Source organism: Tamandua tetradactyla, chromosome 19 (genome assembly GCF_023851605.1).
Source record: "Tamandua tetradactyla isolate mTamTet1 chromosome 19, mTamTet1.pri, whole genome shotgun sequence".
Taxonomy (NCBI): Eukaryota; Metazoa; Chordata; class Mammalia; order Pilosa; family Myrmecophagidae; genus Tamandua; species Tamandua tetradactyla.
In genome coordinates, this window is record NC_135345.1 from 10,512,300 (window position 1) to 10,656,478 (window position 144,179).

The 144,179-nt window shown below is 40.1% G+C and overlaps 1 protein-coding gene and 1 long non-coding RNA gene across 6 annotated transcripts; one reads left to right on the plus strand and one right to left on the minus strand.

Moving 5' to 3' along the window:
- Window positions 1–42,298: 42,298 nt before the first annotated feature.
- HS3ST1 (heparan sulfate-glucosamine 3-sulfotransferase 1) lies at window positions 42,299–81,036 on the minus strand. 5 transcript variants are annotated; one of them, XM_077136404.1, is made up of 6 exons: window positions 80,541–81,036; window positions 72,669–72,750; window positions 72,398–72,566; window positions 71,923–72,107; window positions 71,196–71,706; window positions 42,299–44,169 (listed from the first exon to the last, which is right to left on the minus strand). In XM_077136404.1, the coding sequence occupies exon 6, from the start codon at window positions 44,058–44,060 to the stop codon at window positions 43,113–43,115; it is 948 nt and encodes a 315-aa protein (XP_076992519.1). In that variant the 5' UTR covers window positions 44,061–44,169; window positions 71,196–71,706; window positions 71,923–72,107; window positions 72,398–72,566; window positions 72,669–72,750; window positions 80,541–81,036; the 3' UTR covers window positions 42,299–43,112. The 5 variants fall into 5 exon arrangements, with proteins under 5 accessions (XP_076992519.1, XP_076992517.1, XP_076992518.1 ...); XM_077136402.1 differs by lacking the exon at window positions 72,669–72,750; XM_077136403.1 differs by lacking the exon at window positions 72,669–72,750 and having other exon boundaries at window positions 71,923–72,238.
- On the plus strand, window positions 79,307–102,370 carry LOC143663032 (uncharacterized). Its single transcript, XR_013165715.1, has 4 exons — window positions 79,307–79,578; window positions 98,752–98,802; window positions 100,973–101,111; window positions 102,212–102,370. It is a non-coding gene; the product is annotated as an uncharacterized LOC143663032 (long non-coding RNA).
- The last annotated feature ends 41,809 nt before the right edge of the window (window positions 102,371–144,179 follow it).

A 144,179-nucleotide genomic window follows, 5' to 3' on the forward strand; every position in this document is an offset into this window, starting at 1 on the left:
GCAAATATGGCAGAGGTTATTAACAATAATGAACAGAATGCTCAAACAAATCAATAAGAGAGGCACTTGAATGTCTATGAATAAATGAGAAAAGAGTATCTCCCTCCTCACAGTGGAAATGTATTTGTTCAAAAAGCAATGGCAAGATATTCAAACTCCCCAGTAATCACAGTCATGCAAAATGAAAATCACCACAATGAAATCCCATTGCTTAAATATCAAATTTGCAAAGATTTGCGTGTGTGTGTGTGTTTTTAAATGTCAGTATGGTGTGCTTTCAAGGATACTAAAAGATGAAAAATCTCATGAATTTCTAATTTTTGTGTAAATTGGTGCAACCCTTTGGGAGAGCAATCTGGTAATATGCATTGCAAGCAATATAAATATCCATAATATTTAATGGAATAGTTCCATTTCTGAATGGACCCTTAAAAAAAGATAATAAATAAGCATATTCATCACGGCATTATTTGTAATTGCAAAATTTTTGAAAGAGCTTAAATGTCAACAAAGAAGGTTGATTATGCATATCCTTTTATTTTTAGCGATAAAACATATTTGAATGTGAATGTTGTATCAGGAAAATTTATTATCATAAAATGAAACTTGAAGTAGGGCATGCAGTTACCTATAGATATTGATATTAATATATATAAATTTATCTATCTGTATATTATGAAATATACATATATATTTCATGTGTATAATATAAAGTATATTATAATAAAAAATAGCTGAGAGCCATACATGCTTTGTCCCTCTACTGGACTAAGGCATCTCATGCAGCACATGATTTAGTCCTCAGAATGACTCTATAAATGCTATTTCTTCTCTCACCTACAGAAGAGGAAACTGCCTTTGAGTGTTCAGAGCCCACATCCAATGTAAGACAACTGTCAGGCAGGGGCTTGGATTTGAACCCTGTCTCTTTTATACCCAAGTTCATGCTCTTAATAACATTTGATATATGCCTTTAGAAGAAATAAAAGGAAATAACACATTAAACTAATAATAATGACTATCTTTGTGCATTATTACTATTATGATTATCACCATCATCATCATTTTATTAGAAAGTGCTTGAATTTTCTAAGTTTGATGTAATGAACGTGTATTTACTATTAATTATTAAGTATCATGAGAAAATAATAAAAATTAAAAACAGCAACTATTTTTGAAATTGATTCTTTTGTTATGCATATAAAGAGATGTAACAAAAATGTATCAGTTTCTCTAAGGAGCTGATGAAAAAGTGAGGTTTGTAGGTGATTGGGGTCCAAGGCAGTGTGACACTCCCTCTCTACGTAGTCTCTTCCCATGGCCTCGCCTTCATGGTATGTTTCCACAATATAAAATGAGGGGATTGAATCAGATGATTTCTTGGATGTTTTCTAAAATGTGTCATCCTAGGTTTTAAATAATGTTGTTTAATCTCTACTATTATATTTCCCCTAAGAGGAATTTGTTGGGTGACCCAATAATCACTTATCTATTTTTTTACCAAGAAAGTATGTGATTTTAGAAAGTGTGTTGATTTTCCTATGAAAAAATGTTTTCCTTTGGATTTACTGTAAGTTAAAATTTCAGTTACAGAAAGGGACACACTCCAAAGCTTAAGTCATGTCTCCTTCTACCTTGAATGCCATTCTGACAGTTACCTGTGGGACCTTCTCCTCACATCCTAAATGGGGTGAGTGGGCTTCCATGATGGATACCAGAGACTTTGAGGATGCAGTAGCTCCTCATTTGGCCCATACCCCACATTGCACTTGGAGCAGAGGCTAGGCAACTGTAGTGAACTATGGCTTAGACATTTCTATAAATTTCCTCCCCAGTGCTTGTTCAACATGTGCCCTTTGGAGTTGAATAGATGACATTTTGTATCCCAGTTCTGCCACTTTAATAGCTGTGTGATTTATGTCCCTGAGCACCTCTGAAAAGCACAGCCCAATCTTTATTTATGTAAGACTCTTCATGAAAACTTGTGGCAATATATAAATGACTAGGCCTCCTGTCTCCTAGATTTCCTTATGCCATCCACCAATATCTTCACTTTGGAGAAACAAACTTGCATTTAAGACCTTAAATGAATATGTCTTTAGCATGTGATGGGATTTTTTGCCTTGAGCTATTACTTGGATCACATAATTTTCTTTCAACTTTCTGAAATGCCTACCAATGGGCCCCCCAATAAAACAGAAATCCTAATGCAGCCAGCCATGTTTTGCTGTACCTATTTCTAAGGGGAGTATGTACAAATCACCAAGTGATAGAATACTGGGAAAGAATGGGTTTGAAAACTCAGCCCTGAGTTCTGCTTCAGCCATGTTTATTGTGAGAAATTCAAGTAGAGAAGAGAGGTTGAGTGGACAGCCTGGAACTCCACATATAAAGGTAGAGTCATCTGCAAATAGATGGTTTTGAAGCTCTGGAAGTAGAAAGATCGCCTAGAAGAAAATAGACAAAGAGGAAAATGCCCAGGAAAAAAGAAATTATGCTGAACTGCAATATTCAACTGTGAGATGGAGGATGAGGATACACATAATGCAAGCAAAGAAAGGGCAATGAAAGAAAATACTGTCTCCAAAGAAAGACCATATTTCAAGGGGATTTGGTTAATTGAGTCATCCATTGTTGAGAAGTCAGGTAAAATGAAGGCTTAGAAATGTTTCTAGGTTCAGCTTTAAAATATATTATCATAGTCTGTGGTAGTAAACTATAGTTCTTTTCTTCGCACAGTTCACCTCTTTACTGGGACTCATCCTTTTCCCTACTTACCCCTATTTAGAAACTCTCCTTTCCTTCCTACCCAATCTCCAATCTATAATAATAACCTGAGAGATAATAGTCAGTACGCCTTGTTAAAAAAGAAAAAAAAAACATTTTTTTTACCATTTAGGATCTCACAGCTTGATTGAGTGATTCATGAACTGGTCAGTATCCCATTCAGAAAATAGAAGGGAACTCTGCTGAGAGGGTGGGAAGGGAGTGTTTACATAGAGCAAAATGGGAAACAAGTGAGGAGAAGTTTTGATGGGCTGATGTCGTTTTCTATTTTACACAGTGGGCCTCACACAGAGGGGAGCAGACATGTATTGATTGATAGGGTATACTTGTCCATTTTGATCTGGTACCTCTACTGAACCAAAACTGGCTTATCATTTCCAATTCCATATCATTCCTGATTTTCTCAGGAAGCCCCTGCAAGGCAACTGCTTTCATCTTCTGGAAAACCCTTTCTGAGAAAGGGGTTCTTTCCAGCAGTGTCAAATGCAGGTAACCATTTTATTTCACTTAATCTCCATCCTATTTCTGGGCCACAGCCGCTTGGGTCAAGGATGCACCTGGCCCAAAACATTTCAATAAGAATATTGAGCTAACAATTGGGAATTTAAGTAATAATTAAGCTAAGCTGGCCACTACCTTGAACTGAGGAGAAGAAAAGCAAGACAATATTGACTGTGGCCATTTTACTGCCACTTAGACAAGGGAAAAGAGAAAGTTTGTGTGCAGTGAGTAGAATGAATGATGGTGAATGGGTTCCTGTTTCCAAATTTTCCCATGACCTAGCTTCATTCTGGTCTTATCTTCTATAAATCCATGTCCTTATTATAATTCTTTATAAGTCAGCCAGTTCAAGTTGGATTTTTGTTATTTACAAAATTAATATATTAAGCAAATACACAAATTGTTGCCATGATATTTAAAACTTATTATGAAAAGATACTATTTTATTTCCTTTCACTCTCATGATAACTTTATTAGTATCCCCATAGTATTAATGGGGAAACTGAGACACACAGAGTTCTCATCACTTGTCTACACAGCCAGTGGGTGGCACAGCTAGGAATCAATCATGAACTCCATGCTCTTAACCCCTCTACCCAGCTGTACAGGTTGGATGGCCACCATAGTAACAGTTGGGTCAGTAACAGATGTTCAAAACTGGCAGAATCATGAGTAATGAGGAACAATGCAAAGCATTTGTCTGGGCTATGACACAGTTCTTCTTGTGTGGTAGAGAATTAATTGGATAAGCTATTATCTGTCAACTTTTGGTCTTGGATGTGTACACTGAGACTAAAGCTTAAATGCATTTTATCTGGTCATCATATTATGTATATTGTGTTTGATGGCACCCTATAAGATACCATATGAAAAAATATCCTTCAATTCAAGCTATTCTTCAATTAAGCTATTCAAGTGAGCATCAGGACAGGAGCATATTTTTGTTAAGGAAAGGATTTTCTGCTCCTAAGCAAAGATCTGATATACCAGATAACCATGTGTGATGTTGGAATCACAGATTAGGGAGTTTGGGAAGTGTCACATGATTTCAGAAAATCAGAGCTGGTATGTGTCTTCCAGGCACTCCTACTGGTGCCCCTTCATCTTGTGAGGCTAAAGTGGTGATTCTTTTTTCATAAGGACACTCCCATATAATGTGTTTCAGAGCAGAGGAAACATTTCAGGACAGATAATAGATTGTCATCATCAGACCCTGAAGGTCTACAAACAAATGAAATCCTACCAGTGGGCCAAACCCAGTGCAGTCACTGGCTGACCCAGGATTCTCACTCCCTGATCAATGATGTGATTCAGCAAATTCATATTGGTGAGCTCCATTCTCCCTAATCTTGTCCTCATTGCATTTGTTTAGCAGAATTTGATTTATGCTCTGGATCAATGACCAATTTATACTGCTCCAATTTTTTTCCTAATTTTACTGGTGAAGGTTACTGCCATTACTTGGTATATCTTCCACCATTGTAGATGAGGATGTTTGGATGATCCCTATAGCAGAATGACTTAAGGTATCTGACTCCAGTGTGAAAATGTTGGTATTGACATGCAGGCTTTACCACTTATCAGCATATGAATGCGGGTGCTTCATCTAACATTTTGATGCCTCAGTTTCCTCACGTCACAACAAGGATAATATTGTTGTGGATTCAGGACACAGTGACCCATGACATTATTTCCAGATGTCATATGGCAAAATAACTTGGTGTTCATTCAGTCATTCTACAAACATTTATTGAATGTTTACTGTGGTCTAGGGTAAGCACTGGATAAACCATGGTGAGAAAAACAAACCATGTCCTGGTTTTCATACAGGTATAAGCCAGTGGGGGAAACAGACATTGATCACATAATTGCATAAATAAAATTAAAGTTACAACTCTACATGCTGTTATTAAGACCCATGATGGGAAGTGTGCTGTTTTGAGGCTGTTGTGTACCCTAAAACAGCCATGTTCTTTTTTCTAGTCAAATCTCGTGGAGGTAGACTTATGGTTTGGGCAGGATCTTTTTTATTAAGTTGTTTCCATGGAGATGTGACCCACCCAATTGTGAGTAAGACCTTTTGATTAGGTGGTTTCCTTTGAGATGTGTCTCTGCACATTCAAGGTGGGTCTTAATTTGCTTACTGGAGTCCTTTAAGAGGGAATTATTTTGGAAAAAACTCAGAGCCTACAGAGACAGAGACATTTGGGGATGCAGAAAGAAAATGTCCCCAGGGAAGCTGTGTGAAACCAGCAGTCAAAGGACCAGCAGACACCAGCCAAGTGCCTTCTCAGCTGACAGAGGTAATTTGAAAGCCATCAGTCTTTCTTGACTCAAGGCGTCTTTCTCTGGATGCCTTAGTCTATACATTTTTATGGCCCTAGAACTATAAATTGTAATTTAATAAATTCCCTCTATAAAAGCCAACCCATTTCTGGTGTATTGTGTTCTGGCAGTATTAGTAAACTAAAACAGGAAGGTTTGGTGATTTAGGGCAGGAAAATTTGGGGAATTGTGTGTATGGAAATGAATATCATTGAGAATCAAGAGGTGAATTATATTGGACCCCAAATGCTCTGTCTGCTTAAAACCTGAAATCTTTCTGTAATCTTCTCCTTTTCTGAAATCTTCCCCTCCCTTTCCCCAATTCTATTTACATGGTAACCAAGAGAGAATATTTGTGATTACAGAGTAATTTGCCTTATATCCTAATTTTAATAAACTTCCCTTTTAGTTTGTGAGTTTACACAGTTAGGATTTCTTTAGTTTGTCACCAACTGGATTCCTAATAAATAACTCTGTAAGAACAGTTGGATAGGGAAGTGAAGAGAGGGGAGGGCAGAACCCAAGTGAAATGAGTAAAGAGTGACTAGGAGATAAAGAAGTAAAATGATATGTGTAGACGACTTAAAAAAAAATTGGCTATAAAAGTGAAACCAGATATGAGGTAATAAGTAGAGAGTATGATGGAGACAGCTAATAATCTCCAAACCTCTTACTCCTCTTCCATGATGTAGATAAATTGCTGCAAAGTAGCTGCCTAGCAAGGGTGAGCTGTAGGTTTGTTTCCTTTTGTTTGTATCATTTTGTTTGTTAATTTTAATAGTGACTAGACTAGAATATGCTTGAATGCTGATAGGAAGTGCATCATTTATGCTTTGCTAAATAACAGACCAATCCAAAACTTAGTGATTTAAAATGATGTTTTTTTAGTACCTGATTCTACAGATCATTAATTTGGTCTGGGTTCAGCCAGATGGTTGTTCTAAGCTTAACCAGTCTCTTTCATGGGTCAGTGGTCAGCAGCTGGTCAGCTGATGGATGGCTGGGGACGGATGGTCTAAAATGGCTAAACTCCATGAATGACTGTTGGCCTATTTCCACTTCGTGATGAGGGCAACTGGACTACAGATTTTATCACCCAATGGGTTTGCCCAAGCTGCCTTAGATTCAAGACTCCAAGAGAAGCAAGAGGGTGGGCACTAATGTGTTAGTACTTTTCAAGTCTTGCCTCATGTTTGGTACTGTTTGTTTGGGAGAGGCAGTGTTAGAGGGCATTACCAAATGGTGTGAATACAGGAAGGCATGAACAAAGTGGGACCATTTTAAAAATCAATCCACCACAAGAGGCATAGAGAATTAATATAGAAGAATAAAATGGGATAACTGTTTGATATGACTATATGTAGCTTTTGGGTGCATTATAGTCTTAAATGAAAAGGTGTTTTTATAAGAAATTCAACAATTTAAGGAATATCAGTTTAGGAGCTTTTAAAATAAAATGTTGGCAGCTGATTCAGTATTTCAATTTTTTTGGACTCAATAACTTTTTTCTCATAGAAAGATTATGAAGTTGCAAAAGGAGGCTATCTCTTTCAGAACACAGGGATGCTCAGTGCAGCCTTCTAATTGCTATCATGCTGACAGAGGTTAAATATTCATGAAGAATGCCCTTTTTCATCACCCAATGCAATTTTTAAACTCATATTCTCTAAATATCATTGAGATGTTAATAATCCATGTTTTTTTTATCCCCTCTCCTTTTTGGCAGGAGTAAAAGATCTCTCTGCTCTCATTTATCTTGTAAAGAGTGACATGTTGGTGGGCATGACTATTGCTTAAAGAGAATTGCCAAGAATGAGAAGTGGAAGAAATGGACAAGAAACCACTTTTAATTTAGCCAAAAGAAATGCTGGCTAGTGCAAGGTAAGCAGTATTGGAGAGTGGATTTGCACAGTTTGCTTAGGATGCTAATTCTGCCATCTTTGAGCTTTGTGGCCTTTGACAAATTAATCTCCCTGAGGCTTAGTCTCATCATGACTGAAATGAGCACAATTTTTTATACCTCATCCCATGTATTCATTTCCTATTCCTGCTGTCTTGAATTGCCACAAACTTAGTGGCTTAAAACAGCATACATTTATTTTATGGTTTTCCAGATTAGAAGACTAAAATGGGTCAGCAGAACTGGCTCCTTCTGGAGTCTCTGGGGGAGAATGCATTTGCTTACCTTTTTCAGCTTCTTGAGGCTGTCCACATTCCCTGGCTCAGGCCCCTGTATCACTTTGACTTCTATTTCTATCAGCACATCCTTTTCTCTGATTCTGTCTCTCTGCTTCCCTTTTTCCCTTATACGGATGCTTGTGATTACCTGAAGCCCACCTGAAGAATCTAAGACATTTTCCCATCTCAAGATCCTTAGTTTAATCACACCTACAAAGCTCCTTTTCATGTTAGGTCATATATTCACAAGTTACAAGAATTAAGATATGGATGTCTTTGGGGTCTGTTACTCTGCCAGCCACAGCCCATACGGTCATTGTAAAGGCTAGATGGAATACTCTTTTAAACAGCTATACATAGTGCTTAGTATAGAGAAAAGCATGAATGAAAAAAAAAAAGTATGAATAAATGCTGATGCTTTGCCTCACTGTGTTTACTAAGCCCCTTGTAACTGCAGGAAAATGTCCCAAGTTCCTAACACAAGTCCCAGCTTCCCAGCATGACATATCTCAGCACGATATTTGATGTCTACGCTCTATTCTCCAGCCCCCAGAACTGAGTATGAAGTATCTCACATTATACGTCCGTCCTCCTTGTCTTTATTCACATCATCCTCCTTCCCCTTACCACTGCCCATGGAATATTTTTTTCTTTTTTATCAAATGGCATAATTCTTATTAATTTTACAAAACTCAGTTCTGGCATTACCTTCTTCAGAAAACCATCCCTGAGACTGCATCTAGACTGTTGTGTCCGTCTCAGCTTGCCCACATGCCTCTTCTGAGTTCCTCTGGCTCCCTATTCCATTTTTGGGGATACAACACACTGTCTTGCAATTATCTTTTGGGTGTGCCTTTCCTCAATGGACTGTATTTTCTTGAGGGCAGGGCCGTCTCTGCATCCTAAACATTTACTGCTTGGTGTACATAAGCACTCAACCCAAATGTATTTCCATAAAGAGCCCCAAGCAGTGGATGAACACTTTTGTTACCTGAACTGCTGTTCTAGGCAATCAAGCAGCAGCAATGCTTCTCGCTAGTGGCAGGGAATGAGTAGGGAACCTACTCTGCTTGACTGAGATTTTGGTATTGAGAAGAGCAAATTGAAAGATTAAAGACACAAAAAATGAGAGAGGAACACAAAGATATGATGCTTGTTTTACAGGCAAATTCACCTTTAGAATCATCAAAACAATAATGAGGGTGGAGAGCTTCAAGCAAAGTTAAATGAATGTCTGAGAATTGAAAATTTTGACTGAGTACCTAATAATAAGTCCTGCTTTCCTTAACTGAACTTCCAGGTGCCTCCAGTGTCATTAAAGTGAACGAATAAGCACACATTAAAATGGCAAGGACTAATTCAAGTGTATACAAACTTCACACTTTTATCACATGGAGTTGACAGTCAGTGGCTTGAGTTGTTAGGAAGAGGAAGTCACATGGATTGGTGAAAACATCAGGCTGCAGTATTTGCCAGGTCTGAGTTAGAATACTGGATCTGCCACGTGGTCTCTATGCAATCTTGAACAAGTTACACACTCTCTGAAGAATGGCTGGGCATAACAATAGAGCAATAAATTTGAGTAGTACACTTTCTATGTTGCAGGCACAATTTGAAATAGCTTGCACCTGTTAGTCTTCACCACCACTCTATCAGATTATGTATCTCTCCACTCATGGAAGGGGAAACTAGGCACAAAGTGGATCAGTAATGTTCCCATGGCATAAAGTGAGGAATGGAGGAGCTTGGCTATAGCTCTTTGTGTTCACCCCTGTACCATGCTCATCTGAACACCAGGGAGGGTAACCATCTCTCAGAGATGATGCAAAGACTTCATAGGACCATGGCTGTGGAAGAGCCATGTGAGTCTTAGGAAACCACTAACCCCTCTAATCCCTTCTTCTCAACCCCACTCTGTTGTCTTAGGCTGGTAAGTTCCAGGACTTTAAGGATACAATCTGAAATGGACATAATGATATTGTGCATGCCCTGCTGTCAATTAGAGTAGATGTGAGAAATCAAGAGAGATGACAAATGTCAAATGGTTTAGTTGTAGGCTTTGAGCACACTTTATTTATGTAGTTGACCTTTCATCTTTCTGCTAGCATTCTGGTTTCTCTTTTTTTATATAGCCTTCCAGATTTCTCCAGGACACTCCAAGATGTTGGAGAGCTATAGAGTTTTTTAATTAATTCATTCATTTAACAAGGTCTATTGCACACCTGCTACATGCCAGGCATGCCAGGTACTAAGGATTTGGAGTAAACCCGATGGATGAGATCCTGGCTCTGGTGGAGCCTACATTCTAGTAGGATGTCCACAGACAATATGCAAGTAAGTAAATGAACATGATGTCACATAGAGGCCATTTCTCAGAATAAAATAAAATAAGTGAAGGTGATAGTGGTGGCCTGTACATGTGTTTGTGTACTAGAGGGAAGGATGAAAAAAAAAGTATTTTAAAAGAACTGACCCTGAAGCTGAGTTCCAAAGGACACAAAGGATTCACCAGGTTGGAGTGTTAGAAGGAAAATCAGTGAAGAAGAGAGAAGAGAGATAGGTTGAGATCAGACAGCATGGCAGGATCCAGATTAGGGAGCACTTTGCAACCTAGGCCAAGAGTTTTATTTCATTATAATAGTAATGAAGTCCCTTTGGAGGGATTTAAGCAGAGAAGTGACATTATCTGATGGATAAAGCTCCCGCAGGTAGCTGTATAGGTGACAGGTAATGATAAGAGTAGTGATAAGGGAGAGGTTAAGGACAATGAGACCAATTAGGAAGCCATTTTTGCACGCCCATGAGAGCTGACTATAGCCTGGGCTAGGAGTGACAACGATGCCTCCAACAATAGCATCCAGCATTTCTAAGTGGTCTTTTGATATAGGTCATGTGCCCCCACATAGGCTATTGAATATTTAAGATCAGGAATCTCATCAGATCATCAGATTATTTCCTTTTGCCTTCTTAGAAGTGTTTGAGGAAGATAAAATCCATCAATCAAGAACAATAACTACAAATGTATTCCTATATGAATTGTGTACTCCCATCTACCCCCAACTCTCTACCTTCTTCTAAATCAAATGACCTATAAACATTAGACTTTGTTAGATGCGCAAAGTATGAGGAAAAGTAGAAGCAACAGTTAACAAATCTAGTGCAAGATGTATTGTCACCATTATATTTCTTTCCCACTACAGAGCAAATGGCAGGTCACACTTACTTTAGAGATGCTTAATTATTTTATTTTATTTTGTGCGTGTGTGTGTGTGATCTTGCCAAATTAAAATTGTCCCTATATTTATCTCTTTCAGGTCCATGGGATTGATTCTTACTGATGCATTTGGGGAACAGCTACACCCTCTATTCCTAAATTCCCTGCCAGGCCTCTCTGCATGCTGTTGACACACTAAATCAGTTGTCTTCTTGTTGGATAAAACTTTGTAACTTTGGTCACATCATTTCTTTCTCTGATCTTCACCTCTTCATCACAAAACGCATTGGTTACTCTTGCTTTTCTTTAAGAGACAAAGTTTGTAGTTGTCCTCTGGGTCATTATTTTCTGGCATATTTCCCAACCTATTTCCCTCGTCTTGGCCCCCAATAGCATGGGGCCCAGGATGTATAGAGTGATTGTAAGAGCTCTTGAACCCATATATATATATATATATAATATTTTGTCCCTAGACCATTTAGAATGCCTTTTTTAAGTTCTAATATTTTTCAATGCATATCAATGTCGTTTTGTAAAATAAAGATATATTTAAAAATTGTATTAATTTGTGACAGTCTTTTGTTGTTTTTAATCTCAATATGTGGATTCTAGATTTAAAAGCACTTTCCTGTGGTAAGATGGTGAGACCCTAAGAATGTAAAAATGATTCTTCATAACCCAAAAGGCTAATTCTATGAGATACAGGCTGGGGAGTCAGGCACATGGAATTCTGTATTTGTTGGATGTTGGACTCTAGAGATCTGATGCAGCCATGTCCCCCTCAGTGCTGAGCATCAGGCCCTGGGCCTCCCTGGGAAAGAAAGAAAAATCACATTCCTGAGTGTCTGCCAACTCTATGCATGCTCTTTTCTAGAGTTTGGGTGCTAACACAATCAATTCTCAGATTAATTCTATGGAAGAGATATTTCCATGATAACAATGAAGACTATCTCCATTTTACAGATGAAGGAACTAATATCCAGAAGAACCTGGAGCTCAGAGAGATTTAGTAAGCTGTCTAAGTTCATAACTATTCAGCGGCAGAGTCCAGGTTGGGCCATAGGTGAACACAAAGCCAAAGTATAGGCTCTCAGTAAAACCTCATATTGCTTCAAATAATAGTGGGCCAAGTGAGTGGATGAGTGAATGACCTTACAAAATCATGTCCCAGATGTCTCAGAGTCTCCTCCTTGTAGCTGGGATCTGGGTCCTTTTACTTGATGCAGGGCTAAGAAACGATAGAGATGCAGTGGGAAGTGGGAGGAGGGAGTGTGCAATATCATTCGTTTCCCTAATAGTCTTGTGACACCAATATTTAATTTTCGCACTGAGGGTATTTCCCATTGTGTCAGCAGAGGCAAAGAAATTGCTCATTGCAGAGAAAGGCCTTATTTATGTTTCTATTAGAGCAAGAGCAGAATGATGTTCCACACTGATGCAGTTAGTGCCCTTTGCCAAGACGAGACAGCACTTGAGGTTTATTATATTTCCCTCATTCATCCTATGCTCACCCCCTCCAGCTCACGTAGGATAGACAGCCTGTACTATCCTTCCCTGCTCTGAATGAAAACAGAGCCAGAGCCAATGAGTCAGATTCCCTGAGCTATGCCACATCCTACCGCATTTCTTGGGCAGTCACTTCCTTTCTCTGAGCTCACTTTCTTCATCTGTAAAATACAGGTAATGATTTTACATAACCTGCAGGTTTTGAGGATTGAATATGACAGTTGGTACAGTAGGACGCATTTTGTTCCCTGTTGTGGTTTGAAGCTGCATGTAGCCCAGAAAAGCATGTTCTTAAATCTAGTCCATTTCTGTGGGTGTGAGCCCATTGTAAGTTGGACTTTAGATGAGGCTACTTCAGTTAAAGTATGACTCACCTCATCCAGATGAGTTTTAATACTGTTATTGGAGTCCTTTTTACATGGAATGAAGAAAGAGAGAGCAGAGAGAGAAAGACAGACTAAAGCAAGAGGCTGAAATCAATGAAAATCAGAAGAAAAGGGAGGGGAAAAACTGGCACGGGCCTTGCTTGTGTGAGAGAGGAGCCAAGAATCACCAGCAGCCAGTCTTTGGGAAGGAAGCATCACCTTGACTCGATATTCTTGCAGCCTCAAAACTGTAAGCTAGTAAATTCTCATTGTTTAAGCCAATCCTTTTCATTGTATATCCTGGAGTAGCCATGGAAATTAAAACACCCTCCAAATAATATGTTTAAGTCCTAACCTCTGTATTTAGAAAGAGGGATTTGCAGATGTAATCATGTTAAGTTGCGCTCTTGTTGAAGTAGGGTGTGCTCTATGTCCAATGACTGTGTCTTTATAAGAGAAAGAAAAGGGAGAATTGAGCACATGAAGACACAGATACCCAGGGAACATGGCCAGGTGAAGATGGAGGTGTGTGATGCAGCTATAAGCCAAGGAATACCAAGTATTGGCAACCACCAGAAAGCGGAAGAGATAAGGAAGGATTCCATTTCAGAACATTCAAAAGGAAATAACTCTGCTGATCCCTTGATTTTGGACTTCTGGCCTCCAGAGGTGTGAGACGATATATTTTTGTTTCTTTAAGCAATCTAGTTTGTGGCAATGTGTTATGACAGCCCTAGGAAACTAATACAGTTAGTAAAATGCTGAGTGCAAAATTTGCTTTAAAAATGGTAGCACTGGATTTGTCTGATTTCATCATAGGAATTGATAACTAGTGATGTCATGGGAAAAGCATGAGCCTGGGTGTGGTTTCAGGTCAAGTCCTGGCTCTACCACTTCCTAGCTTTGTGACATTGTCACCAATCTGAGCCTTCTCTTATGCCCCAGGGGAGGTACACCAGAGCCAGTTCTTGCCTCTGCAGCCCTCCACTTCACATTGTGAGAAACACTTGCCCTTTCGGCTGCAGACCCAGCTGCTAGCTAGGTCAGTATTCAGGGTTGGGCACTGGGTCATTTGGATTCTGGACCTGCTCTAAGCTGTGGGCCAATGAGTAATCAGGATTTAGGTTTCATCCCTTGTGATTGACCTTTTGCTGCAGCCCACCACTCCAAGGCTTCAGCCCTGTCTCCCTTCTTCCATTCAAACAATATTTATTGATTGGTCAATAAGTATCAGTCACTTGGGGCATAAAGGTGAATAAAACACGGTGTCTGCCCTTAAGAAGATCAGATTTCAGGGGGGAAATTAGAAAGGAGAACAGAAACCATTTATTGACTGTCTACTAAAGACCAAAGCATCTACTAGGAGTTGACTTGCAACCAGTTCCCACAGAACACTTCATTGTATAATACAAAAGTACTCTGGCATGATTGATATATTACGGAATAATTTGAGCATAATGCAAACTTTGCATTTGCTTAGTGGGATTTTGTCCACGAGAAACACTGGATCAGTGCAGAAAAAGGCAGCCAGTGAACTAAGCCATGAAGGAAAACATAAAGCATAAATGTTCACCCCAAACAGCTGCTAGAGCCCTCAGTTCCCCAAGTGTGTTATGAGTCACACCCATACCTGGTGTTACAACTTTCTCTGCCATTTCAGATAAACCCACCATACCATGATCACTCTCAAGCTGTTCCCTTCCAATGCCCACTTCTACAAGCAAACTTGTTTTTTCAAGGTCAAGGGCAATGTTATTGTAGCATTTTATTTCTTAACCATTTAATATGTGTAAAACCATGCTGTCATTTTTATTATCATTTTTCTGAAATGAAGTTTTTGGATGTTAAGCCTCTAATCCCTTTTTTTTTCTGATAAACTCAGTGGTTATTATTGTGAATTGTACACAGTCTGATGATTTCCAGCAACTCAAATTTCTCATTACAGAACAATTTACTGTGCAAAATTTCATTTAATTTAGCTTAATTATGGGAGGTGGGCATTATTTTGGTATTTATTTTGTGGGTGTTATTTTTCTGAACATACTGACACGTGAACCTGGGAGGCTCAGGTATGCTATAGAATCAAAATTAAAGCCCAAATCTGTCTAATTCCCAAGTGGGAATGGTGCTTAGCATTAGAAACTTCCCCCCTCAAAAGAAAAATTTCAGAGCATGGATGTTATTGAGGTAATGCAAAGCTTGCTCTGTTCCACTGCTTCTGTTTAAAAGTTTGTAGCATCTTAGAGTATGTAATTCAGGTCTCCCACATGGAAGCATCCAGTTGTTCTTTAATTTTCCTTCTCCCGCAAGGCAGCACATTGATAAAGTCATTGCGGTGTGCTTGGGATTCAGCACTGGAAAAAGTGGACACCTGCCTTCCCTCACTCTGCCTAGAATCCAATGGGGAAGTTGAAGGAGCCCCTGGACAGAAGTGCAGGGGATACCAGTGAAGGGATGTGGTCAATAATATCAAAGGCCACTGGGACCTCCTGTAGGGTAAAGGCCAAAATGCAGGGGCCATTGGAGGACTTGGTGTAGAATTTAGATTGATTCAAAAGTGAGCAAGGTATGAAGAAACAGAGGTAAGCATTACCTGAAACTCTTTGGAAATGTTATACTACACAACAGAGAAGCACAATAGATGGGAACATGGGTGATGAGATCTTTTAAAAAAAATGGGAAAAAATATAAACCATGGAAAAGCTTAAGAGAATGATGAGATTGGAGTCAGTGGAGAAAGAAGGTTATGGCTAGTAGAAACAGTGCCCAAGGAGCTTCCTTCTAGGCCTCCTATGCCACCCCAGCGAGGTTGCTCAAATAGCTTTGTCCTTTTGATAGTGGCCATGTGCCTCCACTCCCAACAGCCAGCACCCTTTAGAATTAAAAGGCTCGTCAGTGTGTCAGATGTGATTCTAGCAGTTAGGCTATGCAACAACCCACGTAGAGCAGGTACACGGAAGGCCACCCGCCTCTGACTTCCCTTCCCATCTTCAATCTTTGTAACCTTTCATAGTACCAGCAGCAGTGCTGGGCTGTCAGCCTGGTGCCAGGGACTGTGCAGCTGCCCCATGTGCTAACTGTGAACATAGCACATGACTCCAGTTGAGGGCTGAGAGCCTAGTCGGGATGCATTCTTTTTCCTCTCTACTAGCATGTGCCACCTTCTCACTTAGGTAACCACAAAAATGTGTCTATGAACATTCTGCTGAAGTAAAAGCTGAGCAATCCCATGCCAATCCTGTCACAAGATAAGATAAAGTGGGGAAGAGCTCGGGAGCCAAAATGAACTGAGTTTGAATCCTATTTGTCCCCTTAGAGAGCTGGGAATCTTAAGTCTGTGTTTTCCAAAGTGTACATCTTGTGTCTCTATTGTACACATAATACTTTTATGTGGCACATGGATAATTATTTTAATTTTTAATAATTATATTATTTAGTTTTAATGTATATTTGAAATACATATATATGCATATCATAGGAAGGCCTTAATTTCATGGATATTGTTTCTCATGTCAACTTTGAGATGACATCAATTTAAAGGAAACATGGTTTACGAAAAGAGCACAAGTGGTACATGGATGTCGCTAGAATTTTGCAAAGCATATAGGTAAGCAAACAGTTTAGCAGAAGATAGTTTCTTCATCTTTAAAATGGAAATGGAAATAATAGCTCCCCCAGAGGTTTTCATAGGGTTGAAATTGAATAACAAACGTGAAATCTGAAAGTTCACCAGTCTCCTCAACCTGTGATACAGACGGAAGTCCATCCTTATTGTTTACTTGAATTTCCAGCATGATCACATGACCTCAGACCCGTGTAAAGTGTACTCTCAGCCCCGGTATTATTTCTAGGAGGAGCCCAGATGTTTATAAATGAGCTGGTGACATCCAGGGTCAAGGCAGTCCATCTCCACTCCCACTAGTGTATTTTCCGTGATGTTTATTCATGCTGCCCTCCAGGCCAACACTGTCCTCCCAGGGGGCCCATCTCCCAGGACATCCCAAACCTTCAAAACCCTTGGGTGTCCACAGAGGTGGGCACAGCCTTTGGGTCTCCCAACATCCTTCCAAAAAAGGGCTCCTTTACCTTCCACTTGAGACTTTTCCATCACTGAGGGTTCATAGGCAACCCTTAGGCTGTGCATTCCCCATGACTCTTTCATCCTCAGGCACTAATGTGCATTCCTCCTCTTCATATTTTGGTCAAGTAAAGGAGCATGTCCCATATGGACAAAAATAGATGCTTGGGGTAGTGTGATGGTGGCTCAGGGACAGAATTCTCATCTGCCATGCCGGAGATCTGGGTTCGATTCCCAGTGCCTGTCCATGCAAAAAATAATAAAGAGAGATACTTGCAGGCCAACCACCTTCAACCCTTTTTAGATAGAGGTGGGCAAACAGGACTCCCCACAGTGCCAGCTAGGGTCACAGTGGCATGCAGCTGGCGCTCATCACATGCTATTTCCCTTCGAGTTGAATTGTGGAAGTCCTGACAATTCCTCTGAGTTCTCTTCTGCAGCTGGTGCCATCTCCCTAGCCTAATAATGTGAATGTGATGGCTGAACACTTAATCCACTTATTTCCAGGTAAACGTCATTCTTTCAGTTTTAAACACTTTTGATGTATTCCTTTCCAAGCTACTTGAAGTAGCTGATAAAAGCCATCAGAGAGTGTTTCCGTTTTCTCTTCTATGAAATCAGGTCTGTGAACACATGATCCCGAGCTCTGAGTTTCTATGATTCACGATCACCTTGACTTTCCTTAAATGCGTTCATTGTTTCTCTTCAAGAAAGTGAACTTTGGAAGCAATTGCTTGTATTTAATATTAAGAAAAAACAGCCTCTGGATTTTCCTTAACTGAAACTGAGAGTGATTCCAATTAATCTCTCTGAGCCTCAGTTTCCCCATCTGTAAAATGGGTTACTATTTTCCAACCCTGACCAGGATTACTATGAAAATGAAAGGTGATACTTTCACTGACATTTAGTAAATGTTAAAACAAACAAACAACAAAACAAACAACAGTTGTTTCCTTTCTCTATTGCACAATATATATAAAAGTCTTCATTGGGGACTTAGCATAACACTAGGGCAGTTAAACAGGAAAAATTTTAAAATGCTAGCTATCATCTTCCTTTTCTCTGCATTCAGTGTTTCTATATTAATCATTTTCAATGAGAAAAGATCAGTATAATAAGCCATTCAGGTATGAATTCATTTTCAAAGCTGGGAAAACTGATTGATTTGTTAATTGGATGAGTATCCTCACTGGTTAATGAATTTTATAACTTGGTTAAATTCTGTGCCTGTTCAATGATGGTTTATGTAATGCACATTCACTTAGCACAGATACTTATTTAGTAAATTACTCTTTATGAATATTTATTTAGCAGAGGTTCACTTTTCCATATTTCAATTTGTGTATTTAGTGCCCTTATGTGAATTTAGAAGGTCTATGAAAAGCAGTAAATACAAAAGTAGTGATTCCGACTCTCTGTCTCCAAGAACTCTGCCTCTCAAATGGCCTATTTAAAAAAAAATTAATGAATGATTAGCAAGTTGACTGCTATAGGAATGAAAGAATTAACAAAAGCTTGTAGACACAAAAGTGGAATTTTTAAATGAGCAGAACCATATACCGTTTTTCTGCATTTACTAGGTTTTGCACACTTTTTGTTAAAGTTATTGAGTATCAATACTTCCCAGGGATTTGATTAAACACTTAGTATGAATTAGCTTTGGTAGTCTTTGCAATGCCTCTGATGGTGTGATAATCCTCCTATTACAGATGAGAACACTGAGTTGCAGATGAAATAAATTTTCAAAGACAGTGTGAAGCAGTGAGGCCAGGTATTCCCCATGAAGTCTGACCTAGTAAGTCAGTTATAATGCTTTGTACAACATGGAATTAGACCCAGACATAGTAGGGGGCTTCAGCTCCTCTACTTGGGTCACCAGTAGAGAGAGGGAAAAATATTTTTATAGGTTACATTTCCTGAGAAGTTATCATATGTCAGGCCCTTTGCATATACTATCACAGTTAGACTTCAAAATAAATCATTAAAACAGGTAATACTGCCCTCATTTTACAAATAAGGAAAGTGAGGGCCAGAGAAGCTTAGCAACATGCCCAAGGTCAAACAGCTAACTAGAGATGAAGCCAGAATGCACATCTGGAGTGCCCTGTTCCAGAGTGTAGTGTTACTACCACTTACCCAGACTCCTGCTAGAGCTGGGGGCTGAGGCTGCTGAAATATTCCTTGCTCTGGCAGAAACAGCTCAGACACAAGGACAAATATTATTCTGGAAATGTTATCCTAGAGTCCATTTAGGAGTGGAGACAAAGGCTAGAAGTGACATTCATGGTAATATTTTATTTACTTTTCAGTGTATTGTTCAGTGGAAGACTATGGGAAAAAGTACAAAATGACATACTGTAGTATGCAGAAAAAACATCAGCACAAACTTATGGTTCAGGAAAGCCACCAGCCTTCTCTCACTGTCATACAGTCACTCACTCCAGGACCACGAAATCCATGGAAGTTTAGGATTATTAAAGAATTAGGGTGCATCGCATGGGTATATTTGTCAGCATTGGAGTTTAGTATTCCAAGGAGCATATTAATATGTGAACTGGAGGAGAAAACGCAATAAAAAAATTTTTAGAGACAATGAAATGTTCAACAAAATCACTTTTAAGGAAACAAATCAATAAGGCTCATTGTTCTTAAAAGACTAGTATAATTCTTCTGGCATTTATAGCTACAAGAAATGGTTTCTGCTGCTACTATTTTGCAATGCAGGTAATAACCTAGGGACAATTCCAGGGGAATTTCTAGGTGTTCTGATATATTTCCATGGAGCCATTTAAAGATCAGATAAGTGTAGAAATAAACGGAGGCAAAGGAGTATTTTTTTGTGGCCCGAAATTTGATTTCTTAACAAAACCTACATTATATGGAGAGAACGTATATCTCTTTTTATTTAAACCAAAAGTGGGCAACAAAAGCCTGTAACAGTTTCTACAAATAAAATTAATAATGAGTGGGCCTGACAAGTTCTAACAGGTTCTCCAACATTTTCTTGGAAATAAAACAGTGGAAATTTTCTACTAGATGAGTTTGAGAACCATGAACAGGCTTAAAGGCTTACAATTTTGAACACAGGAGAGATGTTATGGACACCAAAGAAACAAAGACATGGAAAATGCAAGGCCTGCTTATACCCAATATTAACGGTAATTTATTTAAAGTGTATTTATGTCAGTCTCATCACTTGGCTTTTTACATTCATTATTTCATTTAATCTACAGCTTGAGAAAACTTGAGGAAGGGGAAACTTTATCCATTCTCTAGGTGTAGAAATCAAAGCAGGAAGTTAAGGAAATCATCTAGGGTGACACAGTGCAGTAGTAGGGCAGAGCCAAATTCTTACCTTGTCATTCTACAGCCCTTTCTAATCCCACTATAGCACCTGCTTCTCATACTGAATTTTAAAGGCGGCATTGAAAAATCATTTTTCCTAACTTTTCAAAATGGGTCCAAATAAAGAGTCATTAGAAACAGTTGAAACCACAACATTGAGTATGCATCACTGAAAATCAAATTATATTAAGAAAGAATGGTCTCTGATTCAAGCACCCCTTTGGAAAAGTGATCTTTGACCTAAGCCAAGGGCTTCACTTAGGCTAGTAGGGATTTGGTTAACAAGTACATAAGAAATTCCAGAAACAAAAGAACAGAGCTAGGAAATCAAAACGTTTTCTCTCAGTCACAAGAACAGATGGGGAAATGTTAAATTTCAGACAGTGCCTCTGAATGGAAAATCCTGAGCCTGTCCTTTGGACATCTCAAAGTGGACAAGGGAGGGGCAGAAAAGCCATCGTCACAAATTAGAATATCTTGTTCACTCTAGCAAGCAATAAAAAATGAGCAAGTCATAAAAATACATCAAAAAATGGAGTTAAGAGGGGTAGATATAGTATTTATAAAAAGCTTGAGGTGCCAGCCGATTTCTTAGGATGCTAAACATAAACTCAGCACTCCACTTGACCATGAATTAAGAATGAATATTCTCCTGTTTTTCAATAATTAAGCAAAGGCTCATGGTAGTCAAGTGATTTCTCTGATGTCTCACAGCTGGCAAACCAGTTTACATTCACAATTCTCTAACTTGCCCGTTCAGGAGTGTCAGAGTGAGTAGGCATCTGAGCCTTGTGCCACTCCAAAGAACAAAAGAAAGTCCTGGAAATATGCTAGAGTGGAGAAGTCTCAGAATGGATAAACAGCTTTGACTTCAAGTCCACAAAACAGATAAAACCAGTAATGCTTTAGTTAAATGAGGGTTGTAGGTGTTCCCAAAAAGGTTTGCCCAGGCATGTTAAGCTAGTCAGTAACTCAAGAGGCCACAAGGCTTGTGCGGAGACCCTTGAGTCCAACTGCCAGGGTTTGAACCACAGTTTTACCCCCCATAATTCTGTGAATTTAGGCAAACCCATTAAACTCTTGATGGTGCCAAAATGGAGTTAGATATACAAGATATTTACTAGGAGCAGAGCAGGTAAAATTGGAGAGAACTTTCAAGGCTTCATGTAGGTCTGATAAGCATGAAAGGAGAGTGGGAAGGAAGAAGTCTAAGGTAAGAGGAAGCATCTTCAACTGCAGCAGTTTAAAGAAAGGTTTGGCCAGACTAACAATGTGATGTTGAGGCGAATTCACCTTTTAGAGGAGTCCTGCATCTCACTGGAGTGGAAGTGGCTTGCCATGCCTGGTGATTGTCTGGGGTCAGCCTGAAAAAAGTATGGTTTCAGTGCAAATATAGTAGTGGATTCAGAAGAGCAGGGACAGTAGCTGGGACCATCCAACAATTATACTCACTGCACTGAGAGACCTGAAAAGCAGTGCTCTAGTTCATTTATAAGAAGGAGATGATAATAACAGCATGTAGTTCAGAGGAGGCTGTGCAGGATAAAAGGAATTAGTATAATGTATATGTCTCAGTAACTGACATGTGGTAAGCACTTACCATAGGTTAGTGCTTGTTAAAATGTACTTTTTATATGCACTGGTCTTTTGGTCATGAATGAAAATAATTCTAATTATATATTCATCTCAGGTTGTGCTTTTTGATGATCAACATCCGCACTTCAATTAAATATACCATTGGTTTTAGTGCTTTGTAAAATCTTCCAAAGATAATCAGTGTGGATGCTCAAAAAGGTTATTACTCTATAAAATGGATAAAGAGCTCAATTTTCCTAACTTAAAGGTGGTGACCATAATACTCAATTGTCATTGCGTTGGTTCTTTAATTGTCTCTAGTTCAATTGAGGCATCTTAGAATTACAAAGTCTCAGCATTAATTGGAAACATTTGAACCATCTGGGCCAAACACCTGCTTGGCTTTTCCAGCAAGGAAAAAAGTACTGTCTCATAAGGTAGACAAGTCTTTTTGGACTGTGTTCTGGATATCTTCTGTCTGACTCTCTAGATCCACTCTCCATTCTCCTCCACCCTGCGTTTCATGGCTCCTGCCCTAAGAGTTGCCTAGAGCTACCTGGATCCCTGATTGATGTCAAGGCAGTGAGTGTTGATAACAGCACCCCTCCCTCACCATTCCTTTTATTAGCCCAGATTTTGGTAAACTTCTTTGTGGTTCCCGACAGCCCATCTACCTCTGTTGTCTTCATTTCCATAACAAATGAACCCAGTAATGCCATAACAAATTTCCACAACTCGGTGGCTTAAAATGACAGCAATTTATTGTCTCACAGTTCTGGAGACTAAAAGTCTGAAATCAAAGTGTCAGTAGGACCGACCATGCTTTCCCTTAAACCCATAGGAGATCATTCTTTAACTCTTCAAGCTTCTGTACTTTGTCAGCAATCCATGGCATCCTCTACCTTAGTTGTCACATGATGTCCCCCCTTTTCTGTGTCTGGGTCCAAATTTCTTTTTCTTATAAGGCCAGCAATGCTATTGGGTTGAGGACCCACCCTACTCCAGTAAGACCTCATTTTAACTTGACTACTTCCATTTGCTATGGCCCTATTGGCACATAAAGTCACCTTCACAGAGAATGTGGGGGTTAGAACTTCAACATAACCTTTAAAATTCAACCTATTTACCTTTGTAGTTAATTTCTTTGACTATGCCTCCGCAAATTATCCAAATCTGTCTGTGCTATCTATTTCTTATTGGTGGCCTGACCTCCGCAGACTTCCTGACTAATAGGAGTGTCTTCCTTAGTGTGGTAATAGAATGGCTTGTTCTGTTCTTTGCAGTCATACAGAAGCAGTGTCACCCATCTTTCTCAATAACAGCTCTACAAGTCCACGTGGCAGAACTTCACAGAAACCTGAGAATGCAAATTGCCACTTTCAAGTCTGAGAATGTATGACAAAGCATTTGAAGGGCATTTTGTGAAAAATCAAATTCAAAAGCTTAGTGTTTTCTCTAAACATACTGTGAGCTCAACAGCCCTTTGCACACCTTCACTCAAAATTTTTTCCAAGTCTTTTAATTATCTACTGATATTTTCAGTTGTTATTCTCCTTTAGGAAAACACACTCCCTAAGTGAATTCTTTGCAATGGTAGAGGCTCTCTATGAGTTTGTAAAATCAGGAATTATAGCTTTTAATTTGCCCTCAATTGACTGTGCTCAGGCTTCCCCAAAGATGTGCCGTACATGTGTAATGTTATTATATTTTCATTTTAAATGGCTTAAAAAGGATTTAGGGGAAAATAGAAAAGGAGAAAGCAGGAAAAAAAAGAAAAAGAAAGGGAGAATTTCACAGGCTTACCATACAAACTCACCAAGTTAACAGTTTGTTGAATAATTTATAGTCTTACTAGTAACTGGAAGAATATTTGTTGCATGTTGCAATAATATATTCAATTTTTATCCTATTTTTTCCAATTAACATTATAACTATGTTCATATAGTTTATGGAGCTTTCTGAAAAATCCTACATAAAGATTAAGTAATTATTGTTGAGTTTTTATGTGATAAGTTACTTAACCATATTCTGTCTGATTTGTTCATGAGATTTGACTATCATAAATAATGCTACTGTGAATATCTTAGCAGGTAAGACTTTACTGTTTCTAAAGACTTTGTACTCTTTGTTTCCATTTCCCTTCATTAAGTTTTATTCTCAGAATTGGCCATCCATATCAAAACATATGAACAATTTTCTGTCTCTGGTATCATGAAATACATAAAAATTTCTGTGTAACCACATCTTAGCCAGGAAGATGTAGTTATCAGTGTAAACCCTGCTAATGTTTGAGTCTCAGCTCTCAGACCGTGTCTGTGGTCCTGTCCAATGCTGCATCAGTTACTCAAATGATTACTGACCCAGAGCCTGCAGATGTCAACAATTATAGTGTGTTCTCCACAGACCAGGATTTATCCCAGACATTATGCCAAGTGGGTCTGATGTTTAAGCAATATCCCTCATTGTATAGCTATATATTTTAATAGGAATTTCAGTTGCTTACCATTTTAAAAATATTACAGTATCCCTTTCATTATATTTTTAGAAAGCTTTTCTTCAGGTATTGTTATTTCCTTAATTACTTTGAGTAATTATTTGAGAATTATTCAAAAAAAGAGCATAATCATTGTCAAGGACCTTGACACATATTGCACAATTGCTTTAAGGGCATGCTTTTATCATTTGAACTTGTAATTATATAAGTATGCCTTTACCAACAGATTTTTATGATGATTAAATATCTTGTATCTATTTTTTCAATCTTTAATAATTTGATAGGTGAAAAAAACAATTGAATTTTATTGTAATTGTTTGCAAACCAGTTCTAGGGTGGTTGAGCAATTTTCTATGTTTTCACTTAGACAATAATTTCCCTTTTGGGGGTATGAATTTTTCCCTCTTGCTTCTGACACTATGGGCCTTGATTGAAAAAAAAAAGTCCTCCTTACCCTAATTTTACATTTCTTAAATTTGACCACACATCCCCTCAGTTTTCTCCATTCAAACTGAAGAGAACCAGTAGCATAGAGGGCACAGAGGGGAATTTTTCCCTTATAGCTCATTGGTGGTTATGAAAACATGTCCCTGCTAATGCCCCAGTCCAGCTTTCTGTGGTCTTGGGTGATACTGAATCAGTGACACAAACGATGGCTGGTCCTGCAGCCTGGGTGTCTACAGTTATAAAGTATAGCCCGCAGACCAGAATTTGTTCTGCATATTATGCCAGATGAGCCTGATGCTGGCAAAAATATTTCAAGCTCAATCAAACATACATCTAAAAGATTCCCAAAATGTGCCTATAAAAAATGGACCTGCGTATTTTGAAAGACATATGTATCTAGAGAGACTGTGAGAAGCAGAAAGAGAGAGATTTTCTCTTGGAAATCTCTGTTAAAAGCCACTTAATTAAGCTACCTCATCTCATTTTCTTTTCTTTAACATCTAGGATGGTTTAAAAGCAGACATAGTGTATATAAAGTGCTTTCCACACTGTCCAGCATATTCTCTGTGCTTAGGAAAGGGTACTGAATACCTGTGTGAGCTCAGCTAAATACCTCATCTTCTCTGAGCTTTGGTTGCTTTATTTATTTAATTAGGGTGCTGGATGAGACTTCACCAGAGAGCTTTGTGATTGACTGTCAACCAAAATACATTAACCACAACTCCAGAAATGCAATACAGATAAGAGAAGGAAGCAAGCTATGAAATCCACTTCATTTCTTTGTCTAGACCATGTGATAGAGACCAATGGCAGATGTTTGAAAAGGGAGATGCTAAAACCTCTGTCTTGGTTCACATAGACAGTTCTACCAGAAGAGTGAGCAAGAAAGAAAGGACACAGGTGTGTGTGTGTGTGTGTGTGCATGGAGTGGGAATGGGCATTTTATTTATTTGCCAGGCTTTGTCCTATGCCCAGATAAAAAATCAGAATACAAGAGCACAGCTGAGATGAAGTGAATAGCCTGAATATTGGATTTAAAAGACAGCAGAAAAATAACAGTGACACTTATGGGCACTTTGCCTGAGTTGTCCTGTAGCATCCTTTTCATACCCAGGGTTTCACACTTGCTATTCTCTCTGCTGAGAACCTTTTTCCCTATGCTGCTCATTCCTGGCTTCTTCTTCTCACTCGGATCTCAGCTCACATCATAGTCCACCCCCAGAAGCCATCCCTAACAACCCCATCTAAAGCCACTCATCTTCCATCATGATAGCATGGTCCTGGGTTGCTGTCCTCAAAGCAATTATCATCCAGAACTTGTGTGCGTTGCTGTGCAGGGACTCATTTTATTTTCTGTCTTCCCCAGCTAGAATTCAAGGTCCAAGAGATGAGTGACACTTCTCTCTTGTTCATCATCTTATCCACTATGCTTGGCACATAGTAGTAGCTATAAAATATTTCCAAATGAATGACCATACCCTAGGAAAATGCCCTTCAGCTACAGGAGTCAAAGCTGAAGCATCCTATAAAGAGGAGGAAGTCAAGAAAGATTCAGAAAGTGCTTTATCAAGGGTGGGGAGAGTCAACTTCCTCTATTGGGAAGAATATTTTACCAGTGCCGTTTTTTAGCATGGCCAGTGCATCGTAAGAATAAAATATCATATCTGCTTTATTTGACTTAATTAATGGTTTAAAACTTTGTAAACAAGGTGGCCCCTGTTGCCTGTGCCAGCATACTTGTACCTAGATCCATCTGCTCGCATGGTCCAGCCCTTAGAAGACCACTGGATTCAGAAGCAAGTGCTCTTCTAGTTGTTGAGACAGAAAATGAATTAAGGAGGGAGAGGAACATCAGTATTGCCAATTTTTTATCAATCATTTAAATATCATTTCAACAAACGTTTATTGAGCACCAACTATGAGCCCCGTACTGTGTGAATTACAAAGCTGACAAAGTGACTGAAGACTTTGCTTCTGGTTGGGGACCCAGTCCAAGAGGGAACATTACACTGAAAGGTCTGCCTCACAGACGAGTTCATAAAAGTGTTTGTGGGATATCACAGAGGTGTGTCCTTCTACGTGTGAGGACCAGGGAGGTGAAATCCATGAAATAGGTGTCATTTGGGCTCTGAAGTCATGTAGGCTACTGATGGAGAACAAAAGGAAGAAATGTTTTGGAAAGGCATAGAAGCACGAGAAGACATGGTATGGTTTAAATTCCAGACTAACGTTTGCTTGAGTTCTTGTGCCTTGAAATTGACCAAAGAACACAGGAGTAGAAAAAAGGAGCCTAGAGAGGTTGAAATGGGCCAAACTTGCAGAAGATTTGAATACCATACTGAACAACAAAAGTAAAGGAAGAAATTGAGTCACACTCCATAGATGGGCAGCCACCAAGGAATGTTGATGGACAACGGCACCACTGTCTCTGCTGGCTTTAAAGATTGCAGCCGACATAACTGACTTAAAACGCTAGCCAACGAAAGAAGTGAAGCTCCCTGCACCATCCTCTTGCTTTCTGTGTCAATATTTTCCATCACTTTATTTACTGACACTTTTCTGAACCTCAAAAATCCATTCATGTTTATTAATGCCTATTTTTAGTCCATTGCAAGTGTGACATTAAAAGGCTTGAAATCGTTTGAATTATGAGATTGCCAAGGAAACAAAAGTGTCTCTACATTTGAAAACATTTCAATCCTTTCAGCCCCCACAGGTGCAGAACAGGAGCTCAAAGGTGTTCAAACTCCAAAGCAATTTCATAGGAAGAAGAAAGAGCCAGGAAATATTTCAGACGTTATTTTTTTTTTTTTAAGGTTCAAACACATCAAGGTCTTCAGTAAAAAGACCCACCTGCTCTGGTATAGTGACAGTGAAATACATAACATGGTGTGGATTATACCTATATTGAAATGATGGATGTGCAAAGCAGACAGATCACAATGGATAACAAGCTTTGTGTGTCAGGGAGAATGCGGGCTTCAGCAAGTATAATCCTGGGTTCAAACCCCAGCCTCAGTTTCTCCTTCTCTAAGGAATCATTTTTAAGGTTTAAAGAGAAAGTTTACATGAAAGGCTTTGGCTCTTTGTCCCATCAAGGTCACGTTAACATTTAACCCCAAATAATAGTGTTATTGAACTCTACCATTTTGATTGAGGGATCTCAGTTCTCCTCATCAGTGTTTTCCAATTATTTCCTCAATCCAAGAAAGAAGGATCATAGCTAAGAAGCCAGCCTGCTCACACTTTTTGCCCTATGGGCTGTGTTGGTCTGGTTATGCTTAGATTACGTTACAGTAGCAACAGCTCCCACATCTCAAAGACTTTATACTCAAAAGTTTGTTTCTATCTCATCCAAAACCCACTGAAAGTCCAGGCACCTGCTTTTATTGCCACTTGCTTCTCCTTCCTGTCTGGCCAGGTGGAAATGGGCTCTGAGTGAATACCAGCCTTCCTTCCATTTGGAGCTGTCTTTTAAATGAGACCCCGAGGCAGTCTTGCTCCAGCCAGAATTCCAGAATATACCTCATGGAATTGGCTCTTTCAGCTGCCCTCTTCCTTGTCTTCTCTCCTGTATGCAAGTCTCAGGAAACAAAGTTTCAAAACCCCTCTACTTTTCTATGGTGATACAGTACAGTTCACAGAGCATTGTAAATTGATCTCTGTCCACCAGTCCCCAACCCTATACCAACAAAATCTGACTTAGCCACTCCCACATACCACCGTCAAAGTAAAATGGGCTTAAATGTCCAAGCTCATTTTGAACTCCTCCATTTAAAATTTCAAGATGTGTGGAGGGTAGGGTTGGGGGTGGGGGGTGACTTCTCAAGAAATGAGGTTTGTCAATATATGACTCTCAGCAAGAAGGAGTCATCTGTGCCAAAGGAGTGTTAGGTTTCCCTCTCTCAGGAGAGTGATAAAATGTTCACAGTTCTAAGTGATTGGTGGTGGTGGTGTTTTTGCCCAGGAACATATTTTTTAAAAAAAATTAAGATCCTAATTTCAGTGAGAACTTCCCTGTGCTACTTTCTTGCTTCCCTAGTAACATTAAAATGAGGAATAAAAAAGAAAAGAAAAGAAAAGGAAGGAATGAAGGAGAGAGGAAGGAACAGGTGAGAGGGAGGGGAGGAGGGAGGAAGAAATAGGTGTGGTCTTCCCCCTTTACCTTACATTTTGCTCGGGATCTATGCCAATGCCCAATCATTAGGTTTGATCACTAAATATCCTGGAAACTTTCCTCATTTTCTTACTTAAGTAAGAGAAGTTACAACATTTTAGAACTTGCCAGTCCTATCGTTTTTTCAGAGAAGGAAATCTGAAGTCCAGAGTGCTGATCTTTCTTCTAAAATCTCAAAGCCAGTGAAACTTTGTTCTTTCCACAGCTCAGGGTTGCCCAGATAAACAAGAGCCAAGAGGAGAGAAAGGCATTGCTGGATTATTTTCTCTTCCAAGTCAGAGCCAGAAAATCCAGTCTTTCCATTTGCCCAAAGGTGCATCATTCAGTGCTGAGAGAATGGGGCTGGTTTGAGCTCCTGACCAGGAACTTGGTTCTCTGACAAGGTTCCAGGGAGACACTTGTGAATGGAGGGGGTCTCCCAATTAGGAGGAGGCTCTTGGTTCTCTGCTGGGGAGTGTGTAGGATCTTTCTTAAGAAACCGTGGAGAAATCCTCCAGGACCTTACAAAATTCAAGTGTGCAAGTGGTGCTAAGGATGAAATACTATCATGAGTAAAAAACCAACTAAATATCCCATTTCACGACTCCTTTTATCCTTTCTCCCCCTCCCCCCTCCTCCTTCCTCTTCTTCCTCCTCCTCTTATAAGCACTCAAATGTTGAATTCTTTTGCAGGTTCTTAACCTCCAGATTTTTAGCAATCTCTTGCACCTATTTTAAATGGAGCTATTTGGTGGTGTCCAAAGTATAGAGACTCTTTAAGTATCTAAGATTTTGGCTATCCTTGACTCTTCTCTTGGCTAACCCATAAATTTGTGCTGTTCTGAGCAGAGGTGGTGGATAGGCACGTAGAGCTGGATAAGAATCCTGACTCTGTCCCAGTTTTGCTGTGTGGCCTGAGGAAGGATGTTAGATGTCTCTGTGTCTCACTTTGCATGGCGGAGGACACGGGTACAGCCCAACCATGGACTCATGAGGGTGAAGTATGAGACGCACCCAGTCACCTAACTGTCTGTCATGGAGGAAATCTTCAATATTTGCTCTCCCTTGCTCCACTGGCATCAATATCCATGTGACAGATGAAAAGGTCATTAATTCGTCCAGCCAGTCACTAAGAATAGACTGTTAATTACTGACCAACCACTCTTCTAAGCTCTGAGGTTTTAAGAGTGAACAAAATAACTCAAAATTCCTACCCCCACGGAATAGAGAAAACCAATAATAATCAAACATTGGAAGAAAAGCTTCATGATGGAAGAGAATGTCACCTTTTTAATCCACTACTGTATTTCCAGTTCCATGAACAGGGCCTGGCACGCAATAGGTCCTCAATAAATATTCCTAAAATGAATCAGTGAATTACTTTTGGCACAAAGAAAATGAAGTAAGGAGGCAAATTTTTAAAATATTATTATTAATATTAATAATATTATTAACACCTTGCAACACTGTGAATTAATGATAGCACACTTTTTATAATTGTGCTGGTAATTGTGGTCCATGGTTTAACTTAGGGTTCATTGCTTGTCTAGTGTAGTTCCATGGATTTTTTTTTAAATTTATTCTGATGCTATATATACAATCTAACATCTCCCCTTTTAATCACATTCAGACTTATATTTCAGCGCTGTTAATTGTATTCACAATGTTGTGCTACGATCACCCCCCAAAAAACATTTCCATCATTCTGTACATTTAAAGCCTTAACTTCCCATTCCCTATTCCCACCCTGTGCCCTGGTAACTTATATTCTAGATTCTGACTCCCATTCCATTATATTTAATGCCATGCATCTCACATTTTTGTGTCTTTTTTGGTGGCTTCGCCATTTTAAATGGCCCCCAGACTGAGTGTTGAAGTGCACTGCTCATGCTCCAAAGCACAAGAAGACCACAACACACCTTATGGAGAAAATAGGAGCATTAGAAAAGCTTCGTTCATGATGTGTTATGGTGCTGTTGGCCGTGAGTTCAGGGTTAATGAATTGACAGTCTATACTAGGTGTGTCTTTAAACGGAAACACACATAAGACAAGGTCATACATTGATGGGCAGAAGAAAGTGTTGTGACCGGGGCTCACATGTAATGCCCCTGGGGGCAATGACTCAGTATTCACTGATTCTGCCTTCTCAGCGACTTTGTAGAATTAACTTCCATGAATAATGAGAATCAACTGTATATAATAAAATATCTGGTAATGATCATTTTTATGAAAAAATAAAATAGAAAGTTATAAGAAGTTACAAAGTGACAGGGAAAGCCCTCGCTAGAAGAGTGATATTTGAAAAGAAATCTAAATTAAAGTGAGATAGCAATAGTAGTATTTATTAATCATGTGATCATGCAAACACAGTTCTTAGTGTTTTCCATATATTAGATTATTCAATGCTCATTTAGCCCATTATCATCCACTAAATTTCTTGGATTTGACTTTAAAGCTGACTGTTTGTTTCCTTTTCAAAGTTGTCATCAAAAACAAATAAACGGGGAGGTGCAGTGGTGGCTCGGTAGCAGACTTCTCGCCTGCCATGCTGGAGACCTGGGTTCTATTTCCAGAGCCTGCCAAACACACACACACACACACACACACACACACACACACACACACACAGAAAAACAAATAAACAAACAAAAAGAACTTTATACATTGGGAGAAAAGAGACTCTGAATTATGAAAGAGTGACTTTTGATGAAAATGAGATATACAGGCAACTAATTGAAAAATAGTCATTTTTAGTCCTTGGGAAACAGTGAGCAGCCTTCATTCCCATAATAGGTAAATTTCCAAACTATTTAGTGGAAGACAATTTTTCTTTTTAAATTACCTCTAATCTGTGTCTATGCAGAAGAAAATAAGAGGGAGGCCATTCAACCATTCTTTTCTGTTATTTGATGATTTCAGGAAAACACAAAAGACTTGATTATCCAGATAATTGTCTCAAAAACTGTGTCTGCCCATGGCTTAGATTCATGTGAATGCTGATGTCTGTGAGCTGTCTTTACTTTCTGGGCTGACATAACAAAATATTCTAAAGTGGATGGCTTAAAACAGCAGCCGTTTATTGTCTCCCAGCTCTGGCTAGAAGTTTAAAATCAAGGTTTCATCAGGGCCTTGTTTTCCCTGAAGTCTGTAGGGTTAGAGCAGGGGTTGGCACAGTCCATGGCATAATTCAGTCCATTCCTCCTTCACGTAACTGTCTCCTTGCTGTCTTTCAACCTCTGTTTCCAAATGGCCTCTCCTTGTTGGTACACCGGTCACAGATCAGGGCTGACCCTAATCCAGTTTGGCCTCATTGTAACTAACAACATTTTTACAGATCCTATTTCCGTTCAGAAACTGGACGTTAAGACTTGAAGATATCTTTCGGGTGGGGGGAACCCAATGCAGTCCATAACAGAGGCTCAACACAATTTAATTGGTGGTGAATGTATTGGCCTTGACAATTACAGAGATGCTTTCCATCGCCAATAAAAAATTCCTTCTGGTAGCTGAGTCAGGTGAAGATGGGGAGTGAAGAATGCTAAAAGACCCTAAAAGGAGTCATGGGTACACGTATGTTGAATGCCTACCTTGTGTGTCTCTGCACACATCCTTTAGGATCCACAACAATGCCTTGAATACAATCTTATTCCCATTTAGCATATGGGCAAACTGATGCTCTGAAATGGTTAATCAAATGTGTACACTATTAGGCAGATCTTAAATGATAACATCAGTATTTAAAATCCCATACTTCTTTCTTGGGTAAAAACAGATAAATGGAGAGGGAGAGGGAAAAAAAGGAAACCACAGTTGAATTGAATACTTGAAGTGCAAATCAAAACTAGGCATAGTTCTTAATTGTGTGGAAAATGTAAATTGCTACTAAATCTAGAACTTCCAAATTAAAGGAAGTGGAAATAAAGCTAGCCATGCATTTTGTTTTGAATATCGTATACACCTTTCAATATTCGGTGTTAAATGTCTCAGCAACATTCTTTCAGGTTCGGCAAACTAAGAGGGCTTATAGGTCTGCCTGGGTTTGCATCTGTTCTAGTTTGCTAGCTGCCGGAATGCAATATACCAGAAACACAGTGGTTTTTAAAAAGGGGAATTTAGTAAGTTGCTCGTTTACAGTTCTAAGGCCGAGAAAATGTCCCAATTAAAACAAATCTGTAGAAATGTCCAATCTAAGGCATTGAGGGAAAGATACCTTGGTTTATGGAGGCTGATGAAGTTCAAGGTTTCTCTCTCAACTGGAAGGGCACATGGGGAACACGGCGTCATCTGCTAGCTTCTTCTCCTGGCTTCCTGTGTCATGAAGCTCCCCAGGAGGCATTTTCCTTCTTCATCCCCAAAGATTGCTGCCTGGTGGACTCTGCTTCTTGTGGCCATGTAGTTCTGCTCTGCTCTCTCTGAATCTCTTTCTTTCTCCAAAATGTTTCCTCTTTTATAGGACCCCAGCAACTAGTCAAGACCCACCCAAATGGGTGGAGACGTGCCTCCAGATAATCCAGTTCAACAACCACTCTTGACTAAATCACATCCAGAGAGATGATCTAATTACAGTTTCAAACATTCAGTACTGAAAAGGAATTAGAAGAAACAGGTGCCTTTACAAAATGGTAAAGGCACTTAATGATTAGGATTAAAACATGGTTTTTCTAGGGTGCATATAACATTCCAAACCAGCACAGCATCTGTATATGAGACAGAAGTTTCTAAGCTGACTCTATATTGTTTTTTTTTTTGCTTGGTGGGCTGTAATAAAAAGCATCTAGGGCAATACAGTGGATATGCTTGGCTTCAGCTTATGGAAGGAATGACTTATGCAAAAATCATTTAATTACTGTAATAACAGAGCAAAAGATTGGGCTGAAAATAGTCAAATGTCTTAGGTTGAAACAGTTTAAATAACATAGAAAGCCCAAGGACTTATAATAATGATACCTTATGTTCATGTAATGGATTCTAAAGTTCATGAAGACTTACACTTATATGTTAATGACCCTTTTAAGTGTGAGAAAGATCCATTAAGCAGGGGCTCAGCCCATTTTAGTGTCAAGAAACAACCAGGTATTCTAGCTAGTTTACAAAAAGGGCCCCCAGTGAACCACACCTCCTGCTATTCAGGTCCTTGTGGAATTCCCTTACACACTAAATCTGGGCTGACCCTGTTGAAAAAATAAAATGTAGTGGTAGTTTCTCTATGTAACACTTGCAGCTTCTGCTTTTGTATCTTGGAACACTTGCTCTGTAGAAATTTGGCTACCACATAAGAAATCCAGCCAATGAACTGGATCCGCCATGCCCAAGTTGGACCCATGGAGAGGCCACATATATAGAGAGAATGAGGTTCAACCAACCCCCAAATATTGCATCATCCTACCTGATGCTCCAAATGTGTGATTAAAAAAGTCATCCTGGACATCCGACCTTGTTGAGCTTCCAGACGGAGCCAACCCTGGCTGCCATCTGGCTGCAACTGGGTGAGTTAAAGTGAGTCTTGTCCAGTTAAACCCAGCCCAACCACATAACCATGAGCGATAATTAAGTCTTGTTTTAAGCCGCTACATTTTGGGATGGTTTGTTTTATCATAGATAAAGAAACACCATGTCTACTTCCCTAAGCATTCCCCACCTCCCCCCGTCCCCCACCAAAAACACTACTGAAATATCTGCTGAATATCTGCTATGTGCAAAGAACCATGTAAGTCATTGGTTACCATAAATAGTAGCCTGCCTTTACCAGGGGAAGGATCTGTCTAGTAGGGACTTAGATGATTAGACAACAAACGCCCATTGTGGTAGATATGAAGAAGAGGTTTTAGTCTCTGGTCAGGATCCTGATACTAATCAGTTGTGTGACCTTGAAGTGGTTTGAGTCTGAATTCCTTGTTCTTCTCTTCCATAAAACAAGAAGATTGGCTTATATAACTTCTAAAATCCCTTTCAACTCTACTAACTGATGATACTGTCATTGTTTCTCTCAGGTTATTGGGTGAGTCATCAAAAACATGCGACTTTTTTGTATAGAAAAATATTAGAAAGTTACAAATCAAAATTTTCACAGTATTCTCTCTGAATGATGGGATTTTTTTCTTTTGCAAATTTGGAGGCTCTGTTTACTATACAATAGACATATATTCCTTTGCTAACAAAAAGCCATGGGTTTTGTTTGTTTTCAAAAGAAGGCAAAGAAAAGAAACTATGTGCCAAGATGTAAATGGACTTAAGCTTTTGTATTTGTTTTCTATTTCTTGTAATAAATTACCACAAATTTAGTGGCTTATACCAATACATATTTATGTTTTCAGTTTCCAGGGAGCACAAGAAGCCATTCATTTCCTACCTGAGTCCTTAGTTTCAGTCTCACCAGGCTCCAAACAAGCAATTGGCCAGTTTGGTTTCTCATCTAAGTATCAGGATCCTCCTCCAAGCTCACACAGTCATTAGAAAAATTTAGTTCTTTGGACTAAATCTCTAATTTCTTGTTGGATGTTGCCTGAGGGTCTGTTCTCAGCTGTACGGACATCACAATCTTGGTCACAAGGTTGTCTTTCAGGACTTCTATGTCACAGCAACTCACTTATTCAAAGCCATTATGAGAACTTCTCTCCAATATGCTAAATCAGAGAATTACATAAGGTAGTCCCAGGAGTGACTACCCCATCACCTTTGCTTTACTTAATCAAGGCAGTAACTATTCCATCTTATTTAGAATCCTTACCCACATTCAAGGGGAAGGGATTATACAGGTCCTGTACACCATGAGGTGGGAATCTTGGGGCCCGTCATAGAATTCTGCCCATTACAGTCATTTTTGCTGACATTTATCTTAAGTTCCTGATCTTATTTTTGCCCTCTTCATGATATAGCTCATTTTAAGTATAGATATTTTGGAGGAAGGGTTTACCTTTACATTGAAATACAGTATAGCAAGGTGCTTAAGTATGCTAGCTCTGAAGACACATTGCACAAGGAAAAAATTTGGCTTTACCTTTTGCTAGCCAAGTGACTTTGGATAAATGACCTCAAGTATCTTTGCCTTGGTTTCCCCAACCATAAAACTAGGATTAGTTTTAACCAACCCTAGGACCTATCTTATAGGATTAATGTGAAGGTTAAATGAGACTCTACATACCTTGCTTTTAGTAAACAAACAACATCTGCTATTATTCCTTTACTTACTATGGAAGACTATACTAGCTAACTAGCGTTGGTAAGGAGTCAGAGAGGGTGACTTTCGAATGATAAATTCTATAAATTATGGAATCATGATCTCTTATATTTATTTTATCCATGTGATACTCATTGAATCTCTGTGAAGAGGGTATCCATATTTTTGTTTGACAGAGAAACATCAAAAGTCCAGGAAAGTTCAGTACATTGCCCAAGGCCACTTAGCTATGGGAAGGTCAGCCAAAATTCTAAGCCCAGGTCCTCAGAATCCAAGGCCAGTGTTATTCCCAGTAAGCCAACATGAGAATATGGTATTAGCTTTGTTCATCTTCATATCATGATGTAGATCATCTGGCTCATGGGGGAGATACTAGAGGAATACAGTTTGAGGTACAGGAAGTATGAATTTCAGAAGCCAGTTTGGAGATGTAATAGGTTATCTTGGCAGGAATGGAATTCCCCAGCAAGGAAGAGGTTGAATAATATGGCATAGTCGAAATGGTTTAAGCATTAGAATGACTCATTTAGTTAATAAATAATTGCCATTCCTCTTTTAGCATCACATTATTTAATGGTTATACCCTATGATGAGCAAAATCATGGAGTTTGGCTTGATTCTTTCATGGAGTCTGTAGGGATTAAGTAAGGTAACATATTGTGAAATGCCTACCAGTCCCTGAACCAGAGAAGGTATTCCTGAGGGGTCATCAGACCATGAGACTGGAATATGGTGAAGGGAGCTTTCACATCAAATGGGCAAATGGACTAAATGAGTCACCATTAGTCTACAAACTTGTGCTTCTCATCCACTAGCACTGAACTGGAGCCAGGGGGGTGAAATCAAGAGGAGTAGACATTGGTGTATGTGATGGTTAAGCTCATGTGTCAGATTGACTGAGTTATGGAGTTTAGTTGTTTCATCCAATAAGCCCTGGTCTGATTGTTATAGGAGGGTATTTCATGGATTTAACAAATTAGCCAGTTGTTTATATGTATGACTGATTGCATGTGCAATCTGTAAAGGAGTTTGCCTTCAGCAATGAGAGAACACCCAATCTGTTGAAGGTTTTTAAGGGAGAACTGATAATTTCTGCAGTCAGGAAACAGAATTTCCATCACTACTTTAGCCAGTCAGATTCTCCTGAAATTCATCAAAACCATCATTGGAGTTCTCAACTTATGGCCTGCTCTATGGAATTCAGACTTGCCAAGCCCCATGGCCATGTTAGTCAATTTCTATTATAAATCTCATATATATATATATATATATGCATCTTGTCAGTTCTTTTTCCCAGAGAACCCTGACTAATACAGTGTATCTACAAGGGAGTTGGAGATAAAATTCAGGTTGCAACAGCTCTAAGTGAAATAGTTATCACAATACGATGCAACCTCCTATGACATAGGCAAGATGGAGCAATGCATTCATATCTATGGAAACCAGAAAGGTTTCATGTAGGTGGGCTTTGATATTGATGAATTAATACTATTTTGATAACCTGATGAGCCAAAAAAAGAGTCAAATACTTGGTAACAACTTGACATTATATTGTTTTTAGTACTTTATAATGTGTGAGCTAATGAAAAACTCTCACCCCCTACTGTGTCTCATTTAATTGTAAGAATTATAATAATCCTGTGAGTTGTTGGTATTTGCCATATACAATACAGAGAAAATAAGAGATTTTTGTAAGGTCACTGTCTTAAATTTGATACCCCTAGACACAAAGAAGAAAATGGGAATTCAAATATTCTTGGGCAGGTTACTTACTGAGAATGGGCTTACAGAAGAAATGGGTAAGGCATAGAGAGAGACACAGGATAAAGTAGGGGAAGAAACTAAGCAAAAATGTGATTTCAAGAGATAACTAGCCTCCAGCTGATCCCTCGAGGAGCACTGGAGGATGAGATTTACTGCAGGGGTTGTCCTACCCAGAGGCAAGGAAGCCGACTTGAATATCCACACAACCTCCACTTCCCAACCTATCCCAGTCATTGGCCATATGCCACCCCTGAAAAGGGGGGAGAAGGATGGGCATCATTTCGCAGCCATGCCCAGGTGAGGCAACTGCTGTCAATTAAGTGAAGTCCTCCAGGAAATAGTTCCGTGGTGGGCCATCAGATTCCAAACCCTGTAGCAGTTGGAGGATGAGGACACTGAGCTAGAAAATTGGGACACCAATAGCAATTACTACAGTCATATCACTGGGAAATAGATGAGGAAGCAAAGGCACCCAAGTGCTTGTTAAGTGACTCAAAATCAGTTTTTGTCTTTTAACATTCTAAATGTTCTTAAACACTACATACCCATTGAATTTATAGTTTTTATCTATTGAATTTCTCACAACATGGAGTCACATAAGCATGAGCCAATTTACACAGAGGAGGAAATTGAGGTTCTGAGAGTTTGAACCTAAGGCCACATGATCAAAAACTGGTAGAACCAGGATCACACCCACATCTCCTGGGTCTAATTGATTTTATTTTGGACAGGTGGGGGTGAGAATGAGTAAAACCTTGACAGAGTAATCTGGAGAACCAAGGCCATTTTATGGATCAAAACACCTAAGTCAAGCGGCTAAATTAATAGAGTCTTTGCTTTAGTCCTCTCTTCTTGCTTGCCAATGGAGAGCTAAGTTGTGCTGCTTTGCAATTTAGCTCAAACTCAGACTTCAAAAATGAGTTTCTGCATAGGAGCATGTATTATTCTGTGCTTGCTACAAGTCCTGGATGCTGTTTGCTTGAAGGTGATCTGGCATCTGTCTATTGATCCAATCTCGGATCCTAGATGTCCAAAATTTCCCTTATATTCTCTACCTAATAGACAGACATCTATGCTTTACCTCTTCCTGCACTTACCCACAATTGGATGGACTGAAAGGTAGTAAAACTTAGCAGAAAGAAGAAGGGAGTTGGAGATAAAACTCAGGTTATAATAGTCAATCACCCAGTCATTGTAGGGAAGTCCTTTAACCTCTGTGTCCGAGTTTCTAGCTTTGTAAAATTTGTATACCATTTCCTACTTCTTAGGCTTGTTATGTGAGTTAGAAAGAGCATACTTCAAGCACATAGTGAATGCTCAGTAAATAATAATTATATTTAAGTCACAGATATACCTGCACAGGAAACATGAACACATGAGTGCATGCTTAATAAGCTTCCAATGCGCCTGCCTTGGACAGCAGATTTCAGAGGGACAAGTGCCTGACACACAGTGGATCTTCCATACAGTCAATCTGTTTGGCATGACCAGTAGACAAGTCTCTGCCTACCTCCTGGCCCCTCTCCATCACTGCTGCCTTGGTTCCTCAAGTCATCCTTGTCCTGAATACCCTGCTTTGGGTACCTTATTTCCTGACATGACCCAACTCCATGACAACTCCAAGAAGCCTTCCATGGAAGAAGCAGGATCCTGGGACCTACAAGTTAAATGATCTGAGTCCAAGGTTACTTTTGGAAAGATTCTTCATCTCTTGCTGTTTCTGAGAATTTGGCTAGAGGAGGGATCTGCACCATCTCTGATCTTGTCTGTGGTGCTTGATGCAATGTTCCCCCATCTCCAACTGCTCTTTCCCTAGATTGATGCTCTACCTCTCCTTCTTTAAAAAATAAATAAATAAATAAAAACTTGAAGGTGGGACCATTTCTTACACCTGTTTCCTCCTCTCTATAATGCGGCTATTGATTTCAGTGAGTCAATTAAAAATTCAGTTGTTGAATTAAATATCAAAATACTGAATACCGAGCTTGGCCTAGACAAGACAGTTCCAAAGTCTTTTTCCTGGACTTTCTATTCCCTTCAACCCAGAACAAACAGTAAATGACTATAGTTCCTTTTGTTTTTTTTTGTTTTATACTCCCGAGGGCAGTATTTCATCCAAAGCACACAGTAGGGGCTCAAAATATATGACTTTTATGAATAATCTGAATCTTAAAGGTGGCTCTCCACCCCTGTGAGGAGCAGCATGCTGGGCGTCAGCCCTTTCTAACTCACCTCTCCTTTTAGCTAGTCTCCTAGGATAGAAAGAGTAAGGCACCTGTGCACAGAGGCACTTCATCAAATTTACTAAACTAGAAAATTTTCATTCTGGGAGCTGATAATCAAATTGTGCTAACAGGAGTTCAGCACTATCTGAAGCCAGGGAAGAAGGGAGTTGGGCTTGCCCTGACTCAGGAGCATCAAGTGCAGAGAATATTCCAAGCAGAATAGCTGGCCCTGTTCCTGCTTAACAGCCTTCAGCTGCCCCTCTGGAATGACTCCACTTAGAGGCCCAGGCTGTCCTTGGGCCTGGACCAGTCCGGGCAGGGACCCTACTCCCTCCATTTGAAATCTGTGTTTGTTAACACATCTAGTACTAGGAATGTTCAGATGGAACCGATGTCCATTTGGAATCTCTCAAAGTAGGCACAGATCAACTTCAGGGCCACATTTGAACCTGATGGTGCTAGGATGAGATTGAAATTCCTGCCTCAGGACTGAGTGATGGCTTCTTACTCCCCGTATCTTCCTGATGAATGGCTGGGGGGCTGTGGGTGGAATACGCATAGCCACTAGGGTTCAGGATCCCCTGCTCATGGTAAATTCTCCCCTTAGTCAAGACTCTCCACCTCCAAATCAATACTTATTGAATTTAGACCTATATGATTGTACTCTGGACACTCTTACCAGCAACTGTGCCAGCTCCAGCACCAAGGTCAATTCTCCAGCCCAGGATTCCTGCCCTTCCTCCTGTCCTGTTGTCAATCCCTTGTCCCAATAGTCCATGCTGCAACCACACCATTGCCAATGAGGTTCAGGCATTAATAGGTATTTTGCAAAGGGCATCCTCTCAAGAGTCAGAAAACTCACACTGGAATTTCCACTAAACCACCAAATTCCTGGGTGGCTTTGGACACATGATTGAACTTCTCTTGGCCTCTCATTTCTTAGCTCTAAAGTGGACCTGACAAAGGCAAGGTTCAATTATGTGCTGAATTGGCAAGCACTATGTAGGCTTCAACGTGCCATGTCAATGGGAAGCCTGCTACAAAGTCTTCTGCCAGTCCCTGTGGGGAGTTGGTTGTCAATAAGTTTCTCAAGAGGACGGCATAGGCTCTGTGGCCTGTGCACTGCCTGGGGTGGGGTGTGGGTCATGCTATGGTCAGTTCTGGCCAAAGATGCAGAAACATAACCTAGGTGACCCCTTCCCTGATAGAGCTGTTGAAGAAAACACTGGCTCTTTCTTTCCCCTTCCCTCTGGCTCAGGAGCCCTTCTTGAGATGGAAGAAGCAGGTCAGGAAGAAGTATCCCCTTGTTCAGGCCTTTCCTTTTGAGTTCAGGAAAAATTGAGTAGGAAAAAATAGTAATGATGATAATAATAGCCTGAGCTTTGGCTCTAAGTAAATGAGTGGCCTCCAAGTCCTGACTTTTAACTCGATGTGACCTTGAACAAGTTTGTGTTCTCTGGGCCTACTTTCTCTCAGTGGACTTCCTCAAAACCTACCTCCTGGGGTCGCTTGAGGAAATGTCAATGTGTTCTTATATGTAGGAGACAGTCAATAATGGCCAGTTGCTCTCTTCTTCCTATAAAGTATGTCAGGAAGCAGGTTTATTTTTATGTTCATATTTTCTGCTTTACCGTAATGAGTGTGCTTTGCTTTCATAATTAGAAAAAGCATCCAGTTTCCTTACTTCTGCAAAAGGTGGTGGTTGAGTGAAGAGTGCAGGAGAAAACTGAGTCTCAGTGGGACTTAAGGGACCACCTCCAACGACCCTGAAACTGAAATTGCAATCTCTTGCCCCTCAGGCTTCCTCATATGCTACCCTCCACTTTGTCCTACTCTCTTTCAATTTCAACCCCAGGGATTTTAAATTCTCATTCTTCTCCATGACTCCAAGTTCAGAGCTGATTTTTAAACATGCATATATATATATATATATATATATATATATATATATATATATATATATATGTCTCAATGTAAATGGATTCTATGTCTGGAAATGCAGATTGATCGTTCAAGAAACAGACAAACAGACTCCTGGCGAAAGCGAAAGGCTACCCTTTTGTTAGATTTCTACAGAATCTGGAGAATGTAGAGAAATATAGATTTTGCAATTCCTGCTTTCTATTCTAACTGGTGTTCAGAAGGTCCTTTGGCACATGGGGCAAAGCACCCAACCCCAAGGTCATGGATAATACCTTCAAGGTTTTGGCACCTTTATTACAGCTTTGCCTATTGCTGAGGTGGGGAATAAGTGCAAATAGTCTTTGGGGTGAAGATGGATCACAAGGCGTCTTTTTTGACAATTATTTACTCCTTCCCCACTCTCATTACTGCTTGTCCATTTTGATTTTACACGGGGTTAAAACAACACTCAGGAATCTGTTGGAGTTGGGAATGGGCAAAACTACCACTTCCTAGGATCACGGAGAATCTCAGTGAAGATAAATTTTATGATGTAAGGAAAAAATAAATATGACCACAGTGAGACATTAAAACTTAAAAAGAGCATGCAGAAAGGAGAGAGAGGAGAGAGCAGAGTAAGAGCCATGAAAAAAACATCTTTTTAAGTAACAAAGGGGTATAGATTTTACAAATGAGAGCAGCACAGAAAGCTATTTTGAGTTGGGGGAATGCTAATTATGCTTAAAAAAAAAAAGACAGGGTCTCCAAAAAAATCTTTTCTTTTCTTTTTTTTTTTTGCAGGGAAATATTTTAGTTCCTTCATATAGAGACATATTACACAATGTTAACAACCATGAAAAACAATACAAAATGCCCTCAATTTAACAAGTAGAAAAATATAACTAGTATATATGGCAATTGTGAATCTAATACTGTACAGAAGTAATTTATGGATTTTACAAATAAATTATAGCTTAAATGCCTTTTAAAATTCTTTTTCCAGCCCCCTCCCCCACCCCAGATGTACACGATAACTTACAATAGGAAAGGTTCCGAGCCTAGCTTATTGCAATCAGTGCCACTCAAATGTTCTGCCGACAAGCTGAAAGAATTTCTTATTTGGCTCGTGAAAATATTCATGCAGTTTACTGAGCAGTTTGGGATCGACATGAGGGTGGGCCCGGCCCTTGGACTCGTGTAAGCAGCGGTCCCGGCCGCTGTCCCGCAGGCAGTAAAAACCCTTGGTTTTGTTAAAATAGAAGTTCGAGGCATTGATCTGCGGCGACAGCTTCAGGAACCGCTCGACCTTCTGGATCTCGGGGAAAGGGTCCCTGATGAGCTGGTCGCCGTCGACGATGTGGACGCGGTGCAGAGGGAAGAAGCGCAGCCAGTTCTGCATGTGCACGTAGTAGAGGCTGCGGTTGAGCGCCTTGTAGTCCACGTTGAGGCGGCCGTCGCGCACCAGGAACTCCTCGATGGACGGGTAGGGCTTGCGCTTCTGCACGTGGTTGTAGAACACTTGGGTGTAGTCGGACAGCACGCGCTCCGACGGGTCTCGCAGGATGAGCAGCAGCCGGATGGACGGGTCCATGCTGTGCACCCGCTCAGGCACTTTGGGCGACGTGAAGTACGCGGGCGTCTTTTCCACCGTGAGTTGATGCGGGTAGGAGAAGGGCATCTGGCTAAGGTACCAGCCTAGCCCGTGGCTGTAGTGCTCCTCCCAGTCGAAGAAGTGCACCTCGTTCTCCGCGGCCGCCACATCGGGGTGCAGGCTGAGCATCTCCAGCAGCGCACGGGTGCCACCCTTGCGCACGCCGATGATGATGGTCTGCGGCAGCTGCTGGACGGAGCCGTTGGGGGCCGCGCCGTCTCTGAGGTCGTCCTGGAGGGTCGCTGCTTTTCTCAGAAGCTCCTGCTGGCGGGGCTGCCCGGAGGCCTCGGGCCCGGGGATGGCAGGGCGGGAAGGCACGAGCTGGGGCTGGGCCACCAGCAGCACGGCGCCCAGGAGCAGTGCGGCCATGCTGGACACCAGGGCGCCTTCACACGGCCCGGTGCCGCAGGGTCATGAAGTGCTGCCGCAGGGGACGCCTCTCGGTCAGTAACGCATGGACCTCACAGGCCGCCAGTTACTAGGAAAGAAAGGAGGGAAATGTTAACCCCAAATAAACCCAGGGCTTCTTGTGCGAAAGCTCTGCAGTGGCGTGGGCAAGGCCATTCACCTCCCTGGACCTCCCCCATTGGCTTCATTCTATAAAGCTGGCACTCGGCAAACTTTTCCTGAAAAGGACCAGCTGGTGGTTGCCGCAACTATAACTCCACAGCCTGCTGGTCTAAAGTGGCCAGAGACAATACATAAAGGAATGCGTGTGGCTGTGCTCCAAGAAAACTTTATTTATGGACACTGAAATTTGGATTTCGTATGATTTTCACTTGTGTGAGATATTATGATTTTTTCCCCAAATTTTAAATGTCCAGCCCTTTGGTCATACAAAAGCAGAGTCATATTTGCTCCTAGGCATAGTTTGTGACCCTTGTTATAATAGAGAGGTTTGGAAAGGTCTTTGGACCTCAGTAAACATGAGTGAAATATTTTACTATGGGTCAGCCCAGGCATAGAGGCAGGTGATATCCAAGCAGACATTGTCCCTGACCTCGAGGGGCTTCTAATCTGATAGGGCAGGTGACCCTGTCTGGAAAATTTGGTGATTGGCTCCAATTCTTCATACGCTATATATATATATATATATCCTTGCGGTCAATGGTCAGTTGTGCCAGATGTGTGCATCCCAGCAACTTATTTGGGCTTGGCCAGCAGAGTGTGGGCAAGAGTGACAATGTCCCAAGTCTTCAGCCTTGGTCTTAAGAGGCCTTTGTGTTTCCACTTGTCATCGCCATGAGAGGTATGTGTCCTGTCCAGCTGCTGGTCCCAGGAAGGCAAGGAGAGACACGTGCAGCGGAGCTGTCCCATGAGCCCTCAGATTGTAGTGTCATTACACGAGCTCCTGAGTGAGAGGCATGATTGTGGCTTTAAGCCACTGAGTATTGGGGGTGGTTTGTACTGTAGCATTAATTTGGCAAAGGCTAACTGATGTGACCTGACTATGGGCATCAGCATGGCATGTGTGACGATCATAATACATCAGGGTCCAATGCAACACACGTCCGTTCTGTCTAGAACCCCTGGGGTGGATCATGGTAGAGGAGATATTTGAAATGGACTTAGAGGAATGGACAGGTGAGGCTACTACAAAGAGCAAAACTCTCATGTGGAAAAAGCTTTAATATTTAGAAAGTGTTCTCACAATGTTCATTCTCAATACAGTCTTGTCATCACCATGTCATAGAGGAGGGTTTGCTGCCCAAAACCTAGTCAAAGGTAGAGTCCAAATTCAGAACTCCCTTTCCAAAGCCTGCCTCCCTTCTACTGAATTCACTTCGTCTTCATGACCCATCAGTAATACCCTCCATTTAGGAGTTAAAGTCCCTTGAGGACGTACAGACACTGCTGAGCTAGAAACAGTGAGGGTCCCTAAGATGGATGTGTCATGCTTTATGTTTTCAAGGAGATGATAAACGACAATAGGTGTCTGACACTCCTTGCCAAAAAAAAAGAGAATGAAAGCTCTTATTTCAGCAGTGCCTATTTAAACACATTGAGGGAAGAGTTAGAAATAGGCCTGGCTTGGGGACTGTGGGATTTACAAGTCAGTGAAAATGTTCTTCATCAAGAAGACCCATCATTTTCTTTATACTCCAGGGGCAGGTTTCAAGTTCACTTCCTTAGTTCGAGACTTGTCCAGATGCATAAACAAAGAACAAAATCCAGGACATGCATTTTTGTGATCAAACCAGTCAATCTAACTCCCTCAGATATTAGTTAAATTAACTGCTTTGAAAATTTATATTAAAGAGCAAGCAATTAAACACATGCTAGCCTTTAGAGAATCATAGAACCCTGGAAATGGGACTTGAGAGATCAGCTGACAACTCTTTAAGAAAAAAATATGTGTAGGGAGGGATGACCCAGCAAGATGTGGCTTAAGGTTCGGTCTATTGATTAGATGAGCTCAATTTAATGACCATTTACTTTAGTCAACTGAGTATTTCAGTATGTTTCAATCAAGTTCCACTTTTTTCTCAATTGTCCATGTGGGTCTACCAAGTAGACATGGTGCACTTGCTTATAACACATCTAATGTTTGTGTGTGTGTGTATGTGTGTGTGTGGCAGGGAGTGGGGTGCATGGAGGAAGGGAGAGAGCAACTAGCACATACCTGACAGCTTGCTATACTCTGTGAAGCAGCATTGCTTGCCCCATCTTATAGTTCTGCATTCAGATGCAGGAAACAATGGCAGGCCCAAATCACTCAACCCGTAACTGATAGAGGCAGAGGCCGTATCTAAAATTAATATTGTCTGTTCACTCTCTTTCCACTCAATCGTGGGATGTCTTGGTTAACACAGTGCACACCTGAGATTTTTTTCCCTAAAGGAGAACTGCAAGCAGACAGCTGAAAAGAACCTAAATATAGTTTGTCCTTTAAAAAAGAAAAGGGAGGAGGTTAATAGTTTAAAAGTGCCTGGTTTCTACTTTAGTACTTTCCAAAAATATATTTACTTATGTCTAGGACCTGCTTCTTGTTCCAAAAAGATATGCGGTAGATGGGGGAAAAATATCTCATTGCTAAGGTTCCATGCACACATATACTACAAGCAATATATTCATCTCTAATATATACTGGACACACAGTGGTCCTGAGCAGTCACCTCCCTTCATGGTTGTAGCATTTGGACTTTCCAGTGGCACAGCCAGAGTGCCTGGGCCTTTCAGTCACACTTTCAGGGAAGAAAAAAATCACATGAACCTATAAGTCAGAACATCTGGGCCACACTGATCTAAGCAGTGAGGTGAACAACATTAGAGCAGCAGGGAGTCATTTAGTCCCTGCCTTTCATTTTATAGAGGAAGAGGCCCGGAGACAACTTGCTCAAGGTCACATAGAAAAATTGGGGACCAGAACTTTTGCTCCTGATGGCCATCTCTGTATTCTTTCTGCAGGGAGTCCTATCTTCCAAGCCTGCCTGTGGCCTTAACCTAAAATAATGAGGACACTGAGGTCCTGAACAGAAAGACCCAAAGAAAACTGTCCAGCTCCAACCCACTACCAATTCCAGGGTCAGCTGATACTCAGGCTACCTGCAGCAGGGGACAACACATTCGTTGTTCAATTCAACAGAAGGGTCAAAAGGAATGACACCAGCTATGGAGTGAAGAGTCCTGTCTCTCATTTTGACCTGAGTCAAAGTGACTTCATCTCTCTCTTAGCTTCAGTTTCTTCATCAGTGAAACAGTTGTAATTCCACAACTGGCCAGCTGCCTTATTTGGCTGCTTTGAACAAGAAATGAAATCATATATATCAGTGTCAACCAACAGAAATATAAGGTAAGCCACACATGCACTTGCAAATTGTACCTCATTTCAGGCCCAGACACTCTGGCTATCCACTGGGAAGTCCAAATGCTCCCATCATGAAGGGAGGTGGCTCCTCATGATCACTGTGTGTCCAATATTAGAGATGAATATATTGCTTGTAGTGTATGTGTGCATGGAACCTTAGCAATGAGATACATTGTAGTATATATGCAGCATATGTGCAATATTTTAAAAAGTAAATATATATATATTTTTTATTTAAACTAATATACCTGAAATATTATCATTCTAATGCATCATTTATATAAAAATTAGTGTTGTTTTGCATTATTGTTTTCTGTACCACATCTTCAAAACCCAGCAGGTATTTATCCTTACAGCACAGCTGGGTTTGGACTAGCCACATTTCAAGTGCTCTTTGGCCTCATGTGGCGGGTAGAGGCTAAGGACAGCATGGAGACAAGAGCACTAAACTCAACGGCAGTTCTTAATCTGAAAGTTATTGAAAAGTAGAGAGAACACTCTTCATAGTAAGATACCTACCAACTGAGAGATTAGGAGCTTCTTGAACAGGAAAAGGACAAGGGAGGCATATTTGAACTTGCAGTCATTACAAAGACGACTTCACATTCTCCCTTAACAATTTTGAGTAAATAGTGTGGAGCCCTGAGCTGTCATGGGCAAGAACAAAGAATGCTCTAGAGCCTGGTGCTGTGGCCACATCCCCTGAACACGGCTCCCATCTGAGCCACCTGCTCCAGAGCAGACACCAAGCTGGTAACATCACATACATGGTTCTCTGTAATCCTCATTACAAGTCCTCCAGACAACACAGGTAAGAAACTGAGGTTTGTAGAAGGTAAATGTTTTGCAAGTGAGAGGCATAGCCACGATTTAAACCGAGTCTGAGCAGCCAAAGCTAGGGACCTCATTGTCCCTTTCAGTCTCCGGAAATGCTCAGTTAGCACGCAAGTAGTTGCTATGCCCCTTGTTTTCATTCTTTACTACTTCTGTACACTCACACCTGTACCGATGCTTTGATGAGGGATGGAATTTTTTTGAAGGTTTCTGACTTGCTAAGATGGGCAAAATGAACCTCTTCTCTCCCTTTGTAGTTCAGTTAATAGGTCCCAAAGAGAGATCCAGTCCCACCTCTGTTTACTTCCTTTATCGGGGAGGCTATTTTCTCTGTCCTGCAGGGATAACTACGCTGTGCGTTTCAACAATTCAAAAGATAAGCATCCTTCCCGACAGCAACACGAGGCTTCCTTGGGACCCACAGTGAAGATGAGAACACGAGGGAGGGTCTGCAGGATTTTTCCAGAAGGAAGCTCCTCTTGCACTTGGAGCTCAGTCCAAAATCCTTCCTAACCCTGGGATGAGACAGCTGCCCTCTGACCTCACATCTATTCTGCTCCCTCCAGTCAAGCTCCAGCCTCACTCCCTTCTCTTTGAAAGCACAACATTGGCCGCTCCTTCTGCATGGAATGCTGTGTCCTGGGCATTCTGCCTCTGGCTCTTCCTTGTCATTCAGAATTTATTTCAAATGCTTGGCTTTCCCTGCACCATGAGCCCAGCCCCCCTCTTTTAATCATTTTCTTTGATATCACCCCTTTGTATAGTCCCCAGATGCTATCAGTTCTTACATCTGTCTCTCCACTCAGCCAAGTACATTTCAGAGCCTCCCTGTCTGTGCCCTTCTTCTCTCTGCATCTGCCAGGGCCTGAGATTCTGTTTGGTGCATGAACTTGGGGAATGCAGTAGACAGTTAGGCAAGTGGTTGAAAGCTACAGGGAAAGGACTTTAATGTAATAGAAAGACAAACATAACCCTTAAGTCTGGGTCTAAAAGAGATAGTGAGCATCCCATCCCTGGAGAGTCAAGCAGACACTTGATGTTGAAAGGGGATTCAAAATGTCTAGTGGTTGGGAAAGATCACCTGAGAGGCTGGAAAATATGATAATTAAAAAAGGAGGGGAAGCTATGCAATAACTATTTTAATTTCCTCCTTAAGTCTTCTGATTGCATAAATCACATCATGACCTAGATTTCAAAAGTAATTAAGTATAATATATTCACTCAGTCCCATCGCTGGAACATATTCACGAATAAAATGAAATAACTAGAATATTTCACGAGAGGTAAATTTAGTGCATTGGGAACAGTGAAGCCTGCATTCTCTCTGTCTGCAGGACACATTTCCAGTTGCTCAACCAGAGATGGTGGCAGAGGTGGTACAAGGCAAGCATCTCTACTCAGGAAACAGGGATGATGGAACTCTAAGAAGTAGCTATTCTCATATTATTGTCATTGCATTGTAGTTTTTTAAAATGATGAGAAGGTGACGAAGAGAAATGTAGAAGTAAATGAGTTTACAGTCAGACAGGTCTAGGCTACAGTTCTTACAGTAAAGTAACCTCAAATAAGTTTCTTATCTCTCTGGATCTCAACATAAAATTCTGCAAAATAGGCTAACACACCATATGGATATTGTCACGATTAAGTGAGCCACACATGCCCAATATATAACAGAGTGCCTGGCACACAAGAGGCATTCAAACAAATATTATTGGCCTGCCCTTCTCCCCATGATGGGCATGGAAACATGCTCTTAAAGGTTAAGTAGCCTACTCAAGATCACAAAGCAAAAAAATGTCAAAACTCAAATTGTTACAGGCCATCTCCAAGGCTGGGGCTGTGCTTTTCTTCGCTTTGAATGGTGATGCTCCGGCATGGGCCATGGGAGTACATTCTGGGCTTGTTCATGATGAGGCAGTAGAAAGTATGTGATCTCGCATTCTGCAATGCTTGGGTGTGGAGTGACTTAATTTTCCAGAATGTCCTAAAAACTCAATAAAGACACTATGAGCCACAAAACTGTCATTTCTCATCCAACCAAACTTCTGGACACTCAACAAACAGTATAAGATTATTTGTTCATCTTTATAAGTCAAACCTGGTCTTCCTTTTCATCTTTGTACCAGTGTTTAAGCACAGGTTGCAGTGGTGTCAAATTTACATCCTTGGCAGGTCATCTTCAACACCCCAAAATAGAAAACACATTTAGCTTGTGCCTGTCAGCCTACCAAAGGACACTGATATTTCAAGATCTACATAAATATTTATTTTGCTGAAATTGCCTACACATGACACTCGTCACCAAATGATGACATTCAGTTTGTTTGGATTTCCTTATGGTAATTGCCATGAGGTGGGCTTGGATGGACAAAGTTCAGGTAGAAAGGACGAAAGGTCAGATCACACAATGGTAATGAATTTCAGTGGGGCACCTTCACTGTCTGAAGGAGTAAAGAAAGTACAATCCGCCTTGAAAAATAGGAAGACCCTTCAAATACCTTCTCCTCCCATCTTCCTATGCCCCTTGCATCCGCTATACTCCTGAGAAGGTTCTGGATAAGGAGCTGCCAGTAGGAGGAGACTACATCTTCCCTCCAGTGGTTCTCAGCCTTGGCTGCCCCTCAGGATTACCCAGTGCTCTGCTTCACAAAGGTACCTGTACACCAGTTACCTGGGGATCTGGTGGAAAACGTAGATTATTATCCAAGAGGTCTGGGAGAGGCCTGAGGTTCTGCATTTCTCACAAGCTCCTGGGGGAGCTGGTCGCTGGTCCATCTACCAAAGCCCTGGGGGACTTAAAGGCCCATGCCCATTCTGATCGCATTTCCTTAGCCTGGGCAAGGGTGTGGGTATGGTGCCTTGGATTATTTTTTTTTCTTTTTTCTATTTTGTGGTGGTTTGCTAATTCCAGGATGGAAACCAATTGTGGTAGACAAAATAGAGAGGAAACAGCCTGGCAGTAGACGGGTTATTAGTATGGGAGCTGGGGCCTAGGAGGGTTGAAGATGCTGGAATTAACAGAAGCTTTAGGGCCAAAACACCTGGGCTCAAACCTCAGCTCTATACCTTAAAATCCACCAGACAGTCCTGAAACACAGTTAAAGTTCTAATGCATTGCCCCACATATTTATGTTGAGGATTAAATAAAAGAGTATATGTGGAGTGCTCAGTATATTGCCTGGTCCAATGCAAGACCAGAAAACATCATAGCTATTTTGGTCCCTAATACCATATATATATATGGTATTATATATATATAATGCTGTGCAGTATAAATGGGATCAGGGCAGATAATTAGTCAAACACATCTGTTCATTATCCACAGTACTGCAGTGACTCAGCAGGGGTTTAAGGAAGAAAGGACAATGACCTAGAAGTGATCCAGGCTTGCTCCCTTCTCAGGAGGTACACACAGTAGGTCCTTCATACCTGCCACCTGAATGAATGAGGGGCAATCAGGTGTGTGCAGCAGCAAGATGCCAGGGAGGGAAGCGGAGGCGAGTTTCTTTTCAACATGCTCAACTGGCATTGCCGTGCAGAGAAGCAGCCATGACCTAAATAAATCCTTCATTAGAAGTAAAAAAGCCCTGGCAGAGTTCTGTGATGGAGGGCGAACAGGGCCACTCTTAGTTCTCAGTGAGGCTGGGTAGCAAAGGGGGCAGTGCTAGCAGGCAGGAGACAGGGGCTCGGCTGCCTGAGCCCATCCGGGGTGTGTGGCTGGCTTTGGTCTGCACATGGACCTGGTCACTACTCAGGAGGTGCTGATACAGCTGCAGCAACCTCCTTGGTTGGCAAAAACAGTTGTCCATCACCCCACAGGTAGCTAGCGCCCATGAATCCCATGCATTTCCCCAGAAATGGTCAGGAAAGACATAGAGGCATTATAGGCTGAAGGGCCATGAACCATCATCTTGACCTGTCTTATCATTTTGCAGAGGCGGAAACTGAGGCCAGTAGTGTAGGGATGAACTGACTATGAAATCAGTCTCCTGATTCCCATTCCACTGGATTGCAACCACCAAGAACATCTATGCATCTTGTGTATTGGGGCAGGAAAGACTGGGATAATTTGCAGTCAAAAATAAGTATGTGAAAACCAAAGGACATCTTTTCCTGGATGGACAAAGGTGAAGAGAAGGTTTTTCTTCTCATTTCTTGGACCAACCCTCGAAAGAAATAGGAAAGAAAAGGAATTTGCCTGGGGCCTCTTTATGCTTGCATGGCTTTCCAGGGATAGCACACAACTGTCTGGAATTCAGGAAGGTGGCATCAGGTGAGATGCCGGAGAGTTGGGGACTGTGACAAGCAGCAGTGTCTATGGCCTGTCTAAAATGGACAGCAGGTAAATGTCCTTTAGTCAACTCAGCAGGTGAATGTTGTCGGAAACAAGGAACCATGTGGTCTGATCTTCAAGTTTTTCAATATTTAACTATGGATATTTCGATAAAATCTCCTGATTTTTATGAATGAAGTAAATGGATATTAGTTGCAAAATACAATGAAGGTGAGAAAAAAAAAAAAAAACAGAGTGGAAGGCAAGTCTTCAAAGATTGATGCAAGCAGTCTATTTGAGACCTAGAGTCTCTACCCAATTAAACTTTTCCTGTACCCAATTAAACTTTTCCAAAACATTCACAATGTTTCCTGGGCCTATAGAAATAATCCAGTGACTGCCCTCGGGGCACAGTGGTTTTGTGCAATCCATAGAAAGGCAGTATTTGGGCACAGTCTTAGAAGAGACCTAGGATTTGCTTGATAGTAAGTCCTACAGTGGTGTTCCAGATGGGAGTTTGCAACAAAAGAGGGCTGGGCACAGTGAAAGGACTCCACCTATACTGGGGTTTGTGGCAGGACACAGGCCATGGGTGGTTGGGGGGAGGAGAGTAGCAGAGAAAAGGGTGCACAAGCCAGGAGACACTAATACTGGGGAGGTTGCTGCTTCCTGTTAAAGACTTTTGAATATAGTATAGGAAAAATAGCCAAGTCACTGCAATAGATTCATCTTGAGCTTGAACCAGATAACGCCCCTTACAGGTTTCAATTTGGGGCAAGATAGTAGAATATCTTGGAACCCTCTGCTCAGATCTGGCCCATGAACTTGCCTTGATATTCCTTTTGTACATGTGACATCTTGCTTTAGCATGATCATTAAAAAAAAACAAAAACATTTAACTGAGCACTTAGTATTGCCAGGCATGGTGACAAACTTAGCCACGAGAAAGCCACATCCACGCCTGCAAGGAGCCTGGTGGGAAAACAGGCATGGAAACAAAGTATGGGTCTTAATTTTATATTGTCCAGTGTTTCCCTTTCTGAATTAAGTTGCTGTTTGTGTGATAGCCCCAAATAAAAGAATAGTGCTTGCTTTACTTTTTCTCTCCTGTCCTTCACACAGACGTACACATCATCGCAATTTTCATTTTTCCTTTAGTTGAAGAATTTGAAAAACCTTATGTAGATTGGATATTCTTTATTTCTGAAGCTTCAGGTTTTATAAAATGAATTAGTCTTTCTTAACACCACTGCTTTATGCTTGAAATTATCTATAATGAATTTACTTTAAACATGGGATACCTGTTTCAGTCTCTCAGTAATCTTGACATTTTAGAGGCCATTTAATCTATCAAGAGGAACGAAACCTATTTTGCACTTGACATAACTGTCTCTGTGATCACATCTTTTGTTATAATTTCATGATCTTCAGATCAAATACGACGGTATATGCTAAGTTAAATCATCATCTCCTAGATCATTGATTCTCTCTGAATGCTGATACAAAATGATTTATATTTGATACTTTTAAATGTTATTCATTTATTATTAAACAAAATATTTGAAACAAGCTGGCATCGGGGAAGAGAAATTCAGAAACAGTCAACATGAATTAAAGGAGTTCAGAGGAGTGGCTGCTGGTGAAGAGTGAGGGCTCAGGTCCCCGCTGTGTCTAACTTCCTCCACGTAGCCATGGGCAAACCACCCGACATCCGTGCACCTTGATTCCTCATCTGAAACATGGGGCTGGCAACTGTGACAACTCGATAGGTTTATTGTGAGGATTGAAGGAGGTATTACTACAAAAAGTGCAAAGGGGAGGACCCGGCATAGAGAAAACTCTCATTCGATGTCACTGTGCTGGTTTGAAATTGTTACGTGCACCAGAAAAGCCATGTTCTTCGAATGCAATCTTGTGAACGCATACCTACTGTGTGTTGGGGATCTTTTGATTAGGTTGTTTCTGTGGAGCTGTGGCCCACCCAATTCGAGGTGGGGCCTAATGCTCTTACCTGAGTCCTGTATGAAGAGAATAAAAGGCAGAAAACACAGAGAAAGCTAAGAGCGAATACACAGAGCAGAGAGGTGACAGACACTAGGAGACAGAAAATGTCCCAGGAGATGCAAAGCTAAGAGATGAAATCCAGAGTAAGTCCCAGAGATGCTAGGAAAGAACCCACAGATGCTTGGAGAGGCACAATGTCCCAGGAGAGGTCAAAGGGCCCAGAGGAGCTGAGAGAGCCATTTTGGAAGCCAACCCAGGAGAGAAGGGCCAGTAGACACTGCCATGTACTTTTCTACATGACAGAGTTATCCAACTGGACTTTCTTGAGTAAAAGTATCTTCTTGTTGATGCTTTAATTTGGACATTTCCATGGCCTTAGAACTGTAAATTTGTAGCCTAATAAATCCCCTTTGTAAAAGCCAACCCATTTCTGTATATTGCATTCTGGCAGCATTAGCAAACTGAAACAGTCAGTTTCTGTATTTGTCAGAGCTCTGTCTTCCACTGTTGTAGCTAATAAAGGTCCTAATCAGGTAACTGATATTGCTGACACACAGATAATTTGAGACACATAAAACACATCTCTACCAAGTCTTCCAGCAAGAAAGTGGTGCCAAGCTGGGAGTAAGGAGCTGAGTGTCTAGTCTGGAGCTCGGCCCTGACTTCTGTGTGACCTTGAGCATGCCATAAACATACTCTGAGCTGCAGCATCCTTGTTTACAAGGGGAAATGACTGATTTATAGATTCTATGATTATATGCCATTTTATATCTATCTCAAGCGCAATGTCATTTGAGAATTAAGAAACACACTTCTCTGTCTTGATGGGATAATATTAATCACAATTCTAAACATCAACAACAAAAAATTACTACTCAAAATAAGTCCCAAATTTTTACCTCTTGTTCCAGCATCAGACTAACTTTTCATAAGATACAGCAAGTGATGCATGTCATTTCTAAGAGGTTGAGGTCTTATTAATAGGAAGTTGTTACGGTCTTCAGTGATTAAAGCCTGTTCCTTGCACAGGGTCTCACAAATGCATTTACTGTCTGTCCTACTCCGATCTTATCCAGCATTAATTTGATGAAAAACAACTGATCCTAGAATCTGATAGAGAAACCAGTTAGAACAGAGAACAATCTATACAAGATGGTTAACTATTAATGGGACAAAACATGATGGAGAAAATGGCATTAGATAAAAAGCTTCTCAATGGCAATATACTATAAAATTATAAGTAGCAATTTAGTGAAATATCTTGGAAGCAGGGGAAATGGGATAAGATTCTCCTTCACTCAACCAGAAAGCAGAAGTTCAGCAACTTTCTAAGCTAGAAGGAGGCAGTTAACTCTAGAGCTTTTGCTCATTTGAATGAGGTCTGCAAGTTTCGGAATAAGCAGAACTGCTTAGGGTGAATAGGAGGGTCTCAGAGCTCTTGCCACATGTAGTACTCAGCCTCTCCCTAAATAAATAGAGAAGCAGCCTTTGAAGAATATCAAGATGTGAGAAAACTAAATTATCAGCCTGCCCAGAGCAGCCACAATTCAGAACCAAGCTCTAAATAGACTTGGTGTGATTTAGACACTGGGGAATTAAAGCCAAAGTCAGCACCCTGCCCTTTGCCTAAAATAACTCAGGTACATGCAGGTGTGTAGGGTATGGGGAAGGAACTGGTAGGGGAAAGGCAAAAAAATAATGTGGCAATTATTCTAGAGTTAGTATTGTGTAGAGCTAAGGACAGGCTGCAAAGATTCATAGATAGCTGAATAATGGATACATATGACACATAAAAATCATTTTGATCTTATTAATGTCCTATGACAAGAGAAGAATTGTAGCAGAGCTCACGTCAGAGAGTTTGTTTGGTATTTCAAAATTCATGGAAGAAATCATGCGGAATTGAGTTAGCATTTCCAAATAACTGTATTTCTTCTTCCAGCTCTTAGCAAACGAAAGGAAAAAGCAAAGGTATTAGGAGAACTGAATGACACACAGGTAGGAGTCAGTAGGTGTTAGGCATGTCCAATTGCTCCTTCTTTTGTGCAGCCAACTAAATGTGACAGAAGGATTTTAGTGGTGTTTGCTCATGTATTACCCTGTTTCAATGCCTCCAAAAAATAATCTACCATGTACACAGGTATGCATGAATGTTGATAACTCTTATGATGAGCTAAGTTTTCAAGACTTCCTGCTACTCTCACACCCTCTTCAAGGTCATTAATGCACTAATGAAGCTGACATATGCCTTGAGGAGCCGCAATTTGTCAGGCAGCAGGATGCATCCAAGAGGATGAGTCTTCAGAGATGTCAAAAGAATGAAACTGACTGCGGCCGTTTTGGTCAATCAGCCACAGTGCTTTTCTCCTTTCACAATCACCTTCGTTTCCCCTACAAGCTTGTATGAACATGCAGGACTGGCTTTGTATTCCAGACCGGTGCCAAAGCTTAACCTGCAGACTCATTAGTGTCCAACATGCCAAGGAAAATGAGTAAGTCTGGCCAAAGAGTGATGGTGTAAGTTCAATGAAGCTTTGAAGATTGTGCTGAGATTTCTGGATTGGTTTTTCATAATTTTTCTTCAAACCCTTCAATTTGTAAGGAGAAAGACTTTTAATATTGTGAGTCACTAAATTGGATTTCAATCCGACTTCTTCTTACAATTATCCTCCTTCCTCCTTCTCCTCAATTAGTAAGGTCAGACATGCCCAGGCAGAGATGTCATTCGCTCTGGACACAGAGGCCCAGGAACTCTGCCCAGTGCTCTCATGGGAGACGGAAATATGAGGGTCCCTACCCTCCGGAAAACACTGTGTAAAGGGGAAGATGGAGATGGAAACAAATGCTTCCACTCCAATGAGATAAAGGAATCTCTGGAATAGTCCATATTTTTAGCAATTTAAAGGAGGCTGAGAAGAGGGAGTTTGGGAAATGTTTCATGGAGAAGACAACTGAAAACAGTCCAAGCGTCTAGGGACGACAGATACAAATATCAATACTTTTAACTGATATCCAGGCTAAATTATATAAGTAAGAGAAAACAGAAATGAGTGGAATGATGTGGAAAGATCAAAGTGATTAAGGTGAGATCAGTCTGAGTTTAGATTCTGGTTTAGAAAGACTACTTCTCTTTCTGGACCTCAGTTTCCCATCTGAAAAAAAAAAGGGGGAAGTCCTGCTGACATACTTGGGTGGCTGTAGGAATTAAATGAGGTACAATAGAACAAAATATCTAAGTTGCCATCAGGTAGACCCTCAATAAATATTAGCTCAATAAAGAGTAGCTTGACAATATTAGCTTTAAGAGAAAAATGAAAGGACAGTAAGAGTAAACTTAGGTTTTGCAATAACTGGTCTTGTCCGCTTAAATAGATGACATAAGCAAAGTAAGAAAGTACAACATTTGAGAAATTGATAAGTAAGAAAAAATGTCTTCAGTGAAAGTTGAAAATATTGCCTTATTAACAGTTATGCAGAAAGAGAGACAGGGGATAACCTTTAATATTGGCAGCTCCCCCAACATGAAAAATTTAGACTGACCATAGCCCAAATACCTCTAAAGAGTGGGAGAAAGATCAAAGGTGATGGTGGAGTTATACAGAGAAGATAGGATTTAACAAATGAATATGATTGCTGAATCATTAAATCGATATCTCTTTTAGTCTCTAGTATCTTAGAGTATCTAGAAGTAAAAAGCTAAAATTGCCAAATTGTAATCCATGCCAAACTCTGAAATATATCCTATAACTAATTGTGGTGCTGTGCCTTGAAATTTATAGCGAGAAGGAAAAATCTGAGAGGATCGTATGGTAGCCCATGACAAACTCTGGAATCTATCCTGGAACTACTCATTGAAGAGTGCTTTGAAAACTATCGTTTTTTTCTTTCTTTGTTTTGTATACATGTTATATTATACAATTAAGAAGTTAAAAATAAAACAGGAAAAAAACCATAAAATGGCCCTAAATTTAATGTTGTTATATATGTATTAGGAGATCATTAGCCTCGGCACTGTCCTTAGCAGAAGACCTTAAAGAAGAATTCAAGTAAGGAAAGGCAGTGGGTGAAGACAATTTTCAAAACACAGGTTTGTTTCAATCCATAGGGCTGAGACCTATGTAACTGGAATCCTAAGGCATGGCTTGATGGCCAGCCAGCACTCTTCTACTGCCTGTTAGAATCAGCCTGGAGAAGAACAGTGGCTAGGGATCAGAAGGAGATACATGCAGGCTCCACCTTTGAGATGGAAAGTGAAAGGATGTCTCCAGAGGAGGAAGCCTTCACAGCTGGGGAAAGGCTGTGCTCCAGCTGCTGAGATAGCTTGGGAAAGGATGGAGTGCTGGGAGATATTGGCCTGACCTAGAGAAGATTTTCTTAGATCACATTAATCCCTTTATGAGGCTACAAAGGGCAGCTGCTCAACTGAAGGCAGACAGTCTCAACCAAAACAGCAGCTTCCTCTCAAACCCTCAAAGTGCTATTTATATTAATGGGGCTTTCACTTCCCACCCGCCAAGACCTGAGGCCACGCTGTACCTTTCACCCACAGAAATCCATACTGCATTTGGCAGTGGGGAACAACCCTGGGTCGAAAGCCTGGACTAGGCATAAGAGGCTGGTATGTGCTATGGAGGAACTATTTCTTGAGAGCTAAAGAAAGTTATTTTTGACAATGTCACCTGTGTGATACGCTATTTCCTGAGAGACAAAGCAAGTTATTTCGACAATGTCACCTGTGTGATAAGAAGTGCATCAGGAGAATGGAAAGGGCAGCGCCTCATTCAAGACAGGCAAGGTCAGGCTCAGCTGAGGTCACACCTCACAGCCTTCTCCCTTCTGCTGCTTGTCCCCTACAGGTTGGCAGTGGGACTCTGCTCACCCAAGTCTCTTGGAGCCCAGAAATACAGAACAGCTGTGCTCTTCAACATTACGGGTCACTGTGCCAGAGGCGGAAGAGAAAATGCACACAGCACATGCTGCCTCAAGAAGTAAGGCCAGATGTGGCCAGTGGCACCTGCCCTTGATGCCACTGGCCACAACAAGCCACAGAGCCACAATGACCTCCACCTAGGAGGAAATGTACAATCCTGTGATGTGCCTAGAAGAGAGAGAGCCACGGCGGCTACCCCAAACACAATCATTCTTCACGGGCAGCAGAGAGGGTAGAGTGGGCACCATCCAAGATAAAGCTTAAGAAATGATGGGGTCTGAACTTGATGAGAAAGAGAGGGTGGCAGGGATGGAGGGGAAGGGAACACAGCATGCACTGAGGATCTCCGTGTCCACATTCCTGATTGATCTGGGGAGCAATGTGTGGTCCTGAGGTCAGGTTTTGAAGTGTGTGTATATATATATCAGAGAAAAGCAAAGGATCTGGTTTGAAAGATAAATTCAAGTCAGGATGGAATAGGGTTTGAATTTCATATTGAGAAACTTGAGCATCATTATTATTTTTATTATAAAAATAAAATTGCAAAAGAAGAGCACACACATGCCTGAAGTGCTCTGTATGCATTGTCTCCATTATTTGTGACAACACCACGAAACAGAGGGTATTTGGGTAGGTAGTTTTTTTCATCCGACAGTTAATTTTGGGGTGCCTATTGTCTACCAAGCAGTGACCCAGGATTCTGGGCTCACCCTAGATAAAATTCTTGCCCTTCCACAATTTAATCTAGTGGAACAGATTAAATATTAAATGAATATATGAATAGTACATAATTAAAAGTCATGAAAGAATATCTGAGGTTTAGGGAGATTACTAACTTGCCCAAGGGGATACAGCAATGAAGCAAAGGTCTGACCCCAGATCTGATAGAATCTCGAGTTCCTACATTTAAACTCTAACACTGTGCATTAAGCAGGCTCATGAAACATTCTGCGTCAGGTGGTAGAGCAGGGACCTGGTGATATCTGTGTTTTGCAAAGACTTCTCAAATCAGGAGAGAGTACATAGCGAAGTGTTGCAAATTGCAGACTAAGGTAAAATTTACCGAACTGGGGAAGTGGGAGAAAAAAGTGAAACCAGAACAAACCAAGATTTATATTTCTGCTGAAGACAGCACTAAAAGAGAAGTTATGAAGCTGGGCAGGATCAATCCCCGACTGAAGCATGCAGACACAAATGTAGAAGTTGCTCCAGGGCAAGAGGGATCAATTCACGATTACCATATTCAATCCACTTTTTCTCTTTCTTTGTTTCAAATGTCCTTATGCCTCAGTTTCCCCTGCTGTAGTTTTTAGCTGTAAGCATATGACCTAGTTTTTTTGATAACGGGACCAAAGGAGAAAAATCTTCAGGTGGCTCTTGAGGAAGATCTTCCTATTACCCTCCCTGATTAAAAGAAGAGAGGTCCCTGCCTCCACATCTTACTTTAGTGCCTTGTTTGATTGGGGCCGCTGAGGTCTTCTCACTGCCAGGAAGCAAGGACCATTCACACTCAGGCTGGAAGGCTGATCTATAAACTGACATTCATGGTCAGCTTTCCAAACAACATCTTGCTTACAAGAAAGAAAAGCTAATTATTACCATTAATTGCTATATTGTAGAACGCTTATGACACACCAAGCTCCTCATACGTGTAAAACACAATCTTGGTGGCAAAAGTCCACGAGAAGAGTTTAATCCCATTTTACAGATAAGGCAACGAAAAGCCAGAGAAACGGAGTCATTTTCTCAATGCCACAGACCTCAGGCAATGCACCCCCCTCTGGATCAAGGTATAGTCAGGGTCTCCGTGGATGCTCAACTGCTCTGGGAACAGAGCGTCAGCCCGAGAATGGCTGACCCTGATGGGTGCATGGTCCCAGAAGCGGTCAGCGTATGTGGGAGGTAAAGGGACTTAAGGAGACTGAGAGGTGCCCCGGGCAGATCATTCCACTGGGAGGAATTATTTTCACAGGCAGTGAGCACACACTGAAACTCTTTTGTAAGAGCTGAGTTTTAGCTGTGAAAGTTTAAAGCCAAACAAGAGGAAACCCCCAAGAAGTGAGAGGAGGACCAGAGGGCAGGGGTGGGGGGCGAGGGGGTGGGAGCGTGGAGGGGTGGGGGGACGGAGGGGGGGGGGGAGGTAGTGATCCATCTCTCCACAAGATGGCACTCAGTTCCCTTGTCTTCAGTTTTTATCTGTGATTTTAGGTCATCACAAAACAGGAAGAAAATCTTGTGTTTTGCTGTTTACCCTTCCAGTTTATTTCCAGTTTAACCATTATACAGTGTGTTGTGCATCTTTTCCTCAGGGACAAGGGGGTATTTTGTTGGCATTCTGAGAAGCCTGGAGCTGGAGGGAGGGGAGTGATATTTACTTAAATGCCTGGGTTGGGATTCCTCAGGAGCTCCTCTACACTGCCTGACCAAAATGTCACTGGACTTGCACTCGCTTCCAATCCCTTTATCTGCTTCTACTCTCCCCTCCCCTTCCTTCCCCTCCCCTCCCATTCTCCAGCTCTCTCTCCCTCTTTCACACTCTGTACTTCATCTGTGTCTTTCCTTAACCACCTTTTCCATATCTTTTCTACATCACTGCTTCTAACATGTTGGTCCAGAAAAGGAAATAATGTTTGCTAGAATTATATAAATTATGACTAAAGAAACAAGGGCTAAAGACTGAGGCACTCCCCCATGGAATATGGTGCATGAGATTTAGTTCAAGTCTCAGTGATATGACATTGAGTCTGGAAACTTGGAGGTCTCCATTGTTTTCTTTTGTCACCTTATTAATAGCATTTTTTAAAAATGCTGACTTTGAGCCAGCTTGATAAAATATATAAACAATCCTCAGCTATAGTTTTTATTATGCCCATTTTACAGATGAGGAAATTGAAACCTTAAAGATGTAAAGTAACTCACTTCATATTGCATGGCTCAGAAGCAGCAAAGTGGATTCTAATCAGATCCTTCTAGTTGGTTAAGCGCACAAATTGACCACTGCAGCAGTGTGTCTCCCTTTTGGCACATAGTCCCTAATCAAGCGTGCATTGCTAGGTAAGCAGCCCTGGCTTAAATGAGGAGTTATGTATATTGCGTGCAACAAGAAGTGGTTATTTCAGCGTGAGCAAAATCTTACTATTCAAAAAAAAAGCAAAAAAATCTCCTTTGGAAAGTTCACATGCAACAAACTTCTTATTAATTTAGTCCCCTACCACGTTATTACCTGAAACAGAAACACAACATTTTCACAGCCAGCCCAAAACAACACACTTGAGCGGTCTTCGGGGAGAACTCAGACTAGATCTGTAACTTAGGGTCATGGACTTGGTAGGAGGCTGGCTGAAAGGTCCTCTAACAGGTTTATTAGCTTTGTATTCATCTGATGCCGCAGCAATTTCAGGTGTGAGTCGTCAAAGCACAAAGCATCCCTTTGGTGTTCTGGGTGTACACAAAGTGCCCTTGTGTGAGCAGGTAGCCTTTCTAATTCCAGCCCCACTGTAACGAGCTGGGAGCAACATGTGTATTTAATAAGGCACTGCCTTAGTCGACTGACCCCTACCCTGGGGGCCTTACCAGGTTGAAACACCTTTCCAAAGGGTGCTGGGCAATGACTAGGCTCATGCCTTCACAAAAGGAAGAGAATCTGGCTCACTTGATAAATGCATCGGGAGAATTGCGTTGATCTACAATTTCTTTGCTTCCTTTAGCAAGCAGATAAACACGCTTTTCTTTTATTTTTCTGTTACTTAAATCCCCATAGAAACAACACTTCTTTTTCAGCCTGGCCTATTAACTAGAAGCATACCCCGGCCAAGGCATTTCACCTTCAAGGTTATATTGTCCCCTCTCTAACATCCTAGGGTTCTAGAACTTTCAAAGAAGAAATCACTCAACCCTATGTTACTATAAGAATCAGGATGCCTAATAAATTACAGGGTGTCCGGTTAAATTTAAATTTCAAATGAACAATAAATAACTCCTTAAATATATTATCTGGGACATATCTATTCTAAAAAAAAATTGTTGTTCATCCGAAATTCAAAGTTAACTGTGCGTCCTGTATTTTTTTTCGCTAAATCTGGCAACCTACACAAGAAGACCATAACATTTATGGAGTGTCATTCTAGGTACTGTATTTGGGGCAATTTTCTTTAATTCTCATAACAATATTGAGAAAACTGAGGCCCAGAAAAATTATTGATCTCTCAATTGATATAGCTAAAAGAATTGATATTGTCTTTTTACCGTAAGAATAAACTCCAAAATATAATGCCGGAAATCTGTAGCTGATACTCTCTCCTCCTTCCCTCCTGGAATGTGGAGAAAAATCCATTTAAAGAAACAATTTAAATAAGGTGCAGTTAAGTTTTCCACAGGGGTTTCCCAGTTCACTTTTACTTTATGCCACTCAAGTTTTTATTTTTCTGGGCACAGTTAAGCAAGTATGCCTTATCATTTCAGCTGCAATCACCTTTCTCCCACTGTATTTTAACCACTGATACAGGAACCTACTGCAGGGTGTTCTGTGATTTTAATCTACAGGAATTCTAGAGGAAATTCGACAAGAGGTAAAATGCATCTCGGAATGTACTAAAATGCAAGTTCTTGAAGAGTAAAAGGAAATGTGAATGTTTTAGAAATCTGAATGCATTTCGAAGCTTATAGAAAATTTGGGCTTAGTCCTCCAGGGATTTTGTGAGCCTGCAGCCTGAACCATCTGCTCACTGCAGACAGCAAAACATAGTCTTCGCTCTGGGGTCTTCTGCTTTTTTTCACTCTGGGGTCTGAAGAGAAGTTGGTTCAGTTCTTCAGACCTGTTTCCAGAAATATGAAATAAAGATAGTTCCCCTGCCTCCCTTGCAGGACTGGGCATTGGGTTCCAAGGAGACACTGGATGTGACTGCACCGAATGAAGTGAGGAATTCCCTCTGTTACCTTCTTTTTTATTCCAGAGGATCTTTGCATAGCTAGTATCTATTTAGTGAAGGGTTTCTGTAAAGATGCCAGTTATTCGATAGGGCTGGTCACATTGGGAATGCCTAAAATAGATAAACATTTAGACATTCTCTCTGTATTTCTATCTTTTCTGAAATATTTGCTCCTCCGTGAAAAATTCTCTAATTCCTCCAGGCAGCAGTGCTGCCTCCTGTTTTTCTTTACTTAGCAAATACTTGGTGCCAGACGCTGTTCTAGAAACTGGTACAAAGAGTGACTAAGAAGAAACACTCACAGGGTCCCTGCTCTCAGGGTGGGGGCACGTATTATGGTGGAAGATTGGGAGACAAGCAGCAAGTAAGTGAATGAAATGAGACACCTCCAGATAAACATAACTGCTAGGAAACTCTGCTACGGAAGAAGTTATTGTTACAAAATAAATAAATGGGGGTGATGAGAAGGGAAAGGGTTGTTCTCTGGGGAGCCTTTCCTGGCAGGGGTGAGCTGAGACCTGGTCACTATGCACATATTGACTTTCATGTAACAACTCGCTACCCTATCTGATTCCCACTGAAGAACGTAAGTCTGTCCAGAATAATATTTCTCAATCTTCTGCACAACTGCACTGCTAACAGCAGTCAAAAATCAAGGGTTGAGGCAGATTTGGGAGAAGGTGTGTTGGAGCCTCTAAGCATATGTCATATGAATTGTCTTTTTTTATGAAATACTTTGTTTTTGTAAAGCAAAATGAAACTTCACAATAATGCAAAATGCCATTGTCATAAAGATTAAAGCTCAAAACAAAATAAAACCAAAAAATACTGCACTGCTGAGGGGGTCAAGGCTCAAAGGCAGTTGAAAAGCACTAACCTAAACTGTTCCTGGCACATATCAGATGCTAAATTAAGAAAGGGCCGAATGTCAGAGCTCTGAGCATCAGGACTCATTGGTTCAGACATCTCTCCCACTTCTGGTTCACTTTAATCACTTAATCATTTGTGATCATTTCGTAATGTGATCCATGCTAGTTTATAATTTCCTTGAGTAACTTTGTTCATCAATGTATTTTAATACTTAAGGTAGCACCTGGCACATGGTATACATTCAATGAACTTGCTTAATCCTTATTTCATTCAATTTAAGATTATAGCCCACTATCAGGGATTTACCCACGCAACTTATATACTTAGGTTAGTAATAAAACCTAAGATCTAAACATCCATGCCCAAAAACCTTTCATGTCGATAAATGGAACTTGATTTTGGTTAGGTTAACCCAGAGACTAAATTGATCCCTGGGCATCTGCCTAAGATTTCACACCTACCAGCCAACATTTCCTATCTCCTTCCCTGATTCTGTTTTTATCCTTAGCATATCATCATCTAACGTAGGATAGATTGTACTCATTTACTGTGTTTTTTTGTCTCTCTCCTCCACTAGACACATAAGCCCAAGAGCTAGAATTTCCATCTGTTTTATTCCCCACGAGTAAGTTGAATGATATTGGTACATGGTTGAAACGCACTAAACATGCATTAAAGGAATAAATGTGGTCATTGTAACTTCTTAATAAAACAAGGAGAAGGAGCACCACAAATAAAAGATAAAACAATGTTTCCAAGTGTTGTCTCCCTAAACATAAACGATAACTAGAATATTATTGGCTTAACACGCTCACCCCTGTTGCCTTGATATTTTGAGTAACCGGCTTCTCCTGTGGCTTTATATACCAACCAAATTTTCTTTCTATTGCACAAAAACCAAGGTCATGAATGGGGAGCCCAAAACAGAAGGGATTTTTGCTAGGACCACATGGTATTATTCATAAATATTGAATTAGCTGCCAGCACTCAAAAGTTAAGAGAATCCACATAAAATTGTGAACTTACGGCCTATCTCGGAAAAACAATAACTACAAAACCTCAGAACTGGCAAGATTGGGACGAAGGTCCCAACTACCTCCTGTATCCTGAGCTAAGTTGACCCCTGGGGCCCCACCATCTGCTTTCTCCTGGTCTGTATTTGCCTGAATGCTGAAGGCTTTTGAGTTTGCCACTTCTGTTAGAAAACTCCAAAGCACATGGTTTTGGAGAAAAAAAAAGTCGAATAAAACATGCCCACTGGGATCTATTTTTGTTATGTTCAGATCATTCCTTCGAAGAATAATGTATTCATTTTTCTAAACCTCTAGTGGTACCACATAACTATTTGACAAACTATAGCCCAGTAAATATGATTCTAGCTGCCTGAAAAAGCTATGGACTTAATTCCCTGTGGACGGAGGAAGCTGAGAAGGTTTCATAGCAGAGGCAGGCTGAAGATGAATCCTGAGAAGCAGCACATCAGCTGTGTAACAATTCTGGCTAACTTAGAGAGAAAACAAATTTACTTGAAGACTAGGGGTTACCTCTAGGAGTTGATGAAGGGGTCATGTCAGTCCCAATCCTGCTGGTTCTGAGGTTTTTTTGCTTTTTTCGTTTGTGCATTTGTTTTTAACAATGGCTGTAAACAATGTCACAGCCAGGTTTGGGAAATGAGAAGGAAGGAAGGAGAAATGGTGCAACAGGGAGTGCCTCAAGCTCACGTCCCAGAAAGGGACCCACTGGGACCACACCCTGGGACACTGACGCTGCAGCTGACGCCACTGGATTCGGATCTAAAGTGGTAAATAAACTCTTAACTGTCCCTGTGTCCTTTAGTTAGTCCCTCACGATTCCAGGTCCCAGGTGATTAGCATTCAACTGCACCTTTGTCCAGGACTAGGTGATATGGCCAAGGAGACAGAGCTCTCCCTCCCATCAGAACAATCTCCCAACTGGAGTGTGTGTCCCAAGTACAAAGTCCACTATGGGTTGGTAGGATTTTAAGTGAAGATGGAAGAGAGTGTACCAAAAGCAACACAGAGGAGCAGAACGAGGACAGACAGACCCACATTCCCATCTGGAGCCCTTTGTACCTTCAGAAAATTAATCAAGTATTCTGATCTACAGATTCCCAATTTTTAAAATAGAAATGATGCCATCTGCTCTACAGGGTTGCTGTGAAGATTCGATTCAATCATTCATTCATTTATTCCAACAATATTGATCTACTCAGCACCAGGCATTTTGCTCAGTTCTGGGAACAAATTTTACACAACACCTGAAGTGGAATAGCCAGCCAGTGCTTTAGGCTGAGGACAGACTTCGATGACGGAGACAGACTGTCCTTGGGAAACTGAAAATGTATCACTTTTCTCCAGTGAATCGCTCAGATGCAACTTTCTCCATTAGCGATTAATAAATATCAGGGACCTTGCACCAAATATATATTTTCTTAAGACATATGAATACATTAAGCTAAGAGAGAGAGAGAGAGAGAAAGAGACAGGCCGGGATGGGGTAGGGGTGGATGGGACAACTCTAAAAAATTAACTCAGATCCAGAAAGCAAGGAACTAATCATTCTGAAAGACAGTAAAACCTGGAGCTGGTGGAATTCAGGCGGAGTGTTCAAAAACAGATTACATAAAATCTGTCCCTTAATTTTAATATTTAGCATGTGTAATTCACACAGACATACATGAACTTCAATTAATATGAACATTAAATTAGACAGAAAATAGAAATTGTAGGAAGGGCAAATTAACCTTGTACAATTTCACCAACAGTTTTGAATTGTTGATTGCTTTTCATATTCATTTTCTCACTTTCTTATGATAATCCTTCCATCTCTAGTTGGCATAAGATGAATCTGAGGCTCAGAGAGGGTAAAATGATTTGCCTAAGGTCATGGCATAAGAAGCTTGTTCCAAATCCGGCTAGCATTCTTTCCATTGCTCTGTCAGAAAAGGGCAGTCTCCTGAGAAAGCACTGGGTCACTTTTATGAGTTCAGAGAAGATACTAAGGCCAAATTCATGGGTAACAACCATCCTTCCCAAAACAAGCTGAAAAGACACTGCCTACTGCAATAGCTGGAAAGTCACTGCAAGCAGCAGCTAGAAAGTTGCTGCACTTCAGCCTTGCTCTTACCTTTCCACCCCGTCTTTCATACTGGGACCCTGGGACCTGGCGTCTGAACCATGATCCCGGACACAGGCTTGGCTTCCATCAGGACATCAATGCATTTTACTGTCTGACTGCCCCTCCCTCCAAACTCTAGCTTCACTAGAACAGGACTCATTACTCACTCTGTGTATATCACCACAATGTGTGTGTGTATGCACCAAGCTGGGGAGAAGACCTTGCCCGTGGAAGGCAGCATTCACCTTCGAGGAAGTTCACTCCAGTCCATCTTCATCACCATCGCTCTGCCCCCCTTCTAGCCAACGCAAGGCAAGAAAAACTTCCACACTGCTTTTCCCTTCAGAGACCTCCAAGAAATTTTTCCAGTATTTTTTTTTTTTTTCTTTTGGAAACAAAAGCACAAAGCCCAACCACATTTGTGGAGCCCACGGAAAGCAAACTCCACTCCCTTGAACAAAGGTTTACAAAGCATCCACGTTGTACAGCTCTGCTTTAGGTCACAGGATACACAGCTCCTTACTGGAAGTACCGGCTAGAGAGCTCAGAGCCCTCTGCTTTTCCTGACTTCCATTGTCAAGTTCAAGGTATCACTTTCTCATCAGTTTCTCAGAGCAAAAGTCTCCCATCTTAAAGCAGCAGTGCATTTTATACCAGCCTGGATCCACAGCCCAGCAGACCTTACTAAGGGACCATCATTCCATGCTACAGTCCATGCTGCTGTCGCAGGTAACTGCTTTGACTTAGAGTGCTTAGTCATGAAGTTGTCCATCCCAGTCAAACTCCACTTAAAGAGTTGGATGGGCTAACTGAAGCCGGGAAAGGCTCCCACAGAAGATGGTATTTTCATTCCAGGCCTGGAGGAAACCTTATGTAACACAAAGGCCCATTTCAAAATGTTATTTCTGCAGTCTTGGAGTGGGGGGAGGGAACCTAAACACTGGAAATATGTTTCCATCCCCTGGAATTTCACTAGGTCAGACTTATTCTGATCGCATCCAATCGTGACAGGGGAAGAAGAAAACAAGAATTCTCCGAACGCGAATGGATGGGTTTTAGAAATACCGAGAGGCAGAAGTTGGGCTATCTTCCCTTTAAAAAAAAAGATGGAATTCCGAGAATTAAACCTAGGTGAAACCCGATAATCGCACTTCGACCAAAATAAAAAGTGAGATTTGGCTCCAAAGCGAGAACGCACAGGTTGGAGCGCAGGGCCACGCAGGAGGCGGTGGGCTGCAGCCACAGCAGCCCGCACAGAAGCCGGCAACTGCGCGCTGATGGACCGGTCCCGGGACCCGCTACCCAGATCCGCGGCGAGCCGCGCAGCCCAGCGGGTCGTGATGGGGTTTCTCTTCTAGAGCTCTGGCTGCGGGAGGAGCGGGAGGAGCAATGAGCTCACTCGCAACCCGGTCCTTCTCCCTGCCTCTGGGCTGCTCCTGGCTAAGTAGGGAGCTGCTTCTGGGAGCACAACCGAAAGGCAGTGGATTTGCCGGGGCCTCTCCAGAATTTCCTCCAACCCCAAAGCATTTTAGCACAAGTTGTGGATAAAAATGACCTGCAGATAATACCCGGCGCGGAGGAAGAGCGAGATTCGCGAAAGACACCGGGCGGCTATGGCTGGTCCAGCAAAGTGGGGAAGGAAAGGCGGAGGGAAAAGATGCAACCGCGGGCTCAGGGTGTGCGACTCGTGCCTGCCCGCGCGGAGGGGGCGAGGTGAAGGGTATCAAGAGCCCACAAATAACGGCAGAACCCAGCAACCCCCATCCCTGCACCCCTGCTTCTGCTCCCTGCGGCGTTTCCATCCCACCGTCCGTCAGTCTTCCTGCCCAGCACTGGAAGTCGGCGCTCCGGTTCCCGGGACAGACTGCGGCCGAAAGAGGGAGCAACGCGCCGTCCGCGCCTCGCTCGGAAAGCGCACCTGGAGATAGGCTCGGCGGGTCTCCCTCTCGTACTGCACAGGGGTTGCTGCGCTCCCATCCAGAGTTGGCGCCCCTCCTCCTTTTGCTCACCCCCTTCCGCCGCCACCACCCACGGTGCCCGAAATAGAGACCGCGGCGGAAAAAAAACAGTAATAAGTAAAAAGTAACATGGAAAAATCAAGAGCTGAGTATAACTGACATTCGGGAAAGAGGTTACTTACTATCCGGGCTGTCACTCTAATCTCTGTACTTTCGAGCATCCCCGCCGTTCAAAAGATGCCCCATCTCCTCTCTGCTCCAATCAGCAAAATAGACTAACGTCTCTCCCCCACCCCCGCTACCTGGATGCCCCTTCGGCGGAGTGACTTTTGCAAACCGTACCCCGCCCTAGTTGGTGGCGCGGAGTGGAACCCGGGCTCCACCGAGCGCTGCGACCCCGCTGCCGCGCACAAGTCCCTGGGAAGCGGGTTGGGGGGGGGGGGGGGGGGAGGCGTAGTAACCGACAGAAGCGAAAAACAAATACAGTTCACTACAAGTCAGAAATCCGGATCTTTGTCCATAGAGACCAGTCTCTCAGGATTTCCAGAGGCAAGGGGTCAGAGCAGATGAGTACGGGAAAAGCCCGGGTTTCTCCTTCCTTGCCCCCCACCCCCTGCATGCACTACACCTGCTCCAGCTGTGACTCACCTTGGGATCTGAAATTGCCCTAAATCCGGGAAGCCAGGTGAGGGCCCCTCGGTGGCCCCCAGCGGCGCCACTCCCTAGCCTGGCAGCCTTCGCCCCGCGCGCGTGACACTGACCTGAGCCGAGCTGCCGTCCAGCCCGTCGGGCGCCCGGAGTGGGTTCTTGGGCAGGGCCATGGGCAGTGCTGCCTAGCACTGGCAGCGGGAGGAGAGAGCTTCGGGGAGCTTCGATGCGTCCGAGACCGGCGAGCTGAAAGGGGGAGCCGGCACCCACTGAGACCCTGAGGTGACGGCAGCTAGTGGCTGCCTGCACGCCGGGGACCTTGCTGGCCGGTGGATGGAACACAGACCCGCGGAAGGGAGGAGCAGGAGGAGGAGCGGGAGCTGGAGGAGGGGACGGAAGAGAACTGGCCCTGAGGGAGAGCGCAGTTGGGCAGAAGAGGATCGCGAGCGCCCACTGCTGCCCGGCCGGCTCTGGTGCTGCGCCCGGAGCTCGGTCCGCTGGGCACGAGGAGCGCCTCTCTGCGCTGAGAGACCCGGCTCGGCTTGGTCAGGTTAAGGCTCCGAAGGGCGTGTCCGGGGCGAGTCAGTCCCGCCCATTCGACGCGGCGGCTCTTGGGATTTCAACCTAGGGGGAGGAGACCCAAGCGGCCAGAGGGTGGGTGGAGCAGGCTGTGAGCTGGTACCTCTGCCTTTGCTGCAAACCTGAGGACATCTGCTTCCTCCTCCCTCAACCTAGCTAGAGAAGGGCAAGTCCTAGCCCAGAGCCCATCCCTCCCCCGTCCAACTCCGTACGTTCCCCGGGACCTCGCACCGCATGTTCCCTTCCTGCGAGGTGACCCACCTTAGGTGTCCGTGCGCCCCGCGCCGCGGGAGAAGCAGAGGGAGCCATCCTTCCGAGCTCGCACCGCAGTTGGGCTGGGACGCCAGCGGCGGACTGTGCCGGGATCCGCGGCAGGAGCCGGCTCCCAAGCTCGCCGCTTAGCTTTGAACACTCCTCCTCCTCGGTTTCGGGTCCGGGAGTGAATGCTGTTTTACCAGGAGAACGCGAATTCACCTCTCCCTTTGCTAGTGCACTAAGATTGCAAACGTCAGCTTTGAAATTAAGCAGGGTGTCCTCCTCTCCAGGTTCCGGAAGCTGGAAGGTTTTGTGGGAGAACCTGGCCAGCGATGAGTAGATTTAAGATTTTAAGGGGCGCGGAGTTAAAACCTTGGAGAAGTTAGGCTGTTGGCTTACGTGTGCCAAAACAAGACACCCTCAAAAGCATGTCATCATAGATACGTTAAAAAAAAAAAAAGAACGCATCAAAGTAACTTACTGTATGTGAGATTTAGGGTAGATCCTCTGTATCTTGAATGTTTGAAAATTTTCGAATTTATCAATTACGTTTCGGAAATCATCCATTGATTTCATTTGGTTTAACCATATTCTCCCATCTCAGTAAAGTTCCAACAGGAAACTGACTCCTTTACTCATGCAAATGGTACCTGAAGCCATTTTAGAAGACAAAGGAATGAAATTGTTTTGTTTTGTTTTGTTTTTCTGATTGTCTGGTAAGGTCAGAAGCATCTGGGAAGCCAAGGGCAGACCTGCTTTTAGAAACTTCAGCTTTAGAGGTTTTAATAATCCTGGCTACTTCTCTGTTCGAACTGATGTTGACATGCCTATTGCCTATTTTAGGTTAAAAGAAAATATTTGTAAAGTTGCTTTAAAATTCCACTTTGACCAGCCTTAATATCTAAACTTGGAGTAGCGTTAAAAGAATTCCCCCCACCCCCACCCCGCACCGCCGGCCCCCGACACACATACTCAGTGAAGCTGTGTAAAGTCTGAGGTTTCATGGGTCAAATGGAAATCTAAAATAAAGCTCTGCCAATTACCAGTGTCTTAAAGCTCCTCTGAACAGCCAAATGTAGTACAGATTATGAGCCCTTCAAAACAGTGAGTTACTTTGATATTCTTATTTAGTATGATTACTTTTTCAAAGACTTCTAAGTGCTTTGGTGTACATACTCTGAATCTCACATCTAATTTGTAAGATGAAATAGGGGGTACATAATCATTCCATTTTCACAGCGGAGCGAAAAGCAGGTCAACTGAGCTACTTAGCAACTCACCAAAAGACCTTGAAAGAAGCTGGAACCCCAGGCCCTAGCCGTGAGTCTCCAACAGAAGTGTCACTAGAAGTAACTCCAAGTAGATCTGGCAAGTAATAACTAGATAAAACTTTGAAGACTGGGATTTTAGCTTATTTGAATCTTTACTTTCAGCATTCATTGATCAGTGGTCAATATTCTTATATTCAGGTAAAAAATATTAACGGGCTCTTTTGATCTTATTTAGCCTTATGTCTTTGCCCAGGAATTTGTTATTCTCCAAACAGCCTTTCCTGACCTCTTCTGGGTATGAACTACGTCTCCTCTCCTGGTGCTTATGTAGTACCAGAGCTTAACTTTTCTATAACAATGCAAACATCCTAAGGAAAAATCCTACCTGGTTATCTGACTTCCCTGGGAGAATGGAAGTGCCTTGAGGGTAGGAACCATTTCTTAATTATCACTCTTCAGAATCCTGTATGGAATCTGAAACACATTCTGTCCTCCAAATAGTTTGTGAGCTGAACTGCCCTCAAGGAGTCATAGTTTAGATCAAACATATTTCAGTTTCAAACCTGGCAATGTAAGAATGGTGACTCTAGGAGACTCAGTGGAATTCAACAACAAAAGTGGCTGTCACTACTAATTGGGTGGCCTTAGACTCTTTGCCTCAGTGTGACCAACTGCAAAATGATAGGGTTTTAGTAGATAATCTCTAATCCGCTCATATTCTAAGATTCCACAGTCTTTATTGAGCATCTACTATATGTTCAGCACTTTACCAGGTACTGTGGGAGTGATGGAAAGTTAAGCTCTCACCATGTCTTAAGCAAAAATCTTATCTCAAGAAGAAACAAACTTAACACCTACAACCAACATTTACAGAAGCTTGTTGGCACTCAGGCTATAAATTTTGTTCAGTAGAAAATAAAGTCTGAAGAAGTGAAGTGAAAATGGAAACAATAGATCTATGATTAGTAATTATACCAGCCAAGAATTATTGAAGGTTTGTATGCCAGACAAGGAGAAAAAACGGAACATGAGTTGCACATTTCATTTTTATGCCAAATTTCTTAAAATAAAAGAGGAAACTGAGGCTTAGAGACATTAAATGACTTGTGAAGTTGACACTAATAAGTGGACTGATTCAAGTTGATCTCTTATCTGACTCCAAAATGTATATTCAAAATGTGATCAATCTTAAAGATCATTAGCCCAGACTTCCCCATTTTGTAATCAAGCCAGAAAAGATGCTAAAGTTTAAGGTCATGAGTTTGGTGAATTGGAACTAGTTATAGCAACAGAGGGGAGACTGATTTACCCAAGTAGCTGCCCTTTTAGGAAAATCTAGACTCCTGGTCTAGTGCTCTTTGTAATTGAATGTTTTTGCTCATGTTTGCTGCTGTTGTTTATGACTATATGTATCTTTTCCCCCGAATATGTGATGGAAGAGAAGAGGTCAGGAGAGGGGAGAAGTGAAAGAGAGAGAAAGCAAGTGAGCTTCCTTTTTCAGAAGATATCCATGATCTAAACTCACTCTACCTGCCTGGACACAATGTGATATTATCTGTACCTCTTATCTGTTGGACTGCCCTTTCCTCCCTTAATGGCCTTTTGAAACTTCCAGGTTAATAGCATGAATATTAAGGAGTCCAATGGGATTCTTTATAAGCAGAGGCAATTGGGATCAGGTTAAAAATCCAATTTTAATAAACTTTCCAAGTCCTGATTTAGATGGCACACTAAAGGCTCTTACTGCTGAATCACCTTAAAAGTCAAATGTATTTTTAAAAGGTCCTTGTTGTATGGGAAGCATGATGGGTATTGTTTAATTGTCCAAAGTGCATTCTGTCTTCTTGAAAAGATCATCTGTAAAACTGATTGAGAGCAGATATAAAATGCCACAATCCATTGAATTACTTGGGCAGAGGTTGGGGCGTTGGGTTTGAAAGATAATTTCCATAATTTGACCAAAACAAAGAGAGCATGATTACACTGTGTGAAAATGGTATCCTCAAATAACTCCACTAATTTGATTGCACTGAGGTCTAGAATTGTTTCTATTTCTTTTGATTTGCTAATTAGCTGGAGCAGTCTGCTTGTGAGAGAGAAAATGAGGGTCATATCTAGAAACACGGAGGATACTGGAAACTTCCAACTCAGTTGCTCACCCACCAGCCTGTCACAACTCCTGTTCCATATGCATATATACATGTGTGGTACACTTGAAAACAATTCACCCATCCCCTTCTAGGGCATTATTTGATATTATGTTCGAAAGCAGGATTTTTATCTTCTTCATGACCCCAGATGTGCTCTTTTTTTTAAAAAAGCAAACATTTTATTATGAACTTGTGAGGTCACCTTAGACTTCCAGAAAAAAGGTGCTAAAATAAGCCCGAGTATTGCTCTTAGACCTTCAAGCTGCCCCTTCCCCTAAAGTGATATCTGACCTCCCAGATTTGCTTTTGTTATGTGTGGTTGTAAGGTTGAGTTATGACTTTCCTGGGCCTTAGGCACTTTTGTGGGTCCCTTACTTCATGCAAAAAATAAAATAAAATTTATATTTTATGACTACCTTGTTGCAAAGATGAATATATTACTTTTATTTATTTAAAAGTTTTTTTGACCTTAAAGTTCACTCTTTCTTTTCTTTTCTTCTTTTGCTTCTGATTTAAAAAAAAAAATAAACATTTGTGAGAGGCCCTAAAAATGTCATGGGCTTTAGGCACTGCAGCCCACAGCTCTTAATGGACAGTTCAGGTCTCCCTGTGTGGATGATAATATTACATAGAAGATAGATGTGTTGTTGATTCAGATGATGTATATTAAATTCATACAGCTACCTTACAGTCTTTTTGTTGTTATGTTGGGTAAACAGCTATAGACAACATACGGCTTTTATCGTTGATGCTGTATCAAATTTTGCCCCAAATTGCACACATCAGTGCTGACAAAAATTGCAATATTGCAAGCCTGAAGTGATCTCCTCGTTAAAATTATTGGACTTTCTTGAGCTCTGGAATATCTTCAGAACATTGGGAAATTGTGGCATTCTCTTTGATTTTAAGTTTACTGGGACTAACGCTGACTGGTCCTTTGATGAGCAGGTCTTGTTGATTTTCCCTTTTAGGCCTTATTCAAAAGTGCATGAGGTTTAACCTCCTCTTCCTCTTTCTCCTGGCCCATCAGTTCAGTTGAACCAACAGTTACTGGGCATGTCCATATAATAACCCCCGTGCTCAGTACAGAGGTGAGATTGATGGTGAAGACGACAGCTCAATCCTTTTCCCCAAGGAGCTCGTAGACATGCATGAACAGAAACATTATAATTCAGTCTGCTAATTCTCATGAGCTTTGTTTCTCTGTATAGTGGGAAGGTTAAAAGCATGTTTGGGCTGTGATTCTCATACACTTACATCCTACTTTGAATTTTCTGTTTCAGGCTGCACGTGGTATTTCTAGCAGCTCTCCTCTCACAGAGCTCCTGCTGGTGCCCTCTCTAGTGATGTCCTATTTTCCCTGAAGACTGACATTGCTGTTTCTCCCTTCTAAACCTTGTTTTGATTCCAGATTTAAAGTAGAGTCATAGTTACAAGAAGTCTCTTGAAAGATGCTGGAGTTTCCTTTCACAGGTTTTTGGAACACTTTTCTAACAAAGGGGTTTCAATGATACTTATAAGAGATAGCAAGATGTATTTTTCTCCTTTGTGGTAGTAGTAACTATTTCATAGTTATTGGAGCCCAGATAATATAGTTCCTGAATTAAAAAACAAAAGCATTTTATGTTTAAAATAATCAAGTTACCATATCTCAATATGTCTAATAATATTTATTGTAAACTAAATTCTGAAAAGATTGTAAAAAGGGCTATTTTCTTACAAAATTAGAAATAGCCTTGAATAGTATGAGAAACAAAGGAGAAGCATGCAGAGATGAATAATAATAATGGCATTTATTAAGTAGATGCATGCTAGGAGATTTGAATACATTTTCCTTTTATCCCCATTTTGCATATGAACATAGAGAAGTTAAATAACTTTCTGAAAGAGCCAGGTTTAAGTCAAGTCCTTTCATGCCCTTTCCTGTCCCATGACATAATTCTCTCCTTCCTCTTGTAACTGCATATATTCACTTTATAAAACTAGAAACAGGGCTCCAGTGTTTTCCATGTTATTACTTCAAAGAAAGGAGAGGAGAATGGCTGCTTCTTCTTGCCTTGAAAATGTACTTATGTTTTAGGAGTTTAACTATCCATAAGGTACTTAAATATCCAATATCTGTAATATTGTTGTAATTGCATTTAGTACACTAATTGACAAAAGAAAATGCTAGGCTTAAAAGCTCGGTTTTAGTGTAATTGTTTTTCTCTCCTCATGTATGAACAGCCCTTAAATATCAAAGCAGTTATGGAGACACAACTCCTGGCAAACAGTCTCATGTTGAAGCCTTTGGTTTCAGCGTGCTGCTTCAATCTCAGCTGCTGGGGCCATGGTCACACATTCATGCAAGCAGCAGGTAATTCTTTAGCGCTTGTGCTCTGGTGAGCACTGGGAAGAGCCCTGGAGATACAGAAGTCAGCAGGAGACCACATCCAGTCCCCATGGAGTTGAAAACCAGAAAGGTGGTGCACCCTTTGGAGGGAGGGTTATCATGCCCTCCCCCAGCTCTCTACTTTTCAATCTTCTAGACCCACCTGTTCCTGGGATCTGTTCCTGACTTGGCGGGGACAATCTGCCCACCTGGAGAGATGAAAGGACTTATTGACTGGCAGATTTGAGAAGAAAGACTGTGGATGTGCCAAGTAAGTCTAACCTCCTTCCTCTTGGAAAAAGAGCATCCATCTTGCTAGGTTTCTCCACTGCTTCTCTGGGGCCCTCACTTTTTGGGGTAGCCTCTTCCTCCCAGAGTAAGTATGCCCAGTTCTGCGGTTTAGCCAGCAGACTTCTTGCTGTTCATGTGGTACACTCTCCAACCTAGTTTCTATTGGTAATAAAGGCGGCACTGATTTCTAATCTGCCCTAATCTTTCTTGCATGGCCATGGAAGAGGGATGCCATTTTCTGAGGCCATTTTAAAACTTAAGAACTGATTAACTTCCCTGATCCTTTTCTTCCCTGACTGTGAAATAATTTATCTCGTGCCCACAATTAGCACCCATCCTGTGCTGTCTTGTTCTCTAATTGTTACCATGGCTATGCCCCTCCCCGACCTTCCCCCTCCCCTGCAGAAATTGTAAGTCTATTGTATTCATACTTAGATTTAAAAATAGAATGGCAAGTGAACTCCTTCAAAATAGACATTCAGGAGACATCAGTCACCCTGAAGGGCAGGCTCCCTGACCTGGTTGCTGGGGTTAAGATCCCAGCTCTGTTTTGTGAGTTCTGTGACTTCATGCAAGTCACTCGACCTCCGTTGCTAGCAGTGTAAAATGTAGAAAATAATAATGGCACTCTTCTCATGTTATTACCTGTGAAGTGCCTGGCACACAGGACACACTGAATGCTTGTGTGTTGTTATTATAAAAGACAATGAAACAAAAAAGACAACGAAATCAAATGGTACAGCCTTCCTTAGAACAAAAAAGTAAAGAAAAAAGAAAACTCGTTTTCTGAAGCATGCTGAATAACCCTTGGATTATAACTGTTTAAGGGAAGAGTTCTTCTCGTAGACAGAGGGAATCTGCCCCAGAAGCCACTGCTGCTGCTGGAAAAATTACAGCAGCAAAAGAGAGTTTTTAAAGAGCAAGGGTTTGAAGTCAGATGAACCTAAGTATGAGTCTTTGTCCTTCCAAGTCCATTCAACAGCTGGCCCATGGCCTCTTGAATAATCAAGAGTTGGAGGTGCTCCTTGTTCAGAGCTCATCATTCTCTTTGCTAGTGTGCCTACTCTTCTCCACTCACAGTGGTGGCATATTCTTCATTCCAGAGCTTTTAGGAAAGTCCCTGTCATTCCTCTCCTATCATTCCTCCTCGAGGTAGGCAGAGCAATGCCTCCCCCATAAAATTTCCTTGTCCTTATCCCTCAAACCAGGAATATGTTACTTGAGATGAAAGGGGCTTTGCAGATGTTGTTAAATGAAGGATCTTGAAATAAGGAGAATATCCTATACTGCCCAGGTGGACCCAATGTAGTCACAAAGAGAAAGAGGGAAGCCAGAGAGTCAGAGAAGGAATGAGATGGCAGATTCAGAGCTCAGCATCAGTGAGAGAGATGTGAAAACGTGAGGCCGCTCGCCTTGAAGATGGAAAAGGGGCCAGGAGCCAAGGAATGCAGGAGGTCTCTAGAAGCTGGAAAAGGCAAAGAAATATTGACCTGCAGAACTTCCAGAGGGAATGCAGCCTTGTGAACACCTTGATTTCTGCCTGGTGAAACCCTATTTAGGGCTTCTGACCTCCAGAGTTGTAAAAGAACAGTATCATTTTAGAGTTGTAAGAGAACAGTATCATTTTAAATTACTAAATTTGTGATCATTTGTTATGGCAACAGTAGAAAATTAAAACACCCTTTCCTTTCATCTTTGGGAAGAAGAAAATTAAAAGAATTTAAAGAGGTGACTAAGTGTTTGGGAACGGATTAGAATAACTTCTTTGTCTCTGAAATTGTGACATAAAAAATAGACCAAGTCTCTCAGGTTGGAATGATATGGGATGATTTTCTCCTGAAGATTTTCCTATTACATTTAAAAATAGTAGCTTGACAGGTTGTAAATATTTTTCATTGAGAGTAAGATGCCTTCAATTTTATGATGCATAATTATTTTGTATGCCACTAGAAACAAAACAAAATGCTGCCAATTAAACAGTGACACGTTTTTATGATAGTTCTGTGTGATGCATAAATTGACCATATCTGCCTCTCAATGCTTTGACATTTCTTACATCTATTCTGATAATTATGGTAATCTCTCCTGTTTTTGGTAGTATTGTTAGTTATGGGATAGGCCATCATTTAGCATACACCTCAGTTACAAAAAGTAGAGCAATTTTATCTCGTTGTGGTTATTCTTCCCAGGTCACATAAAGCTCATGATTGTTACTTTGCAAGGATATAAATATAAATTATTGTGATTATTGCTCCAAATAAGGGCATTGGCTTCATAAACCCATATTTATGCCTCCTAACACTGTTTCTATCTTTTTTGCATATACACTATCTCTTTGCTCCAATGCCAAATATTAATTTATTTGTTTTTTTTTGAGGGGGGAAGGAAGCTGCCTAAATGACAATAATGTTCATGATATGCATTTCAAATAATCTTAATAACCCAATTGAAGAGAAGTCAGTGTAGGTGTATTAGTTAGCTATTACTGCATAACAAGTTTCCCCCAAAATCAGCATCTTAAAGCAACAATTATTATCTCACAGTTTCTGATGTTGAGGAATCCAAGCACATTCAACTGGGTCTCTAGCAGCCTGCAATCAAAGTGTCCACCAGGATGCAGTCCTCTTGAGACTCATGTTGGGGAACAACTGCTTCTAAACTCACTCGCATGGCTGTTGGCAGGATTCAGTTCTTTGTCAGCTATTGGACGGAGGGCCTGAGATTATTGCTGGTCATTGACCAGAGACCTTTCTCAGTTCCTTGCTTTGTGGCCTCTCTATAGAGCAGTTTGTAACATGAAAACTGGTGGCACTGGCATGAGCATTGGAGAGAGCAGGAAAGAATAAAAAATGGAAGCCGTCTTTTGTTTTTTTTGGTAACTAATCTCAGAAGTTACATCCCAATTGTGTTTGCCTTATTCTGCATATTAAAGTAAGTCATGATGTCTTGGCTCCTTCAAGAAGAGACTCATGGGTCTGAATAGCAGAGATGAGGCTCCTGGGAGCCATTTTAGAGACCACCCCCACAGCAGGCACATTCACACATGAGCGGACAATGGCATCTATGTCACAATGGTTACTTGAGTGATAACTACAGGTGTTGCCATCAATTTTTTTGGGAGATATTCCTAATTTCCTAAATTTTAAAAACTGTGTCTTGTACTTAATGAAATACAGTATATTATTTCTTAAAATATTTGAAATAGCACTATGAAGTCACATTTTATAACATTCAACCTATAACTTTTACCTTACCTTTGCAGAAAAAAAGAAACTAAAATCACTGAATCAAAATTTGAGGCAGATTTCCTATGTATACCTATCACATATCTGCTTCTGTGCATGTGTATGTATAAATATGGGAATACTTGTGTGTAAGAAGACACATAAAACAGAAATTTGAGGCAGGCATTTATCCATTAACAAATCATTCAATCAGCCAACAGATGTGAACACAGTGTACTAGGCATCTGTACCAGCCCTCAAAATGTTTGCTGTATTTAGAAAAGCAAGATTATTATAAATCAAGAGTTAAGAGTATGAAGAGGGACAGATATCAGCTGCCTGGCCAGAAGGGAAGGTTTCACAAAGAGGGTGGGATTTGAGAAGTCATCTGTGAAGTATGGGCTTCATTTTAAAGAGGAGTACCAAATGGTAACAGTGGGAGAAGTGATCTTTATTTCCCATTGAGTCTACTGAAAGTATGGTGGGAGAAGAAAGCGTTTGCAGGGCAGACTGCTACATAAGAGAAGACACATGTTTTCAAAACTCCATATCCAGGTGTTCAAGGGTTAAGCTGAATTTTAAATGTTTATTTTGCATTTGTTTCATTTTAAAGTAATACTTGTTCATCATAGCTAATTGGACAAATCGCAAGAAAATTAGAAAGAAGAAGAAGGAAAAAACCAATAATTCCACTACCAAAGGCAATTTCTGTATTAATACTGAGTAAATAATTAGGTGATATAAAAATTGAAATTGAAATTGCCAGTTTGTCATTCTAGAGTATTTCTAAGTCTTTAATCTTTAAAGTAGTTTATATTTAGCTTTATTAAACATAGTACTTATTGTGTTCTTAGATTCTGAATTTCTTAGGAAGTTACAAGCAGAAACAGGATCATTCACTTAAAACAAATCAATTAATGTGCAATACTTGAATATTTACTTTCTGAAGAAATCAAATAAAAAAATCTTGGCTGATTTATGTCGAAGACATAAATTAAGAAGAGCAATGAATAGAACAACCCTCCCTTTATCTGGAATTAGGAATAAGAAAGTGGGTACAAGATGGACAGAAAGGTTTTTCTTTGTAGACCAGGGCAAAGTATAAACCATTGGTATTGTCCCAGAAAGTCCAGTATGTCTCCTTATAATCACCTATTCCCTCCCTCTTTCTTCAATGTCACCACAATCCTGACTTCTAGTGCTAAAGTTTAATTTGTGAATGTTAAAACTGTACTTAGATGGAACTATGCAGTATATTTTCATTTGTGTCTCAGTCCTTTTATTTAACATTATGTGTATGAGACTCATCCATTTTGTTGTTCATAGCTGAAGTTCAATTTTATGACTGAATAGCATTATATTGTACAAGTTGTCTTACTGGGAACGATATTTGGGTTGTTTCCAGACTTTTCAGACTATCCAAAATATGCTTTTAGAAACATTTTTGTGCATGTCTTTTGGTGAAGAAGTGCAAGTATTCATATTTGGTGTACTCTAGTCTTCATTTATGTGAGCATCTATGATAAATACCACACAATGGGTTGACTTAAATAAGGGGGATTAATTGACTCACAAATTTGATGCCAGAAGTCCAAATTCAAGGCATCAGCAAGTCGGTACCTTTGCCCCAAAGTCTTTAACATTCTGGCATTAGCTGCCAGTGACTGTTGGAGTTCCTTGACTTGTTTCCTTGCCTCATGTCATATGGTGATGTCCTCTTCTTTCTTTTATGGATTCCCTTTACTCCTAGCTTTGGACTTCTCTGCTTTCTCTCACTCTGGGTTACAAAACCTGAAGTAATCCAAATTAAGAACCAACTGCATTTAGTTGGGCCACACGTAAAGAAAACATCTTATTTACGATCTTATTTACGATGGGTTCACCCCCACAGGAATGTGGATTAAGATTGAGAACATGTCTAAATTGGGGTACATTCTTCAGTCTCCTATAACATAGGAGCAGGGTTGCTGCATCACGGATGTGCAAAAGCCCAACTTGAATGGTTAATGTTGAGCTGTTTTATAAAGAGATTGGACTGACTCACACCCCCAACAGTAGGGTGTGAGAATATTCTTTGCTCTGCTTCTTTGCTAGTGCTTGGTGGAGTCCAATCCATCTCTTTTTTTGTAGGCATTTTATTCAGTATGTAGCTGTGTATAATTTTGGTCTTAATTTGGATTTTTTCATGACAAATAAAGTTGAGTACTCTTCCTACATTTCATAACTATTTGGATATCCTTTTGCATGCAGGACCTATTTACGGTTTTAGCCCATTTTTCTGTTGGGCTGCTTGTCTTTTTCTCATTGATTTATAGAATGCCTTTATATATTTGGGGCAAGTTGCTTGGAATTTCTGAGCTTCAGCATATACATATATATATATAATGATAATAATAATAATACCTCATCAGGTTGTAAGGAGGATTATATGAGTTAATACATGTAAAAGCTTAGACATACACCTGACACATAGTGCCCAAGAAATATCAATAAATGTTAGCTCTTCTTATTATTAGCCATTGGCAGGTTGTAGAGCCAGAACCTGGGCCCAGCCTTTTAACTTTCATTCATCAGATCTCCCTTGAAAAACAGTGGTTTCTCATGCCTGGAAGGATTAAAATTCAACACGTTCACCTTTAATCAGAGGCCCCAGTGGTAGCTCAAAAGGATATGGTGCTGTCATTTTATTACCATTACTACTTTTTTTTCTTTCTTTTATTTTTGGTTTTTTCTTTTTGACCATCACTACTTTTAAAATATTTCAAATAATGCCTTCTCTTGTAAGAAGAACAAAACTGTTTCAAATTGAAAATTACAAAAGGAACATCCGTTCCCCCAGTCAGTGCATGGTGTACTTCACATTTGTCATGTTAATTCCAAAAGTTTTTAAAGAACGATTTTGCACCAGGAGGAACAAACATACAGACATAAAACCTCCCTGATCACAGAAATGAAATGAATAAAATGTATTAAAAATTAAAGAACATGAAATGTGAGCAATGAAGTGTTTTAAGCTAAGGGCCCACCCTTGCCTCATACAACCAAACCATTCCTCTGGCTCACCAGTCACACGTAGGGAAAAAGGGACAATTTTTGTCTTTTACACAACCAAGAATTGCATTGCTTCTGGTGGTCAAGGGAATAAGGATTGCTTATAAACAAACAACAAACAAGCTGTAATCAGCCTGTTTGTTTTTTGTTTTTTGTTTTTTTTTCTTTCTCCATCTGTGGAATTTTCACAGCTAGATTAAAAAAAAAAATATTTTAGGGGAAAAGAAACATGAGAAGTACCATATTTTAAGTCTTTGCAATAAAAAAATGACAGGCAAGCTTTCATTTCTATTTCTCACAGAGAGCAGTTACTAATGTCTTCCTTTTAGGTCCTTTAATTAAATTGTTCTCCTTTTTATTTTTTCTTTACTCACTCCCTTTCGTTCTGGATTAGGTTAGCTCTCCTTACTTGCAGTTTCTCAGCTGTTAAATTTTGTTTACCTCATTAAAATTTCAGTAGATTTTTGAACTTAATGAAAGTTTAACTGTTTACTTTTTCATCTCTCTCCCCAAGCAAGAAAACCATCCTACTTACAACAGAGTGACTTTTAGAAAAAGAAACTGACAGGTTCAAAATGGTCAAGAATGATCTTCTCCAATCTTGAAGCACCTTCTAAAGAGTTACCTCTCCCACAGAAGACGTTTTTGTTTCTTCTAGAGGAAAGAAACATTTTGTTCTCTCAACCCTCACAGCACTGAAATGATCTCTCTAAGGATATGGTAGAAGATGACGCTATTTGTTATTATCATTTGCTCTCTGCATTCCTAAAGAGAATTGGAACTACTTCCTATTGCTCTGTGACTTGCTGCCTACCCTGTGGCAAGAAGTACTTGCTTGTCCATTGATGCTGGACTTGGCCATGTGATATGCTTTGGACAATGGAATGTGAACAGATAACGTCATTAGCTATGTCTGAGACGCAGTTTTCAAAGGCATCGCAAGTTTCCGTCAGCTTTCTTGCTCTTCTCTTCTGCCTGGAGAACAGCCAGTCCCAAGTTCCTTCAGCTTGGTTCCCAGAATAAATAGTCATGGACACCCAACAACTGAGCTGAAACCTTCTCCATGTGACATAAGTAAGAAGTAAATGTCTGAGGACTTGGTTTGTTGGCTGCTTCAGCAAGGCTTACATTGGGACTTATCACTTCCAGTCATTCATTGAATTTATTTGTTTACTTGTTGTCTTTAAAATACATTCCTTGAAGGCAGGGAATGTATATTTTTCACTGGTTTTCTGCTTAGTTTGATCTTTGGCAGTCAGTAAAAACTAATAAATGTTGAATATGTGAATGACTCAGCGAAGACCTCTAATGACAAAGAATCATTCTCTATTGTGGCAGCTGTGTCTGTGGAAAACATTTTCTCATCTTCAGCACAAATCTTATTCTCCAGAATTCTCCATTATGGGTTTCAGTTCCTGGGGGCTCATATAAATCCATGTAATGCCTCCCTCACCCATATGATAATATCTAGCTTTTTGACAATAGTGGCAATATCCACTTTAGGATTTTATATCTATAGCTTAAATATTCCTAGTCCTTACACATTTTGCTATCTTTCATGGTTGCAACTTCCTGAACCTCCAGGGGTTTCTTGTTTGGAGATGCTCTCATTTATTCATGTCCTTCTTAGAATGTGAGATCTGGTATGAGCACCCTTCTCTGTGTGTGGTCAGATCAGGACAAAGTAAGGAAGGGTCATCTCCTCCCTCCACCTAGGCTCATTTTACTAAATTTAACACAGCCTACAATTGCCTTCACTATTCTTGGCAGCCATATCACACTGCTGACTCACACTGAATTAACCAAATCTCTTAAGTCTCATTCACAAGCTTTTATTACCAGGCTTTGTCTCAACTTGTGCAGTTGAAGACCCAAATGTAGATCCTAACAGTTTTCCTTGTTAAATCCCCCATCTCATTTCTTTTAGTTCAAAGTTCCTGAGTATTCAGGCAAAGGAAGCCTTTGATTCTGGGGAAAGGAAATTCAGGCAGTAGCCAGCACAAGAGATAAACCTCCTTGTCCCATCAACCCTGGCCTGACAAGAAGACCTCATTGCCCTGTCCACATTTATATGATGCAATCCATTGACAATGCTGAATTGCCATTGCTTATTTTTCATGGTAAACAGAAGAGTAGAATTGAGACTCAACACCAAGAAGAGGCTCTACCTATGTGGGGTGGACACACGCCTAGGTGACCTCTGTGATCTCACACCCTCACACCTTTGCATGAACCCCTCTCTTTGAGTGTGGGAGTGTCCTGTACCTTTCTTCTAACCAATAGAATGTGACAAAAGTGATGGGATATACATGATTGCCTATATATAATTATATTACATGAGAACGTAATGACTGCCTGGTGAGGAGACGTTCTTTTGGCTGGCTGCGAAGAAGTTTCCACGTTGTGAATTGCACTGTGGAAGAGGCCAAATGGCAAGGAACTGAGGGAAGCCTCCAGCTGACAGCCAATAAGAAACTGCATGTTGATGACCACCAGTGGGTTTGGAAGAGGGTCTTTCCCCAGTTAAACTTTGAGGTGAACCTGTAGCCCTGGCTGTCATCAGATTGAGACTTACAAAGCCAGGCCTGGACTCCTGATGCACAGACACTGTGAGATAAATGTGTGTTGCTTTAAGCTGCTACGTTTATTGTAGATTGTTAGTCAGTAATATAGAACTAATATATTATGCAATAGGTGATAGAAACCAAATTCATTTGGTAGCTATTGACATCATGAAACCAAGAAAACATATGTCCGTTGTCTCTTTCTGGAAGGTTGGATTGATTCAAAGAATGTTTGATGGTTCCATTACCAGCATTAATATCTGACCTCAGACAGTAAAGATTTCTCCTCGTTATTTGCCCACACTGACCTTCTGCTCTCTCATCTCCTGTAGTGGTCCCAGCATTCATCTCTTCCTACTTTTTAAAATTTATTTTGTCTGTATCCTTGTATGAATGGTTGTCCCCTGACCTTTTGGTCTCTTGCTTTGATTCTCCATTGGAGTAGAGTTCCCCAGTTTTGACCCTCCCATATTCTTAATGAGAAGACTTTCCATCTTGGCCCTGTGACATCCATTTTTCCAGGTTCAGCTTTCCCACACTTCCTGCTAGAGGAGAAGCATCTGATACTCTAGTCCCCTTAATGATGAAAAACTTCCAGCCAATAGCATGGACTTCAACATATTAATAAATGTTGTGATTTCAATGAAGTCATTTCAAGCCATTTTGTTATTTCTTTGGGGATCTTTTTCTTCTTTGAACCCGAGCCTTATCATCATTGTTGTCATATTCAAAAGTATGCACTTCTCATAAGTACAAGTGGACAGCTGAGATTTTCATTCAGAATCTGCCAATGCCCTTCTGTAAATGATCCCAGGCCATTGATGGTAGATGTTGAGAAAGTGTTTGATGACATGAGGCTTTTTTAAATCCAATTTATCATTTTATGGCTCAGAAGCTGGGTGCTGGGACTAAGGGAGAAGCCGATTGCTCTGCCTTTGTGTTTATGCCAGCCAAGGTATGTTTGTATGCAGTTGAGCTTGCCAAAGATAGAAAGGTCTCCTGGATTAGTCCTAATGTGCTTTACATATTATGTAGGTAGAGATAAGGAAGACAGGAGCATAGATATTATGCACCTACGTTGTCCTTTTAAAACAAAGGGAACTTTGAACTTTGATATTACCCCTTCCTTTAGATTTGACATTTTTGGTACAGGAAATTCTCCTCAGTGCATTACTGCCCTGGCAAAACATATCATGAACAAATTGTCATGCTGATGGATGGCCCCAGAATTATAGAAAGATCAGAAATGTGACTAAGCAAACTTCCAATTCAAATCACTAATTTTACCAACAGAAAAAAAAGAAACTCAAGGAACTTAAATGCCTGGATCAATCATGTGCAGTTAATTAATGGCAGGGTCCAGACTTGATTTCTGGCAAGGTAACCACAGTGTTCCCTGATCCATGCTAAAAAAAAGCCATAAAGAAGTTAGAGCCCAAGGAAGAAAGTCAATCACTATCAAATGCTTGGAAAAGAGGTGATTTCTAATACAGAAGGCTGAACTTGAGATGGCAGATACCAGATCCAAGGAGAATCTGTCTCCATCTCCTTGTCTAGACTTTGAGGAGTCCAAATAATAAGCAGGGATGCAAATAGCATCTGCTAAGTCAAAGGAAACCAGGACCTAGGAAGAGAAGGAGCCAGGCATGATCTCCTTTTCCCGGGGATTCCATGTGGATGGAGCAGGCTTCTTAGATGAAGTTTTGATATCACGGTGCTGTTTATTTATTTGTTTCTTTTCCCCAGTGTTAAGTAAAGGCCTATTGATTTTCATTGTTTTTAATTCCAGCTTCAACTTGGCTTTACAGTTGGGGAGTTAATGGAAAGGTCTTTTCTGTCTGAGCCAGAGCTGCCAGCACGGCGGTGGTAGTAGAAACTAGAGAGGGATGCAAAGCACAGGAGAGTCTAAGAAATCAGATCAAGAACTTCAGGATCCAGATGCTTCTTTCTCCAGAAGATTATCTTTCCAAGGTCAACCTCAGGGAAGAAGGATTTCATTTTTACTTTAAATCCTGTTAGGGCCTGGGCTAAAGACTGCTCCCCTCACCAATGCTCCTTGCTTTACCATACATTCCCATAACTCTTTCTTCTGTGGCCCGTAGCCCATTGTCTGAATAAGTTAGTCCATCCCACAGGAGTATAATCTTTCTCATGGCCAGGAGAGTATCTTATTTATATCACACCTTTCTCTATTCCCCCATGCAAAACAGCTAATAATGTAGATATAATAATAATAATATTATATAATATTAATAATAATAATAATAATAATGTCAAGAGATATTTGGTTAAAAGAAAAATAGCAGTGCAGTGAGATGTGGTGTGCAGCCTGAACATTTAGAGAGCCAGTGAATGAAATGGGATAGGGTGAAACGTGATTCCAATCTGTGCTCCCTACTTGACTTCCATGAAGTCACTAGGCTTCTCTGTGCCTCAGTTTCCCCATCTGTAAAGGGCAATATTAGTAGTACCTACTCAGTAGGTTGGTGTGAATATTAAGAGAATTGGTTAATATTGTCTGGTAATTATGAGCCCCCCTCCTTAAGGAAGATCTTGGGGAGATGGTGGTCTCCTGTGCTGAGGGTTCTGTGGTCCTACTTCTGTCCGCAAAGTGTCTTATCTGAATATGGCAGAGCCTTGCTCGATTTTCAAACCTGGCTCTGTCAACAATGTGCCCTTGTCCCTTCTCCCCTCACACACACAGCACAACCTCCCGCACATCCCAGCTGTCCCCTCCCTAACAGACAGGCATATGGCCCAAGGCTGTGATGTTTTGGGCTCAGTTTTCTAGTTTTGACTCCACCGTGGATCTCCTGAGGCTACACCTTAGAAATGTTATGTCTCTATGGATGTCCATGTCCCTTCAGCCCCTCAATTTTCTCTCTCTCCAAAGAGGAGCAAGATAACAATTGGGTCACTGAATCTACTTTAGCCACACTGAGGATTCCCGTTATTTCTTTATTTTTTTCTGATGCCCTGGACATCAGAATCTTGATCTCTGATATCTCAGGGACATAATTCCACATAGAAGATTCTCTGGCTCCAGCAGGTTTTTTTTGTTTGTTTGTTTTTGGTGGCGATGGGAGTGGGTCTCCCTTGGGGAAATGGCAAGTGATGGTTGCTAGGGCCAGGTCTGTAATGCGCTGAATCCCTGTGGGGACTGTGCTCCTTCTAGGCCAGAGGTTCTTCAAGGGTAGCCCAGGACCAGCCGCATCAGCATCTCCTGCAAACTTGTTATGAATGCAGAATCTTAGACTCCTCCCCAGATTGCTGTGTCAGAAACGTCGGTGTGCATCCAGGAGTCTACATCTTTACAAGACCTCCAGGGCTCACTCAGTTAGGAACCATCGCTCTACTACTTCAAGCCATCCTTTCCTGAGCTGATACTAGAGATGACTGGGGAAAATCCCTGCTAGCTGCCTATTAGGTACCTACCTCAGTTTAAGGGATTTTACGGTGGTGCTCCTCTAACCTCCATGATGACAAGAACCACAGGACAGAACTTATTAAAAACATCTCTGGATTCCATCCCTAAGCCTCTGAATCAGATTCCCCAGGGGTAGAGCCTGGGAAACTACATTTTAAACCAGTGCTGCAGGTGACTACTATCAATGATGTTTGAGACACTCTTCTAAAAGTTGTGTGGCTTAGTTTGCTGGGCTGCTATGACAAATACTACAACCTGGTTGGCTTAACAACAGGAATGTGTTGTCTCACAGTTTCAGAGGCTGAGCTGGAAGTCCAACATCAAAAGATCAGCAAGACCATGGTTTTTCACCCCAAAGTCTTTAGTATTTTGACATTGGCTTGCCTCAATCCTTAGGGTTCCTTGGCTTACACTTCTGCTTCGCTTTGTCTCCTGGTATTCTTGCTCACTTTGTGTCTGCTCTCCCAGTTTCTGCAGACTTCTAGCTTCTCTGGCTGGCTGTGTCTGAATTTCTTCTGCTTATAAAAGACTCCAATATTATGGATTAAGGCCCACCTTGACTCTGTTGGGTCACACCTAAATAGGATCTTAGAAGATTCCATTCACAAATAGGTCTGAACCTTAAGTAATGATACATCTTCACACAGTCCTGTTTACAAATGAGCTCATACATATAAGGGGAACGATGAGGATGAAGAACATGTCTTTTTTGGGGTACATAATTCAATCTACCACAGTGTTCTATGGTTCTCTGCTGGCTGTGTTTTTCTGCCATGTTGGACATGAATACTGAGGGATAAGAAAGTGTCAGGGAGACACATTATTCACAAACTGTTCTTTTGTTCTGGCTCATGAAGCAAACAACACACAGCTCTGCAAGTCCAGGCAGAAGCTGCCTAAAACATTTCTCCTGGAGTCTTCATGTGTCCTTGCAATTGTTCCCAGCCCTGCAAAGTTGCAGCCTGTCTTTCACCTTCACAGCCTTCATTTTCCAAACCTGAGTGATGCTAAAGGGAGGATAACTTTGCTACTATGAACTTAGCCATCTGCAGGTGTCCTTCTGATCGTTCTCCTGCCCAAGCATTCACACAAAGATTCTTTTGTCATTCTGCCACAATTTTCCCACCCAGCTTTCATTCATTCTCCAAATATCAGTTTCCCCCTCTGAGTAATGAGTTGTGTTCTGAGAAAGCTTTTACTACTTAGCAGTTTCCCATTGCTGTGAAATTGAAGTCTGAGACCCTAAATGTAGTTTTGTCCTGCCCACTCTTTACAATAAAGACTGACTGGGGCAAATTTAGGTGAAAAAAGGGGATTCACTGGGAAGGTTATCTGGGGCTCAAAGAATCCATAAGGAGCAGAAGGAACTGGACTTATCAATGGTTGACCACTAGGGACAAAGACCAGAGGTCACAACAGAGATGTGGGCTGAATTACCTATAACCAAAATGGCAAGGATGACCTTTCTTTTGTCATCCTTTCTTTTGCCAGGTTGTTACATCACTCCCCTCAATATGCGAACCTCAGAATTTATTGAGAACTGGCTAAACCCAATCTGTGTGCCCGGCTGCTGTTGACCCAGGAATGGGCAAGAAGAGCCAGTTTCCTTTTCTGTCTCTAATGAGAGCTGGGTGTTTCTCAGCAAGAATAAACCTGGTAGGGGACTCACCAAAGGGAGACTGGGAATAGCAGGAATTGGAGGTTGGTTCTCAAAAACTTAAAATCATGAGGGTCTCCTGTGTTAATGCTCCAGTCTTTGAAAATGTGCTATTTATAGAAAAATATAAGTTACTCAAGGCACAAAGTCCTTTCTGCAGATCCTATAACTAAAGCCTTTTTCTTCTCCCTTCCTCTCTATTCCTTTCTCTTTCTTGTTCTTTTTAATTTTTTTTTTTGGGGGGGAGGTGCATGGTCTGGGAATCGAACCCAGGTCTCCCGCATGGAAGGGGGGCATTCTACTACCGTATCACCCGTGCACCCTTTCACTTCTTTTAGTAGCAGCAATACCCCGGTGGTTAGTAGTAGCAGAGTTCTAGATACTTGTTGGGGAGAGAGGAAAAATGAGGCTCTGAACTATAGGAAAGGAAAGTGAAAGCAGATAGATGCATGGCAATTGCTGCATTAAACCAGCGAAGAGATGGTAATCTTCTTTTAAAGGTGATGGAGATCCTTCTCTATGCATTCCACAGCACATAGATGCCCATCTCATATAGGACCTTAGAGACTGAACAGCTTATAACATTTAACCCAGAAACTTTCCTATGGATATTCCTCTGTAAGAATATAATCCAAAATACAGGGGAAAAAGATTATTCAGCAACATGTTCATCGCAGCTTTATTTCTAACAACTTGAAAACTGGAGACAATCTAAATGGACTGAATATCTCTATGATATCTTTCCTTTGGCATTTAAACATTGAAAAATGTCTGTTAAAAAAGAAGTGAGAAAATCAGCAAAGGATTGTCTTTTGTCTAAAATATAATCACAATTATGTGGAATAAGTTAAAAGAATAAAAACCTACCAAGTGAGAAAACACAGGAGTTAGAGTCACAGCATTAGTTATAGGGATTGCTATTAAATGATAGAGTTATTAGTGGTTGGTTTAAAAATATTTTTGTCACCTTTTACTTTTCATTAATTTGCAAAATATTCATCTGAACATGCATATAACTTTTTACACCAAAATAAAAAAAAAAACTTTTTTAGCAAAAAAAAAAAGTTTTTCCTTAGCCTAGAACTCTTATGTGCCTAAAAGTTGACACTGAGGTCTTTTGAGATGACCCCTCTTTTGCTTAGGTCACCAATGACATCCGCATAACCAAATCCAATAGGCATGGTCTCTCCTCATTTTACTAAACCCTCCAGCAGTACTGAATGTACTTAATCAGTCTTTCTTGATGTTTGTTGGCTCCTTTCTGAGATACCATTTTTTTCCTAGGAAACTTCCTGCCTCTCTTGTCATTCTCGGCTCTTCTGCCTTCTTCTCAGTCTCATTTGCTCAGTCTTGCTCCTCTAGCCGGTTAGTCTTCCCTTTCCATCTATAACTTTGTTTTTTTTTTTTAACTTGGGTGATCCCTTAAAACCTGACACTTTCTCCGTTTATATCTCCAACTCTTATCCTCCTGTGATTGCCAGTCTAGCTATTTCTTTGATATCTCTGCTTGGATATGTCACAGATATTTTTAATTTATATCCAAAATGGAATTCTTGGTCTTTTACTCTGACAAAGATTTAGAATGAGGGTCGATGTGTAAATTAGTATACTAAATCTTATGCAAATGTAATTTTCTTATTTTGTATATTTAAAAATGAATTAAAAGTAGTTCCACTATTTTCTTCCTGAACTCCAATGGGCCATCTGTTACCCCTTGTGGTATATAAAACCTCTCTTCAACGACCGTTGTGTCTTCATTTGCATTAAGTAAAAATCTGGATGATTTCCTTCTCTGGGCAAACTGATTTTGATGCTTTTAAAATAAAAGAGAGAGGCGGTGCAACGGTGGATCTCAGCAGGCAGAATTCTTGCCTGCCATGCCGGAGACCTGCCCATGCCAAAAACTAAAAAAAATAATAAAAGGGAGTATGATAGAAATTTCAGTTCTCAAAGAGACTTGACCAATAAAAGGATTTTCTACTTTCACTTTATTTTATAATGAATGCAATATTAAGCAGCTTTTAGATCATATCCACATTCAGCCCCAGCCTCTGCTCATGAGACTTTGTTTTGTAAGGTCCCAGATAGCCTGGACACTGCCCAGTGGCTCCCACATTATTATTTATATGGAGAAAAATACAAAGTTTTGACCACAACCAGTGACTACTTCAGAGTATTTTAGAGGCAAAAGAAGTTGGTTCTAATGAGAAACACATGTAACTCTATTGCCTCATTGTAGTAGATCCAATAGTTCTATATTTTTTAGTTGCAAAATGAACAACAGGATAGCATACCTTTGGCCAGATACCTGTTACAGGAACTTGGTGACATACCTGTCCACATTCTAGCCTTATGTCTTGTGCCCTAAGGGATAGCTGCAATTTCTAGATATATGCATTTCTTTCATGTTTCTTTGTTGTTCAAAAGAGAAAGGGAAATTAGTTACTTGATGGCTAGGCCAGCTTTGGGGTTATAAAATGGAATCTGACCAAGAGCCTTTTAGACTCTTGCTACTTTAAATGTGGGGCACAAACCAGTAACATTGGCGCCACGTGGAGGTTTATTAGAAATGCAGAATCTCGGTTGCTGCCTCTGACCTACTGAATCAGGCGTACATCTTAACAAGATCTCCAGGCAATTTGTTTGTAAAATAAACTTTGAGAAGCACTGCTCTAGAACTGTAAATATTTGGGCCTCTTCAGATCTAGCTTTCTGTTTCTATCATTAATACAAATTCTTTTTAGAGTAATACTAGCTATTCAGCTTTTGCTTAGCATTTTTTATTTAGTAACAATAAACGGTAAGTTCAGAAACCATTTCTTGACTTTAGCAATGAGACTGCAACCTATTCAAAATTGGGTAAAAGGTTTGAGCAGATATTTCACTGAAAAAAATGTACAATGGCAAGTGAGCCCGTGAAAAGATACACAACATCATTAGTCATTAGGGGAATGCAAGTTAAACCATGAAGGGATATCACTACATACTTTTTAGAATTGTTAAAACCTTAATAATAACACCTGAAAATATTAAGTGGTGGTTAGGTTGCTGACCAGATAGTCCTCTCATCCATTGCTGGTGTGACTATAATATGGTACAGTCACATTGGAACAAAAAGTTTGTCAATTTCTCATAAATTTAAGTATCACTTCTCATATAATTCAGCAATTCTCCTCTTAGGTTTTAACCCAAGTAGAGTGAAGCCTTATGTCATACAAAAGCCTGTATGTAAATGTTTATAATGATATAATTGTTTAATTGCCAAAAGAAAACAGTGTAACAACCCAAATGTCCTTCAACTGATGGGTGGATAAAAAAAGTCTGTTTCATCCAAATACTACAGGGTCAAATAAAAGAGCAAATCAATAAAACCTGCAACAATGTGGATGAATCTAAAACACATAAGACATTACGCTAAATGAAAGAAGCCACGCTTCCATTTACATGACATTCTGAAAAGAGAAAGCTAGAGGAATCAAGAGCTGATAGTGGTTGCCAGGGGTTCAGGGTAGGTGGCCTGTGTGATTATAAAGAGACAGCATGAGAGAATGTTGTGCTTCAACCAGAGCAGTTCAGTATTCTGACAGTGGTGGTGATTACGCTACTCTAGCTATTTGTCAATGCTCGTTGAACTATCCATCAAATAAGTGAATTTTGTGGTATGTAAATTAAAAAAAATAAATTTATGAAAATAATTTACCGATTGCAATGCATACTCTTCACTTTTCAGCCATGCCAAGGAAACAAAGGCTTAACAAAAGGCAGCTCACACGATGGTAGCTTCATGTTGTCACATGAAGGCAATTGTGACGGAGAGACTTTGTGGCCCTTCCTTCCTTACCATTTCTCCAAACACATTGCTGCTGAACAATGTAGACGACTTCCTCTGTTTCCATCCTCCCCTTTTGATCACTTGCCCTTTTCTGAGCTGTGTTATCCTCCCTCTAAATAAGGTATGACCCATAAAACACAAGAGGAAAATGAAAGCTTAATAATTTGCATACTGTAATTACACTGCTGTATCATAAGCTTTCTTTCTTTGGTTATCTTGGAATGGAAACAAAGGTGTGCCTCTAATTTAGAGTTTGGAGTGTTATCCCTGGGAAATGGAATGCATAAAATAGGTCAGGAAGGCTTGCGTATATTACCACCGAAATGCAGCCTTGTGCTACACTGTTGAGGAGCAGTGCTTTGGCGTCATCACCCTGTATGGACTGGCCTTTTATCTCAGGTAAGGGGGACCTTTCATGCTGGATCTCTTTCAGACAGGTGTGCAGGAAAGATGAGAGTCTGGCCCATGGGTGAATGATTGCCTCTCACCCATGGAATTCATTTCCATATTTGAAATGCTGCACATGCTGGCAGTTAGAGCACTGTCCTGGAAATTCTGGATACATGGACTTTTAAGGACTTTGCTGCCTACACTTGGGTGAACTCCTTTACAAGCTGTTGCCCGAATTAATCCAATCATTATCATGATTGGTAATTTATAATAAAAATGAAGACAATTTATACATGGTTTAAGTGTAAAGTGCTTTCCCAAAGTTTAACCCTTTTGATATTCAAATTTGGATGGGAAAATAATGGTTTAGTGAGGTTGAGTGCTTGTTTTTGAAGTACTTGCAGAACTCTTAGCTCCCTTGTCCTTTCCTCCGCATTCACCCTACGAAGACCTTTAAGCAGATGAAACATATTTGATCGTGGCTTTAATTCATTCCTGAAATATGGAATTTGAGGGTTGGCCCTTTCTCATTTTAACTTTTAAAACATGCACTCTAGACTACTTAAGTCAGGTCCAGAGAAGAGAAGAGAGCAGATAAATGCTGATTAATCTGTAAATTAGGTCCTTATTGGTTTATAAAATAGAACTGTATGGGACCTGCATGTGTCAATGTCACAACATGTATATAAGGTGCTGATTTGCTTCATAGATATACTGACAGTTGAGGGAGCAGATATAGAGGCAATGTATGAGGTGCTTTGGATTATTTAGGCTCAATGAACTTATTATTGAGTGATGTTCGATGAGGTATTAAAAAGTGTAAAAATAAGTTGATGGGTTAGAATCTAAGTTAGGCATGTTTAAGTGGAAATAAAACAAGCAAATTTATTAATGTTAGAGATAATTCAAAATTTCATTATGAACTCCATGACCTTTCCTATATATATAATTCATTTCTGTTCCCAGATTGGTCTAGCAGTGGTGTTCTCCTGTCCCCCAGAATTCAGATGGAAAGTGCTGGCATAGAAACTGAGCAGCAGCCATGTCTCATTCTCCAATACTAGTTAGCCAAGGATCCTCGGGGATAACTGACTCCAGACTGGAAATTGTTTGGTTTGTTGAAGCTGCCACGATGCAATATACCAGAAACAAATTGGCTTTCACAAAGAGGATTTGTTACAAGTTACAACTCTAAGGCCACGAAAATGTCCAAATTAAAGCACCCCCAAGAGGATACCTTCTCTTAGGAAAGACAGTGAGCACATGAGATTTCTCTGTTCTGAGAAGGCACGTGGTGAAGTCTGCTGTCCTCGCCCAGTTTCTGGTTTCAAAATGGCTCTCTCAACTCCTGTGGGTAATTTTGCCTCTCCCTGGGGGCTTTTTCATTCTTAGCTTCTCTCCCAAAAGGGCTCCAGGAAATGATTAAGACCCACCTTGAATAGGGTGGGTTGTATCTCCATGGAAACAACCTAAATAATAGTTTCCCCCCACAATAGGTCTACCCCCACAAAAATGGATTAGAAGAACACGGCTTTTCTAAGGTACATAACAGATTCAAACCAGCACAGAGATAGAGAAGTAATCAGATGGATTGTGAGCTACAGTGCCTGTCAGAAAACAAGGAAGCTATTAAAAAGTCCATGGTGTAACCGAAAGGGAAATTGAGATAACTTAAAAAGACTCCCGTTAATTAAGATACAACAATTTGAGCATCCAAAAGAGAATATTAGCTACAGCTGATAGGAATGAATTAAGTCTATTACAACAACAACCAAAACACAAGACATTCAAAGAAGAAATGAGTTTGTTAAAATGTATAAGGTAATGATAAAAAAAAACAATCAATGAAAATACAATATTCTGTTTTTCTAAGTACATCCTTCTAAGTTTTAATGTGCATTTTTTTACCTGTATGCATAATAGGGAGTGATAGTTAAAATGGTCCTGAAAAGAGGTAGGAATTGCACAAAGAGAAGGAAGGGCTCACCAACTCAAGAGCCCACGGACAGGAAACAAGTGGGAAAACAATTTCTACGAGTTGCCACATAATATATATTCAAAATTCAGAAAGAAGACCTGACAGCTCAACACAGACACTTATCCCCTAGCAAATGAAAACTGGATGTTTCAACGAATTTTACTGAGATTCAAAAATTGTGTAAATTGCTAACTTTCAAATTGAAGCAAAACATCCCATGACTCAAATGTACTCAAGGAAGAGAGCAAAGGCACCAAGTTGCAAGAAAATGCATTGTGTCAATTCTTGTGGATGCAATAAGTGGAAATTGTTTCTAAGAGGAACCCAGGTTGGAAATATTTGCTTGGGTTTGACTCACTGCTTAATTTCCAACTGGGTCCATTGTTCTGATAAATAATAAAATTGATTGATAATCTAAAAATCTCAGCTAATCTGAGGTAATATTCTTTTCCTTTCAGTTTTTTTTTTTTGCTAGATTGCTGTAACTCAGCAGATTTTAATCTATTGACATACATAAAAAATAAATGAATTAAACCTGTAGGTGCAATACTTTTTCTAATAGGCTGAATATAAATATAACAATACATTTTATAATTGTAATTGTTTGTAAATCTTTTGTCTGATTTTAGGTGTTTGAAGCCCTTAAGGAAAGATGCTATATTAGGCTTGTGCCTTTACTGGTAAGTATGAACAATCTGACTAAGATTTGTAATTAACTTCTTTTTTTTTTGCATGGGTAGGCTCTGGGAATCGAACCCGGGTCTCAGGCAGGAGAGAATTCTGCCACCAAGCCACCGTCGCACGGCTCTGTAATTAACTTTTAAATGCATAAGATTTAAAAATTTATGTCGATTGATTATATGGATTTATGTTTAAATGTTCAGAGAATTTTCACTTAATCTGCTTATAAGTGTAATAATACTAATCTTTAAAGTAAAAGCAAGTACTAAATTTGGTTTATTACATACACAAAATGCCCTCAGAAGTAAACCTCTTTAGCAAGACTTTAAATGGGATTTGATGTCAGCAGTCCTCAGCCCAGAGGGGAAGTGAGGGAGATTTTCACTCAAATATATATTGACTTAATTCTTTTGCAAGAAAATGATCAGGATGGTAAATGAACCCTGATTTTACCACATTGGGGCAAAAGATACCTGTGGTGTTGCTATACCTCTCAAAGAGGTGATGTGTCTTTATTTCCTAAGGCTGCTGTGTGTCTTTGTTTCCTAAGGCTGCTGTGACAAACTACCACAAACTTGATGGCTTAACCCAACAGAAATACATCATCTCAATGTTCTGGAGGCTGAAGCTCAAAATCAAGGTGTCTGAAGTAACATGTCCCCTCTGAGAACTATAGGGAAGAATCTTTCATGCCTCTCCCCAACTTCTGGTGTTTCCCAGCAATCTTTGGTGCTTTTTGCTTGCAGTTGCATCACTCCAGTATCTTCCTACATGTCCACAGGGACTTCATGTCTTCATCTTCATGTGGTGTTTAAGCTTCCCGGTCTGTTCCAGCAAATACCATGAAATAGGTTGTCATAAACAATGGGAATTTATTAGCTTACATGAAATTATTGAGACCAGGAAAATATACAGATTACAGCATCAACAAGGCAATACTTTCTTCCTGAAGACTGGCTGCAGGAGATCCTTGGCTCCTCTGTCATGTAGCAAGGCATATGCGGTGTCTGCTTGCCTCTCCCTTTTCTGCCAGGTTTCATTGCTTTTGTGTGTGTCTCTCTCTCTAGATACATTCTGTTTATAAAGGACACCAGTAGCAGGATTAAGTCCCATTCTGGTAAAGTGGGTCATACCTTACCTGGAAGTAGCCTCATCAAAAGAACCTACTAACAATGAGTTTAAACCCACAGGAATGAATTAGATTTAAGAACATGTTTTTCTGGAATATGTATAACGTCAAACCAATATACATGGCATTCTATTCTCCATGTCAGTTTGTCTGAGTTCAAATTTTCCTTTCTTACAAGGACAAAAGTCATATTGGAATAGGGCCCATCCTAACCTAGTTTGACCTGATTTTAACCAGTCACAGCTTCAAAGACCCTATTTTCAAATGAGGTCACATTTGTAGGACTAGGGGTCAAGACATGAACATGTTTTTTGAGGGATGCAATTCAACTCATAATGTAGAGATTGCAGAAGATAATTTGCTACCAAGTACCTATAAACACTTACTGATCTCCACTGGCTCCCTTTGTATGCCAGATTTTCTTACATCCTTACTTTTGAGTGCATTGAATCTCCCTCTTTTATTACTCTCTACTCAGAGATGAGCAAAACATGGGTCCATCTTCCATGAAGATCCTCATAGCATAGGCATAACATATCCCTGCCCAAGAGCTTTCGATTGATGAGAAAATTGATTCAAAACATTTAACTGATTAAAAGGGTTTCATGATTCAGGCTATTTGTAGGATATCCCAGTACTATATGCATTTGAAAATAGGGCTATAACAGAGGCTAATGCTTAACCCAATTTAATTATCTGAGTGAGAGATATAAATCAGATGCACTTTATTAAATAATTCCATGTATCTATGACTGTGCTATATCAAAGGTCCCTGACTTTAGTCATGGGGTCTCCATTTACAAATCTACTGCACATGAGAAACCTTAATCCATACAAATTAAAACCAATTGCTACCATCTTTTTGATATTTACTTTGAGTTGTTATTTAGTGTTTTGCATGCAGCAATACAATGAATTCTCCATATAAACAATGGTGTAGGTACTATTTTCCCAAAGATGACAATCAGGTACCCAAAAGTGCAAAAGTATTTCTTATAATCATAGCTGAATCGATTGAAATTCAAATTCTGACCTTACAGGTTGTAAACATAATGTGCTTTTCACTGAGCTACACTATTTCTTTACTCCTGGAATCTCAGTCTCTGACTTGTGAAATGGACATCATGATGCCAACCCATCAAAACTTTTGAGATTCAGTGATACTTATATGAAGAGAAGGTACGTCTGTTTAAGTGATGAGACCCATGGTGGCTAAGCATTCTTGATCTTCTTCCAAACTTTCAGTTTTGGATTAAATTAGATATATAGTTGCATCTGCATTTTATATTTGCATACCTATGTATTCTGGAGTCTAGATTGTCTCTCTCTTAGTCTATATAACGCACACTGAGGATGGTTGGTGATGTGGGTAACCTCTTCCCCTTCAACTTATACGAGGTCAGGGTCTAAGTTTGTCAATGTTCATAGCAGGGTTGCTGAAGTAAGTGAATAAAATTATAGGCTGTCCAGTTAAATTGACTGTCAGATAAACAACTTTTTTTATAAATATGTCCTATGCAATGTTTGGCTGCTACTTTTGGGGCATACTTATGTAACACAAATATCTTGTTAATCTAAAACCCAAATTTAACTAGGCATCATGTACTTTATCTGTCAACCCTAAGTGTAAGTCTGGGACTAGAATTGGCAGTTCTTGCTAGGGTCAGGCCCTTCCTAGGCAGGAAACAGACAAGTCAGCAATTAAAAGTCCAGTAGCAGAGTTTAAGGCAGACACTGAGGATCAGTCTCAAAGGTGAAAAATAAGAAAAGACAGGTACAAGGGACTAGTTTAAACATCTCCAAGCCTGTAGAGGACTTTGCCTTCTTGCAAGAGGACAGTTTGCTCTCCCACCTAATGTTGACTTAAGTTTCCTTTACACTTAGAGAAACAAGCAATTTTCCTGCTCACCTAAAATTCGGGAAATTTTAGGTTGACATCAATTTGACTTATTTTTCTCTATGGGATCAAATTCGATACACTAAGTTTAAAATTTATAACTGTTGATGTAATTAATATAATAATTTATAATGCATTAAATTTAGTATAATACAATTAAATGTACAAAAAAATAAAATAAAGCTTCTTTGTTTTCCTATTTCATATCTAGTTTTCCTCACCAAATACCAAACCACAAGATCGTGAAGAAGAATCAAAAGTTAGTCAACCTGGCAAAATGAGTCCTATTCAATAATTTAAGTTGTCTTTTTGGACTAATATATCCCCCTAGAATTACCTGTTCAATCTTTCATACGCTTTCATTCCTTTGTTTCTCTCCAAGACAGGGAAAATGGGGAAGGGGCCTCATAGATCCATTCAAGGCTTTTTGGATCTTCTCTGGTATCAACTGATGACCAACTAACCTGGGTCTGCCTCCTCTACCGAAGACTGCTCCATCTTACCTGGACCACACGTGAATCTCCATAAGTGAAGTTCAAAGTCCCGGTTTTTTCTAATGAGGTACCAAAGTCCGTACACACTGCAGTTTCCTTCTAGTCATGATTCTCGACCTATGCTGGACCACCAACCCTCTCAGCAGTATCTCACCCCTCTTCAGTGCAGTTGGGAACATACAGACCTCTGAAAGCCAATCTTGTAATCCAGACATGCTGCCCTGGACCCCTTCTCCATCCTCCTTCTTCCATAGATGCTGCAACAGCACTTCTACTGGAGCTGGATGTGGCAACATGGAGTGTTTTTCTTGTGTGTTGGCAGCCTCTGAAGCTTTGCCTGGATAAGCATGAGTTTCTTGGTGCTCTGAGTTTCCCCCCAAACTTTTTGAATGTTTTAAAGCTCTTACACTTGCTCAGGCTGAGCCCCAAAGTGCACAGAAGGGGACCCCGTTATCTCAATCCTTCAATCTATTTCTGTCACTAATCTCTTTTTGAAATCTGTTGGGGCCAACAGATCCATTTTAACCTTTTTTCTACTATAGCCATGTGAAAATAGGCTGGCCTTGGCCCTTGATCTCAGTGGAACCCGCAGAAATCCGGAATGGAAATTCAAAGTTCTGTTCCTTTTAACGAGCCCTGGGTTTCATACTATCAACTTTGCCCCGGGGAGTCTGTGTTAGAAATCAAAGTCCATCAACAATCTTTTTTCCAGGAAGGGCTCCTGGCCTTCTTTCCTGGAGTAATAAACTTCACAGTCCAGTCTTGGGGGAAGAAGGCTGCAAAGGGAGGTTATTCAGGGGCAAATGACACTTTGTTCCCTCTTTCATACTCCTCCCTACAGGGCTCTGTAGGATGAAAAGACTCCATTTTCTGCCACCCGCTCAGCTGCTCTGTGCTCCAGCATTCCCTGATTTTTCTCCTTAAATGCCTCTTGCCTGGGTGCCTTTGGGCTTTCATTCCTCTTGACATGGACACTTTTCCTTTTCTTCTTCACACTTGTGCTGTTGGGCATTGAATCAAGTCTTCCAGAAAGACTTGTTCAAGTACTAACCCCTGGTCCTGAGGGTGTGAGTCCATTTGTGAATAGGACCTTTGAAGAAGTTATTAGTTAGGATGTAGAATCCCTTGGGACTAGGAATCTTCAAGATACCTTGTAGATGAGGTCAAAGTGAATCAGGGTGGGCTTAATCCACATGGCTGAAGTGCTTATAAGCAAAGCAAACTGGACACAGAAACCAGAAGTCAGTAGAAGCCAGAAGAAGTCAGAGAATGAGGTAGATCACCATGTGATGAAGGCCAAGGAACCTCTCAACATTGAGGCAAGCCAGCACCAGACTGTTAAGGCTCTCGGAGAAAGCACAGCCTTTCGAGACCTTGTGTCTAGATATCTAGCCTCCAAAACCACGTGGCAACAAATTCCTTTTGTTTAAGCCAACCCATTGTATTATCAATTATAGTGGCCTGGTAAACAAAGACATGTGCTTTCTCAACCTTCAGATTACTGCTCTAATTGCCTCCTCCAGGAAGTCGCCCTGAGTATCATCTGTAATTCTCTTGTTGATTTCTTTCTTTACTTCTATTTATTGTTTGTTTCCCCTCCATCTATAATTTCCCTGATGACAAGCCTCTTTTAGTTTGGTTCATTTTTGCATCTTCAATGCTGAGCACACAGTTGGCACTCAGTAAATACTTCCTGAAAGAATGAAAGTTATTCCATTCATCTTCTCCCACAGCCATAAATGAGAGGTCTACTATAATGGTGGCTGTGTTATAGCTACCATGAATTGGGATCTTGCTGTGTGCTGGCATAATAGCCAGTCTTTTATTTATATTATTTCTAACTTTGAAATGCCCTGTTACATTTCAGAAATGGAGAGACCAGGCTATGATGAGTTATTTTTGCCTGAGGTTGCTCAGATTAAATGTTAATAAGTGGTAGAGCTGAGAATAGACACAGATATGTCAAATCTTAATGTTTTATATGATATTACATTATCTCTCAAATAACAAAAATAATGCCTCAGTTTTCTAGGGTGCTTTGAAGTATTTTGGGAAAGGTAAATTGGAAAGAACACTTGATTTACTCCTATAGCATGCAGGTCTCAACCTCTGCACTATTGACATTTTGAGTCTGTTGATTCTTTGCTGTAAGGGTCTGTCCTTTGCACTGCAGGACTTTTAGCAGTACCCCTGGCTTCTGACCACTAGCTGCTGGTATTAGCCTCCATTCCATTCCCCCAATTATGACAACCCCAAATCTCCAAACAATACCAAATGTGGCTGTGGAGACAAAATCACCCTGGTTGAGAACTGGTGGTCTAAACTGAAGCTTATTGGTTGGTGGCTTTTATCATTCAACTATTTCTCTGAGCTCCATTTCCTGTACTGTTGATCAGAAATCACAAGGCTCACCACCTGTACTGAAAACTTCATCAGGTCAACGTGTAGCTCTAGTGGAACTAAGGGAAGTCACATTTATTGAAGACCTAATATGTGTAAGGCATCATGCTAGTCTGCACATTCACTCATTCAGTCCGCCTGAAATCTTAGGAAGTATCAACATTATCCCTATTTTACAAATAAGGAAACGGGTTTCAGAGAGGTGAAGTAATAGATTACAGAGTCAGAAAGGGTGTGAGACTAAATTTATACCTAGATTAATTTTAAACAGGTATACTGAAAAATAATGTGAAGGCATTTGGTCAACTCTAAACCATGGATGACGTATCGTTCCATTTGGTTATTTGGTCAACTTATGAAATATAATGAACAACAACAAGATACATAAATCTTCCACTCAGCCAGGCAATCAGAAGAGAAAAGAAACTGGGGATATCAGTAAATGTTTTAAGCTGTAAAAATGGAGTAGATATTCCTTAATTTCCTTTGAGATGATGAAAATGCACATTCTATCTTCAGAGAAAGGAAACCATCCATTGACAAAACTAAAGAAACACTGATATAACCACTTAAAAAAAAAGATATTTTATTCTCCTGACAGAGGAAGGCAATGCCCAATTCTAGAATCTATCAAATTAGTGTAGTTTCATGGAGCATCAATACTCCAAGCTTTTAGTTTTTAACTGCTTTTTACAGTTTTGAGTCATTTCACTGTTGTCATCATTTTTTAAATAAATGCAATCAGTGCACTCAGCAGGGATTGAACAGAAGGAAGTGATATTATTTTTGTTAAAAAGTTAGAGCAAGAGAGAGAGAGGGAGAGAGAGAGAAAGAGAGAGAGAGAGAGAGAGAGAGAGAGAGAGAGAGAGAGAGAGAGAGAGAGAGAGAGAGAGAGAGAGAGAGAGAGAGATTGGGAGGAAGGGAAGGAGGAAAGAAGGGACAGACGTGAGAAGCTCTCTAAGCAGTTACAGGTGAGAAAGTTGTAAGACTATCCTTTTTTCCCTACGGACAAAGAAGTGACTTTAAAGTGCATGTTAAGTCTGCTGGGTGCTTGTGCATAATTTTATAACTGAGTCCTTTGCCCTCCCAGAGCTACGGATTCAGCAGCAGCTGCCCTGGCCTCTCCCACTGCCTCAGTGCCATTAGGGACAGGCAGAGGGTCCCTCCTGTGGTCATGCTCTCAGTGAAGGTGCCTCCAGGCCACCACCTCTTCACAGGAAGGGGCTGACATAGACCAAGGAAACCCAAGTCCACCTTTTCAAAGGAGCTCCATGTAGCCTGGGCACTTTTACACTTCCATGATTTCTGAAAGGTAGAGGACTTGTTTCTTTTGTCTGAAAACTGATCATGCTTCTGTTAAGGTTTTTTGGGCCTCCTGGCATAGAAGGTTGGAGCAAGTTGAATATCACACAGCCTTGCCCATCATTCCCATTAGAATGAAAATCTGCCCTCCCATGATTTCAGTTAAGCCTCATCTTAAATCTTTTAGTCATTTAAGATAGGAGTCACTGTCGCCAATTATTTCTTAGCCAGAAGAACTTTCCAGAATGAGAAAGGATGGTGATGAGCTACCACCCCCAAATACTATTATGGGCTAGGAAAATGAGGCTCACAGAGAAAAAGTGGCTGCCTTGAGTTCGTTCATAGGTGTCAGTTCCAAGCTAAGGAGAAGCCAGGCCTTGTAAAATGACTCAGCACAGGTAAATCAGACCCAACCAGCACAGGAGATGGGGGAGTAAGCCAAGAACTTCAACTGTCAAGAATTGTTTTGCTTGTTTTTCTCCCCTCTTGGGCCAACTCATTGGGCCTTTACATTCATTGTGGTCAGTGTAGCCAGATGAAGCCAACCACCTCCACCAGACTAGAGACCTAGGGCTGGTTTAGTGTCTCCTCCGCCACCAATAAACTGTGATTGAGACAAATGATTTTCCCTTTCTGGGTCCAGGTTTCTTCATCAAGAATATGAATGCATTGAAATTCATCAATAGATCTTCAGCGGGTTGTATCTCTTTCTCAAGTGAAATTCTACTTACAACTTCAAGCAGCTCTAGTAGTCATGGTTGCTGGGCAGAGGGCAGGGAAAGGAATATGCTGGCCTCTCACCCCTACGAAGGAGCCCACCCCTTCTGGGTAGACCAGTGGCCCCTTCACAGGTTCCTGTGCAGCGCCAAACAGAGTGTGGGAATCTGTAAACCCCCTGGGCAAAGGAATCGAGATCAAGTAAGGAAAGTACTGAGTAAAACGGAAAGCAGGTTATTTTGTTCCTCTACTGATTATGGTCTTTGGACGGAGTTGAAGAGCTCTTGTTTCTGGCACTTGGACTGTTGGCTCTGCAAGGCATTGGCAAGAAAGAAACTCGAAATACAGGTTCCACAAGGTGGTTTTACTTTCTCTTGTGGAGGTAAAGGACTGAAAAAGTATTGAGCAATTCAGGAAAAAAAAAATACCAGAGAGAAAGAGAAAGAGACCTGAGTGGCTTTTCTTAATAATGTATTTCCTTTAACCTGAAGACTAAACCCAGAAGTCAGGATGTGCAGGAATCCCCAGGGCTGTGGTTAGTCACCAGACACCACCTCAACTCCCTGCCAGAAGACAAAGGACCAAATGCTTCTAACCGCAGATCAGTCCAGGAAAGACTTGCTGGAACTTGCTTGCTCACTCTGGTGGCCCAGAAGGATGACAGAAAGATTTACCTAATAGAACAGCCCATCCCTCTGGGCCCCTTGTAGTTGCAACTGGGAATGCCTTCATCCATTCATCTATCCATCTCCATGGGAGAACCTCTCTAAGCTCTTTTTCTCTATTCACCAATTTAGTGAACTGACAATGCTCTAGTCTTCAGAACATAGGGATGACTGTGATTTCACAGGTTACCCCATCTCTGAAAATCTGTTACACAGATCTGTTACACATCCCCTCTCAGAAGCCTTTCTTAACCTCCTTGTCTGAACTCGATGCTCCTTCCCTGTGATCCGTAGCTCTTGTCCTTACCAGGATCAGTCACTCCCACTGTCATGCAAATTCTAGAAAGGCAAAATCTGGGTCTCTGTGGTTCACAGCCCTACTCTCAGAAGAGCTTAGCACAAGTCCCGTCACCCAGAATGTGTTCAATAAATGCTGGCTGGAAGAATCTAGCAGTATTTACCATTCTGCACTATACTCTCGACCTTCTCCATGGGCTGTGAGCTCCAGCTGGAGCCCTGCCTTTTCCTGCCTGGCATCCCCCAAGCTGACCCAGCCTCTGGTGAAAGCTTTGGCTTTGGAGTGGCTTGTTCTGAATTCAGATCCAAGAACCTGCTGCATCCGATCATGGAACTATTCTGTGTGCTTCCTCACTCTACAAATGAAAATGAAGATGTAATTTTCTATGCCCAGAGTTCAGAGGGAAGGATTTTAACCTGCCTAAAATAATTGCTAACAAATAACGGGCATGATGGAATTGGTAGCTATTAATAGAAACTTCAGTTTGTTTAAACTTGTAAAATGTCATTGAATTAATGGGTAAGCAGTCACTATCTCACTCTCACTGCTTTTTGTTTTGAAATAATTTCAAGTGTACGGAGAAGTTTCAAGAATTTTTTTCAAGATACTACATATCTTCTGCCTATTCTTTTTCCAGATTCGCCAATTTTTAGCATTTTGTCACATTTATTTCCCACTCCCTTTCTCTCTTTTTGTATATATGAAATATACATTTGCATACACATATATGGGTGTGTATAAATGATAAATTATTCAATGATTACTTATTTTTCTGAACCATTTGAATGTAGATAATATACATGGTGCCCATCTACTTTTTAATACTTCAATGGGCCATTCCTAAGAATATAGGAAATTTAACAATGTCACAATGTTCTCATCCAATCCACATTCCAATTATCCCATATTTGTCCATTGTCCCAATAGTGTCCTAAGGTTTCCTTCCCAGGTCTGGATCTAAGCCAGTATTGAATAATCACATTTAGTGACTGTATTTCTCTCTCTCTCTCTCTCTCTTTCTCTCTCTCTTAACCTGGAATAGTTTCAGAGTTCCTGTAACGAATCCTGGCCAGTTGTAGACTATTCATCAGATTTTTGTCTGATGTTTTCTAAGGGTGAGATTTGAATTATATCAATAAGTGATGTTTCCTTCTTAATACATCATGTCGGTAGCATGTGATATGCAACTGCTCCTTATCAGTAACATGACTTGTGACCACCGGTCACAGGGTCATCTGTTTGTGCCACTGTGTGGTTGCTGTTTCCTCTACCAATTAATATGCAACCCATGGGGAAACTCTTTGAGCCCCTGCAAGAATTCTGCTCCTCATCAAATTTCCTATAGATTTGCCATCCTTTCATTATTCTTGCCCAGCAAATCCTTGCCGTGACAGTTACAAATGATGATTTCACAATGCACTACTTGGTGAAGTTTATGAGTCTAGGCTTTGTATTATGAGGAAGAGTACTGCATTCTGCCTTTACTCTCCCCTACACCCCCTTCCTCCGCCCCACCTCAATTTATTTGCTCACAAGCTCTCTCTTTGCCTTACATGATTTGCATAAGGAAATAGGAGTCAGGTGTGCTGGTGAGAAGTCAGGCTAGGGAAGGAGGTTGGCATGTTAGCCCTAGAAATCCCAGGGTGAGCCCTGAGAAAGCCTGGCAACAAGGACAGCAGGGTACCGAGGCACCTTCAGAGTTTGGGAGCAGGAGGAAGGTACATTGGGGGGAGACTCTGGTGTAGGAAAAGCCTGGGCACCAGCTGCAGGCAGGGGTGGCAGGAGGGGGAGCTGCAGGGTGCAGGGACATATCTCCCTAAGCCCACTAATCTTTGATGCTTGTTTGCCTTTCTGTAAAACTGTGACAATCCTATTACTTTCATAGCATTTTGGATTGAAAGTGCCAAACACAGTACTTAATATCATGTAAGTGCTCATTAAATACTTCTCCTTCCCTTCTTCCTTCCCTTTGTGTTCAGGAATTGCCATGGAAACTCACCTTTGTGCCTTCACTGAGGACCCTTTAAAATTTCACAATTACTTTAAATGCTATATATTTTTTTTTGTCTGAAATAAGAAATTCTAAAGGTAATAATATACTACAATTTCTGCTAAAAAGTTAATTAAATGCAGGCTCAAGGCTGCTTCTGGATTCAGCTAAGACGTCTCAGAGATGTTTACGTTTAAAAATTGTTTTCATTATTTTTGGAAAATTCAGTATAAAAAACTAATTATTTTGTATGATGACAATGATGTATCTATTTTATTATTATCACTAAAATATAATAATCTTTGTTACTTTTAAAACTGGATACCTGGTATTTGGACACCTACTATTTGATAGGCATATTGCCATATGCTTTAGAGTCATTATTTATAATAACTGCTGATTTTCTCGATAAATCAGTGTTCTCCCCACTTAACAAGAAGAAGACACTGAGACTCAGAATGTCTGCAAGACCTGTGGAAAGTATTATTTCTGGAAGGTAGCAAAGTCGGGCTATCAGTTTATTCTGTCTCCCAAACTTGTGTGCTCTGTACTCTAGGTTACTTCTTGATGATGACGTCAATGAGCTGAAAATTCTGTTTCCCATGTGCTTCTGAACTTGGCCTAGCAGAGAACCATATGTAATCAACCATGTGACTGAGGCAGATACTGTTATTGATCACCAAGTCTTCCAGATGCTCCCTTTCACTCTCCCATTCTCCCTAGAAGCTTGGTTCAAGCCAAGTATCTCCTTCAGGTCACAAAAATTATAAACAGAGCAACATCTAAATTTTCCAGGCTGAGGCAGTTAATAGATAATTTGACTCTTTCATCTCTCTCTCTCTCTCCATGCTGAAATTACCTGAAGAGCTGCAGACTAAGTAACTATATTATAGAGATGAAGAGAGCTTGGATCCCTGCATCACAAGATGGAGTTGCATCCCTGGCAAACCCCATTAGACTTTGTGTATGGAAGAAATCAACTTCTATTATGCTATGCTACCATGATAAGTTTATTTGTTATTGTAGTACAACCCAGCCTACCCTGACAGATACAATATAAATTGTTTTTGGTGGCCAGTTGTCATGGGAGATGTAAGAACCTCATTAATTCCAGTGTCAAGGAGGCTAGATGGTTCCACTTACCATGGTCAAGGTGAAAATTGAATGGCAGGGCCACTATACCTATTTTTAGGCAGATCAATCATAGTCTAGTTCTTTTGAAAGGAAGAGGGACACTGCAAAGAAAAAGGGAAGCTTCCCTCTTCTCTACTGAGATTTGAATTAAGTTAAATGAACAATCCTCTGCTCCAAAACAAAGGGTAGAGGAAGAAAAATTTTCACAAAGAAGCAGTTGCACATGGGAGGACATGTTTTAACTTAGTTCCCCTACACAAAAAAACCCTGCAAACATCAGAATCTAAAAGAAAGGAATCACAATTAATGAGATGCAGCCTGATTAGAGAAAATCATTTTTAAATCACTGTGGGTTTTCACTTTTGTACTGGAAAGCTAGACTTTGTCTGAATCTTATTAAGAAGAGAGCAACGCAAAGATAACTAGGACCGATAAAGAATAAATACAATTTGGCTTAATTCGGTTGCAAACATCACATGTTTTGAAAGATTATTATAAATGACTTTCAAATTTGTGCAATTCTTACATCAAATAAGTTTTTCTGGACTATAAAAATATTTTCCAATTTCCATAGATGAGGAATGGCAAAGGAGGTTAATTAAAAGTCAACTGAAGACTACTTATGCACTTAAACATGTAATTTCTTGAGTTTCAAACTTAAATAGCTCAAACTATAAAATAGCTGACTATTATATTCTTGCCTTTATTCTTTAAACTTTTTTTTGTTTCTTGCATCAATTTAAATGCTTATCCTAAAAGCTTGCAGAAATATCAGTGTTCAGTAACCATAACCCAATTTCAATGAAAGAATGAATCATAGTATGCAGAGAGTTGGCTGGGTACAAAAGAGTCCCTTTCTGTGCCCAGTTTTCTACAATCCATCTTTACTTACTCTATCTCCCTTGCTTCTCAGACACATTTAGTTTGAGATTCCTCTTAGTTACCTAATGGATATGTTAAACAGGGGTTGGATGTATGGTCTATATGTCAGAGGACTGCTCTGGTCTGGGAGACCCAAATTTAAGTCTTCAGCACAGAGATAGTATGAAAACCCAAGAGACTAGGTAAACTTATCTAAGAAATGAGTACAGAAAGGAGAGAGCCAAGGAATGAGAACTGTGGCAGGCCAACATCTAGATATTGTGTCCATTCAAATACTCTAGCACATAGATCTTCAGAGTTAGGAGAGTAAGAGGCTTCAGCAAGGTTGGAATTATGTCTGTGAATAGTGGGGAAGGAATGGGGTAAGAATGGGTAAGAAACACTTTCAGACCACAAAGCAGATCTGACACCTCTGAAAGGGGAGAGCTGAGGAAGCATGATTAGGTAGAGTGAGCCTCAGACAATGCAACTCTGACAAAATCTTGACCAATCCAGTGGGGAGATCTAGGGCAAATTGCTTGCTAGCAGAGTTCCACATTGGGAAATACATCCAGGCCTTAGTACCCCCATCATATTCAGCTATTGATTTAGGGGCTTCTGGGAAGGGCATGGCCTTGGCTTGAACTCTCTGGTGGACCCCAAAGACACCACAACTGAAGGTTCACAGTTGGTCACATTCCTTATAGCCAGACAACTTCTATCTTGAAGGAAAATCTGAACATCACACTTACATGACTGCAACAGATACCAGTTTCAACGATGAGAACTTTGACTCACAGAGAGATTAGGTAACCTGACAAATTTACATAGCAAGTAAGTAGATTTGAACTCTAGAAGCTTGACTGTAGATTTTTAGCCTCTTAACTCCCATGCTAGATTCCCTTCACTATGCATGTCAGTGTGTCAAATTGTGAATTAAATTTTACTTGGCATTGCACCTAGAATTTGCTTACAGAGCTACTATAGTTGGTATGGGGGATCCTCCCTAGGGACTGTGTGCCTATTCAGAATTTCTACCATCTCCTTGGCTCTGATATATTATCAGAATGCCTTCTTTTCTTTTTCCTACACCCAATTCACCTCACTCAACCACATATCAACATACCATTGATCCTAAGGCTCAACCTATAAAGCATTCACAGATAACTCCAAAATATTTCCTCCTTCACGAAACTTTCTCTGACTCTCTAAGCAAAAGTAATTTTTGACACCTCTAATTTTTTTCTAGCATTTCATCTTAATTATCGTCCATAACTTTCTACCTTTTATTATAAATGTATGCCCCACCTTCTCATTAGCTCTTGAATCCTGGAGGTGTAGCTTGAAGTACTCAAGCATGATCCATCATAGCCTCTTCTGGTACTCTCCAGCTTCAGGACTCCATCTATCCACCCTGCTTTCTTTTCAGTACATTTTCACAAACTATTCTTTCTCTTGGAACTATTTTTTTTTTTTTTTTTTTTTTAAAGAGAGAGGGAGGAAAGGAAGGAAAGACAGAGAAGGAAGGAAGGATGGAAGGAAGGAAGGGAGGAAGAAAGGGAAACATTTTTAAACATTTTCTTGTTTTTATTATATTTTGTTTGTTTGTTTGTTTTTTACATGGGCTGGGGCCGGGAATCGAACCGGGGTCCTCCGGCACGGCAGGCAAGCACTCTTGCCCGCTGAGCCACCGCGGCCCGCCCAGAACTATTACTTTTGTTTCAGGATTCAGCTTAAGAGCTCTCTTCTTTGTAAAACTTTTCCTCTTCTACGTTCTACTCCTTCTCTCTTCTGTGTTCTTACTCCTACAATTTTAGGGACTTTCAAAGAGTTTTGACAATGACTAAATTAAGAAATATATTTTACATCATGACCTAGTAAACATGCCTTCACATACACAGCCCACAAACAATTGTTTCACGAAACTCTTGCAAATTTATTACTGTGCAATACACACTGATATATTCTAGCCTATTTTATTTCTTTTTTTAAAATGCTGTCTGCAGCCCACTAAATTGATTTAATGGCCTGCCAATGGATCTTAACAAAAGCATGAAAAACACAGCCCTCTATGGACCTTCATTAATACACTTGGCTCACAATTCTGACATCATTAGTGTACTTGTCTGTTTCTCCCAGCAGGCAGTAAACTCAGAGGGTAGAAACCATATCTTATTATTTTGTTATTATTATTTTTTCCTATTTTAGGACCAGTAAATGTTTATGGAATGAGTAAGTGAATGCATGACAGCTCTGAAGTCTTGACAACTGTCTACTTGGAGGTTGAAAATGTAACAGGGGTCCTGGAATATTCACATATTTACGTTAGACTTCTCAGAAGGTTCTCCCTTGCCTCTTGATTGTGCACTTCCTTAGTGATGTGAATATCAAAGGTATTGCCAACCAGGAGCCCCCATATTCTGTGAAGTTGTTTCCAGTTCTGTCACCTTGTCCTCATGGGAGCTATCATGATCATTTAAATTTGCTGCTATGACTTAAATTTATTGCAATTGTTTGTGGGCTGTGTATGTGAAGGCATGTTTACTAGGTCATGATGTAAAATATATTTCTTAATTTAGTCATTGTCAAAACTCTTTGAAAGTCCCTAAAATTGTAGGAGTAAGAACACAGAAGAGAGAAGGAGTAGAATGTAGAAGAGGAAAAGTTTTACAAAGAAGAGAGCTCTTAAGCTGAATCCTGAAACAAAAGTAATGGTCCAAGAGTGTGCACCCAAAACAAGGAGATCCAGTTTCTAAAGCTGAGACCAGGATGAGTACGAATCAGTTCCTCTTCCAGGGTTTGGAAGATATGTTTCTTACCTCACAGAACACGTTGGTCTCTTGCAAGGAAATCTGATGTAGAGACTATGGAAACAAGGAGTACTAGAGGCAAAGTGTGTGTCTGGGTAATATCCTGGATCCCTTGGTTTCAGTTTTCTTAAAGGCCAACAGATCCTTATATTTCTCCCATGAGGTTGTATAATCCTTTGTTCAATTGTCAAATGTCTCAACACACTTTCAAATAAATTCCCTTTCTACTTTTGCCCATTTGATGATATAAGTGCTGTCACTGAAAAATAAAAGTCCCAAGTTACACATGTAGCCTGTCAAAATTACCAGACAGCATTTGGTCAGGTGGATAGGTTATGACTAAGGGCTCTGTTCTAGACACCACCATTACCTCAACTCTATCAGGAAAGAGGCCACACAATGTTTTCCTTGGGATTTCTAGACATCCCAAGGTTTTACCAGGAAGGACAGAAGGAATCTGTCTTCTTTCCACTTACAAACTGTGAGATCTCAGGAAAATTATTTTATTGAATGACTTCTGATGCTTTTGCCTTCAACTTTTTTTCATCTATAAAATAAACACAGTCCTATATTTCATTGTGAAACTGAAATAGGGTGATATAAGGGAAGTAGGGAGCGTAGTCATTGACACAAAATAATCACTCAAATATAACTCTTCCAACACCTCTTTTTCTTGTAAAAAATACAGAATAGTGTTCTAATGTTTCAGCTATTCTTCCTTTTGAATGTTAATAGTGAAGCAGAGATTCTCTGTGCCCCTATTGTCCTTTTTATTTAACCTTCTAGTTTCTTCTCACTTGCTGAATTGTTCAATCTCCCTATGACTTGAAGGTTTGGTTTGGGTAATAAATAGCAACAATGATATCACAAGAACTAAAGATGGTTTCATTTTTAGAGCAGTCCTGCAAATGGCTTGTTATCAGCCCAACATGGCACTGGATGACAAGCATCTCCCTGGGTGAAGCATCTATCACCATTGACTATGATGACCTTGACAAGGTTCTTTGTCTCTCTTTCCCAGACACATAATGAAGTAGCTTGTCTCCTCAGAGTCTGATGCTAGATTGTCAGGGAAAATTGAATTTCCCAATTTTTCCATATTTTGTCATGGCCCAAATTTCACTATGAAAAAGAGCAGGTTGCAGCTTCAGAATGTGACTTCTCACTTCAGTGTATTTGTCTGGGGAGCTCTTGATTCTACCTTGGAGAGCTGAGATGGCCAGCATAGTCTAAGACTGTCCGGCTGAGGCTGCCACACGGCTGAGAGATTCCCCTGAAGTTTAAAAGATACCTGGTGACACAGAGGTCTGTTTGTGCTTTGATACAGGGAAAGGTCGTGGGTGAATATGGGGCGGTGGCGGTAGTTCCACATCTTTCTCCAGTGTCCACCAAGTTTCTACACATTAAGAACCTGTGTATAGAATAGTAAGTCAGAATCAAGACTGAGAACCACAAAGGAATTTAAATACAAGCTAAACCCTGGTTCTCCATGGGCAGAGTAGGGACTAGGGTGGCCTAGGGGACTGGAGATATATTAAAGTCATCTGTGAGGTTTTGACAAGTTATTTATGACTCTCCACAAGAGAATCTCAAAATCAACACAGATGGGGGAGCTCTGAGATTGTTATTTTTTAATTTTAAATTTTAAAAGCATTCAGATGCTTTAAAAGACAACTATCACTACTGTGCTCAGAAAGAAACCTCTTTCAGGGCCTACCCCATATTTTTGTTAAAACCTCCTCTACTATGCCGGCTGAGAGTTAAATTACCCTGTCACTACATTACATAGAAGAGAAAACTAGGAGGTGGTGAAATTGGGCTTGGAATTTAGTTTTTTTTTTTGACCTTTTGATAGTTCCATCTTTCACATGTCATAATACTCCTAAGCCTAGAACACTTCAACCTCCAAACAATATACTTTTGCCCAAAAGGAGTCATTGTGCTTCCCTTATAATTAATGCCACTACCTTGGAGTGACTTATAGAATCAGGGAACTAGAAGAGGGCTTTGATTGAGTTCATGTGTTTGTTCAAATCCTGCTGTTCCATAAACTATGAAATCAACACCCAAAGGAGGAAAGTGGGTTCTTCAGGATGAAAGAGTCCATTAATGAAAGAATAAAATCAAGCGCTTGTGTTGACATAACTGAGTCTTTTTTTTTTTTGCATTTGTATGACCAAGTTCCTTACTATTGTTGGCGGTCAGCCTTCTTTGTGCTGAGATAAACACTAATCAAATTCTAATATTGCTAAACTGGCCACTGCCTACTCTACTGTTATCCTAATATCACGCGTGTCCAGGATGAGCAAAGAAAGGCACTGCCTTTAAACAATCCAAAGAACAAGCATGGAAGAATAAGTAAGGGTGTTATGACAAAGATATTCAAGAATGTTTTCAGCTTTTTTAGTGTTGTTTATGAAGGATTTAAAAAATAATAACAACAGCAAAAAAAAGTAGCAAGAACAAAACCAACAAGGATATATGTTGGATGCTGTGAATTTTGTCTCCAGTACTAACTCTCTTTACATAACAGAATCTCCATTGTTCTCCTGGGAATTATTCCATTCTCAACCATGTAGTCCAATGCTCTAGGAGTGAAGATTGTGACTTAAGATTGGTGTATATATTTTTTATTGTTGTTCTTGATGAGGCTGTAACAATTTATTACAAAAATAGCAGCTAAAGCAAACAGATTTGTTATCTTACAATTCTAGGGGTCAGAATCCCATTGGTTTCAAGGCATCAGCAGGACTAGGTCATTCTGGTGGTTCCAGGAAAGACCCTGTCCCTTGCTTCTTCCAGCAACTCCAGGCATTTGGCATTCCTCGGCTCCTGACTAAATCCTCCAGTCTCTGCTTGTCATCACATTGCCTTATACTATCTGATCTTCCTGCCTCCCTCTCATAAGGACCTTTGGGATTTTGTCAGGCCCAACCAGACTCTCCAGAATAATCTTCCCATCTCAAGATCCTTAAACATATTTGAAAAGTCCCTTTTGCCATTGCTATGTCTGGTACATATCCACAGGGACCTGAACATGGCTTCTGTGGGGGACCTGATTCAATTCCCATTAGTTCTTCCTCTGGACCCCCAAAAGACATGATCTTACCTTATATAGAACACATTAATTCCATCACAACTCTCCAAAAGCCTTGAGTTATTTCAGTAATGATTCTAAGTACAAGTCTCACCAAAATGGTTATGGTCATTATCTGTGCTGACACAAAATTTCACTCCCTCTGTGGATCTGTAAAAACTAGAAAACAAGTTATCTGCTTCCAATATATAATGGTGAGACAAGCATAAAACAGAGTTTCCCAGTCGAGGAAAGAAAAGCTGGAAGGAAAACAGATATCATGAGTCCCACACTAGCAGTGCAAACTCCATTAGATGGCAAGTACTGAGAATTGTCTGTGGATCTATCAATTATTATCTTCCAGAACTGCTGGAGTGGTAACCTCAACCTTTCCAAGTGCATGCACTAGGCCATGCTGTACCCAAAAACTGGGATTAGGCCTCATTCTCTCCAAGCATTATGATGGTGACACTCTCCCTAAAAAACAGACACATGTCTGTCCCATCCAAGTATAGGAAAAGACCCAGCCTTTTCTTAATGGGTAGGCCAGCTCTCCTGGACCAAGGAAATCTTTTCAGTCCAGACCTTTCCTTCCATGTTTCTGACTTTGAAATCTTTCTTCCTTCAATTCATCCCTTCTCTATTCTTAAAGTCCAGGTTGGCAGAACTTCTGCTCATACACATTTTGTAAAAATCTTGTTGGCTTTATATATCAATAAGTTCAAGCGGGTCCAAGCCATCAAACAAAAGAACTTCCCACAGATCCTTCCTGGATAATTGTATTTCCAAACCTGACTTCCACTCAAATGACTGACTGTATCCATGTTCAGGCACAACCTCTTAAACAAAGGGTTGTTCAGTTAGACCCTCATGTGGAGCCCTGTTCTCTAGGGACTCACTTCCCAAAAGCTCAGGGAAGTCCCTGATAGAGCTATTTCTGGCCTTAGTCTGAAAGCATACTACCTGGATAAGGCTAATTATTTTTGAGATCATCAGTTGTTATTTTCTTTGTACATAACTTTTCAATCCTCAGTTTATCTCTCTTCACTCTCATTTCACTATAAGCTGTTATGGAGAAACAAAGTTACAGCTTCTGCACTTAGCTTGAAAATCTCAGCTAAATATCCCAAAATGTACAAATTCTCCATTCCATTCAATGTCAGAATACAACTTCACCAAGTTCTCTGCCACTGTATAATAAGGATTGTCTTTCTCCCAGTTTCCAATAACACATTTGACATTTCCTTATAAGGCCTTAATGGGAGATAACATTAATGTCCTTACTTCTATAAACATTCTGTTCATGGTGAAATATATATTCTCCAAGGTGAAACAAACTTTCTCTACAGCTCTCATTCAATTTTGAGTTCCCACAGTTCTTTCAGTCTTTACCCCTCACCTAACTAATACCAAAGCTGTTACCACATTTTTAGGTTTTTCCTGCTTTCTAGTATCAGAAACTCTTTTAGTTTTTCAGCTGCTAAAATAAATACCATACAATGGATTAGCTTAAACAAAATGAATGTAATGGCTCATGATTTCAGCAGCTAGAAGGTTTTCTTCCTCTCTGGGTCAGTATCTTCTGGCTGGCCGGCAAACTTGAGGATTCCTTGGCTTTTCTCTCACCTAGCAATGCACATGAAGTCATCTTTTCCTTTATCTTCTGAGTTCTGTTGACTCCCAGCTTCCGGCTGCTCCCCATACCTTCCTTAGCATCCAATTTGCTTTGTTTTTAAGGACTTAAACCATATTGGATTAGGACTCGCCTTCACTCAGTTTAGGGAAATCTTAATTAATAGCATCCTAAAAGGTTCTATTTAAAAATGGGTTCACACCTACAGGACCAGGGGCTGGGAACTGAACATGTCTTTTGTGGGGTGCATGATTAAATCCTCAGCAAATGTTTATTTTGTGATCATAAGAATTACAGGTAAAATGTTGAAACCTGCTGCAATATTCTGCTAATTGCTACCATTTGCACTCATCCTTCTTTGAAGTTGGGCTGGAAATGTACATATGTATGTCACCCACCCTGCTGGTCACAACAATAGGGCATTTACACTTTATTTCTTCTGGCAGAACACTGAGCAATCAGTTCTCAGATAGATTTTTAAGCAATATATGGAGGTTGTGTTCTGACATGAACTTACTTTCTCATGAATATAAAAATCAAATGTGTGTGATTTTATACATATGTAAGTACATATTCATATTTAAGGAGGTTTAAATAATTTCATCATGAGAACTCTTTGCATTTGTTATTTAGATTCTAACTTGCTTAATGAAGCTTTTTTTGACTTCCCCATCCTGTATCTGCTATACCTGGAGTTGACATGAAATTGACATTTTGGGGGCAGATACTTTGGACCAGCAATATTGTCAAGTAATTTAATCACATTACATCATTTAATCATCACACAAATTCTGTGAGACAGGTTAATATTCATTTCTTGGATGAGTAACCTAAAGCTGTGAAGTTATGCAACTTGCCCCAAATCACATATCAAGTAAGGGTAAGAACTGAGGCTTAGACTAGGGTTTGGCTTCTCCAAGGAACATACCCCCGTTCTAGGTTGCTGGCTGCTGGAATGCAATATACCAGAAAAGGAATGGTTTTTAAAAAAGGGAATTTAATAAGTTATTAGTTCACAGTTCTAAGACTTTGAAAATGTCCAAATTAAAACAATAGTATAGAAATGTCCAATCTGAGGCATCCAGGGAAAGCTACCTTAGTTCCAGAAGACTGATATTTAGGGTTTCTCTCTCACCTGGAAAATCACATGGTGAACATGGCATCATCAGTTAGATTTCTCTCCAGACTTGTTGTTTCATGAAGCTTCCGGGGAAGTATTCCTTCTTATTTCCAAAAGTGTCTGGCTACGTGGACTCTGTGTTTTTCATGGCTATCTCATTGTTCTCTCTTGCAGCTCTCTTGTTTTTTCCAAAAAATGTTTCCTCTTTTTAAGGATTCCAGTAAACAAAATTAGCAATTAGTAATTAGTACTAATTACCACCCTAGAAAGGGCGGAGTCACATCTCCCTCTACCCAAGTTCATACCCACAATTGGGTTAGTCACATCTCTGTGGAGATAATCTAATCAAGTTTCCAACCTACATTGCTGAATAAGGATTAAGAGAAACGGTTGCTCCCACAAATTTGCATTAGGATTAACATGTGGCTAGGGTACAGAAATCTTTTAAACCAGCAAACCCCCTTTACAGCATGTTCCTATGTTTTTATCTCTGAAATCCTATAGCCCTTAGACTAAACATCACATGCCTTAATATGCATATATGAATTTTTTTGAATTATCTTTCTGTTGTTTTATTTATATTTATTATAGCTATACAGCATTGTATCTTGTACAGCACCTGCTACTGAGAAGGAGTGAGAATTAGAAGAAACAGGTAAGCTGTGAAGTTAGATTTGGAGTTAGGTTCTGTGCCTACTAAATCCTAGCTATGTGACCTTAGGCAAATTATGTAACATCACTAAACTCTGTTTTCCTCATCTAAAAATGGGGAAGATAAGTGTATCCTTTTAAATGCCTGTGGGCAATAAGTATGGAGATGCATCCAAAGTTTTTGGTAGAGGTTGGATCAAAGTTGGTTCTACTTCCTCTAAGTGGTTTGGAAGAGCTCAGTAAATTCAGTCTGATGGATCAGCTAAATTCAATTCAATTCAAAAGCCAACTTCCCCTTTCCCTAATTTCATACCTCTTTCACAAAGAATAGTATGCAGGACAAGGAATAACTGGCATTCTGAAGAAAATGTTCCATCTTTCTAGAAAAAAAAAGAACTCATGCAATAGATCAGAGCTGAGTGGCTTGTTTCATTTTTATAGCCTGGTGAGTGGCACATTTTATTTTGTTGTTTGGTTTAATCTTGAGGTCAAAGAAATAATGCAATACATTATCACAATTTCTTGCCCTTCATTTCTTGAACATCTGTGCTTGGAGCATATGTCTGCTGAGACAGGTAGATTCATCTTGCTATTATCTGGTTTCTTGTGGACTGGTTCCTTTGAAGCATGGTATATTTATTTTGACCATTTCTGCATATAATGACAAATTTGACCATTTCTGCACATAATGACAAATTTATGGGAAAAAAAATCTTTTTTTTTCCATCTAGGAAGATGTCTGAGATATTTATTAATGACCGTCTCACTTAAATTATCAAGGTTTAAATATATTCAAGAGCCACCAGATCTGAAGTTAAGTTACTACCATTGGCTAACCTTGAATGAATTTTGGCTTATAAACACCCCCAACCCCCCGGTGGTTTTAATTTTTTCCTCAATAGCTGTAAAATTCGAGGGTGTACTTAGTGAATCTTGAAGTTGAATGAATTGCCTTTGGCAATCTCCCATTCTAATGAAAGGCTTTTCATGGATTTCCAAAAAAGGAATTTTTTTTTTAGTATTTGAGAATGATTGTTGTTAGTAGCTTTCCTTCAGAAGTATCCACAGAGGAGGTTATAAACCCAGGAAGCATCCTTGAAACCTCCTTTTCTCTCCCCTAATATCAAGTCCTGTGGACTTAACATATTCCTGTGATCTGTCAGTTAGAACACTGGACATCCTCAAATATCCACTATTTTCCCTCTAATTTGTCCACCCTGCAGCCAACTATGAAGTCTTCCAAACAAATCCTATCATATAGTGTTTGGTTTAACATTCTACCCTAGCATTCAGCATTGTACCTGGTGCATATTAGATATGCAGCTGTCGAATAACTGATGAATGGCTAAAAAGTGAACCAGGGAATTTTAAGGAAATCTCGCTTCCTTTTGCCTAGCAGAAATGAGAATTTGGAAATGAATCTTTGGTCATATACTGTTCAAGTGGATTGAGACACATAATATTTGTGATCCAGATACAACAGAAAGAAAAATATCATGGATCAATAAAGCCACTTAATTCAGCAAAAATTTTATTTTCCAACAGAATAGAACTCTTACAGGGAATTTAATAAAGAACAAGAAGCCTTCACTTGGTCTTATCTTTATTTTGGTAAGCCAATAGGCTACCTTGAAACCCAGCTAGGGATTCAAATAAAAAAACAAAAAACAAAAACAATGTCTGTTCACAGAACCAGTGCCTGTTGGCAAAGAATAATGTCAGTAAATATAGACATATTAAGATAAAATTCTCAAACTAACTTATATCAAAAATTGCAGCATGGTGCACTGGAGCAAAGAGTTACAAACATGACACAGCAAGCTGTGGGAGAAAGGTGACACATCTTCCCTTGCAATGATTTCATTTAAATGATGGGGAAATGGAACAACATGCAAATGTCTGTGATTTCCAGAGTTTGAATTATTTCCATCAAAACCTTGTTTTAATTCCACACAACTTCTCATTTGATTTATTTTATATCTTTTATTTTCTTTTCAACAATAAAAGGAAAAGCAATTATTTTTACTCATCAGCTCAAGTTCCACTGCAAGAACAAATATTTGTTTGTTTTCCAAACATGTAATTCTACTTAGTTTCATTTCCTACCACAGTGAGTTTTCTCAGTAAGTCTGGAATATTTGTTTGATGTGCTTTTAGCATGTAACTTCATTTATTTCTTTAACATAAAACCCCTTCAATCTTCCCTCCTCCTCCACGTTGTCTATGGTTGTATGGATGGAGGGGCTCGGGATTCTTGAATATTGAATATTCTTGAACCCATTGAATTTCTAACATGACATGATTTTTCAAGGACTGCCATGATGTTCTAGTATAGGTTTGTTGTTCTGTCAGTTTTCAATAGCATTTCTTTTCTTTTATCTTTTCTTTCCTTGAGGTTTTCTTGTATATTGTGCTAGTTATAAGGTTCAGCTCGGTCTGCATCCTCAATCACACCATCTGCTCTGGACTGTTTGCTCTAGGGAATGGCTTCATAGTCTCTGTTTTCAGGGCTTCCCTATGCTACTTACCAGCACTGAATTCTCTTCTTTCTGGAGGTTGTGTCTTTCTCTGTTTCTACATTCGTTTTTCTGGAGAACATTCTCAAGTAACTTTGTAAGAATTGTTATTTCAGAAAGAAGCTTCATTCTTTCTTGTCTATATTTCTATACTTTGTGTACAAACTTCTGGACTGGAAAATCATTTTCCTTCACAACTCTGAAATCCTTTCTCTGTTGACTTCCGGTATCTATTGTTCCTGATAAGTCTCAACATAACTTGGCCCTATTCCTTTGCAGATATTTTATTTTTTCCTCTCTCTAGAAGATAGCACTTCCTTTTGTCATTGACATTTTACAGTTTCACACTGATGTGTCTAATGTGAGCTATTTTAAAATAATTCTCCTTGGCACTTAAAGGCCCTTTGTTTTTTATTGCATTAGGTTTATTGAAGATTCATTAGATACAGTGAAATTCACCCACTTGAATTACAGTTAGATAAGTGTTGACAAACATAGACAGTCTTATAATCATGACCAAATCAAGATAAAGCATACGCAAGAATTTCATAATCAATACCAGCTTCTCAGCCTTAGTCCCTGGCAACAACCCATCTCATTGCTGTCCCTATAGTTTTGTCTTCTTAAAAATTTCATCTAAATGCCCTGTTTCTTCCACTCAGCACAATACTTTAGATATCTTCTATGTTGTCGAATATATCAGCATTATGTTCCTTTGAGTTGTTAAATGGTATTCAATTGTTTGGACATATCACAATCTGTTTTTCCATTCAACAGTTGATGGACATTCAATTTGTTTCTAGTTCTCAGATACCATAAATAAAACTGCTGTGATCATTTATGTGCAGGTTTTTGTGTGGCCATACTTTCACTTCTCTTGGGTAAATAACTAGAAGTGAGATTGCTGGAGCATAGGCTAACTGTATATTTAACTTTACACAAAAAGCACCAGATATATTCCAAAGTGGCTGCACCATTTTCTATTCACAACATTCCATGAAAATATCAGCTGGTCTTCATTCTTGCCAGAACTTGTACTATCAGGTGTTTTTGTTTTGTTTGCTTTGCTTTGTTTTTCTGTTAGCCATTCTAGTAAATGTATAGTTATATCTCATTTTGATTTGGATACTCTTCCTATGAAAATTCACATATCCCTTAAGCTCTGAAGATTTTCCTTGTATTATTTCTTTGGTAATATACTCTCCTCTATTGTCACTGCTATCTCTTACTAGAGTTCCTTTTACTCCAATGTTGGACCTGGTGGATGTTCTCTCATCTTTTCTTTCACATTTTCCTCTATATTTTTGACTCCAGGCTCTGTATTCTTTTTTTTTTATTTATCTTCAACCCATCTGCATTTTCCCTTTGCTTTCATTTGTCGGATTTTTAGCTTCCAAAGGCTTGCTTTTGTCATTTATTGTTTCTTTTTCTTAGTATCCTGATCTTGTTGTTTGAAGGAGATGTGTCCTTAAATTTGTCAGGATTTTAATAACAGATACTATTTATTATTTAATTATAATTAAATAATATTAATTTAATTAATAATAAATGGTATTTGTGCTGGTTTGATACTGTTATGTACCCCCAGAAAATTCATGCTATTTTAATCCAGACTTGTGGAACACTACATATTGTTGGGTGTGACCAACCGATTCAGTTGTATTCATGGAAATGTGACCGTGTCCTTTTTTTTTTTTTTTCACATGGCAGGCACCACGAATTGAACCTGGGTCTCTGGCATAGCAGGCAAGAACTTTGCCACTGAGCCACCACTGCCCACCCAATCCTGTCTTTTTAAGGTGGATCCTAACTTTCTCCTGGAGCCTCTATGAAGCTATAGATATTTGAAGAGAGAGCTGTTTGAAACCAGAGAGAAGGACAGCAGATATCACCAAATGGCTTCCCATATGACAGATAAGCCCCAGACTCAATTGGCCTTTCTTGGGTGAAGGTATCCTCTTGTTAATACCTTAATTTGCACATTTTCATGGCCTTAGAATTATAACTTGTAACTTAATAAATTCCCTTTGTGAAAGCCAATCCATTTATGGCATATTGCTCTGCAGCAGAATTGTGAATTAGTTACTTAATTATATGTGTCTTGAATGGAATAGTCTACTATTGCTAGGGTCTTTATATTCAATTATTTTTCTGGGTCTTACTCTATCATGCTTTCTTTACATTTCGAGTAACTCTATGTTTTCTGTCATATTTAGAAATTAGGCAAAGGGATGTCCTTCTGAGAGTTTTGTGTGGAAATGGGCAAGGCATTCTGACTAACAGGCTTTCTTTAAGGAGTCCCCTTCCTGTTTCCTTTCCTGTTTAATGACTCTAGCTTGGGTTATCTATTATCTAGCTGTAGAGAGGTAAGGATGCAGTCAATATTTATTGAGAATTGACTATGTGCCTAAACACTTTCATGTATAACAAAAATAAACAATTATAGAGTGATTATAATCTGCCTGACTCTCTTCTAAGCATTTGTCATATTTTCACTTAATCCTCAAAATAACCATACTGGGTGCCTAATATTAACATTCCTCTTTGCAAACGAAGACACCAAGGCACAGAGGAGTTAAACAACTTGCTTAATTTTACACAGCCAATTAGTAGCAAAACAGAGTTTGAAACTCAGTAGTTCGGATCTTGTGTATTTGTTCTTCAGTATGCTATGGTGACTCTAAGACATCAAGCTTCTCACTGAAACCATGAGGAGGTACTAATATTGCCACCATTCTAAAGAGGATTTTGAGGCACGGAGACGTTGAATAGCAAATCTAGTGCCACAAAGCTCATAATTGGGCATTTGTCTGACTTCACAGCCTGGACTGTATTGGCTCAGATTTGTCCAAAGAAGGATACTTTCAAACACTTAGAAATAAAGATTTCTTGAAAATTAAATCAATGTTTATTTGAAGCAAGGTAACATATGAACTCAATATTTTGGTTTAAATGCTAAAAACAAAACACTCTGTTACTAATGATCTTTACAGACTGTCTTCTTTTCTTTAGAACAAACAATTAACAGCTGACATATCAACTATGTTGTTTCTCAATAACACAATGGATCAATAACCTTCATTTTGTGTTCCTCTTAATTATTGCGTGGGGGTTTCTGCAGAAACATTCTGAACCAGAACTTGCGTATTAATCTCTGCATATAGTTCTTGTTCCTCACAATGGAGCAATCAGACCTTGATTAATGTTAGAATTAAACTAACTGCTGTCTAATCAGTCGACAAAATGCCAGTTTTGACTTTAGTTTTCTGTGGTCTATTTGTTTCAGATGCTTCTGATTGGTGTTTGCTGTGGGGGGAAGAATAAAGACATAAGACATGCATTATTCATTGAAGTAAATAGAAGGATTTTTGTGATATTCCCTAAGGCTTTGACAGATTGACAGAGCAGTAACTCAAGGCCTAAATGCATGTCCTCCCCCTGCTGCTATTTTTTAAGGAACAAAGAATTAAAACCAATCATCCAATAAGTAAAATGCCCCTCTAGAATTCCACGTTGTGAAAAATGATGCCATTCAATTGCCCATGAAAGAAACTCAGGGATGAGTTCTGCTATTCTTGCATTCCAGGTTCCTTCAGATCCTGAGACCACCCTCCTCCCCTCCATCTCTTTCTTCACCTATCCCCCTATTTCCTTAGTCATTGACCACTGCTTCCATCTTCTGTCTGTCAAGCACTCCTCCACGTCTGAACAGAGTGCTCTCCCCAATACATAGTTTCAGGTCACCAGCTCTCTGCTCAGAATTCTTCAAAGGCTTCCTGGGATTGTCTCCATGAGTTCTGCAGAGCTCCAGATATTGCAAAGAGGACAGACTTGCACCCTGATTTGAACAGAACGGTTTGATTTGTATCTGTCTCACATAATGATACTGAAAATTTCACTTGAAGGATAAAAGGGTTCCATAATTGTACTGGTATGAAAACTACTGTTCCACAGGAGGAAACCCACATCCCATACTATGCCATACTGTGCCATACTATTCATTTTTTGGGGAGGTGCATGGTCCAGGAATTGAACCCAGGTCTCCCACATGGAAGGCAAGCATTCTACCACTGAACCACCTGTGCACTCCTGTGTCATACATATTCTGTATTATGTCATTCTATGATGTAGGAGGTCCTGAGTGAAGAGACCCTGCTTTTCTGCCTTTCAATCAATATATGTCATGCTTCAGTCTGTGTCTCACCATTTATCCATTTTAAAGTTTTCTGATTTACTAGCAACTCAGAGAACATCTGTGCTTTCTCATGCCATCACTCTGCCTTGGCACATTTGTTTCCTCTGCCTTTAATCCCCTGCTGGTTCTGGTTTACCTGACAACTAATATTTAGTCTTTGAGTCTCAGTTCAAAAACAACTTTCTCTGAATCTTTTCTGGTCCTCTATATGAGCACTATCCAATAAAACTTTGTACAAGGATGGAAATATTCTGTAATCTATGTTTTATGATACAGAAGTCATTAGCAATGTGTAGCTATTGAACAGTTGAAATGTGGCTAGTGCAACCAAGGAGCTGAATTTTTAATTTTTCTTAATATTAATTATTATAAATTTAGGTTTAGATAACCATGCATAGCATAGCTACTTATCATAAGTATTGCAATATTTTTGAAAAGCTGCATTATAATTATTCATTTGCATGGACATTTATTCTGCTGGTCCACAAAAATATTGTATAACAGAACTGTGTCTTTGCCCGTACAAGTCCTAAGCTACTAACAACATGTCTGAATTATAGGAGGTATTCTCTGAATGCTCAAAAATAGACAAAAAGAAACAGCATAATCAGGTAGGAAATGGAGTGTCATAAGCTGCTAAGGTTGCCATGTCAGATACTGCATAATAGGTTGGTTTCAACAACAAAAACTTATTGGCTTACAGTTTTAGATGCCAGAAGTCCTAAAGCAAGGCCTACTGGCAAAGCTATGCTGTGTGTCTGTTGTGTCCTGGTGTTGGGTTGCCACAATCCTTGGAGTACCTTGACTGGCATCTCTGCTTCCATCACATGCAATATCCTGGGTCTCCTCTTCTGGCTTTCTCTGACTTCTGACTTCTATGTCTTCTGGATTCTGGTTTCTGGTTTCTAACGATCTTACCCCAAATCCCCTCTGTATAAGGCCTTCTTGAGTAAGACCCATGCTGATTCAATTTGGACACATCTTAACTAATAGAAATATCTTCAAAAAGTCCTGTTGATAGGGGTCACACCCATAAGATGTGAATTAAGAAAGAACATGTGTTTAATTGAAGTATAAGGTTAATTCTACTGGAAAGAGGTACATGGGGAAAATTACCAGGGCTTTGTAATCTACTACGCCTTAATACATCCAAGGCCTTTCTTTCATTTAGTTGCTGAATGACCCAGAAAGATTCTTCTCCTCTTTGAGTATAATTTATCACTTATTCAAAGAGGATGAAGCATAATCTCTTCTCAGAAGGTTTGTTGGGAGACTTTTCTGTCATATTGGAACACATGTGAGTCAATCGGTTAATATAAGTCCTCTTTCAATATTACCTATTTGCATAATTATATTCAAACTATATATATAGTTCAGAAACCTGCTTAAGTTGCCTACCATTAAAAACTCTAGTGATAGAAATGTTTGAAAAATCCACACTAAAACGAGAGTCGATTGCAATGCATACAGATAGCTAAAAATAATTTTAATAGGAATACAGCTGGTGAGTTGGAGACCTAAATAAGCACAGGTGTGTTCCCAACTTCAATGAAAGCAAATCTACTCCTACGTGGGTAAAAGTATTTGCAGAAGCAGGCTAAGTGACAGGTGGTGAGCTAGACCAGAATGACAAATGGTAGAAGAAAAGAGAAAGGCAAAGGGAAAGAGGCTGTTGGTGGAAACACAGTGATGTGTTATTCACTGAAAAAAAAATACCATGTCAAAAAGCATAGGGTCTTTGCTGATATCAGTGCTCTGAATCAATTGAAGCAGTTTTATTCAGGTGAGCTGCAGCCAGAAACAATTGTCCACTTTTGTCATCACTTTGTGTGCCGAAGCACAAAATGAAATGAAGGCTGCAATCAGCAGGAAGGAAGGAGACTGTGGTCACCAACAAATATTAGAATTGTTGGCATGTATTTATATAGTGAAAAAACAACCCTGAAATACTGCAATGATTTATGTAAACAGATACAAAAACAGACATGAAAATCACCCTATCTCCAAATCAAAATTGCTAACTCATCACAGTACACTCTTGGGGCAAACAGGTTATCATTACCTTGCTCCAGCTCCAAATCAGATTTTTAGTTGAAGTTTAAGCATTTTTAGGTCTGAGAAACCTTCTGTTTTTAATCTAGTCAAGATGTTATAATAGCGAAATAATTTTGGCAACTTAAGGAACCATTTGTTTTTTAGCTTGAAGGTTAATAATTAAATTGGAAAACATGCAAAACTACACTTTGCTTTTTCAAGAGCGTTTTCTTTCTTTCCATTTTGTGACATTTCTCTTCCGTTTTTAATCTCTTGTCCTATGGATCAATGTCCATCATGAAAGGCTCTTAAGCTATGCTTTTTAGTTCATGTTCTGGTTTGCTAGCTGCTGGAATGCAATATGCCAGAAATGAAAGGGCTTTTTAAAAGGGGAATTTAATAAGTTGCTAGTTTACAGTCTAAGGCCGAGAAAATGTCCCAATTAAAACAAATCTATAGAAATGTCCAATGAAAAGCATCCAGGGAAAGATACCTTGGTTCAAGAAGGCTGATGAAGTTCACTGTTTCTCTCTCAAGTGAGAAGGCACATTGCAAACACAATCAGGGCTTCTCTCTCAGCTGGAAGGGCACATGGCAAACACAGAGTCATCCGCTAGCTTTCTCTCTTGGCTTCCAGTTTTGTGAAGCTCCCTGGGAGTGATTTTCCTTCTTCATCTCCAAATGTCTCTGGCTGGTGGACTTTCTGCTTTGTGATGCTGCAGCATTCTCTGCTCTCTCTGAATCTCCCATTCTCCAAAATGCTTCCTCTTTTATAGGACTCCAATAAGCCAATCAAGACCCACTCAAATGGGTGGAGACATGTTGTCACCAAATCCAGTTTAACAACCACTCTTGACTAAATTGCATCATCCAGGGAGATGATATGATTACAGTTTCAAACATACAGTATTGAATAAGAATTTTTCTACCTTTATGAAATGGGATTTTGATTAAAGCATGACTTTTCTAGGGGGCATACTTCTTTCAAACCAGCACAGTTCATTTCTTTATTTGCTATTTGCTGTTTTAGCTTTTTTCTTTTAAAAAACTACACCTACACCTAATACATGAGAGTTCAAAGCATCATAATCATTGCACTAGAAATCAGTGCAACCAAAAAATTTACACAAAACATTGATTATCTTTTGTATCAGATGCTTTCCTGGGTGCTGAGATACATACTCAGGTAAATAAGATGTTTTTCATCAATGGTGGGAAAAAATTATTGTGTGGCCCTCAGGATTTCACACTCTAGTCTCTGGAAACTTTGGGTGTGGGATAACTTGCCCTTAATTGAGTTATGTTATATACCACCATTTTCCCTAAAAATGAGAGAATATTTTGGTGGGCTTAATCTAATAATGTAATAACATAAGCTCTTAAAAACAAAACAAATAACTCTCTCAGGCTGGTGGCAGAAGAAATAGAAAGGAAAAGTAGAGATTTTTGAAGCATTGTGTGGATTCAATGTACCATTGCTGGCTTTGATACCACAACCATGGCTTTTTCTAATAGAACAGCCCACCTGATCTGGTACTAGGAAGGAGAACCATGACTCTTGGTGTGAAGGTGATTTATTGCAAGTAAACCAAAGGAATCTTCCCCCAAACCAGTTCAAAGTGGTGATGCAATTTAGAGTGTTTATAGGTAAAAGGAAAGGGTAGGGGTCAAAACCTAAGTAATGGCCACATGATACATTCTTGTTAGGTCAACAATGACATAGAATCTTTGTGAGAAGGTAGGCATGATAACCCTAATGGGAAGCAGACTCAAAGCAGTAACAGCATAATTTGACTTGCAGAGACACAATGCATTTGTTAATCAATCATCAGAAACTTAGAAGTAAAATAAATGGACAGTCTATTAAATTCTTTCTTGTTCTGTATGATCCAGAGAGTTCTAGTTCAAGTGAACAAAAAGCTACCTTGAATCACAAAAACTGAGAGTCACAAGTCCTCAATCAATCCTCAGATGTGAGACAGTTTATGGACTCAGAGCTCTCTAAATGAAGGGAAGGAAAGGCTAGGTAATCTTGGGGAAGGACACAGCTATATTTCCAAAAACTTATACAGTTTATCTTCCCCTTAGGCATCCCCAGTGGGATGTATGGTCTTTCACAGTGTAACAGCATTAAAGAGAAACAAATGAGCAGACATTTCAAGATTATTAGACACTGCTTTGAAACTGATATTTATCCCAGGAAACCCAAAATATCACTGTAGTCTATTAATCAGTAGTGGTTTATGGAGGTCAGGTTATCAATAGAGTTTTAGGTCAGATCTATCTCACAGTGGGTCGAGTGGGTCCCTGGACCCATAATATATTTATTGACCATTGTAGAATGTATAATTGGAATAGCCAAACTCAGCAACTGGAAGAATCCCACATTTTGTTCCATGAATCTGTCGAGTAAGGGTTATTATTGTAGGAAAGGCCAAGAAGAAGTCATTAGAATTGACCCTACTTAGCAAAATAATAAATCAAAATGATACTGCCTTCCTGGAGGGATTGCAGAGATTAGTGTCACCATTAAAGACTTGAATTATGCAAGGGTAGTGATTCTTATCTCCATTCAACTCTCCTATGTGGCCTGTGCAGAAAACAGATGGATCTTGGAGGATGACAGTGTATTCCTGTAAACTTAACCAGGTAGTGATGCCAATTGTAGCTTCTGTTATAGATATGATATCATTGCTTGAGTAAATCCCCTTGATCCTTGTATGCAACTACTGATCTGGCTTTTTTTTTTTTTTGGTCTTAGTACCTGTTAGCATAGATCATCAGAAACAGTTTTCTTTCATCTGGCAAGGCTAGCAATACACATTCAGTCTTACCTCAGGGGTATGTACACTCTTAAGCCCTATATTATAATTTAATCTATAAGGACGTTGATCACCTTTTCCGTTGTAAGACATCACACAGGTCAGTGACATTATTGACATTATACTGATTGGGCCTAATGAACAAGAAGGAGCGACTACTCTAGACTTACTAGTAGGGTCTTTGTGCATCAGAGGGTGGGAGATAAATGAAAAAAAAAAATCAGGAGTCTTCCACTTCAGTGAAATCTGTATGGGGCCATGGTATGGGGCATGTGAAAATATCCTTTTTATGGTGAAGGATAAACTGATGCATCTTGCCCCTCCTACAACCCAAAAAAAGAGGCACAATGTCTATTTGGACGTTTTGCACTTTGGAAACAACACATACCTAATTTGGTGTGCTGCTCTGCCCCATTCGTCAAATGACCTGAGAAACTGCTAGTTTTGAATGGGGACCAGAAAAAGAGGAGTCTCTGCAACAGGTCCAGGCTGTCATGCAAATTGCAAGGCCATTTGGGTCATATGACCTAGCAGATCAAATGGTGCTGGAAGTTTCACTGGGAATAGATATGCTATTTGGAGACTTTCACAAGCCATCATATGAAAATTGCAGTTCATGCCCTTAGGATTTTGGAGCAAAGCCCTGATATTCTTTACAGACAACTACTTTCATTTTGAGAAACAACTTTTGGTCTGCTGTTATGTCAATTTAGAGAATAAAGGTTTAAGTAAGGGCCACCAAGTTACTTGTGTTATCTGAGCCACAAGCGATAAAGGTGGGCATGCACAGCAGCACTCCATCATCAAATGGAAATTAAAACAAGACATAGGGTCAAGCAGGCCCTGAAGGCACAAGTAAGGTATATCAAGAAGTGGCCCAAATGTCTATGATTGGCACATAACTTTCTCTTTCCCAGGTTACAGATAGGGGTTATGGGAAGTTCCCTATTATTAATTGGTTGAGGAAGAGAAAATTTGGACCTGGTTTACAGGTTGTTCTAAATGATACACAAGAACACTTGAAAGTGGTATCTTATCTACCATCATGGTATTCCACATGGCATTGCTTCTGATCAAGGAACCCACTTTATGGCAAATGAAGTATGAGAATGAGCACATGTTCATGGAGTTCACTTGTTCTACCATATCATCATCCTGAGGCATCATAAATCCTCATTTATCATCCTGAAGATTGATAAAATGATAGAATGGACTTTTGAAGACTCAATTATAGCACCAATTGGCGGCAATACCTTGCAGGGCCAGCACAATATTCTCCAGTAGGCTGTATATGCTCTGAATCAGCATCCACCTTATGGTAGTGCTTCTCTCATAGCCAAGATTCACAGCCCAGGAATCAAGCACTGTAAATGGCAAAGACATCACTCACCATTACCCCTAGTGACCCACTAGAAACAATATTTAGTTCCTGTTCCCTCAACCTTAAGTTCTGTGAATGTATAGTTCTTATTCTCAAAGGGAGTTCTTCTACCAGGAGATAAAATGACTGCATTGAATTGAAAGTTAAGGTTGTAACCTGGCCACTTTGGGCTCCTAATGCCTCTGAATCAACAGGCAAAGAAGGGAATTACTGTGCTGGCTGTGATTGATCTTGAATATAAATGGGGAAATTGAGCTGCTACTACACAGTGTTGCTAAGGAAGACTGCCTGGAACACAGGAGATTCTTTAGACTGTCTTTTAGTACTATCAAGCCCTGCAATTAAAGTCAATGAAAAACTACAGATCAATTCAGAATGCACTACTAATGACCCAGAAACTTCAGGAATGAGATCATGACCAGCTGATGTGCTTGCTGAGGGTAGACAGAATATGAAATGGAGAAGAAAAAGATAGTTGTAAATATATACCCACATGGCCAATTACAGAAACGAGGAATGTGAAGGTTATGAGTATTTATTCTTTGTTTTTTTATGAATATATTTGCATATATACATAAAGCAAATATCTTTGTTTGCTTCCGTATCATAGCCCCTTATCATAGAACATAATCTCTATTAATTTTTATCATAGTATTTATGTTATGGGATCTCAAATTATAAGAGCGAATGTACCCAAGGACCTGAACCCTCTTCTGGGGAAAGAGTAAGTGCATTTTTAGCTGTATGCAGGACAACTGAGTACTGTTAACAAAAAATACGACTGTTATTATTTTTATTTAGGGCTTAAGCATGGTTTAAGGAGTTGTACATTGGTACCAAGTTGACAAGAGGTGGACTGTGATAATTAAACTCATGTGTCAACTTGGCTAAATTATGGTGTCAAGGGGGCTGATCAAGCAAGCACTTGCCTGTTTGTTACTGGGAGGATATTTCATGGATTTAAATCATTAGTAAGTTGGTTGTCTCTATGACTAATTACATCTACAATTGACAAAGGAGATCACCTTTAGCATTGAGAGAAGTCTCATCCAATTAGTTTAAGGCCTTAAAAGGAGAACTGAGGATTTCAGTAGTCAGAAAGAAGATCTTCTATCTCTACTTTAGCCATTGAGCTTTTCCCTGGGAATTCATGGAAACCTCCATTTGATTTCACAACTTGCAGCCTACCCTAAGGACTTTGGACTTGCCAATCCCCATAGTCATGCGAGCCAATTCCTATAATAAATCTTATAATATTACATTGCTATGGATATGGTTCCCTGGAAGATCTTGACTAGTTCAGAAACCAATCTGGAGTGTGTGATAAGTACAGAGGTGTGAGGAAGGTCCCTATAAAGAGTTGACATTTGAGAAGACACCTGAAGGGTTAAAGTGAGCCATCTTGTAGTCCTGGGGAATACATTCTAGGAGGAAGTGGCAGTGTGGGCAAATGCTTTGAGAGGGAGAAAGCTTTCTGTGTTCAAAGATTAGACAAGAAAGTGGAGCTAGAGTTGTGAGTAAGGCTGGAGCTCTCTGCAGGCCTTTTAAGGCATGGAAGGGAGTTTGAGTTTTCTTCTGAAGAGCAAGGAAATAGGTGGAAGGAAAGGAGGAGGCTGAAATACATACAATGCCTCCACAGCAGCACAGAATCAGCATTTGTAGAGCTAATAGGAATCACAGAGCAAAAGAAATTTTCTTTTTCCAGATGTGCTTAAGACTTGGTAAGCATTCCATCTGCCAGAAATGTTTTTATTTCAATCACTGGTGCTGGAGTGCACTAACAGACGTTGGGGTCTCTTTCTCCAGTCTCCACAAGCAAGGTGCTTTATACAAGGCCATTAATTAAAACTGTGCTTAATGAACACGGAGACTGATAGAGCAACAGTGGCCAAATGATAATAGTAAGAGGATGAATGTTTAACAATTCTTTTTTAGGATAATTCCAAATATAATCTTAGAACTTATGTATTGATAAACTTAAGTGCAATGGTATGTGGCTTCAAGCTGTTCCTATGGGGACAATATTTCTAATTATCTATTTTGGTTTTCTTTTGGGAGATTTAGGGGTGGAAATACTAAAGACTTGGCATTGCTTCCATGGGAGATGGCCATAAATTGGCAGAGAAAAAAAAATGAACATTTTTATTGGACCTATAGATGCAAGGCATTGCACTCTGTACTTCACATACTATGAGCGACTAAATTCTCGGAACACTAGGAAGATCTTAACATTATTCATATTTTTCATATGTAGAGACTAGGTTTAAGAAATTTGTTCCATGCCACCCAAAACCAGAGCCAGCAAGGCATGGACTCCAAACTCCAGTGAGCCTTCTCTTGGTACCATGCCAGATTCTTCCATTGCCAAAGAGAAGAAGCTGGCTCAGTAGACCAGGGGCACACACCTCTGTACATACCTCCACCTCCTCACTACATAATAGAAAAAGATTAGACTTCCAGTTAACAACACAAGGCTCATGTTCAAGAGACTCCAGAGCTTTTCTGTTTACATGTCCTGCACTAATATATGTTCTGCATCCCGTACGCAAATTGGAACATGTTCACTCATTCTCTAGCTGCTCTTGGAGTTGTAATTCTTATCTTTATTGCTACCATGGCAAGGAGGAGTAAATCATTATGTGTGTTTTTCGTCCATGGTTTTCTTTTTACCCTTTCAAAGTTGATAGGGTTACTTCTATGTAATTTTTTACAAAGTAAATTTCCTACTACCTTTAACCACAAATTAATCATCACATTGGGCTTTTCTGGGTTGTATTAAGTCATTTGTCATAGATGCTGCCGATAATAGTAGCTTAGGCTAAATGTTTCCTTGTTCAGGGTATTTATCACATCCTGTACTTGCCATGTCTGTGAAGATAAAAGGCAGCTAGGGTGTGAACCAGTTCACAGGAAGCAAAAAATAATGAATGTGAAAGTGGTGGGTAAATTGCAAAGCCCTCTGCAGTTGGGTGGTAGCTATTATAGGCATTAAATCATTATTTGGCATATGGTATCCTTGAAAGTTGGTTGGAAAAAGGAGGAAGTGAATACAGGTTCATGTAAGTGGGGTGTTGTTTGGGAAGAAGACAGGCTTTGATATCTGGGAATCAACTCTGTCCAGCTTATGATATTGAGCAAACTCCTCATATTTCCTGCATTTCAGGCTCCTCATTTGAAAAATGTGAATTAGAACTTCTATGCCACAGTATTCTTGTGAGATTGAAATGAAATCAAGTCTGTGAAGCCTTAACCCAATGCCTGACACAGAGCATTCAATGGATTTTGGTTTTCTCCCATCGAAGGCATCTCACTGGAAAGAAATCTCCAAGAAGTAGTTGGATTCTTTCGGAATAATCATGTACCATCTCATGTCTTTTGTTTTGGAAATTAGAGAGGTCTTCAAGCTGGGGCCCTATATTTGTACTCTGTTGGATTTGAAATCCCCCATTGCATTGTCCTGGCCCCTCATTCTGGCTAATCCTCATGCATTTTGATTCAGGGAGTGGATTTCAGGACCAGATCCACACTCTTCTGCTATGTAATATATATCCAACACTTTGTTTTTGGCTTAATATTCTTTATTTATGAACTGATCTTCATTGAACCACCCCAATGGTTTTTGTTGCACTTGTAAATATTGTACAAGTTACCATTAGATCCTTGCCATACAGGCCCCTCTTCACCCAGTTCCAGTAACACAGGCCTTCCTGCTGTTCCTGGACTCACTGAGCCCACTTCCATCTCAGCCCATTAACACTTGCTCTTCTTGCTTCCTGGAGCTCTTTTTCTCCAGTCTCTGCCTAGCTTGAGCTTTTACCAGATTTGCACCTCTGCTCAAATGCTACCCCCTCAAAGAAGGGTAACATTTCCTGATCACCTTATTTAAAGCAGCAAATGCCCCTCCATTACTCTCCATCCTCTCACTCTGTTTTATTTGTTGTTATGGCCTTTATTCTTGTATGGCATATTAACTATGACATTTGCCTGAATTTCTACACCAGAATATGAGCAACACAATGACAGGGATTTTCATGATTTGGCTTAGCCCTTTATCTAGAGCCCTAAGAAAGTGTCTGACAAATAGTACGTGTGTTATAAATATTTGTTGAATGAAATAGCAGTATGTACATACCGATCCTTTAAGAATGATCATGTCATGGTACTTGGTACTAAATCATTTGCAAAGAAGCAGTGAACTAACTTGACTGAGCTAGGGGTCAGACACTTCAACGAATTTTCTTTTGAGTGATAATGACATCACTCCATCGGGTAGGGCTTATTATCCCCATTTTGCAGATGAGAGAGAAAAGAGAAACTTAGAAATTAAGATAGTCAGATAATAAGCAGGTAAATAAAATGCCTCAGTTTATCTCTGACTCTCAGTAAATACTAACTGATGGCTTATATAATGAGTAAGCAGCTAATTGGTGACATTTCCAGGTTAGAAAATTTACATTTAATCTTATGATTGAAGTGGTTTTTGTCTTCATCATCATCATCATTTTAGCACTCTTGTTCTCAGTTTGGTTGATGGATTTAAATTTGCTCATTTCAAAACTGTGTGACTTTCCCTAAGAATTGATGCCACTCAGATCCCTGTAATTAAAGGAAAGTGATTGCTCCCTATTTGAGCTTCTCCAGGGCAGCCTTGCCAGCTTTCTCTGGCTTGGGGTATGTGACAGAAGGGAGAGCAGATCATGTATGATGTAGACAGGTCTGAAGTCACTCTGGACAAGAATAACCGTATTCAGTCTCCCAGGGGCCACTGAAAGCCACTGTGAAGACTGTTGTGAAACAGAGCTAAGGTTGGGACTGTCCCAAGCAAATCAGGACATACAGTCAGTTTAGCTGGAAAGTCACAGCCTGGGATTTGCAGTTAGGAGGAAGATCTGGGTTCAACTCTAGATTTCTCAAACTTGTAACAGTGGGCAACTATCACAACCTCTCCAAGATTATATTAATAATGAGAATATTAACATTTACTTTGTGCAACTCTCATGGGGATGAAATTAAATCACACATCTAGGGAAACCAGTTAGATTGCCTGTCTCATAGTTCATACCAAGTAAAACTGTTGCTATGAGAGAAAAATATGTGTTTCTGTCGTTCATATGAAGAAATTGAGGTTCGGAGGGATTACATGATGTGCCTAAGAGGCAGAACTTGTCTAAAGACCAAGGATTAAATATCTCTCTAGTTCTCTGACCCCATGAAGTGATGCTCTTTTATTGCTTTCTTTCTCATCAGCCATTAGCATGGTACATAGTAGTGCTTGCGAGATGAATGATTCTATGCTAAAAACGCCAGATTCATTTATAATTGGGTTATGCTTTACTTATTTATGCAACAGAGATTTATTACTTATTAAAGATTTATTACTTAGTATTTCTCCATGTCCTGAGCTAGTTCCAGGGAATAAAATGATGGTGTATAATAGACATCATCTTTGCCTACATGGAGCTTATGCTCCATTCTCAGATTTGTAGCATATAGATTGCATCAGATGCTAGTTTCCCTTTGCTGACTCTGGAAAATAGAATTTCAGAGTATTTGACTGAATGTTTTTCCATTCTTTTCTTTTATTTCAAGAACAATTGTCATTCCAATTCTCTGGCAATACTATGATGCTGAGCCGATAGAGTCCTTAAAGACCAAAAAAAGAAACACAGTTTCTTTCTATTCGTGCATAAGGATGTTTTTATTATTTTGATATGACATACTTTTTTCAAGCATATTTTGTATGTAAAGAAAAGAATAACTAAAGCATGTACGCATGCTTTGTTTTCATGTTTTAAATGGTCCATGAAACATTAATACTGAGCAATTACTATCAAGTACCATCTCTTCATCTAACCACAGAGGTCAACTGCCTTAAGGTAAGAGACAGCATAAACAAAATAGGCCAAGCCTGCACATTCAAAGAGAGATCAATATGTCTAAGTACTGCATAGCAAGTACCTTCTATATGTTAAACAACGTTTCTAGTATTGATGCTAACAAGAGAGCCCTAAACTTTGTCCTCAGAAAGCTTACATTTTAGAGGAAGAAACAACAAGTAAATAAGTAACCACACAATAAATTATAAGGATAATGTTAGGTCCTGAGAAGTGTTATGTAAAAGAGAAAATTGATCCATAAGGTAAAGAGTAGCTGAGGGTGTTACCTTAGCTATGGGTGGAGGACTTTGAGATGATATTTGACCTCAATAATGAGAAATCAGCCATGTGAGGCTATGAGGGGTAGCATTTTACAAAGAAGAACAATAGACAAAAGGGTAATGAAATGGATGTGCTTCTGTGTGCTATTCCAGGGGCAGCAAGAAACATGTGTATTTGGTGGTTAGGGATAAAGGACTAGCCCAAAATAAGGCTTGTGAGGGAGGCAGGAACTTGTAGGGCATATCAAGAACTTGGGTTTCTATGTATGAGTTTATACTGTCTAATCTACATAGCTCTCTCTTGCTTCTGAGAGGAAAGTTGTCTATAGGGCATACAAGGGGAGTTGGGGAAATCAGTTAAGATGCTGATACTGGATCTAGCTAATGGATGATGCAGAACGGATTAGGGTTTCAGTGGTTAGATCATGAGAAGTAACATGGTTTGGGATGCATTTTGGAGGAAAAGGCATAAAAGCTGGTGAGAATACAATTGGGGTAAAGGGAAAAGAAAGAAATTAAAGATCACTCTTAGTTTGGAACCTTACTAATTCAGTTGATGCTGGCTGGTGACATTCACAGAGATAGAAAGGCCCCAGGAAAAGCAAATTTTGATGGACCAGGGAAATATGGGGAAACAAGTATTTGTTTCTGACCAAATTAAATTTGAGATTCCACTACATTTCTAAATACAGGCACTGAGTAGGCACTTATATTATATGAGCCAGAGACTCAGGGAATGTATCAGAGCTACAAATGTGTATTTGAGAGCCTTTGTGTATCAGTGGTATTTAAAGATAGGAAACTTTCATAAAATAACCTAAGATACAAGCATAGCTAGAGAAGTAAAGACGTTTGAGTTTGGAACCCTGGGCACTCAAAGATTTAGGGGTCTGGAAAAGGAGGAAGAGGCAGCATAATAAGGTAAAAAGAAGGGACCAGTGATTTAGGAGGTAAACAATGTAGAAGAAAGACTCTTTCACAAATTTGTTTACCAACTGATCCTGTGGGATCCTGTGTTCAGTCTGAGGACTAAATAGTCCTCAGATATTTCAATTCACCATGTTCAGATCTTCTAGTTCTGGCCTGTTTCTATTTTGATTGACATTCTTATAAGCTTCCAGGTCCTGTTCTGACTTGGGGATTACTTCTTAGTACGCATTTTGGAGATTTGTAAGCTTACAATACTTTTTTGGTACATTGCCAGGACCAGAATCACAGACTTTCAAACAGAGGTTTGAAAACAAAATGAGCCAAACTATAACACAGTATATGGAAATTAGCTGGTTATCTTCATTAATTTTCTCATCCAACAGATAGTGTTTATTTGCATACTTTGGGCCATGTAGGGACTTGGGTTTTCATATTTGGGTCTCCTCTGATTTTAGTGCCCAAAAGAGAGAAGTGTTGTCTTACAGGTGCAAGACATGAACTCCTGGCAAAACTATCTGATATAAAATCTCTTATGGTACTTGCAATAGTTTGGTATACTTGTCTGTGCATGCGTGTCCCTCTTCTAGATTATTTGGTTCCATATAGGGCATGAACCATACATTAATGATAAGGATGATGACAAAACAATTAACATTATTTGAGGGTTACCTCTATGCTAGGCACTGTACCTGAAAAAGCTATTAAATTCTCAAAACAAACTTAAGAAAATATATCTTGTGAACATTTCTATATTTCAGATGAGTTAAATGAGTACTATAGAGTTCGCTAAGTTTCCCAAGATAATATAGGAAGTAAGTCGCCAAATTGCAAATTGAACTCAGAATTGCTTGACTCCAAGCCTGTGTTTTAGTCTAGTGCTTAAATCACCTGGAGAAATTCTTAAAAATGTACATTCTGATTTACCTAATCTGGGTGGGTCCTGGGGTTCTGCATTTCTACCTAGCTCCTCAGTCATGCTTTTGCTGCTGGATTATGAATCATTCTTTGTTTAGCCAAACACTTAGCCACTATGACAAGTTGTCTCTCATGACCTGATCACATGTTTGTTATGATATGATATGTCCAGTAAATGCAAATTGAGAGAGTGAAAATGGGAGGTAGGGCAATAGAAAGTCTCCCTATCTGCTTAGGGAAACTCAGAATGTAAAGTGCAATTTGACCTCTACATTTCTCAACTCTCAAGTAACGAAGGGGAGATTTCAATGGTCTTGCTTCTGTGATTGAGATAGTACACAAGGCTCAGGAAAAGCACATTTCAATCACATTTTGGATAAAACTTAAATCTAGAAATGAAAGAAATCCTGAATTGCATCAGGAATCATCCATACACACTCTGTGTGTAAGATCAAGCAAAACTTCACACAGCTTTCTCAGGCTTAATCATAAATTACATTTTGTGCGTGTGCATGGTAATATTTTTTCCTGAGGTATTTTTCTCCCTACTAAACCTGAAGTCCTTACTGTTTTACCTCTTTCCCTTAGTGCTGTTCATAGCATAGGCTAAGATTTCTCTGCTCCACAAAGGAAAGACTTGAAAGCTCAGATAATTTAAGTGATTTGCTCTATGTCACATTGGGAATCAGAGACAAAAAAAAAAAAAAAAAGAAGTATACTCTATGGTCTTAACTCCTGGCCCACAACTCTATCTCCCTAACCACACCATTCTCTCTGTGTGTTCTTTCAAGGAAACAGAATTCTGATGGAAAATATGGAATTAAAAGCCTTAAGAAATTGAAAAAAATCTGAAGAATAGATACTAACAAAACTCTATTGTTTTCATAAATTTAAGTGGGGCACTCAATTCGCTACCATACCACTGTGGGTGGATTTCAAATTGAACTTGACCACTCAGCCTTGGATAAGAGATGATGCTATTCCTTGTTCTAATCATTGCCATGGAATTGAAAAGAATCAGCATAAACATAATGACAGACATATGATAGCCCAGTTAAGATGACACTCTTACTAAGTTATAAGTGTGTGGCCACCCCTTTAAGAACAATTCAGAGGAGGCAGAGCAGTCTGTCAGAATTATGTTGGTCTCTGCCATGTTCCGTCTTTGATTGATTCTCCTATGATCTCTCTTTCACCTGTTTTTTTGTTATCTAAATTGGTACCTTTTATTATAGTACCCATGCACCTGGTACACCAATCAACTTATCTCTCTTCCTTGACTCTGTCCTGGTTCTTTAAACTATATCTGTTTTATCCAGTTTCTCTTGTTACAGGCAACTACATTGATTTTGTATTTGTCCCGTAACCTTACCATATAGTTGGCTCGTGACAATATTTAAATATGGGATATTTATTGAAGGAGCAATTCCACTGGATTGAATCAAAATACTAAAAGTCTGAACACAATAATTGTCTTCACAGTTTAGCAAGGGGTAGGTGACCTAGAAATCAAGAGAAAAACCAGGCCCAAGAGAAAGTCATAGCAGATTTTTCAAGCCATTCTCAAGTTAATGGAATCAGGAATGGAGATGGAGGCAAGATATCAAGAGACAGCTAAACACAGGAGTAAAGCAAGAAGCATGAAAAGAAAGAGGAAACAAAGCAACAGTATTTGAGAACAAGTGTGAACACTCTTAGAGAACAAGAGCTCCATCCTATAGGCTGTCTGGTACTGGGGTAAATTAGCCTGTATTAGAGGCACGTCTTAAGAGGTCCTTGTCAACCTTCCCAAAAGGTTGTAAACTCTTGAGAGAGGGGAATAGGTTATAATTATTTTTATTTGCCAAAGGAATTAGCATTGTTTGTGTAACATGAGATTTTTCAACTTATGCCTACTACCAACATTTTGTTCTCTCTCTCTCATTCATTCCATGCTTTGCCTATAAAATCTACTTTTCTTTTGAGGTAAGATTATAAGTCAGAGCCCTCAGTGGAAAGATAGGCACCATTAGTTAACTTTACACAAGGTTGATTTGGGAGTAAATATGTGGTCTGTGAAGTCAACCTTCCCTGATCAAATCTAGTTCTGCTACTTGCTAGGTGTGTGACTTGGGAAAGTTACTTCATTTATCTGTGCCTCTGTTTCCTCACCAGGGAGATGGGGAAAATGGAAGCTCCTACCTCTCTGAACCATCATGAGGTGTAATGGTATAAAGCAGTCAGAGAAGCATCTAGTGCTCAGTGGCAGT

What these genes read in the sequence shown, in the direction of transcription:
- HS3ST1 (XM_077136406.1), bottom strand. Translation starts at nt 44,060, where the DNA reads ATGGCCGCACTGCTCCTGGGCGCCGTGCTGCTGGTGGCCCAGCCCCAG.